Below are 144179 nucleotides of genomic sequence, written 5' to 3'. Positions count from 1 at the left end.
TACTACAATGGAAATGTCAAGCTCAGTTATAGTTAGTAAAATAACTAAAGGTTCTTGTACGATATTCTAGACAAGTACCAAATCCAGTAACTAAGTACCACATATGCCCCTTAAAGCAAAGAAAAATGAATTTAACTTCCATGACTAAGCCAAATCCACTTTCATTTGTGTCTCATTTGTTACCCCTCGCAGACACTACCACTTACAGTAGTATGGTTTCCACTGCAGAAGGCAGTTGTTAAGACTTCATGTGACAATGCTGTCAGCCACGTTTTCTCATCACACTGTACTACAAACAGACACAGCCTACATAAGCGTGTCAACACTGCTGTGAATTCAGGAGTGGTGCAGCATTGTTGCCACGCCATCCCAGGAAGGTGCATTAGTTAGACTTCACTGGGAGGTTCAACAGCTCCTTCAGCATTGCCTATAACTCTGTCTCCTCCTCTCTACTCCCTCTTTCTTTAGGGGTCCTTCAAGGTTCTGTCCTTGGACCCCTTCTCTTCTCCATCTACACCTCCTCCCTTGGTCACTTGATAAACTCCCACGGCTTTAAGTACCATCTCTTTGCTGATGACACACAAATCTATCTTTCTGCTTGTCACCTCACCCCTTCAGTCTCCTCTCGCATTACTAACCTACTAAGTGACATATCGGCATGGATGTGACACCACTTCCTCAAAGTCAACCTTTCCAAAACTGAGCTCTTAGTATTCCTTCCAGCCTGTGCCCCCTCCCCTGACTTCTCCATCAAGATCAATAATACAACCATCAGTCCCTCCCCTCATGCCAGGGTACTAGGTGTAATCCTAGACTCCCATCTGTCCATTCAGCCCCAAATCCAATCGCTGTCCAAAACTTGTAGACTTCACCTCCACAACATCTCCAAGATATGCCCATTCCTAACCCCGGAAACCACTAAGCAACTTATTCACTCCCTTGTTATATCTCGCCTTGACTATTGTAACTCCCTCCTCATTGGCCTACCTCATCGCAGGTTATCCCCTCTTCAGTCTATCATGAATGCTGCTGCCAGACTCATCCACCTTACTAACCGTTCTGTATCTGCCATCCCTCTCTGCCAAGCCCTTCACTGGCTTCCCATTGCCCAATGAATAAAATTCAGAACATTAACAATAACATATAATGCCATTAATAACTCTGCCCAAATTACATCACCAATCTTGTCTCCAAATATCACCCAAATTGTACTCTCTGCTCCTCGCACGACCTCCTACTCTCTAGCTCCTTTGTCTCCTCCTCCCATGCTCATCTCCAGGACTTCTCCAGAGCCTCCCCCATCTTCTGGAACTCTCTACCCCAATTTATCAGACTATTGCCTACTCTGCTCACTTTTAGGCAATCTCTGAAAACCGATCTCTTCAGCGAAGCCTATTCTGCCTTCCGCTAAACTGGAATCTTCTCTTCCTCCTACCAGTCCATCCCCCACAGTTATTATATTTTGTACCACTAGCCCCTCCCTCTTAGATTGTAAGCTCCAAGGAGCAGGGCACTCCTAACCCTCTTGTATTGAACTGTATTGTTGCTGTATTGTCTCCTGGTATATTGTAAAGCGCTGAGCACACTGTTAGCGCTATATAAATCCTGTATAATAATAATAGCTCTTTGTGGGACTTTGAAGGGGTACTAAGAGAATACTGTCAATGCAGATGCACTTATTAACCACTTCCCATCCGGCCCATGTATATAAACGGCTGTATGGGAGCAGTGCAGGGGTGGGTGGCCATTTATAAACGGCTTCCCCGCTCCCTGCTTGTGCGAGCTCCCTAGGAGCGTGCAGCACCACAATCCGGTGCCAGCTGTGTTCTCCAGACACAGTGGAACACTGATCATTGTACGGTATCTCTGTGTGAGGTCCTGATCATGTGATCACTGATTGGCCAATCAGTGATCACATGAAGAGTAGTAAGCAAGATGTCACTTCTGACATCATTGCTTACTACGTGTGAAATCTGTGAATAATTACAGAGGTCACATGGTACAAGGCTATTCACAACAGCCTTGTACCATGTGACAAGCTGTGACCAATGACAGCTCACACAGTATTTCTCAATGGCTGCAATATTGCAGCCAGAGAGAAAGAGAAATGATTGCTTTTGCAGCTTTTATGGATGTAAAAGCAATCAGTTGAAAAGAAAAAAATCTTCATCACCACAACACAACAAGTAGTACAGTGTCACTGTACTGTTATAGTGACAGTATGTAAAAAAAACATAAATAATAATATAAAAAAATAAAAGTGTAAAACATTTTTTGAAAAATTATAATTTTTTGTTATAAACTAATTTTGGTTATTTTTTTTTTTTTTTTTACAAAAAAGATAACTGAATAAATTTTGGCCAAGATATATGAAGAAAGATTATGTATTTGCAAAATGTTATAAGAAAAACACTTTTTTTTCAAAATGTTTGGGATTTTTAATTTATATTGAAAAAAATAAATAAAAAAACCCAGTGGTGAATAAATACCACCAAAATAAAGTTTTATCTGTCTCAAAAAAATGCTAAAACATTCATATGGGTACAGTGTTGCATGACCGCGCAATTGTCATTCAAAGTGTGATAGTGCTGAAAGCTGAAAATTGGCCTGGACAGGAAGGGGGTGAAATTGTCCAGACTTGAAGTGGTTAATTAAGTACTGTAGTTCTGTTTAAGTGCATGCATGTTAAGTAAAGAGTAAGTGTAAAACTTACAGAAAATGTAATATCTCTCACAGCAATCACAGTATTTTCAATGCCTACTGAAGCATGGAGCCAGCCTTATTCAAGGTCATTCAGGGTCAGCATCTACTTCCTAGACTAAGATACTAGCTTTGAGATGAAACAAGAGTGTACATTCTGGTACTAGAGCAGTTCTTGGCTGCGTTCACAAATGTCTGCTGAAGACTCTCACTTTGTGACTTGCTACAAAGTTATAATGTACAGTGATTACTGAGGGAGAGGAGACTGAGAAAATGCTTCGTCTTAAAATCACTTGACTGGAGCTGATAAAAAGTACAGCCTTTTCTGAAAAATTATACTGCTGCTGAGCACAGTGACATGTCAGGAATTTATTCAGGCAGAACTGTAAGTTATTGATAGGTCCACTTTAATCTACTTCCATATTGGTTTTACTAATTGTTTTGATATGAGGCCATCAATTCTGACAAGGCCCCCTAAACCATGGCAAGTCTATTGATTTCCAAACCCAGCTTAGATTTCAATAATTGGTCTAAATACAAGTCCATTTCACTTTTAAACAGCAATCTACAAATTTTGGTTAAACAAGCACTAGGTTTATTAATTAAAATGATCCAGAAGCTTTGGTCCTATTACAACAGTCCTTACAGAACTCCTTATACCTTAATAGCACATTAGTATCAGAAACACACCATGGCCCTGTCCCTAGATGTAAAAAAAGTATTAGACAGAACATCATGGGCATACTTAAATCACATTGGGGCTTGATTTACAAAATCATTTTGCAAAAGAATTTTGCCTTGGCTTAATCACTTCCCATCCGGCCCATGTATATAAACAGATGGAGGAGTATAAACATCCTCCCCGCTTCCCTGCCTGTGCGTGCTCCCTGGGAGTGCGCGGCACCACGATCCGGTACCCGCTGTGTCCGGAGGAACACCAATCGCTGTATGGGACCTCTGTGTGAGGTCCTGCTCATGTGTTCACTCATTGGCCAATCAGTGATCACATGAATAGTAGTAAGCAAGATGTCACTTGCTGACATCATTGCTTACTACGTGTAAAATCTGTGAATGATCACAGAGGTCACATGGTACAAGGCTATTCACAACAGCCTTGTACCATGTGACAAGCTGTGACCAATCACAGTATTTCTCACAGCTCTCACAGTATTTCTTAATAGCTGCAAGAATGCAGCCAGAGAAAGAGAAATTATTGCTTTTACAGCTTTTATGGGTGTAAAAGCAATCAGTGTAAAAAAAAATAAATAAAAATCTTCATCACCCCCCACAAGTAGTACACTGGCACTATGGTGACACTGTACTGCTAGGGTGACAGTATGTTAAAAAAAAACATAAATAAAAATATACAAAAATAAAATAAAAATGTCAAAAAACTTTTTGAAAAATTATAACTTTTGGTTATAAACTAATTTGGGTTATTTTTGTTTTTTTACTAAAAAGATAGATGAATACATTTTGGACAAGCTTTATAAAGAAAGATTATTTGCAAAATTGTATAAGAAAAACACTTGGCTCCACTTCATCTCTCCTCATTGATTGACTGGCTGTGATTGACAGCCAATGGATCCTGCTTGCTCTCTCAGCCAATGAGGAGGCAGAGACCCGGGACAAATGTTTGAACTTTTTCATTTATATAGCAAAAAAATAAAAATCCCAGTGGTGCATAAATACCACCAAAATAAAGTTTTATCTGTCTCAAAAAATGCTAAAAAATTCACATGGGTACAGTGTTGCATGACCGCGCAATTGTCATTCAAAGTGTGATAGCACTGAAAGCTGAAAATTGGCCTGGACAGGAAGGGGGTGAAAGTGTCCGGATTTGAAGTGTTTAATGAATGAGGCAAAGCTCTACTGACTTCCATCATCTTCCCATGTACAAGCAAAAGTATTGTTTTTGTTTTTAATTCATCAGTAACCAACCTCATGGGCTTTGCTAAGGACTTATTAGCAAACATTTGGACATTTGCAGGATTCTGTCCATTATAGTTTTAAGTCCAATTGGAAACAAGACAGGGATATCTATTAATCACAGTTTTGTTAAGTCTTGTACTGAAAACACTAGCAAAACCTATGGGCATACTTAAGTTATATATATTGGACACATAGAGATTGAGTTACAAATGGGAATTTTCACTTTGCACAAGATTTTCCCCTTAGTTTAGTGAATGAGGTGAAGCTGTGCTGACTTCCATCATCCAATCATATACAGGCAAAAATATTAGGGTTATTTTGCATTTACTAAATCAACCCCATGGGCATTGGTAAGAACTTCTTAACCATTAGCCGCCGGCCAATGGCCGTTTGGCGGCCGGCAAAATCCTTAAGCGTTCAGCGTGGACGCCATATGGCGTCCTTCTGGGCATACCCAGTTTGCGCACCTGCAGAGCTGCGCAGTGGCGCGATCTGTCACTGGCTGTGTACCTCGAACACAGCCGATAACAGATCTGAGTACTTGCCCCGTTGCCGGTACCATGTGACCTGCTGTGACCAATCACAGCAGGTCACATGACAGTTGTATACAATGGATGGCTTCATTCATGCCATCCATTGTATACTTAGTGTTTAGCTGTGAATGGTCACAGCGATCACATGCACATGTCATGTGATTAGCTGTGGCCAAATCACAGCTAAGCACAAAAACCCTGAATGAATCAATGTCATTCAGGTAAATGCTTGCTTATAGCAAAGTAATTCTTTGCTATAAGCAAATTGTGTAAAAAAAAAAAAAAATACTGATCACTTCCCCATAGTAGTACAATGTTACCATGGTAACATTATACTACTTTGGTCATAGTGAAATATGAATATTTAAAAAAAAAGAAAAAAATTTAATAAAAAATTAACAATAATAATAAAAAAAAAATTATATATATTTTTTTCATACTGTCACCAGTCAGTGTCCCTGATCACCGCCATGCCAGTTATATGATGACGCTGTACTGCACTGGTGACAGTATGTAAAAAAAAAATAGTGAAAATAATTTTTTTAATTTTTTAATTTTCCAAAAAATTATGACAAAAAATACAACTTCAAAAAACTCGCCATGCCTCTTATGAAATACGTCGGACTGTCTACTTTACAAAAAGGGGTCATTTGGGGATATCTGTACTGTTCTGAGATTCTTGGACCTCAAGAAATTAGATTGGCTGTCAGTACTTCAGGATTGATCAATATTCAGATCTATACCATAGTTTGTGAACTCTATAACCTTCCTACAAACTAAAAAATACATCCTAATTTGGGTTATTTTCACCAAAGACATGTAGCAGAATACATCTTGGCCTAAATTTATGAAGAACAATTATTTATTTGCAAACTTTTATAACAGAAACAAAGAAAAACGTGGTTTTTTTTTTACATTTTTGGTCTTTTTTTGTTAATTTAGCAAAAAATAAAAACCCCAGCGGTGATTAAATACCACCAAAAGAAAGCTCTAGTTGTGTGAAGAAAATGATAAAATTTTAGTTTGGGTACAATGTTGTATGACCGCGCAATTGTCATTCAAATTGTGAGAGCGCTGAAACCTGAAAAATAGCCTGGGCAGGAAGGGGGTAAAAGTGCCCGGTAAGGAAATGGTTAACATGCATTTGGGCATTTGCATGATTCTGTTCATCGCAGTTTTAAGTCCAATAGGGAACAAGAGAAGGATGACCTCAATTCTGTTAAGCCTCACACTGGAAACACTAACACAACCTATTAGGACCTGGTGGGACATCTCAGGATTGGAGATTGCAATCATCATCACAGATTACTCTTATTAACAGGTGATGCACTTTTAGACATATCCTGCAGGGTCGCATGTCAATGGACAATACACCTCTGTTGTTGTTATCATTGCTCTCCTATTAAAGTGGTAGTAATGTCCGTTTACTTGTACCTGCAGGTAAGCCTATAATAAGACTTACCTGTAGGTACTGTAAGTATCTCCTAAACGTGCACCGTTTAGGAGATATTTACTTGTCTAGCAGCACTGGCGCATGTGATCTGAAGGAACGGCATACCCATGCTGTTCCTTCAGAGTTGTGTGCCGTAAACAGTAGCTCCCGGGCGCATGTGCGTGAGTGACATCATTGCGGCTTTTCCATTCAAGCTGCCGGAGTCTGTGAACCCAGAAGAAAGACTGGGTAAAGATGAATGCCCTGTCAGTGGTGACAGCACGCCACTGGAGGGCTTCGTTTTAACAACTTCCCATCTGGCCCATGTATATAAATGGCTGGACGGGAGCAGTGCAGGGGCGGATTGCCGTACATAAATAGAGGAACACTGATCGCTGTACAGGACCTCTGCGTGAGGTCCCGATCATGTGATCACTGATTGGCCAATCAATGATCACATGAATAGTAGTAAGCAAGATGTCACTTGCTGACATCATTGCGTACTATGTGTGAAATCTGTGAATGATCACAGAGATCACATGGTACAAGGCTATTTACAACAGCCTTGTACCATGTGACAAGCTATGACCAATCACAGCTCTCACAGAATTTCTCAATGGCTGCAAGAATGCAGCCAGAGAGAAAGAGACATGTTTGCTTTTACAGCCTTTATGGGTGTAAAAGCAATCAGTGTAAAAAAAAAAAAAATCTTCATCACCTCCCACAAGTAGTACAGTGTCACTATGGTGACACTGTACTGCTAGGTCAGGGGTAGGCAACCTGCGGCTCTCCAGCTGTTGCAGGACTACAAGTTCCATCATGCCTCTGCAAGTCATAGCTGTAACTGTCAATTTTGCAATGTCTCATGGGAAATGTAGTTCCACAACAGCTAGAGAGCCGCAGGTTGCCTACCCCTGTGGTAGGGTGACTATGTAAAAAAAAACTCATAAATAATAATATAAAAAAATAAAATAAAAATGTAAAAAATTTGTTTGAAGAATTAAAATTTTTGGTTGTAAACTAATTTGTGTTATTTTTTTTCACTAAAAAGATAACTTAATAAATTTTGGCCGAGATTTATGAAGAAAGATTATTTATTTGCAAACTTTTTTAAGAAAAACACTTTTTTTCTAAATTTTTGAACTTTTTCATTTATATAGCAAAAAAAAATAAAAATCCCAGTGGTGAATATATACCACCAAAATAAAGTTGTATCTGTCTCAAAAAAATGCTAAAAATTTCATATGGGTACAGTGTTGCATGACAGCGCAATTGTCATTGAAAGTGTGACAGCGCTGAAAGCTGAAAATTGGCCTGGACAGGAAGGGGGTAAAAGTGTCCGGACTTGAAGTGGTTAAGGTAAGTTTCACATAATGTGCTAGTATATGATGCACACTAGCACATTATGACATTGTCTTGCAGAGGGAACATTTTTTTTTCATTATCAAGTTTACTACCGCTTTAATGTCTCCATCTTAACCACATGTGCCTTTTAGTCTTGAAGCCTATCTTATTTGGAAAGCCACCACCATCTTACACATTTCTCCGATATGTGCAGTATTGCTGCTGTGTACATCTTGCAGTGTTTGTACCTATGTTTTATTTTACTTTTTAACTGTATCTGGTTTATACCTTCTATATATAATGTCCAAAAGGGCAATAAAATACCAATAAAAGTGACTAATATCTCAATGAAATAAAAAAAGTTCCAATATGGTGACTTTAGTACATCTTGGTACAGTGAGTAGTGCTATGGTGGTGTAAAAAATGCGCACTCACTGGATGCGCATAATGATAGCGCTTTGATATAATAAATCCAGATGTCATCTATTGGAACTTGACATTGAAAGATCTTCCCTCTATGCGATGGGTCATCAGATAATGTGCCAAACACTATGGATCCTTGTTCCTTCCCAGGGTAGTATCACCAAGTATCCATGAGGAATATCAGCCTGTAATAACCTGGAAAACTTTAATAAGAATGGAATATTCAAAAACACATGATGCACTTTTGTTTTCTGCTACCCAACAGTCTCTCCCACCCAAATATTCTCAGCCCTGGTTCACACTAATGCAGTGCGGAATTCGCAGCGTTTTCTGTGCTGATTCCGCATCACATCAGAATCGCACCCCGTTCATGCGAACCGCTGCGGATGGGTATGTTAAGTTAACAATACCCCAAAAGCAGTCCGCAAAACACGGTGCGATGTGCAGAATCGGATCACATAGGTGTGAATACCCATGCCATCCCATTCTAGTGTGGACCAAAAAAGGGTCCTGCACTTTTCTGGTGCGGTGCGAAAAGAGCCGTAACAAATGTATGGCTCCAATCGTACCGCACACAAATCGCATGTGATTTGCACAGGAATGCGGTGCGGTTCCTGTGCGACTCACATGCAATATACAGCACCGCATATATGTGAACCCAGGCTTAAAGTTTTAGACACATTTGTAATGACTTCTGGCTTACACATTAACAGATGAATATTGAGAGCTCAGAAAACATCTCCCTATAGACACCACTTATTTAAGAGACCTTTAACTTACAAGGGCTGATCTACAAACTACCTTATCTTGGCATTTCCTTCACTAAATCAGTAGAGTCCCTCTTCCAATCTAAGGCAGCACATAGATAAGTCACTTTTTTAAATGAAGAACAATGACTTGATTCCTGCATCCTCATGCTCAATGTGGATGGGAGAATCCTCCCCGCTGAGCTTCTGACAGCGGGAGACTTCCCCATCAGAATACAATGATCAGCATTGCGGTCTATAGCCTGCAGTACTGATCGAATAGGGAAAATCCAACAGAGTGGTTTTATAGAAGCAATTAGTAGATCTATTTCTTTGCAACCACAGTTTCCATACATGGATCACAATTTGGCCAGTTCAGCAGGGGCCGGATGAAATTTGATCTATTTATTGACACTGTGGTTTACTTAAGGCTGGCCTTATGTCAATCAGTATTTTTTTCAGTCAGCCAACAGGCTGTTTGAAAAGTAAAACTGAACGGATTCCCCCATCCACACAGTGAAGTGGACAGAGGAATCCTCCCCACTGTGTTATTGCATCCTTTGTCAGAACAGATATTGGCTGCAGCACTAATCAAAAGATAATTTTCCAACAAGCTAGGTTGAGAAAAGTTGATCATTAGATGGACTTCCCTGGACCGGGAACAGCCATAGATGGATTGAAATTTGGTTGGTCCCTGCTTAAGGCAGGCCATAGACGGGCCGTTAATCGGCCGTTAATCGGCCGATAAACGAAAAATCGGTCAGCACCGTTGCCGATGCCGCCACCCATGTCCCCAAAAGAGGGCCGTTTTTCGTGGATTTTCCAGCATGACTGATAAAAATAAATGAGGAGATCCGTGAAAAAACGGCCGACAGGCTGGCCCCAAACGACCCGTCTATGCCCTGCATTACTGACTGACCAGGATATGCATTTGAGTAGGAAGAAAATTTTGGAAAAGAGTTTGGAGAAGAAGGACTGTAATTAAATCTGGAACACTATGCCTCATATCTCCATTGATATGTACTTGAAGGAGGCAAGTTACAAACATCTTATGCTCTAGACCTTGTTACCCAAGATAATAGCCCACTTTATATAGGAATATCCATTGCTTCCAGCGTTGCACCACAGAGGAAAATTTAGACACATATTCTTTGACTGCTAGAATATAAAAAAAACTTCTGAATGGACCAAATGGTATACTGTCCCTGGAAATTTCATTTAGAAAAACCCATTTAAACCTCTACCCAAAGAACCACAAGTTTAAAGCGATACTAAAAGTTTTTTTTTTTTATAACAAACATGTTATACTTACATGCTGTGTGTAGTGGTTTTGCACAGAGCACCCCTAATCCTCCTCTTCTTGGGTCCACCCAGGCTTTCCTGGCTCCTCCTTTCTTTCGGGTGTGCCCATAGCAAGCAGCTTGCTATGGGGGCACCCGCTGCTCCGTGTGTCCATTCACACGTGGAGCCGCTGCTGGTCTCCGCCTCCTCTCTCCTCATTAGCTGACTGGCTGTGATTGACAGCCAATGGATCCTGCTTGCTTTCTCAACCAATAAGGAGGCAGAGACCCGGGACAGCTAGTGCACATCGATGCATTGCAATGGGGATCAGGTAAGTATTGAGGGGGCTGGGGCACTGCTGCACACAGAAGGTATTTTACCTTCATGCATAGAAATTAAAAATTGAGCCTTTACAACCACTTTAAGTTGCTGGATGTTAGTCAATGAAAAAATTAATGGCTATCTTATCTGACACTGTATCCAAGTTTACCAAAACATAAAAAAGCGCTGAGCAAACTGTTGGCACTATATAAATCGTGTATAATAATAATAGAGTATTTGGATAGACAATTACCTCTCAGCAAGCTTTGATCAAACCATTCTGAGCTTATACAGTAAATACATTACAAGGGTGTAAAGGCTAGGAAGTACCCCCAACCCCCCATGCCTTCATTCTCTCCATTCCCCTTTCCTTTCTTCTTTGCCTTCCTTTTTTTCTTTCCCTCTTGTAATGCTAATGTCACTGACCATGAGGTTCCAGCACAAGATACAACAGATATACTACTCCTTTCTTTTTGGTAACTGTGAATTCACAGCTTCCACTGCAAAATACAATCTTTGGAAAAACATCAAAGAATGGAATTATACATTTATTGGCAGGAAGGTTGGCATTAGGCATTGGATTCCACTGGATGAAATTTTGAATGTATCAGAAATATGGCCATATACTTAGATTATACAAACCTGAGTAAATTAGAGGTGAAATATCTGAAGAGCATTGTGCACTATGAATGTTCAAAGTGACTTACTAAAGTGACTTACTAAAGTGACCAAAGTGACTTACTAAAGTAATGTAAAGTAAAATTCCATTCAATCACAAATTATTGCTATTCATTAAGACATCATTGGATGTAGTTTTGATGCAACTACCCTGTTTCCCTGAAAATAAGACAGTGTCTAATATTAATTTTTGCTCCCAAAGATGCGCTAGGTCTTATTTTCAGGGGATGTCTTATTTTTCCATGAAGAAGAATACGGTACACATTTATTGTTAAATGAAAATAAAGGAAATTTATTACCTGTATACGGTACGGTAGTACGGTAGTTGTCAACACAAACCAGACAAACTGTGAATCCTACAGTATCAAGAATTAACTCATATATTCAATGACAATCGTGTCATCATCTTCTGGAACATCATCAAAACAATCCAATCCCTGAATTTCCTGGTGAATTTCTTGTGACTCCATTTCTTTCAGAATCAGTGGAGCAAATCTCTCATGTTTAGCAATAGCACTGTCCTTAAATGAGTACTTCTTGTCAAGGTAGCCTGCTCGCAGTGCATTTGCAATGCAACTGTCAGTGATTTTCTCCCATGAATTCTTCACCCAAGTCACAACTTCTTGCAGTTTAGGTTTCACAAAGTTTCCATGCTGATTTCTCTCCATTCTATTTCAATGTAGTCATTAATTTCCATGTGCAAATTGTCCTTGAATGGCTTGTTTATTGCAATATCAAGAGTCTGGAGATAGGCCGTCATTCCTGCGGGAATCATTATTTGATCTATTTTTCTTTCGTGAAGAAATGTCTTCATGTCTTTAGCGCGGTGAGTGCTGGCTGCATCCCAGACTAGCAGACCTCTTTGGCTCCCTCGCATAACAAGCGGCAGCATTAAATCGACCCACTTCCTTATAACTGCTTGTGTGGCCCAGGCTTTTTCAGTTTCAAGAATAAAAACGCCCAAAACACGTTCAGTCTTTTCCTTCTTGCCATTAGAAATGATTAAAGGTGGGATTTTAGTGCCATCCAGATGAATTGCCAAAATACAGGAAACACGTGCACTTTCGTAAGCAGTGGAGGGAATGTACACTAAGGAGGCACCCCGCTGTTCAATTGTTGTTTGAGATGATTGACCCATAAACACTGCAGTTTCATCCATAGCAATCATGTTGGAAAGATTGTATTTAGAGAAGTCAGCATCATCAATAAAGGACTTGAATGCAAGTGCTCGCTTAATAACTTGAGTATCTTCCAGCCTAAACAATGTTGTGGATCTTCTTAAAGACAGTTCACTTCGCTGAAGGAAATTATCCAGCCAGTGTTGTGATGCTTTGAAGTCTTCGGGGGCTATGTCAAACTGTGGTGCCATTGCAAGGGCAAATTCTTGAATCTGAGCCCTATTCACAACCAAAGCCTTTGCTCTCCTGTCAACAACCCATTCACAGATCAGGTCTTCCAGCTCGGAAAATAATGGTTGCCGACCTGATCCACACTTGTGCTTTTTAGCATTTCCCTTGTCCACTTGTTCAATGAGGTTACCATACTCTGCTCGCCATTTTCAGACCAATCGGATACTCAACATCTTCTCTTTGCAGAAAGCAGTAAGATTTTGGCCCCAAGAGTCTTCCACGATTCCTTTCTTATACTCCACGGAGTAGCTTTATCTTTTTGCACTCATTTCTATGGGTAAAAAAAAAAGGAACAGGGGTATCAGGGTGGGGGGAGGGGGATCACTTAAAATGACACAGGGGGGATCAGAGGGGGGAATCAAAATGGCACAGGAGAATCAGAGGGGGGATTACCATTTTAGTAACCCCTTTTGATCCTCCTGTGTCATTTTGGTTGTCCCCTCTGATCCTCCTGTGTCATTTTGATTGCCCCCTCTGATCCTCCTGTGTCATTTTGATTGTCCCCTCTGATCCTCCTGTGTCATTTTGATTGCCCCCTCTGATCCTCCTGTGTCATTTTGATTGCCCCCTCTGATCCTCCTGTGTCATTTTGATTGTCCCCTCTGATCCTCCTGTGTCATTTTGATTGCCCCCTCTGATCCTCCTGTGTCATTTTAAGTGATCCCCCTCCCCCCACCCCTGTGCCACTGAACACCTTCACCAGACATCCCCCCCACCCCTTTATCAAACATTTCCCCCCTCGGGCCTGCCTGGAGACTGTCACTGGGCTGGCTGGGGCCTGGACCTGTGCTGGAGCAGGGTCTGCCACTGACTGAGAACCTTCAGTCATCATGAGGGCGGTGTCACCAGAGACAGACCAGCACTCACCACCTTCGCCGCGTCCCGTCCGCTCTGATCCTCCTATTCTTCTACACGCAACTCTCACTCCGACCTCCGCTCCGATTTCACACAGCAGTAACGTCACTGGTTGCTAGACGCCAGTCGGGGCGGCCCTAGCAACCAGTTTACGGCAAATTAATTTTCATTCAGACAGAGCCTAGAGGGGCCTTATTTTCGGGGGGATGCCTTATATTTCACCCAGAAGGAAACCTGTAAGTAGGTCTTATTTTCGGAGGATGTCTTATTTTCGGGGAAACACGGGTAGTATTCCAGTGTTTCTCTTCTCCTTCAGTTTCTCAAACTCACTCAGTTAATGTGAGCCCAGTGCTGATGGAGAGGGGCAGGGGAAGGTAAAACAAGAATGTGCGTCTTCTTATCAACCAGTGAAATCATTGGTTGTTATGATGCCAATGGCTAGAAAGTTGTAATGGTGAACAATAAAAACCTGTGGCTTTGTGTAACTAAAAGGCGGGCTTCATTCACCCGCTTGGTTTGACACATGTGAAAAATCTCATGACGGATACAGGGCTGAAGACATTCTCATACCTACAAGAACTGACCCAACTTCCATCCAGGGAATGCTTCCACTGTCTCCAAATCTCTCATTTCTTTATGACATATGCACGAGCACACTCTTCTCTTACTAGTCTAATTCTCTTTGAGGGTATTTGCAACTCAGATCCACGTTACATCTAAACTATACACTCATCTTACTTCCCCATCAATTAATTTACCTTCTTACACCACAAAGTGGACAGTAGACCTCAGGGCACATTTGGAGAAGGAGGAATGGAATTATATCTGGGTGACAACTAAAGCTTCCTCTCATAACTTCTTAGCAGTTGAAACAAATTACATAGTACTTATGTTTTGGGATTTGATCCTGGTAAGGATTTCTAACTTTTTGCCTGGCTACCCCTCTGTGTGCTTTTGAGGCTGTGGGCAAGAGGGCACGCACATCCATATTTGTTGAACGATTGTGCAGCAATGCTGGACATGAGATTTGTAGGATGGCATCCACTTTGGTCAATACATCTTTAGAGCCTGATCCAGTTTTCGCTTTACTGAACCATCACACCCTGCATCTTACTAGAGCTCAGTTGCGCCTTCTGTAGGTTATGATGGCGGCCATGCAAACTATAGAACAGGCTTGGAAGATCCTGACACTTTGCTTTAAAAGAGATACGCAAGCAATGATACACAGTAACATTTAAGCAACTATACAGGATACAATCTTTCCACCCGGTTTTGATGATTCTCTACTTGAACCCTAATCTCCTACCTTCCACTACGAGTATGGAGAGTCTCAGACCCATCTAGAGTGGTCAACCTCTTCTCCTCTCTCTCTTATATCCTTCTTTCTTAATTTTCTTTTCTACTTCTCATCTTCAGCTACTTGAACATGATCTTGGAATTTTGTTTACAAATATCTCAGGTCCATAACTCTAATGCTCGGTTAACACTGCCGCTACTTGGGATCCGACTTGTGAGACACCAAGTTGCATGACATGTGAAATCCCATGTTAGTTAATGAGAGCCGTCTTAATTAGCTCAAACTTTAGAAAGGGTTCCTGTACTACTTCAAGGCAACTTCTATCCACCTTGTGCCCGTAAACTTTAATGGAAATCGCCTCCAAGTTGAATCTATATTGATGTGATTTGGATCCGACATTATAGGAAAGGCAAAGTCGCATGACATGAAAGTCGAGCATCAAATTGCATCAAAGTCATATTCAAGTCGCCAGCAAATTGCTAGGAAGTCACCTAGCAAAGTTGCACTATAAGTAATGAAATTTTAGTAGTGTGAACTGAGCCTTAGACTGTTAGTAACCAATATATTCATTGCTCAATTGATGCCTGATGTTATATTTTGGATGCTTAGTGCCTCTACTTCACACTTGTGAACACAACAGGTTACTTATTCTTTAATATTCTCTATTTATATACACTCACCGGCCACTTTATTAGGTACATCTGTTCAATTGCTTGGTAACACAAATTGCTAATCAGCCAATCTAATGGCAGAAACTCAATGCATTTAGCCATCTAGACATGGCGAAGATGACTTGCTGAAGTTCAAATCGAGCATCAGAATGGGGAAGAAAGGGGATTTAAGTGACTTTGAATGTGGCATGATTGTTGGTGCCAGACGGGCTGGTCTGAGTGTTCAAAAACTTGCTGATCTACTGGGATTTTCATGGACAATCATCTCTAGGGAAATTGAGACTCATCAGACCAGGCAATGTTTTTCCAATCTTCTGTTGTCTAATTTGGTGCGCCTGTGTTTCAGATTCTTTTTTAAAGTTTTCATAACAAGCATATAGAAAAAAAAGAAAGAGAACAAAACATGAATGCAACCCCTTTGCGCCAGCGCATCCCGGCCCTATAAGAGTTTCAGAAGCCGGGAGGCGGGCGGGGTTTTAAGGTCATGTGACCACCATGATTCCCCGTCACGGCGGTCACATGATCGGAAAAGGTCCCGATCGCAACGGGAGAACGGGACCTTTCCGTGACAGGGCGCGCTCTCTCTGCACATATGTATTTTCTAATGGCATGCAAATATGCGGCCGCTCGGCATCAAGGCCCAGACGCCAAGAAGCCGCATATTTGCGTGCGCTTGGCATCCAGCGATTAAACATCAAAGCAGATAGAAAGAAAAAACTAATATCAATTTAACAAATAATACAATAACATCAACAGTAACATCTACAATACATTTGATTCATTATCATCTGACTTTCCAAAAATATTCAAGTGGTTTTCACAGAGATTCAAGAATTAAAAAATATTCCACAGCTACCAGTAAAATATACTATTAGCAATATATAAAGAGTTTTTTTTCCTAAGACAGGCCACCCCATTCATAAAAAAAAATGATAATAGAAAAAATAGAAACTGCATATTAGAAAAAAAAGAAGCGTTCAGGCATTCCCACTTCTTGTTATAAGTTTAATTTGGAACATGGTGTATCTATCCATTTTTTTCATATTTTTTAAAACTTTTGAGAGGTGTTACATTGAGTATAGATGTATTTTTCAAACATTAAGTATTTATTAATTTCCTGCATCCAGTCCACAAGGGTAGGAGGATTGGGTGAAACCCAGCAAGAAACTATTAGCTTACGAGCCATAAAGAACAACAATCTTGCAATGGCCACTGCCTGATCATATTCCAAATTTTTAGGATCTATATACCTAAGGAGACATAAGACAGGGTCTGGAATCAACGCAGTATCATATACAGAATTTATCATATCTATCACATCTTGCCAGTACGGCTATAGTTTTGGACATCTCCAAAACAAATGTATAAAAGAGCCAGGAGAGCAGGCACATTACCCTGTACAGCAGCTACGGAGTGTGCTAATCCATGTGAAGGATAAAAAGCTTGGTTACTTTATGGGTTGGGGATATCGAAACCAAACTGTACATTCTTCATTATTTCATCCCATATATCCCCTAGAACAACATCAATATCTGTCTCCCATTTTTGCCTGCATGGAATGGGAAATTTAAGAAGCAGTTCAAAAAAAATATCCCATGAACCTTAGAAATGAGACCCTTAGTATTTCTTGCCTGTACTCTACTGTCCAAAATTAGGACCAAAAAAAGAAAAAGAAGCCGGAGCCAGACCTTGGGCATGTCATAATTGTAGATATTGAAAAAACATCTTTGACCCAAGACATAGTCCATACAGAGTTGTTGGTATGTTTTCAACACCCCATCAGAGTACAGTGATCCCCGCATGTTCCCACCTTTAAAAACCTTCCAGCCAGGAAATTTCGGGGAACTCTCTATTTGACCATAATGGTGTAAATCTAGGATGTCTTGTAGTACCCAATATTATTTTAGGGGACTGACAAAACTTATAAATCAAGTAAAATGTAGGATAGGTATGTTGAGTCCAGGGCCGAAAAAGGATTACCATTATGAAGTAAAGAATTGAGCATGTTGAAGGAGGAAATATACAGGTCACCCTTATCCCAGCCTAAAAGATCTTGAATTTGGGCTGCCAGAAAGTATACTTATGGATTTGGTGCCGATACTCCTCCATCATCGTTTGGGTATTGTAGATATTCATATTTAATTCTAGCGGGTTCAATACGCCAGATCGAGTTCCGGAAGATCGTACAAAATTTATTAAAATATTTCTGCAGGATCCAACAGAGCAAATTATGTAGATAATACATTAACTGTGACATTCAAATCATTTTCAAAAGATTGGTATGACTGGCCACGTTTCTTGTTCTTAGCTGACAGGAGTGGCACCTTCTGCTGCTGTAGCCCATCTGTTTCAAGGTTTGACGTGTTGCGTGTTCAGAGAGGGTATTCTTCATACCTTGGTTGTAACGAGTAGTTATTTGAGTTACTGTTGCCATTCTATCATCTCGAACCGGTCTGCCCATTCTTTTCTGACATCAACAAGGCATTTTTACCCACACAACTGCGGCTCACTGGACCATTCTCTGTAAACCCTAGAGATGGTTGTGTGTGAAAATCCGAGCAGTTTTTGAAATACTCAGACCAGCCCATCTGGCACCAACAACCATGCCACGTTCAAAGTCACCTAAAGCTATTCTAAAGGTTTATTTTTTTTTAAAGGAAAAATAACAAACATGTCTATACATACCTGCTGTGTGCAGTGGTTTTGCACAGAGCAGCCCAGATCCTCCTGTTCTCAGGTCCCCCGTTGGCGCTCCTGGCCTCTCCCTCCTGTCAGGTGCCCCCACAGCAAGCAGCTTGCTATGGGGGCACACGCTGCTCCGTGTGCACTATCACACATAGAGCTGTGGCTTGGCCATGCCCCCTTTCTCTTCTCATTGGCTCATTAGCTGTGATTGACAGCGGTAGGAACCAATGGCTCCTGCTTCTGTCTCAGCCAATGAGAAGAGGGAGTCTCGGGATAGCTGAGACTCCAGTGCACATAGCTGGATCCAGAGGGGGCTTAGGTGAGTATTAGGTGGGGCTGGGGTGAAAGTGCACACAGAGAAGGTTTTTTACCTTCATGCTTAGAACCAAGCAATTGATGAGGTGTACCTAATAAAGTGGCTGGGAAGTATACATTGTTCAGTTACCATGCTATTTATGTTCAGTTATTGTCTGGATAACCAACTATGCATGCATGTTTTGTGATATCGTGGTCATGAATACTTTGTTATAACAAAAAAGAATGAACAGAAAAAGGTTTAGAAACAGCAAAAAAACACACTTCCAGTACAACCAGGAACAGCAGTGTTGATGTGTGGAAATGTGTCTAAACGCGTGTTTAGTGCTTGAGCAATAATTCATTTCAACGGCCAGAATAAATTATTATTTTGGTAAATGAAAGCGCTTGGTGTGCCTAAATGTGGTACATGTGTTTACACGCATCAAGTGTCTTTTTTTCTGCCAAAACGCTGCTGCCAGTGGAAAGGCATCTAGAAAAGATGGCCAAGCGTCCAGTGTGCATAGAGCAGGGGTTCCAAACTTGCTAGACAAAGACTCAGTTTACTGTCCTTCAGACTTTAGGAGGGCTGGACTGTGGCCTTTGAGAGTAAAAAGGTCCCCGATGTCAGTGGGGAAAAAAGAATATCAGTCTTTGGTGTCAGTGGAAGGAATTGTGCCCCATTGTTGGTGTCAGTGAGAGGAATTGTGCCCCATCAGTGGTGTCATTACCCCCCATTGTTGGTGTTATTGGGAGGAACTGTGTTCCATCATTAGTGTCATATAGAGGAATAGTGTCCTATCATTTGTGCTAGTAGGGGGAATTATGCTCCATCATTGGTATCGGTGGGCCTCATTGTTGGTGTCATTGGGAGAAATTGTGCCCCATCATTGGTGTCATTGGGAGGAATTGTGCCCAATCATTGGTGTCAGTGGGGGGAATTATACCCCATCGTTGGTATCAGTGGATAAAATGGTGCCCCAAAGGCAGGACAAAAGCAAGCAAAGGGCTGCATCTGGCCCTTGGGCCACAGTTTGGAGACCAGTGTCTTAGAGAAGTGGTCCCCAAACTGTAGCCTGGGGACTGGATAAGGCCCTTTGCTTGCTTTTATGTGGCCCTTGGGGCATTATTCCCTCAACTGTCAGCAATAGTGGGGCATAGTTCCCGCCACTGACACTGACAAAAGGACACTATTCCTCCTATTGATACCAATGATGAGGCATTATTCCCCCAGCTGTCAGCAACAGTGGGGCATAGTTCCCGCCACTGACACCAACAAAAGGACATTATTCCTCCTATTGATACCAATAACGAGGCATTATTCTCCCCCCGCTGTCAGCAACAGTGGGGCATAGTTCCCGCCACTGACACTGACAAAAGGACACTATTCCTCCTATTAATACCAATGACGAGGCATTATTCCCCCTGCTGTCAGTAAAAGTGGGGCATAGTTCCCGCCACTGACACCGAAAAAAAGGACACTATTCCTCCTATTGATACCAGTGAGGAGGCATTATTCCCCCATTGTCAGCAACAGTGGGGACATAGTTCCCGCCACTGGAACTGACAAAAGGACACTAATCCTCCTATTAATACCAATGACGAGGCATTATTCCCCCTGCTGTCAGTAACAGTGGGGCATAGTTCCCGCCACTGACACCGAAAAAAAGGACACTATTCCTCCTATTGATACCAATGAGGAGGCATTATTCCCCCATTGTCAGCAACAGTGGGACATAGTTCCCGCCACTGGAACTGACAAAAGGACACTAATCCTCCTATTAATACCAATGACGAGGCATTATTCCCCCTGCTGTTAGTAACAGTGGGGCATAGTTCCCGCCACTGACAAAAGGACACTATTCCTCCTATTGATACCAGTGACGGGGCACTATTCCTCCTGTTTATACCAATTATGGGACACTATTCCTTCCATTGACACCCACAATGGGGCATAATTCCTCCCACTCACACCAATGATGGGGCACTATTCATCCGACTCACACCAATGATGGAGCACTATTCCTCCCACTGACACCAATGATGGGGCACTATTCCTCCCACTGACACCAATAATGGGGCACTATTCCTCCCACTGACACCAATGATGGGACACTATTCCTCCCACTCACACCAATGATGGAGCACTATTCCTCCCACTGACACCAATGATGGAGCACTATTCCTCCCACTCACACCAATGATGGAGCACTATTCCTCCCACTCACACCAATGATGGAGCACTATTCCTCCCTCTCACACCAATGATGGAGCACTATTCCTCCCTCTCACACCAATGATGGAGCACTATTCCTCCCTTTAACACCAATGATGGAGCACTATTCCTCCCACTGACACCAATGATGGAGCACTATTCCTCCCACTCACACCAATGATGGAGCACTATTCCTCCCACTGACACCAATGATGGAGCACTATTCCTCCCACTCACACCAATGATGGAGCACTATTCCTCCCACTCACACCAATGATGGAGCACTATTCCTCCCACTCACACCAATGATGGAGCACTATTCCTCCCTCTCACACCAATGATGGAGCACTATTCCTCCCACTGACACCAATGATTGGGCACTATTCCTCCCACTGACACCAATGATGGAGCACTATTCCTCCCACTGACACCAATGATGGGGCACTATTCCTCCCACTCACACCAATGATGGGGCACTATTCCTCCCACTGATACCAATGATGGGGCACTATTCCTCCCACTGACACCAATGATGGGGCACTATTCCTCCCACTCACACCAATGATGGGGCACTATTCCTCCCACTGATACCAATGATGGGGCACTATTCCTCCCACTGATACCAATGATGGGGCACTATTCCTCCCACTGATACCAATGATGGGGCACTATTCCTCCTATTGATAACACTGATGGAGCACTAATTCTCCTCCTAATACCAATGATGGGGCACTGTTTACTCCCACTGATGCTAGGACATTTTCTTCTGCCACTGGCCATAGTCCGGCCCCCCAGAAGTTTGAAGGACAGTAAATTGGCCCTTTGTTTAGAAAGTTTGGAGACCCCTGCCTTCGGTTGGCCATACACTATACTATTTTCTTACAATTTTCTGCCCAATTTCCATTAGATTTACCCTCAACTGTGTAGTGCAATGACCTGCCTAATTGGATCCAACTGAAAGTGTTATTTGGGTTTGACCTCATATTATATGGTTTTTGGTAAATCTAAAGCAAAAATCTCAATAAAATTGTATAATGTATGGCCAGCCTAAAGGATGGGAATACACAATTAGAAAATCGACTGATCGGTCATCCGAGAGGCGTCAAATGTTCGTTGGTCAAAATTGTGGCCCACATTAACCAATCTAGATAAATTGTCGGGCAATACGTAGTGTTGACGTCTTCCATACAAGTGGAAGTGATGCAGTGTGCCTGTGACCTTGTAGCCACGCCCTTCCGGCCAGAATGAGCGATATACACAACAATTAACAGCAATGAGTATATTATAGTTTATTACACTAACTATATACATAAATAGTGACACATAAAATATAATATGCAGAATTCTGGTTTCATTATCTCATGAGGCCAATCTACTTTTAATATTTGGATTTTTCATTTGTGTTTACGAAGATTCCTTGGACATAAACATCCGGGTCAACTTCTGTTTCCGCTCATTATTTATTACAGGTACTTGTATGGCACCGTCAATTTATGCAGCTCTTTACATATATATTGTGCATTCACATCAGTCCCTAACCCTCAAGGGGCATACAATCTAAGGTCCCTAACTTACATTCATATATACACATACTAGGGACAATTTAGACAGGATCCAATTAACCTACCCGCATGTCTTTGGAGTGTGGGAGGAAACCGGAGTACCCGGAGCAAACCCACACAGGCACAGGGAGAGCATGCAAACTCCAGGCAGGTGGTGCCGTGGCTGGGATTCGAACCAACGACCCTAGTACTGCCAGGCAGAAGTGCTAACCATTTAGCCACTGTGCTGCTCGCTCACGCGTGATAGCACTTGATAGATTTTTTTCGTACGACTGCCACACCACTGCATAGAAAAGCGATCGTTCGTATGCGAAACGACAAAATTTTTCACTGTTGTTCAACTGGATTTTTTCTTTCACAATATCGTTATCGGTTAAAACATCCTGCTTATCAACGGAGAAAAAAAATCACTCGATTAGTTGTTCAGCAAAATTTTTTGTACGATTTTCTTATCGTGTGTATGGGACCAGGGGCGGACTGACAACTCATGGGGCCCCCGGGCAATAGGGGATCATGGGGCCACTGTGTCCTTGCCCAAACTCAAAAAAGCCTATGAAAAAGGCACCAGGGGCATCTCATGGGGCCCCCTACTGACCCTGGGCCCTCGGGCAGTGCACGAGTTTCCAAATGGTCAGTTCGACCCTGTACAGGACGGGGCATTAGGCTGGCCATACACTATACAATTTTCTTTAGAAAATTGCTGTAGATTTACCAAAAACCATACAATATGAGGTCAAACCTAAACAACACTTTCAATTGTATCCAAGTAATTGCACTACATAGTTGAGGGTAAATCTAAAAGAAATTGGGCAGAAATTGAACAGAAAATGTATAGTGTATGTCCAGCCTTATGCAGGCCATAGACGGGTCAAACATCGGCCGATTTTTCGAACGATCAACGAAAAATCGGTCGTTCGTTCGGCCGACTTTACCACCAACGGTTTAAAAAATCGGCCGACTAAATCATAAAGTTCACCCCATAACTTCTGTCCCTTGCAGGTCACTGGTCATGCGCCGATTTTTTATCGTTAAAACGATCGGCCGATTTGGCCATCATTGCCAGGAAAATCGGTCCATCGTTCAAATCGGCTGCAAATTTTCCAACATGACCGATAATCTCAAAGTGCAAAAAACCCGAAAAACGGCTGACCAATTAACCCACTAACAGTGCGAATATCGGCTGATTTTTTTTTGGCCGATTTTTGAACAGTCTATGGCCAGCATTAAGAGCTCTGGATTGAATCCTCCCAGTAGGAGCACAGGTGTGCAGACAGTGATTTGACTTGCAGGCTAAAAATAGAATGTCTTTCTAGGGGAATGTTGTGGTTGGCTGTGCGGAGCAGTGAGGGATCCCTTGTGTACAGCATTGGAGGAGCCGCCCCTGGGTGCAGGTACAAGCCGTAGATGAAGGCACAATGAAGTTATCTTTAGCTGGCTGTGATGTGCTGAAAATAACTTCCCAGGCTGGGCTGCGCTGCAGACTTGTATTAGCGCTGTATCACCAGCGAGCGGCGCGGAGCTCCAGCAACAGCCTCGCCCCCTACCGGTATCCTCTTGTCATTACCATCCCAAACCTCCCCCCACTCGCTTAGTTCCAGTCTACAGCCCACAGCAGCCAATCGACAAAGACGCTTCCCAGTCACATGACGCCGCCCTAACCAATCGCCGGCGAGAGGCCGAGCAGCCACCACGGCCGCCATTAAAGAAAGGAATCTGTAAATTCAAATGGGAAAGCTGGCCCCGACATTGATCGTATTATTAATAGTTATCGGCTCCTATCGCTGGGACTGATCGGAGAGGAAGCAGAGAGGAGCCAGGAGAGCGGGCCCCAGCTGAGGGGAGCAGTGGTTGGTGCGTGCGCAGAAGCGGAGAGACACAGGGAGGAGGAGGAGAGGAAAATGGCGAACCTGTGAGGAAAAAGAAGCCGACAAACAGCCGGGGACCGGCCGCGTCTGGCTCAGCGAGGACTCGGAGCTCTTCCTTTGTGTCGGCCGCCTCCCTCAGCTCGCAGGCCCCAGCGGCCTCTCAGCGCTCCGGTGTCCGGGCGGTTCCCGCCATGCTCTGCGCCCCGAGCAGGGAGACCAGCGGCGGGGGAGGGACGAGGCAGACATCGCCCGGAGAGCGGCGCCTGTGAAGCCCCGACTGCGCCGTTTTCACGGACATTCCATACAAGGGCACGATCCCCCCCCACCGATCACACGTGCAGCCATTCCCATCGATCGGCCGGCAGGATGATGGTGTAGTGTCCGGGGAGGAGGTGGCTGGGCGCTCACAGCTGTGCCCGCGGCGGTTCCTGTGTGTGTGTCTCTTTCTTGTTCGGGGTGGGATAATGGCGTGTGTTCCCTGCCTGTGAGGATGAGTTCATGCTTTGTGCCGAACGGGGCCAGTCTGGAGGATTGCCACTCCAACCTCTTCTGTCTGGTGAGTATACAGGACACACACATACACGTCTAGCAGCAGATCTGGGCCTGACCATGGCCACCGATCACCCATTCATGGCCACAGCCGGCCTCATATATCTATGGATCTCATGTATACATCATCGGGGAACACTGCACTTCCAAGGACGATCAGGAACAGCACTGGTGTGCATGTGTGTGGAACACAGCCTCCAATACACCGCACTCTTCTCCCTGATACTCCTGTCTAAAGTCCTCTTACATGAATATCTTCATCTAATCCTGCTAGATCGGAACCTCAGACTGGCAACCAATCCACTTCTAGCTTTCATGTTCAAAGACACACTGAGCAAGCTCAAGCTAGAAGCCTATTGGCTACCATACACAGCTGCTCTAGATTCTGCCTGCTGATTGTACAGTGTCCTGTAAGCTAACTTCACAATGTAATTGTACAACTTCTGGTAAGCTAGCAGTACAATCTGATTGTGCAATGTCTGGTAAGCTCGCTGTACAATTTTCTTTAAGCGCATTATACAATCCGTACAATCTACGGTAAACTCGCTGTACAATTTCCTTATGCACACTATACAATCTGATTGTACAGTCTCCGGTAAGCTAGCTGTATAATTTCCCTTAAGCACACTATACAATTTGATTGTACAGTCTCCGGTAAGCTAGCTGTATAATTTCCCTTAAGCACACTATACAATCTGTACAATCTTCGGTAAGCTAGCTGTATAATTTCCCTTAAGCACACTATACAATCTGTACAATCTTCGGTAAGCTAGCTGTATAATTTCCCTTAAGCACACTATACAATCTCTGGTAAGCTTGCTGTGCAATTTGCCTTAAGCACACTATACAATCTGATTGTACAATTTCCTTTAAGCGCACTGTACAATCTCTGGAAAGCTCGCTGTACAACTTTCCTTTAAGCGCACTGTACAATCTCTGGTAAGCTAGCTGTACAATTTCCTCTATGCACACTATACAATTTGATTGTACAATCTCTGGAAAGCTCGCTGTACAACTTTCCTTTATGCACACTATACAATCTGATTGTACAATCTCTGGTAAGCTCGCTGTACAACTTTCCTTTAAGCGCACTATACAATCTCTGTTAAGCTAGCTGTACAATTTCCTTTATGCACACTATACAATCTGATTGTACAGTCTCTAGTAAGCTTGCTGTACAACTTTCCTTTAAGCGCACTGTACAATCTGCAATTTCTGGTAAGCTAGCTTTACAATCTGATTGTACAATCTCTGGTTAGATCATATTATGTGCTTACCAGACATTGCACAATCTCCTGTAAGCTAGCTATACATGCTCCTTTAAGCACACTATACAGTCTGGTTGTACAATCTCTGGCAAGCTAGCTGTACAATTTGTTTTAAGCACACTATATATTCTGATTGTACAATCTCCTTTAAGCTAGCTATACAGTGTAATTGTACAATATCCCGTAAGTGAGCTATACAATCTCATTTTAGCTGGCTATCCAATCTGATTGTACACCTGTAAGTGCACTATGCAATCTGATTGTTCCATCTCCTTTATAACACACTATGCAATCTGATTGTTCCATCTCCTTTATAACACACTATGCAATCTGATTGTTCCATCTCCTTTATAACACACTATGCAATCTGATTGTTCAGTCTCCTTTAAGCTAACTATACAGCGTAATTGTACAATATCCTGTAAGTGCGGCTATGCAATCTGATTGTACGCCTGTAAGTGCGGCTATGCAATCTGATTGTACGCCTGTAAGTGCGGCTATGCAATCTGATTGTACGCCTGTAAGTGCGGCTATGCAATTTGATTGTACGCCTGTAAGTGCGGCTATGCAATTTGATTGTACGCCTGTAAGTGCGGCTATGCAATTTGATTGTACGCCTGTAAGTGCAACTATGCAAACCGATTGTTCAGTCTCCTGTAACGCGCACAATGCAATCCGATTGTTCAGTCTCCTGTAACGCGCACTATGCAATCCGATTGTTCAGTCTCCTGTAACGCGCACTATGCAATCCGATTGTTCAGTCTCCTGTAAAGCGCACTATGCAATCTGGTTGTTCAATCTCCTCTTAAACTATGTAATAAAAGAACATCTGAACAGTCCATTCAATTTGTATCACATCATGCAAGCACTTGCACTGCATAGTCGATAGGTGATTGTACAATCAGACTATATAGTGGATGACCACCAGTTAGATCTAGTAACAACTTTGTAGTGCATGGGTCTACCTGACTGGAACCGTTGGTAACTCTAAAGTTGATTGTATGGTCAGGTTGTCATGTGTATGGTGACACAAGTGGCCTGTCTACTTTGACTAGGCTGGAGTTTGTTCTGTTTTGAAAATTTGTCATGTGTACAAAATATTAAGCTGGTCAGACACTATACATTCTGAGTGTTTGTACAGTTTTCTTTAGAGTTGGCAAAACTATGTAATATGAGGACAAACAAAATCAGTTTTAATTCAGGAAAGGTCCTTTCAGTACATAGTTGATGGCAGAGCTAGGTTAGATTGTACAATCAGATTGTATAGTGTATGGTCAGCCTTAGTCTCCTACTACATTTCCCTGCAATTTTGAGGTTTATCAACCCCCCCCCCCCTTTTTTATTATGTGCCTAAGATTTATATTAGGCTAACAGTGAGCACAGTGCTTTACAAAATAAAGGGATACTCCAGTTCCATGCAAAGGAGGGTTTGGAGGGCCCTTCCCGTGGGAGCCTACAGTCAAATGTTTGATAAACTGCAAGTGTGTGCATGTATATAAAATATATGTATGCATGCAGGCCAGTTATGTCATCTTGATTGAGTCTGTCCAGAAGCCGTGACCTGTTTGTAAATGTCAGGCGGTTGAGTGAACGCTCTTGCAATGCACTTTCTATTCAGCGCAGAGCCTGGCCTCAGCAGACCTTATTTTGCACTGTCTGTGTCCAATTCCTCTGATCCAAGGTTACTTGTGTTTTCAGTGCTCAGGCTGGATTCAGCCCTTCCTATTCTCTCTGTGGGAGTGGAGCCTGGGAAGGAGGAGGCAGGAAGCAGCCATTTTCATGGCTCTTATGTTGGGCCTGGCCCTGACTTTAGGATAGGCTGTGTTTTGTGTTTGTTTTTATTTTTTTTTTAATTTTGTTAGCTGAGTTGCCAATTTTTTTTGCCTACTATTTTTTTCCCTACACGATTCTGTTTGGCATCACAACGTGTATGACTTCTCCTAACAGCGTGCTTTCATCACCATGTTTTCATCTTCTTTTGTCTCTTGCAGCTTCCCCCTGTCCTCAGATAATCCCCTCATGTTGTAATCTGTTGCTGTTTAGATTTTCACATTCGCTCATCTTGTTTTTGGTTTTTCCTCTTGCATTTCTTTTAAAGACGGAGATTTATTACAGTTGAATTTTAACAGTTTTGAATACTGATCTAGCTCTGATGCCCTATTTAATTCTTACTAAGATGAATAGTTGTGCAGACATTTTATATATAACATATATTATTACATAGACTGTAGAATAGGTAATATAGCAAGGGTGTTTTGGTTTTTTTCACTTGAAATTGGAACTGCTGTAGCAGCCTGCAGCACACAATCTTTGATTGCATGAAACCTGAACTGTACAAGTGGGGCAGTTGATTTGGGGAATTCGAGTAGGTGGGTCTTCCTGGGATTAGTTATGACTGATGAAAAAAAAAAACACAATATACAACACACCATAAAGTGTCATAGCCAAATCAGTGGTTCAAGATCAGATATCCTGCCACTCAAGAGATGCATGCCTGGCCTCATTATCTCTGATGCCAGCCATCTCCTAGTTCCAGCTTTAGTGTAGCTTGGAAAACTGTACCTTGTGATGTTTCTGCAAACCTTTTCTTTGCATGCTGGCATTCTGTAGCCTAGTTGTGATGAATGAAATGAACACATTTACACCCATCCCCCCTCTTTGTCCCTGTAAAGGAAGATAAAGTGAGGCTGAATTCCAGCTGTTAGTAAGTGATCAGTGTTAAACCTTGAAATTTCTGTATTGTCGCCTTTCAAGTAATTATAGCTCAGGAATGTGCTTCTGCCAGCTAGGCCACTCGTTCTTTATAGAAGTAGTAACTGTATTTTGTGTTTTATCTCCTCAGAAACTTCTTTCTGTTTTGTTTTTTTTTTTGTTTTTTTGTGTCTTGAGGTTTAGCATTTCATTCTATTTAATTTTATGGTAATTACAGCAGGCAAGTAGCAGACAGCAGATTGGTGGTAATGAGCAGTGTTGGATAAATTCAAGGAGCCAGGTGTTTGTTTTGAACCCCCCTTTTTGTTTTGTTTTTTTGGTCAATGGGTGCACTTATTCAGTGGTTCCTTAAATGCCTGATGCTTCCATGATTGTCTATCAAGTTTCCTGTTAATTTGTCCACCCTTAATTGTGATTGGATGTAGCTTAAAAAGTTTGCAGCAAGATGCATCTCCCCCTTTTTCTTCTTTTTTTGCAGATATGCTTAACCACTTGAGCTCTAGAAGGTTTTGCCCCCTTCATGACCAGTCCATTTGTTGCTATTCAGCACTGCTCTATTTTAACTGGCAATTGCATTGTACACAAATTAAATTTATATCCGTTTTTCACACAAATTAACTTTCTTTTGGTGGTATTTGATCACCACTGTTTTTTTTTTAATTCTATAAACAAAAGACCACACATTTGTGGGAAAAAAGATATTTTCTACTTTCTGTTATACAACATATGCAATAAAAAAGAATCTTCATAAATGTAGGCCAAAATGTATTCTGCTACCTTTTTTTTGGTGTATATATAAAAAAATTTGAGTATTTGTATATTAATTGGTTTGTGTGAATGCTATAGCATCTATGGTGTGTGTATGTATGTGTGTGTGTGTGTGTGTATATATATATGTGTGTGTGTGTGTGTGTGTGTGTGTGTGTGTGTGTGTGTGTGTGTGTGTGTGTGTGTGTGTGTATGTATGTATGTATGTATGTGTGTGTGTGTATGTATATATATATGCGCTAGATTTTATTTATGCAGTTATAGACACTATACTGTAATGGCGGTGATCAGCGTCTTAGTGGGACTGTGATACTACTGCGGGCAATTTGGTGCTAAGACAGTGGCTGAGAGTGTCGCTAACTGACACTGATGTTGCTAGTGACACTAATACAGCAATCAGTGATAATACTGTACACACATTATATTAATGACACTGCCTGGGAAGGAGGTAACATTTAGGATGCAATCAAGGGGTTAACTGTATGCCTAACAAGTGCAATGTGTGCTGTTTTTACTAATTAATCTGGCTGTTTTTTTCTCCCTGCTTTTCATGGAGCTGAAATAGCCAGTTCACTGTTCCTGTGTACACAGAGTTCTGTGCGATTGTAAGCACAGACCCCTGTGCATGATTGGACACGGCTGATCAGCAAGTTTTAATCGTAATCATTGGCTGAAATCTGCTGCCAAACTCTTGCTGAGTCCAATTACAGCATGGGTCAGCAGGGGAGCAAGGGCCAGGCACTTGAAAACTTCAAGTAAAACTGTGGAACGCTCTATAGCAGTAATGCCTATGTAGTTCAAGGGCCTGCCTGAATGGATTGTTTAGATAGGTCCTTATATTACATAGTTGTGGTCAATTTTAAAGTTGATTGTACAAAGAGTGGAGGTCGGATTATAATGTGTGGTGACATTTCCACTGCCTTACTATGCAGTAACTTTTACGTTGTGGTAAGGCTGCCCATGCATTACAACACAGGTGAGCTGGCTAGGTGTGTGTTGCGGTGCCATATAAGTTGCATGATAGAGGGTAGGGTGCATTGTGGGTATGTTACTGCAATGCACATGTCTGAATGGGCTCTTAGGCTTCATTTATACTTGTGACTTTGGACATCATAGTGGCATGGCAAGTTGCAGCCCATTCTCTTCAATGATACTTGTTTAGATCTGTGCGACTTAGTTGCAGAAACTTTGAAAAGGTGCAAGTACTACTTTCATCCGATTTTACACTCTCTGGATCAAAGTCACATCAAAGTTGCATCAGAAATCGCACGGCTTTGCAGTTGCGCAAGTGCAAATGGAGTCTTGATGTTTGTGGTCTAGTTCTCTTTGTTGCAAATTGTGGTATTGTAATGCAAGAGAGTTTCAGTCATCTATCTTTTTTTTTTTTTCTTTTTTTTTTTTTTATTCATTTATTTTTCCTCCTCTAATTTGCTCCCTTGTGATTGTCTGGGTTATTGAAGTATCCACAGTGTCTGGTGAAAATGTTGAAATTTTGCTTGCTGTCATTTGGGATTTTGCAGACCCAGCTGTGTCTATGATGGTTTTTTTTTTTTTTTTTTTTCTTTCATTACACAAGATTTGTAGGCAGCACTATGTTGACGGACTGCTTGATGGCAATGATTAATTTCTACCTAGGAGAAAAAGTTTAAAAATGGTAAAGTTGATCTTCAGCTTTTAGTGATGTCTAAGGGCTCGTTCACACCATACGTGCATGACAACTGATGGAAACTGACGCGCAGATTAAACGTGCAAAGACATCAGTTTACATGCGCATTTTATTGAGTTTTATAAGTTGCAGATTCCTGTGCAGAAAAAAACTGCGTGTGACAAAAGTGTTGTGGTGTGAACAGGGCACATAGAGAACAATTGATTTAGTTGTGCTCTTTCAGAACGCATGCAGAAAAACTCATGGCTCTGCACCATGGTGTGACCGGGCCCTAAATGGTTTGTGTGCACCAAGCTGGTCCAAACAAACTATTGCCCCCACTTCTAGATGTGTGTGTTGTATACACTGCATGTAGCCCCAGCTTCTTGCAGTTTACATAGTATGTTCTGGCAGTTACACAGAAACGTCTCCCCTACTATTGGAACAAAATTGAGTTGGACAAAGCTCCCTCTGGCTGTGTCTGAGATCATGATGTCATCCACCTGCTTCTCCGATCATGATGTCATCCACCTGCTTTTCCATCTCAGCCAGTCAGAAGAAGCTCTGAATTTGAGGGCTGTTTCCCACCGAGAATTGCAGGGAAATGCATGAGTTCCCATTCAGTGCGTTTTGATGGCCTGTTTATTTAAATGGACTGAAAAACGAACCAAGCCACACAAATAGTAGTGCTTGCACTATTACAAACGCACCACTCCACACCAAATCTTATGGTACTGTGGTGCCCGCTAAACTGCATTTGCAGCTTCATTACATACATTGACACCCACATGCAGATGACCAGGGCAGTGCATTCTAATGTGGTGTGGGAAACGTGCATGAACTGGGCTTTTCTCACACTGTGTTCTGGTATAACTGGGCCTTACCATACAAAGCTCTTCGTGAATGGCTGTGCGTTGCTCGGCCTAGCTCAATCTTGTTCTGAGAGTGAGAGGGGATGCTGTGAGAAGGAAATACTGCGCTGTATACTGTAAGTAGCCGGCACTATATACAGTTTATACAGTGCACACTTCTAATAGTGAAGGTAATAGTTTTGACCAGCTTGGTGCAAATGAACTATTTAAACTCCACTAAAAGCTGGAGGGCAGCTTCAATACTTCAGTAGCTGGGACGATCATATGTAAATATGGGTGTTGCTGTAGCTACACATTTTTTGCTGTCCACCTTTATCTTCAAATATTAGGCAACTAAAATGGACCTTAAATGACATGGCCTATACACAAACTATGATTCTTCTTTCTTAGGCATGGCTCCTAGTAGATATACATGTTAGGTATTGGAACCAAAAATAAAGCGGAATATTTTACACGTTTATTTATTGGTCGGCTGGCAGATAAAATCCTGTGTTGCAAAATTCTTGAGCTATTAGGTTGATTTAATGTTCAAATGCATTTTCACAAATTGTCAGGATTCTGTTTACAAGTTTAAGCAAGTGCAGTATTTTTTGAGGATGGTTTAGTATTCTTGCTCTGACTATATGTTAATAAATATTTCATTTCATTTTCCAGGCTGACCTAACAGGGATCAAATGGAAGCAGTACGTATGGCAAGGCCCCACTTCTGCTCCAATCCTCTTTCCAGTGACAGAAGAGGATCCCATATTGAGCAGTTTCAGTCGATGTCTGAAGGCTGATGTGCTAAGCGTATGGCGACGAGATCAACGCCCTGGACGTAGAGAGCTTTGGATATTTTGGTGGGGAGATGACCCAAACTTTGCTGATCTTATCCATCATGACTTGACAGGTAAACACTTTAGGGTATTGTTAAATACTCCTAAAACCGTTTGTGCTGTTGTTTGTTTAATGTTTTTTGTAACATTACCAAGGAAATACTCAACCACTAGCCTACAGGGCACTGTCACCCCCTTCCTGCCCAGGCCAATTTCCAGCTCTGTTGCACTTTGAATGATAATTGCGCGGTCATGCAACACTGTACCCATATGAAATTTTTATCATTTTTTTGTGACAGAGCTTTATTTTGGTGGTATTTATTCATCTCTGGGTTTTTTATTTTTTCTTAAACCAAAAACCACTGAAAATTTTGAAAAAAAAAAGGTTTTTCTTAGTTTTTGTTATAAAATTTTGTAAAGTGATTTTTCTCCTTCACTGATGTGTGCTAATGAGGCTGCACTGGTGGGCACTGATAGGCTGCACTGATGGGCACTGATGAGGAGGCACTGGTAGGTGGCATTGACAGGCATCACTGATAGGTGGCACTGACTGGCATTGATAGGTGGCACTGAAAGGCAGCTTAGATGGGCACTGATATGTGGCACTAAAGGCAGCTCAGATGGGCACTGAATTGTGGCACTGATGGGCACTGGCAGGTGGCATGGATGAGCACTGAGAGCTGGCACTGTTGGACACTGACAGGGGGCGCTGCTGGGGCTACACAGATCATCAGGGCACACTGACCATCAGTGCTCTGATCTGTGTACATGTCCCCTCCGAGGAATGCCGATTACTGGCTCTCCTCTCCTCACGAGCTGTCAGCGTGAGGAGAGTAACCGTTATTTCCCTGTTTACATGTGAACAGCTGTGATTGGACACAGCTGATCACATGACCGAGCCGACCTCTTCGGCTCTTTCCGTAGATCGGTGATCCGCTGTGTCCGAGGGACATAGCGCATCGCCGTGCACCGGGAGCCGCGCATGCGTGGTTAGAATGGAAGGACGCCATATGACGTCCTCCCAGAACGAGAGAACCGCCTTGCGTCCGTCATATTACTATATGGCGGGCGGGAGGTGGTTAAAATGTGTAATGTTTTTGATTTTATGAAAGTGTGTAAGGTGTTGCTCAAGCAGTAAAGAATTGGTGACATAATTTATCTTTACATCTTATTTCAGCTTTTTGTTTATTTGCTGGGTGCTTTTCGGCATTGCGTATAGCAACCTATTTCCTTTCATTCATTCTTTAAACTGAAAAATCACAGCTATAATTTGGTTGCTTTGAGCAGCATAGATTATAGTATTTCAGAGACAGTTGATTCATTGTCTGGTTTTGCTTCTGGTTAAGGACAGAATTGCTCTGTCTGTAACTACTATGAAGTCCCACAATACTATGCCTTTGCGTAAATAGTCATCTCTCTCCCTTTCCCACATTTCATAGGGTTAAAACCTTGAATCGAAAATTGATTTGTAGTAGTATTAAACTGTCGTATTTTTGCCACCAAAATATTCAGGTTCATCCTGCAAACATATAGCAGCATGGTGTGCTGTTTTGTTTTTTTTTTGTTTTTTTTAAACCCCGGGTCACTTAATAAATTCTTAAAGTGGACCTACATTGTATCTGAACACCACAAACCAAAAGCACTATTTACATTTTTAATATTCGTAGCAAATTCCCCCACCCATGTCGCCATGCTTTATTTTGCTGAGAAATCACTTCGAAAAACACACCCTAGCATTTCTGACTGTGGCCATCTTGAGTAAGGGCAGATGATTTATGTAGCAATTACTTCCTGGAATCCATCTGCACTTAACTAAGGCATGCAGGCAGGAGGGTGTGCTTAGCTGAGTAAACCCCTCCTGAAGATTCCTGGGATGTATGACATCATTTGCCTAGGCATTGATCTAGGAAATAACTAAAATGTAAAAACAGTTTAAAACAAGTAAAAATTTGATACTTTCCTATCTGTTTACTAAGGCTAGCAGCATAAGGATTCAAAATGGTCAATGTTGATTGAGCGAGTGAAGTTCAACATTAAATGCTACTTCTTTGAACTTGCGGTTGGGAGGGTATGTACTGTAAACATCCCCAAATCCCATGACTGCCCTCAGCACCGAAGTGGGCTTTAAATTCCAGTTGGTCTCTCCGCCTACCCACCTGCCATCCATACCCAAGGCACTATTTGGTAGAACAATGTGTGGTTGCAATTACAGCCCTTTGGAGTATGTCTCTGCAGCCTTTTTTTATTCTTAGTGGCTGAATGACTCTGTTAGGTTGTCTGGGATCTGTTGGTAACAGCAGTCAAGTCTTGCCACAGATTCTTAGTTGGATTGAGGTTTGACCTTTTGACTGAGCCATTCTAAGATATGGAGGTGTCAGTTCAATACCACATGAATTTTTGCCCTAAAATAACTCATGGTGTTTATCTCATCAGTAGTCAAATCACTAAAAAACATGCAACGAATTAGTTAAATTTTTCAATTTTGCAATGTTTACCAACTGCACCGAAACCGTTTGAGCTGCATTGTTACCCCATACACCTAAAATGGGTCCTGGTGGTACTGCTCGCTGAATGTGAAATGTGGTTTAATTTTTGCTGTGGCATGTGGGTAGTGCTAAGTGGCTACATGCCATTGTTTAGGTGGGTGGTGAAACCTCAGCTCAACCTATTCCTTTTACCATCTCCTAGCCACACATCTGAATCCAGCCTTTAGTGTGCCTTCATTCATAGAGCAATCTCCCTCTGGTGCATACAGATTTACATTCCTGACCTAACATTGCATTCTCACACTGATACATTGTTTTTTTTCTCACTTGCTGGCTCGTGCAGCGTTCCTAATTGTTTATTTCTACATTCCCAAAATATTGAATGCCTGTACTGATTTTCAATTTTTTTTAACCACTTGCCTACTGGGCACTTTTACCCCCTTCCTGCCCAGGCCAATTTTCAGCTTTCACACTTTGACAGTTGCGCGGTCATGCAACACTGTACCCAAACAAAATTATCATTTTGTTTGATACAGAGCTTTCTTTTGGTAGTATTTAATCACCACTGGGTTTTTTTTTTTTTGCTAAACAAACTAAAACAAACCTGAAACTTTTTGAAGGGGGAAAAAAAAAAGTTTTTTTTCTTAGTTTGTTATAAAATTTTGTAAATAAGTAATTTTTATCATTCACTGATGTGCGCTAATGAGGCTGCAGTGATGGGCACTGTTAAGCAATGATAGGCGGCACTGAGGAGGAGGCAGTGGTAGGTGGTACTGATGGGCTTTGACAGGCATCACTGATGGGCACTGAAAGGCAGCACTCATAGATGGGACTGACAGGCGGCTCTGACAGGCACTAATAGGCGGCTCTGAAAGGCAGCTCTGATGGGCACTGGTATGTGGTATTGATGGGCACTGACAGGTGGCACTGATGTGGCTACACTTAGGGCATTAATGATCAGTGTAGATGTCCCCTCTGAAGAATGCCACTCTCCTCTCCTCACGTGCTGTCAGCTTGAGGAGAGGACTGCTGATAACCGGCATTTCCGTGTTTACATGCAATCAACTATGAGTGGACACAGCTGATCACATGACACAGCTGAAGTCATCGACTCTTTACAGTGATTGGTGATCTGCTGTGTCCTAGGGACTTATGACGACATCCCAGTAGTAGAGCACCACTGCCCATCCGTTTCCTTATATGGTGGGGGGAGGCAGTTAAAGAATATGTAAACCCAACATTTCATATACCTGACATGTGCCTGCTGTACCATGTACTTGTATGAAAAAGTATCCTGTTCTCATTTTGCTTTCCTTTCCGATTCCCAATCCGTCTGGCGGATTGGATGACATTCGGGTGAAAACGGACAATTGATTTGTTTCCATCCGATAGCCCGTAAAGGACACTGGGCAGTGTCCGTGTCTGCTCTCCATAAGCTTGCTCAGTGGGGTTCCAATGGGTAGATCCCCCGCTGGGCAAGCTGATCCGCTGATGGGTCTGCCCTGTGTGAAAGGGGCCTTTTTGTGAAACCCTTGGTGTTCCTGAACAGTTCCTCTGCTTTTCAAAAACCGATCACACATTGCATGGGAACACACAGTGGTCACTTCTCTAGCTGTGCTGGGAACTCACTGTGCTCTCCTCCAATGATCAAACTGCACAGCCATTCACTGGGAAGCTCTGTTTGATGCTGTTTCTCTTCCCTGAGCTCCTTATGCATCTGAGAACAGACCGGACTGTGATCACTTATTTACAAAAAAAAATTTTTTTTCCCCTTAAATATCTGTGCACAAATGTCTTGCCTTTAATTTCTGTTTTAAACTGAATGTGTTGTTTTACAAGGTGAGGGCTTGGCTGTGCGTTTTAGAGTCATTGCTGTGTTGGAAGGTTGCTTCAAAAGCATCTCCACAGTATGTCATTGTCATGCCTTTCCACGAAGGATGTATTGTAGAAGAAATTATAGACCATTGTCCTGTGCAATGAAAATATAATCCATTTATTGAATGTGTATATACTTTGACAGCAAATAGGATAACACTAAACCTTTTACATTTAAAGGATAAATGCAGGTAAAAGAAAATGTATCTTTTGTTAGGAGACTGTAAAGCATTGCACCCATTATTGGCAGATCGTGGGTGTAATGCCCATGGTTCTTCAGACTGTCTGTGTAGCTTTTTGCTCTTACCTTCGATACAGGCAAGGAGGTACACTCTGACAGGAAGAATTCATAAATTACCGAGAGTGCTCAATAGTGCTGTGGTAGGCAGTGTCTTTTTTTTTTTTTTTTTTTCTAAGATTGTGACAGGAAGTGGGGGGGAGAAGATCCCCCTGCTTGCTGTCAAAATGGGGGAGAGGGGGTGTGTAGGCTGGTGCATCAGTAACATGCTACATTACACCCTGAATATGGGTGCAAGAACAGGTAGTTCCAGGCGCCGGGCAGGTCTTTTTTTTTTTTTTTTATCCTTCAGCCCTGCTGCGGACAAGCACCGGGGCTCATCTGTCAGGTGGAAACTTTCAAACGGCAACAGTGCCAGCCCCCGCTGTGCGATGTGCACTGCATTAGATGTCTCAAAAAACATGGCACCAAAAATCATCACATAGGGGGACTATGTCCCCTATGTGATTAAAAAAAAAAAAAAGAATTTAAGTAAAATAAAAAATGTTTTTCTTCTAAAGTATCAGTTACACCTGAGCACATAACATCCCCCCCCCCACATATACGCACGTACAAACATAAAAGCACACGCTAGGGCGCCTACGCTTGAAAACATCAATTGCAGTACACATGTTACATATCGCTGCACAAGCCAGAATGAGAGCAATAATTCTAGCATGAGACCTCCTACGTACGCTTTAAAAGTGTCACCTATAGAAAATACAGGGTACTGAAGTTCGTCGCCATTTCACAGGTGCACGCAAATTTAAGGTTTGACATGGTGGATATCTATTTACTCGATGCAACCTCGTCTTTTATATTTTACAAAAAAAATGGGGTTGATTATTTATTTTTTGGGCTCTAAAATGAACTCGTATTTTTTACTGAAATTTTGCGGTAATATCATGCGACATAAAAATGTTGGATCTACCAGCATTTTATTCTCTGCTTTCTGAAAATATATAATGTTTGGGAGTTTTATGTAATCTTCAGGCCTAAAATGATTTTTTTTTTAAACGTGTACAAAAACCGTCAAAAGGGATAAACCAGACACTCCCTTTTCCTGATACCCAATCGGTGCTCATTACACTGCAAGGTCTCTCCCTGCTAGTCCCCGGGTGTGGTGCTGGAGAGACGGGCAAGGAGGGGGAGGAGGAGATAAACAGCGGAATGTTAAAATTAGTACACATTTAAGTTGCCATAAAGCCCCTTTTTTATTTTAAAAGCCTCAGACATTCCTAAAAGCACCTTAGATTTAAGCACGGTTTTGGTTCAAATGTGTTGTTTTTTTTTTAATCAAGACAAGTAGATTGCCATGAGGGACAAGTAGATTGCGACACCGATTTAGTCCCTGGACAAGTAGTTTTTTAAAAAAAAGTTCCACACACCTGGGATGTAACTTGTTACAAAAGGTGCACATCTCCTTTTAAGGGTTACTGTTGGCATTTTGATAGTTTATGAAAAAGAAGCTGATTAGCATTTTACATACCATCTCATCAATACCACTGAAACCCACTTATGTAACCCTCTGGACACTACTGGAAACATGCAAACAATTGAAAAAAATTATGTTTGGCAGTGAGTTTACCCCTTTCCTATCCAGGCCAATTTTCAGGTTTCAGCACCGTCACACTTTGACAATTGCACAGTCATGCAACAATGTACCCATATGAGTTTTTTAGCATTTTTTTTTTTTAGACAGATAAAACTTTATTTTGGTGGTATTTATTCACCACTGGGATTTTTTTTTTTTTTCTTTGCTATATAAATAAAGTCCAAACATTTTGAAAGCGTTTTTCTTAAAATTTTGCAAATAAACAATCTTTCTTCATAAGTCTTGGCCAAAATGTATTCAGTTATCTTTTTAGTAAAAAAAAAAATAACCCAAATTAGTTTATAACCAAAAATTTATAATTTGAAATTTTTTTTTACATTTTTTATTTTTTTTATATTTGTTTTTTTAACATACTGTCACCATAGTGACACTGTACTACTTGTGGGGGGTGATTATTTATTTTTTTAACACTGATTGCTTTTACACCCATAAAGGTTGTAAAAGCAATCATTTCTCCTCTCTGGCTGCTTTCTTGCAACCATTGAGAAATACTGTGTGAGCTGTGATTGGTCACAGCTTGTCACATGGTACAAGGCTGTTGTGAATAGTCTTGTACCATGTGACCTCTGTGATCATTCACTGATTTCACACGTAGTAAGCAATGTCAGAAGTGACATCTTGCTTACTACTATTCATGTGATCACTGATTGGCCAATCAGTGATCGCATGATCAGGACTTCACACAGAGGTCCCGTACAACGATCGGTGCCGCGCGCGCAGTCCAAAATGGCGGGCAACATTTATGAACGGCAATCTGCCCCTGTCCGGCTATTTATATACATGTGCTGGATAGGAAGTGGTTAAAAATGCCAGATAACATGCCTGGAGAATACCCTGACCCTGCCTGTGAAGTGGTGTATCTGTGTGATCTGTACAGCAACACTGAGATTTACAAAAAAAAAGGTCTGTTTAAATTGTGCCAACGTGACAGCTTCTTGCCACTTGTTTCTGTTTGAAACAAAGTAGCCGGGTATTCCATTCATCTATACCAGATCCTTTTACAAGATGACGGTCATATACACTATATTGACAATAGTATTGGGACTCCCCTCCAAATCATTTGATTCAGGTGTTCCAATCACCTCCGTGGCCACAGGTGTATAAAATCAAGCACCTAGGCATGCAGACTGCTTCTACAAACATTTGTGAAAGAATGGGTCGCTCTCAGGAGCTCAGTGAATTCAGCGTGGTACTGTGATAGGTTGCCACCTGTGCAATAAGTCCATCCGTGAAATTTCCTTGCAACTAAATATTCTATGGTCAACTGTTAGTGGTATTTATAGAAAATTGGAAGCAACTGGGAACAACAGCAACTCAGCCACAAAGTGGTAGGCCATGTAAAATGACAGTGGGATCAGCACCTGCTGATGGGCACAGTGTGCAAAAGTCACCAACTGTCTGCAGAGTCAATAGCTACAGACCTCCAAGCTTGTTGTGGCCTTCAGATTAGCACAACAGTGCATAGAGAACTTTATGTAATGGGTTTCTATGGCTGAGCAGCTGCATCCAAGCCTTACATCACCTAGTGCAATGCAAAGTGTCGGATGCCGTGGCGTAAAGCACACCACCACTGGACCCTAGCATACCAAGACATTTTGGACAATTTCATGCTCCCAGCTTTGTGGGAACAGTTTGGGGATGGCCCCTTCCTGTTCCAACATGACTGCGCACCAGTGCACAAAGCAAGGTCTCTAAAGACATGGATGAGCGAGTTTGGGGTGGAGGAACTTGACTGGCTTGCACAGAGTCCTGACCTCGACCCAAAAAATGCCTTTGGGATGAATTAGACTGTAAGCCAGGCCTCACAAATCGGTGCCTGACCTCTCAATTGTGTTTCTGGAAGAATGGTCAAACATTCCCATAGACACACTCCTAAACCTTGTGGACAGCCTTCCCAGAAGAGTTGAAGCTGTTAGTCTGTAGGGTTCAATATAGTTCATTTTTGCATCAACTAATTTTGAGTAAAACTGAACATTTTGTAATCCAAGTTATATTATTAACCTTACTTTTCAGGTAACGAGCTAAACAAATGATCTATAAAACTCAATTTTGTAAACATTTTGGAAATCATGCTTTAGTTCATTGAAATATTGATTAAAATATTACTTTTCAAAAGGGGTGTACTCATTTATGCTGAGCACTGTGCGTATTATATGGACTTGTCTGTGTAGATCTGTAACATAAAACTCCAGTTAAATACATTTTAGTTCCAAGTTATAACTGTTCATGTGGGAAAACTTGAAATGAGGATAAATATTAATCCTGCCTCTACATTTGGAGATATTTGCTGCCGTGACCCATTTTGACCTCTGAGAACCATTTGCATTTAATAGGTATCTAAGGCTAGGCTGCATCGCATTGGAAAAGGTCAGGCACCTGCATATGGGAATTTAGGCGACTAGTTTCAAACACTAACTGGCAAACACATTTTTTAAATTGTTTTAAAAAGACAGTCTGTGCATCAGTTTCTGTTTGCCCTTCAAAAGAGTACTACATACATACTCTACATATGTGCATATACAGTTGCAAGAAAAAGTATGTGAACCCCTAGGGATTACCTGGAGTTTTGCATGAATTGGGCACAAAATGTGCTCTGAACGTCATCTAAGTCACAACAATAGAAGAACACAGTCTGCTGAACATAATACTACACAAACATTAGATGTTGCCATGGTTTAATTGCACATAACATGTAAACATTCACAGTGCAGGGAGGAAAAAGTATGTGAACCTTTGGACTTAATAACTGGTTGACCCTCCTTTGGCAGCAATAACCTCAGCCAAACGTTTCCTGTAGTTGCAGATCAGACCTGCACAATGATCTGGAGTAATTTTGGACCACTCCTCTTCACAAAACTGTTTCCGTGTAGCAATATTCTTGGGATGTCTGGTGTGAATCGCTCTCTTAAGGTCATGCCACAGCATTTCAAACGGGTTGAGGTCAGGACTCTGACTGGGCCACTCCAGAAGGCGTATTCTGTGCTGTTGCAGCCGTTGTTTTGTTGAATTACTTGTATGCTTTGGGTCATTGTCCTGTTGCATCACCCATCCCCTGCGGAGCTTCAGTTGGCGGACAGATGGTCGTACGTTTTCGTGCAAAATGTCTTGATAAACTCTGGAATTCATTTTCCCATCAATGACAACAATCCGTCCAGACCCTGAGGCAGCAAAGCAGCCCCAAACCATGATGCTCCCTCCGCCATGTTTTACAGTGGGGATGAGGTTTTGATGTTGGTGTGCTGTGCCTTTTTTTTCTCCACACATAGTGTTGTGTGTTCTTCCCAAACAACTCAATCTTGGTTTCATCTGTCCACAGTATATTTTGCCAGTAGTGCTGTGGAACATACAGGTGCTCTTTTGCAAACGTGCTGCAATCTTCTTTTTGGACAGCAATGGCTTCCTCCGTGGTGTCCTCCCATGTACTCCATTCTTGTTTAATGTTTTCCTTGTTGTAGATGTGTCAACAAAAATGTTAGCATGTGCCAGAGATTTCTGTAGGTCTTTAGCTGACACTCTGGGATTCTACTTTACCTCATGCAGCATTCTGCGCTGTGCTCTTGCAGTCATTTTTACAGGACGACCACGCCTAGGGAGAGTAGCAACAGTGCTAAACTTTCTCCATTTGTAGACAGTCTGTCTTACCGTGGACACATGAACATCAAGGCTTTTGGAGATACTTTTGTAACCCTTTCCAGCTTCATGCAAGTCAACAATTCTTGATCGTAGGTCTTCTGAGAGCTCTTTTCTGCGAGGCATGGTTCACATCAGACAGTGCTTCTTGAAACCAGTAAACCCAAAACAGGTGTGTGTTTTTTAAGGGCAGGACAGCTGTCAGCAACACATCCAATATCATCACACTGATTGGAGTCAAGGTTGGCTCACTCCTGGCTCCAATTAGCTCTGGGAGAAGTCATTAAGCTAGGGCCTCACATACTTTTTCCTCCCTGCACTGTGAATGTTTACATGTTATTTGCAATTAAACCATGGCAACATCTAATGTTTGTGTAGTATTATGTTCAGCAGACTGTGTTCTTCTATTGTTGTGACTTAGATGACGTTCAGAGCACATTTTATGCCCAATTCATGCAAAACTCCACGTAATCCCAAGGGGTTCACAAACTTTTTCTTGCTACTGTATCTGTCCCCTGACTTGGAGTGTTTTGCTGTATAAAGTCATTGGTATCTGGCAAACCAGTATATACATTATGCTCTCCGTATTTCTGCTGTCAATGCCTTTTATCCTCTTCTCTAGGGTAGGACCAGGGGTGTATTTACCACAAGGCAAACAAGGCACTTGCCTAGGGTGGCATTTTTCAGGGGGGCAGCACCTCCCCATAGAAGAAGAGATGAATGAAGGGACAAACGCACCATGGGAAGCAGGTGGGATGCGAGAGGCGCTGCTTGATGGTGTATGTAGAGCCTGGCTCTCGTTCCCGGGGATGTGTGGAGCTGTGAAGAGGAGTGTCTCTCTTCCGCCGGAAGGGGGGGAATAGTGGAAGGCTCTCCCAGGTGGGGGGCAGGGGTGCTGTTGGTCAATGTCAGGCTCTCTCCGCGGGAGGGGGAAGGGGGGGGTTGTGTTGGTCGGTGTCCATGGGGGCAGACAATTATTGTGTTGCCTAGGGCAGCACAAAACCTAAATACACCACCGGGTAGGACAGTCAAGTTATCCAAAGCCAGAGTCTACTTCATGACCTGAGATGCTGACTCAGGTTACACAATCCTGTAGATCCTTGTGCTTGTGTGGGTTTTGGTTGTGTTCACAAATGCCAGACACAGATCAGCTGCTGAGTCTTATTTTGTGACTGCTACAAAGTTACAGTGATAAATGGGGGAGGGGAGTGGTAACATCTCAGGCTTGGCTGATTCCAGACCTGCATTTTAGTGATAACACATTTCTGCTTTAAAAAACAAAACATGGAAAAAAAAGATGGGGGGGGGGGGGGAGTTTGGTGTTTGTGTATACGGAGAGGTCCACTGTTCTGCTTCTCAGTAACTTATCTACCAGTCGACACTTTTAGATATGAATAGCTGCCTCATTCTTTTACAATAACATACTTATTTGTGATTCTCCATGAACTAAGTGTATTTGTAATCCTCAATCTTAATAGTAATGTTGAAGTCATGGAAAAAAAAGAAAAATGGCTGATGAGGTAAAATATAATAAGTCTGTTTTAAGAGAAATCGGTCCTGTAATTTGTGTGTGAGGTATATCAGGAAGAATGCCACATTATGGCCTCTAGATGGACTTTATCATAAGAAATCAATGTATTAAAATCTGTGAGGACTTGGCAAATGCTTGTGCTGTACGTCCAGTGAATTTTTTTTAATTGGCCCCCTTAACAGCTACAGCGTAAAAATAAAGTGCTAAAACCAATTGCATTTGGATGTTAAAACAATAGGTTATCGCTGTGCTAATGTGATATGAAGGCACTTAACTGTTCAGTTTTCAATTTGGCAAAGTGTTTTTTGGAAACTTTCTTTTTGCCACCAGCCCAACCAGAAATTGGACAGTCCCCAACTTAATGCTTACATGGCCATTTCTATGGGGATTTGACAGCTCTAAGCACACAAGGTCTCATAGCTGAGTGCTTCTGGATTTTTTTTCTGCAGAGCACACTTTTCTCACTGGACCAGAGGGTCTAAACAGACTCTGCTGTCTGTTTACTCCCAATGCCTTCAGTTCTGCCTTGACAGAGGAGGGCAGTCCATAGGGGTGAATGGAGAGTCCAATCGGGTATGCCTGAAAAACTGCCAGGCGGACCTGATTAAAGGGGTGGTCAGGTTGCCGATCTGGTTTTAAAGGTGCAAGTATCCTTTAAGACTTTAATAGTATACATATTTTTATTTTTCCTCTGCCTTATTGCACTGGTGCCATGGAATAAGTTAACTGTAATTACATGCTTCCTGTCCGCCCTCTAGCAGAAGTACTGCTACAGGGTGGCATGGGTGCGCAAAAGCACGTGTGTGTGTGTATATATACACACACGTTATTTTGCATCTCCGGGTAGGGGGCACGCACCCTATATGTGCTGCCATTGGCTGCCATTGGTGGCTGCGGCTGTCAATCGCCGGGTCCCTGCTGGTGATTACTTGCCAGCACCCGGTGATTGCCGAGCATCTTCGATTTGGGGGGGGGGGGACTGTTGGTAAACAAAACCGTTCTCTCCCTCGTCAGCTCCGGCATGTTAACCCTTTCCTGCCCAGTGCCATTAGTACAGTGTCATTGCTTTTTATTAGCACTGATCACTGTCTTGGTGTCACTGGGGATGTCATTGACACCAAGTCCGTTCCCCCCCCCAGTGTCAGAATGCCCACCGCAGTCCCGCTATAAGTCGCTTTTTTACAATTACTAGTAAAAATAAAATATTAAAAAAAAAATCCCAGTGTATATATACACAGTACCACCATTTTGTAAACGCTATAACTTTCACATAAACCAATTAATATGTATAGTGAAGGAAATAAGTATTTGATCCCCTGCTGATTTTGAATATTTTGCCCACTCACAAATGATCAGTCTAAAAATCGAGTGGTAGCTGTATTGTAACACTGAGAGACAGAATAGCAACAAAAAATTCAAAAGAAATGCATGTCTAACAAATGATGCACTGATTTGCATGTTCATGAGGGAAATAAGTATTTGATTCCCTATCATTCAGCAGGATTTCTGGCTACCAGGTGTCTTTCATACAGGTAACAAGCTGATATTAGAAGCAGTCTCTTAAAGGGAGTGCTGCTAATCTCATTTTGTTACCTGTATAAAAGACACCTGTCCACATGAGCAATCAAACAATCAGATTCCAAACTCTCCACCATGGCAAAGACCAGAGAGCTGTCCAAGGATGTCAGGGACAAGACTGTAGACCTACACAAGTCTGGACTAGGCTACAAAACTATCACCAAGCAGCTTGGTGAGAAGGTGACAACAGTTGGTGCAATCATTCACCAATGGAAGAAACACAAAACTGTCAGTCTTCCTAGGTCTGGTGCACCATGCAAGCTCTCACCTCGTGGAGTGTCAATGATCATGAGAACAGTGGGGAATCATCCCAGACCTACATGTGAGTATCTTGTCAATGATCTCCAGGCAGCTGGGACCACAGTCACCAAGAAAACAATTGGTAACACACTACGCCGACAAGGATTGAAATCCTGCAGTGCCAGCAAGGTCCCTCTGCTCAAGAAAGCACATGTCCAGGCCCATCTGAAGTTTGCCACTGAACATCTGAATGATGCAGAGGAGGACTGGTTGAAAGTGTTGTGGTCAGATGAGACCAAAATCAAGCTCCATGGCATCAACTCACCTCGCCGTGTTTGGAGGAGAAGGAATGCTACCTATGACCCCAAGAATACCATCCCAACTGTCAAACATGGTGGAGGAAACATTTGGGGTGTTTTTTGCTAAGTGGACAGGACAACTGCACCAAATCAAAGGAACGATGGACGGGGCAAATAACTGTCAAATCTTGGGTGAGAACCTTCCTTCAGCTAGGGCATTAAAAATGGGTCGTGGATGGGTGTTCCAGCATGACAATGACCCAAAACACACGGTCAAGGCAACAAAGGCGTGGCTCAAGAAGAAGCACATTAAGGTCCTGAAGTGGCCTAGCCAGTCTCCAGACCTTAATCCGATTGAAAATCTGTAGAGGGAGCTGAAAGTTCGAGTTGCCAAACGTCAGCCACCAAACTTTAATGACTTGGAGAGGATCTGCCAAGAGGAGTGGGCCAAAATCCCTCCTGAGATGTGTGCAAACCTGGTGGCCAACTACAGGAAACGTCTGACCTCAGTGGCAAATCTCTTTTTGGCAATCACAAAGTCATGTTTCCTGAATGGGATCAAATACTTATTTTCCTCCTGAACATGCAAATCCGTGCATAATTTGTTAGACATGCATTTCTGTGGAATTTGTTGTTTCTATTCTGTCTGTGTTACAATACACCTACCATTCGATTTTTAGACCGATCATTTCTTTGTCAATGGGCAAACCACCCAAATCAGCAGGGGATCAAACACTTATTTCCTTCACTGTATTGGGATTTTTTTTTAGCAAAGACATGTAGCAGAATACTTTTTTTTTTTTTTTTTTGTGGACATGTTTAATAGCAAAAAGTCAAAAATAGTTTTTTCCTCCAAAATTGTCTGTCTTTGGTAAAACTTCATTTGGGTGCAGCATTGCGTGACCGCACAATTGTCAAAGTAACGCAGTACTGTAACACAAAAAATGGCCTGGTCAGGAAGGGGGTAGATCCTCTGGAGGGCAAGTGGTTAAGCAAAAGTACATATGAACAAATATTTGTAATACTGCTTTGCCCTTTTAAAAGCATGAGTATAGCCTGTCACTGAAAGATGTATAATTTTATGTAAGAGAATAATATTGAAAGATGGATCTGCTTATTTGTGTGCCGATTCTGCATTTAAAGCTGGTTGGCTTTACTTTGAAATATAAAGGTCACACCAGGTTTGTAATTTCTACACTCTGTATTTAAATGGGGTTTAAATGAACTGCTAACTATGTTTCACCATATTTAAAGTATAACTAAAGGCAAAGCGCCCCAGCCCCTTTACCCCTCTCCCCCCCCCCCCCCCCCCCCCCTTTTTTTTTTTTTTTTTTTTTTTTTTTTTTTATGGATTAGAACACCTTTTAGTTTTTTATTGGTGTCTGTGTCCCCTTTAGGGAGATTCACCCTCTGTTTGTCCTGTTTGCCGTTCTCATTGACAGTAAAAGAAAATCACAAATTTTGGGGGGTTCCCAGCTGTTTCCCTCCCTAAAATTAAGCAATATGCATGCAGTACTTTTTTCAGTGCAGTGCTGTGTGAGATAATCCAATGCCTTGCACTGTGCAGCCAGTAACTAAACTTTGAGATGTCTGAAGAAAAAAAAAAAAGGAACTCCGCGCATCATCACTGTTTTGATTTCGGCACCAGCCACTGCGTTGCAATGCAGCAGCTGGTGTGAATGAGACCTGAGTGTGATTTCTCTACTACTTCCATTTGTTATCTGCATGAGTCACTTCTGACTTGCATGAATTTTCCAGAAACCAAGAGTTAAATGGTGGCAAGGGAGGAGAGCTCCAGCGCAGCTGTGCTTGTTCTCCGTGTAGTGTAAAGGAGTGTGTGACCCTTTTTCTGCAGATAGGCCTCAGAGTCCTCCCTAAGGCTACTTTCACACTGAGGAGTTTTTGAAGCGTTTTTGCGTTAAAAAAAGCATCTGAAAAGCTCAAGAAAAATGCTTACCGGTGTCTGTGAATGTATATCTATGTATGTTTGTTTTCACTTTGGTGCGGTGTAAAAACTCCTGCTTGCAGTATTTTTGGGGCATGTTTGGTGAGTTAAAAAAAAAAAAACGCCCAAAATATGCCTCTACCCATTGAAATCAATAGAAAAAGCCTGACAAACGCCTCCAAAACTGCCTTTTCAGAAGCGTTTTTTGGCGCAGTTAAGTTGCGTGTCCTTTTTTGAAAAACGCTCAAAAAGCTTGGAAAAAAGCCTATGCGTTTTTGCGTTGGATCAGTGTGAAAGTAGCCTTAGCTCTGCAGTGTGTGAATTCAGATCCACGCCCCTTGCTTTGTGCTGCTGAGAGATGCTGACAGTCTGTGTTGGAGGAGGAGAGGTGGCTGCAGATAAACTACAACTTATGTAGGAGGATTTGTTTCATCTCTGTATCACCTGAGGCCAGTCACTCCACTGGTTATGTGTAAAGGTTTTCAACCACTTTAAATGGCTTCTAATGCCTTGCAGCTTCTGTCACTACCATGTGCCTGCTACTAACTCTGGTGTCATTATGCATGCACTTGTTTGTTTCCTTCATTCCTTATTGAAGCAAATGTTTTTTTTGTTTTTTTTTCTTTTTAGTACCAATGACTTAGGCTCTATGCACACTAGCGTTTTTTTAAACTCCTAGAAACTATTATCTGCATTTTTTTTTTTCTGCTCCTAGAAGCTAAATAATGTTATCCTATGTGTCCATGCACACTACTTTTAGGCATTTTTTTGAGCTTCAGTGTCTAGGAGCAGAAAAAAAAACATTTTTGGAGCATTTTTCCTGCAGGAAAATAAACACTCCTAACAGCTTTTTTTTTTTCCTTCTATATATATATCTTTTCCCCCACCGCCTTCATGTTCTGTAAAAACGCTCATAAAATGATAATGCTCCTAAATGTTTCTGAATGCTACGAACACAATACTAAAAAACTTGATTAACATCGTTTGTACTGGCGTATTTTTAGCTAAAAAAAAAGTGTACAAGGAGCCTGAGAGCAGAACTTGAGCACCACAAACCAAAAACTCGAGTTGATCCATTTTTGATATTCAAAGCAGCCTCATTCATCTATCCATGTCTCCATACTTTTTGTTGAGAAATCACTTTGAAAAACACTCCTAGGGGCAGATGATTCATGCAATGTTTACTTACTAAAATCCATCTGCCCTTAGCTCAGGCATGCCTGTAGGAGGGTGTGCTGTATCTGAGAGAGCCCCTACTGCCCTCCTGATGACTTGACTCCTTGAATGTATAACATCATTTGCATGGAAACCAGGAAGTAATTTAAGAAATGTAAAAAAAAGTGTTTAAAACAAGTAAATATGATATACTTTTTTATATTTACTAATGCTATCAGCATAAGGATTAAAAAGTGAATGTTGATTTAGAGAATGAAGTTCCACTTTCAAGGCATTATAAACCTTCCTAACATCACCTTGTGTTTACCTGCATAAGATGCGCATTGATCCTGTATTTTCATTGTGTATAATTTGTATGCACGGCCCATAGTAGAGTAAATCTTCATCTGTGTCAGGTATTTGTTTGTTTTCAAACATGAAGCATACTGCATGGCATTAAATAGGTTAATGCATGACCTCAGTCTGTAGTGTGAGACCTGACACTTCCTGCAAAGAATACAACCCACTATCCCTGGGTCACTGTCTAGTGCTGGTGTAGCAATTGGATGTGACTGTGATTCACACACACCTTGCCATGCAGCTGGAAGTTGTGACACAGAGTGGAGGCAGGCTAGCTGTAGCAAACCATGGACGTGGGGGAAAAGAACTGGTCAAGACATAACTAACGTAAGCCACAACACACTAGCCCACAATCATTACAAAATAAGGCAAGCAACGCACACAGAGTATAATTGTGCTAATACTGCAATCAAAACATTTGAAAGTTGACAGTGCCTTTTTTTTAAAACCTGCCATAATTGCAATGGAGAGTTTTTTAATCCTAATTTTTTTTTTTTTTTTAAATAGTTGTGTCTGAGTCCCACTGCACTGATGTCAGAAAGTACAGTGGGAGCTGTGCTTTGTTTCCCTGCTGCATCAGTATGTTTTTTAGCTAGACACCAGTTCCAGTGTTGTACCTCTATTCCCTTTAATGTTACCTCCCCAAGCATATCTGCAGTGCCATAACGGTCCTGTGCTTTTTGAATGGCACAACACCAAACTGCTGTCCATCCTGGACAATGTTTAAGTGCAGAGGGGAGCTGCCAGGAGCACAGTGAAGCTTCGAAACGGCTGTGTAAAAAAACCAGTTGTAGATTAAGCAAGTGGTAGTGAATATCAAAATTTAATACAAAAAAACATGCTTTGGGCTACGTTCACAAAGATGTAACATTTTACAGATCTTATTACGCATTTTTTTTATCTAGCAGAAAAGTTCTTGTATAATACTTACAGCCCTGGCCAAAAGTTTTGAGAATGACACAAATATTAATTTACCAGCAAGGAAACACGTGCAGTCATCATTACTTTGCACAAAAAGGGATTCACAGGAACGGATATTGCTGCTACTAAGATTGCACTTAAATCAACCATTTATTGGACCATCAAGGAGAGAATCTCAGTTGTGAAGATGGCTTCGGGGCACCCAAGAAAGTCCAGCAAGCACAAGGACCATCTCCTAAAGTTGATCCAGCTGCAAAATTGGGGCACCACCAGTGCAGAACTTGCTCAGGAATGGCAGCAGGCAGGTGTGAGTGCATCTGCGCACACACAGTGAGGTATAGACTATTGGTGGATGATCTGGTGTCAAGAAGGGCAGCAAAGAAGCCACTTCTCTCCAGGAAAAACATCAGGGACAGATTGATATTCTGCAAAAGGTACAGGGATTGGATGGCTCAGGACTGGGGTAAAGTCATTTTCTCTGAATCCCCTTTCTAATTGTTTTGGGCATCTGGGAAAAAAACCTTGTACAGAGAAGAAAAGGTGAGCGCTACCATCAGTCCTGTGTCATGATAACAGTAAAGCATTCTGAGACCATTCATGTGTGGGGTTGCTTCTCAGCCAAGGGAGTGGGCTCGCTTACCGTTTTTTCCCTAAGAACACAGCCATGAATAAAGAATGGCACAAAAACATCCTCTGAGGGCAATTTCTCCCAACCATCCAAGAACAGTTTGGTTACGAACAATGCCTTTTCCAGCATGATGGAGCACCTTGTTATAAGGCAAAAGTGATAACTAAATGGCTTGAGGGACAAAACTTCAAAACTTGGGGTCATGGCCAGGAAACTCCGCAGAACTTAATCCATTTGAGAACTTGTGGTCAATCCTCAAGAGGCGGGTGAACAAAAAACCTCCCACGAATTCTGACAAACTCCAAGCATTGATTATGCAAGAATGGGCTGGCATCACTCAGGACGTGGCCCAGAAGTTTAACAGCATGCCAGGGCGAATTGCAGAGGTCTTGGAAAAGTAGAAACAGCACTGCAAATATTGACTCTGCATAAACTTAATGTAATTGTCAATAAAAGCCTTTCAAACATTATGAAATGTTTGTAATTCTACTTTAGTATACCCTAGTAACATCTGACAAAAAATCTAAAACACAGAAGCATCAGATTGAAAATTAATGTGTCATTCTCACAACTTTTTTTTTTTTTTTAAATTTTCAGACAAAAAAGGAACTCCCAAAATATTCCATAACATTCATTTTACAATACAGTATTTTCCATATTCCCCCAACACAACCCCCACCCACATCTACCACCCTTGCCCTCTCTCAAAACTTTTGGCCAGAGCTGTACATAAACTTTTATATTTTATGGTAAAAAAAAGAAAAATTAAACAAAAAAAAAAATTTGTTTCCAAAGAAAAATGTTATTTATATATATATATATATATATATATATATATATATATATATATATATAAAATTACATTTTTCTTTAAAAACCCAAAAAAATTCTGTTTCAGTGCCATAATTTTAGATGCATTCGCATGCTTGCACATCTGTACGCATGATATATGTGCATATATTGCAGCACTGACAAATGAAGAATTTTGAGTGTATGTGCATGTAAGCAAAGCCTTCATGAAACGCTTTCTTCAGGATCCTAATGTTAAAATTATTACATCTGTCTGCAACCAGCCTTATTGTTGCATAACGTTTATGAAGCTTGGCAGATTTTGCATCTGCCTAACATCAAAACCTCCTGTATTCCTCCTATTCCTGTAATGTTTAACGTATACTGTGACCTATTAGGTAGGATAAAGATACTGCTGTGGGTTTGCTCATTCCTCTGCTAATCCTGCAGATGACATTTGATTCAAAGGCAAGGTTTGGTGTATGTAGAGACTAATTTTTAATACTACTTTATACCATACAAAAAAAATAAATCGTTAATACTCCTGCGCTACATTAAACTGATTGTGCTATTCAAATGAATGTATTATGAAATACCAGTGAATTGGGTGTGTTTCTCTTTAAATGCTGGTAGCATCCAAATGTGTGCCCACATTAAATGAAATGCAATACTGTGATAAGTGGTGCTGTGCTGCTATAGGGAATAGTTGATATAAGTGACATATGAAATGTATATGAAATCCTTATTAGACAACTGAATTATCATGCATATATAAACTTCTAGTGCATTCCAACATGTGCAGATATAAACTTAATGATTGTAGTAGTTCATAGAGTCCACATTGTGTGCGTGATTCGTTTGATCAGATGCTTTCAAAAGCCAGTGACTGCTTGTAAACAACAAACCGAAACCAGAAGTGACAAAATCCTTGTGACTTACAGTTTCTGACATCTGAGAATAGGAGCTGGAACTTCTGTTCCTTCCTTCTCAGTGAATGCAACCTCATTTGTGTTCGCCCCTGAAAGACCTACTTGCGGCACTGACGTGGGGAGCCGTTCGTGTCGGGAGAACATACTGGGTTGTACCCACGTTGTAGAATAATCAAGTCTGGTACAATCAGCCTGCCCATAGATGGTTCATATCTCGGCCAGTTCGTGCTGAACCTGCTGGGATTTGAACAATCTGGGGGCAGATTAACTCTGTCCTAGGGTGACATTGCTTCTTCTCCATAGTTTATTTTTGCCACTTGACAGAAAGTCAAGAAATAAAGGAGAAGAATCCTTAAAGTTAACCACTTCAAGTCCGGACACTTTTACCCCCTTCCTGTCCAGGCCAATTTTCAGCTTTCAGTGCTATTACACTTTTGAATGACAATTGCGCGGTCATGCAACACTGTACCCATATGAATTTTTGAGCATTTTTTTGAGACAGATAAAACTTTATTTTGGTGGCATTTATTCACCACTGGGATTTTTTATTTTTTTTGCTATATAAATGAAAGTCCAAACTTTTTTAAAGTGTTTCTTATAAAATTTTGCAAATAATCTTTCTTCATAAATCTTGGCCAAAATTTATTTGGCTATCCTTTGGAGTAAAAAAAAAAAAAAGAAATTGCCCAAATTAGTTTATAACCAAAAATTATAATTTTTCTAATTTTTTTTTTTAACATACGGTCACCCTAGCAGTACAGTGTCACCATAGTGACACTGTACTACTTGTGGGGGGTGATGAAGTTTTTTTTTTTTTTTTAACACGGATTGCTTTTTACACCCATAAAGGCTGTAAAAGCAATAATTTCTCCTTCTCTCTGGCTGCATTCTTGCAGCCATTGAGAAATACTAAGAGCTGTGATTGGTCACAGCTTGTCACATGGTACAAGGCTGTTGTGAATAGCCCTGTACCATGTGACCTCTGGGATCATTCACAGATTTCATAAGTAGTAAGCAATGATGTCAAGAAGTGACATCTTGCTTACTATTCATATGATCACTGATTGGCCAATCAGTGATCACATGAATCAGGACCTCACACAGAGGTTCTGTACAGCGATTGATATTCGGAGGACACAGCAGCACCAGATCGCGGTGCCGCGCATTCCCAGGGAGCACGCACAGCCAGAAAAAGCGTGCGCCGTTTATGAACGGCAACCCGCTCCTGTACTGCGCTTGTCCGGCCGTTTTATGTATATGGGCCGGACGGGAAGTGGTTAATAAGCTACCATTTCTATGGACTGGTAAGCTGCAGTATATTATATATTTTCCTTGGATTCAGATAGTTTGTGTCTCCAAACATGTATGAGATCTTGCATAGAAGTGCAGAAAATGTTTGTGTTTTTTTAATCATAAGACTGTTAAGTTTTCCTCTTGGACTCAATGTGTAAATAGAAGGTGAATGCTAGGTAAACCAGCCGCTCCCTCCCGAGGATTATCTGACTGTGTATACTTTTCATATGCCATAAAGGAAGTTGCTAACAGACTGTCTGCATTCTGTGTTCTCACCACAGCTTGTGTAGTAAAGCAATGTAAGAGAAACAGAACGGACTCCTTAGGTGTTAAGAATGTTGTTTCATCTTGTACGCATAGCTTCTGTTAAACGTTTGATGACTGTATTCTGTACAACTTTGGTTATTGCATTTCATTTAATGTGGGCTTGATGACATTGTATTTGGGTTTCTGTCATTCATGTTATACAAGCTGTACACTCACTACTTTACATTGTAGCAATGTGTCATTTCTTCAGTGTTGTCACATATACAGGTATAATAGATTTACAAAAATGTGAGGGGTGGACTCTCTTCTGTGAGATACTGTATCTTTGTACAAGATTTCTTTAATTTTAAAATATGCTATACTGTACAACCCCAGGCAAAGAATTGAATTATGGTGTGGAAAATGAAACTTGCCTATATCTACCTCATATAAAAATAACTGCTGTGTGCTTTAAAAAAATGTTAAAAACTACTTGCCCAGGGACTAAATTGGGGTCTGAATCTACTTGTCCCGATTTAAAAAAAAAAAAAATTCTAACCAAGCCATATTTAAAACAAGGGTGCTTTTTAGGAATGTCTGGGGCTTTTAAAAACAAAAGGGGGCTTATGTCGACTTATACTTTTAATGTTTTTAACATTGCACGGTTTTTCTCCTGCTCATCTCCCTGCCTTTTTTTTTTTTGCAGGTAGAAAAAAACCTGCTTGCCCACCGTAGGGCTAAACAAAAAAAAAAAAAAACCACCTGCCTGGTGCCCGGACCTACATTTCCCAGGCGTTGGGGTGATCTAAATCACGCACCCCTGTTTTATTGATGCTAGAACGTACAACCTTCCAAGTTCTTCAACTCTCCTAGAGAAGCGATTCTGTCAATTTGCCCCTCAACTCCTCTTGTCCATTCTCAGAGCACCTTTTTATTTTGCAAATGATTTACAGAATACAAGGCTATCTGTAATTGGACAAGGGGAGAATTATAAACAAAAAAGCTTCTGCGTGGGTTGCAGCTCTAGTAGTATGGAGCTGGCTGTACTTTCTGGCATTTATGAAAACACAATTATTACAACACACAGCAGTGATATTTTATGTGGGGTAAACCTAAGAGGTAACTTACCCCCCAATATCATAAAATTAAAAGGAAATCTCCTGCTTTAAGAAACATGTTGCTGACCTAAGTTTTTTGAAGTGCTTCCTTTTTAGAATGTGATCACCACTTGTCATGGTCCTTGGCATGTTAAAAAAAAAATAAAAATACATAAATATATATATATATATATATATATATATATATATAACAGTTATTACCTTTTTAGATTAACAGCATCAATGTTTTTCTTTTAAACAGTGGAGGAAGATGGAATTTGGGAAAATGGTCTTTCCTATGATTGTCGTACTCTGCTATTCAAGGCTATCCACAATTTGCTGGAGAGATGTTTAAATAACCGTAACTTTGTGCGGATTGGGAAATGGTTTGTGAAGCCATATGAAAAAGATGAAAAACCCGTTAATAAAAGGTGAGTTGCTGTGTTCATTTTAGTAAAGTCATCCTACTGTAAGCACTCCAAATATCTAAGGCTGACCAGATTGTCAAATGGTTTACCAAGAATGCAGTGGAATGACCTGCTTAGGGAGGCTTTTTATTTTACCGTACTACTTTGAGAAGCAGAATTGGACCGGACTTGGTTAATCATTTTGTTCTTGTTTAGGAAAGTGAATGATAAACGTCTGAATTCCAGGCATGGTATATTTTTTACATAGTTCGCTCTAGCTTGGACCAACTTGGGGCTCCATGCACGCTAGCTTATTTTTAAGCTTCTAGCAGCTACTTATGGGAGGTTTTTTTTTTTTTCTTTCCTTCCTTCCCCTAGAAGCAGATAGTGTTATCCTATGTGTCCATGTACACTATTTGTAGGCTATAAGCATTTTTTCAAGTTTCACTTTCTAGGGGCAGGAAAAAAAAAACCCTGCTCCTAAAAAGCCAGTTCCAGCATTTTTTTTTCTTTTCTTCCAGTAAACCTCTGGTTAAGGATTGGGTAAGCAAGCTGGCCACCCATCCTTAAGGGATGACTCATCCAGCTGTTAGTGGTGTTCCCTGCTGACAGCTGAATGTAAACAAAAGAATTAGCAATTTGAAATTTTTATCATGCTGTGTGTTTTTTGTTTTAATTTTGGCATGGGGTTCCCCTTTAAATCTTATTTTAATTGGTGTCAATTCTTTTGTTTACATTCAGCTGTCAGTGGGGAGCCTGCTGACAGCTGATGAGTCATTGGTTGTTAAGGATGAGGGAGTCTGACTTGTGTGCCCGCTCCTTAAAGTGGAACTTTAGTCAGAAAATTGTGTCTTGCTAGATCACTTCAGGCTGGCCCCTTTTGCAGGTATAGCTATGTAAAACATTAAAAATAAGCTCCTATACTGTTTAAAATCCAGTATTACACTCTCACCCTGCTCTGCGCATGCTCAGTTGCTCTCCATTTTTAGAAACTGTGCCAAATTTGTATAGGCCAATCTGTGGTGACAGTCTAAAGACTAAAGTGGAACTAAACCTCTAGACTCTGCTATTTCTCTTGCTTCCAGGTCCCATATTTAGTGGCTGGCCTGGTGCATTGTGAATACAGGAGGTGAGCTGCTCAGCATGGGCGTGCCATGCAGAGAATGCTTTGGGTTTTCTGAATAAATGGAGATCATTTTCTTACTGGCCAACTTGTCCAATTTATTTCTTCCGAAAGCGCAAAGCATTCTCTGGTGTCTGTACTGAGCTGGCCACCTCCTGTTTGTGGAACGCATAATGCCAGACACTCGGCACAGGAGTAGTGATGTCTATTGCTTCCAGGGCTTTTGGCCCTGTGTGTGAGAGAGATGTGTGTGTGTGTGTATGTATGTATGTATATATATATATATATATATATATATATATATATATATATATATATATATATTACACACACATACAGTGCATTTAGAAAGTATCGGGCCCTTCACTTTTTTTTTTTTTTCTCAATTTTGTTATGTGCAACCTGATGCTATAGTTGTTTAAACCCTTTGTAACATCACTTGCTCAGGTGCATCACATTTCTCTTGACTGTTGCTGAGATGTTTCTACACCTTGATTGATTGCAGTTCACCTGTGGTAAATTTTAAATTATTTGGACAAGATTTGTCCTCTTTATAAAAGACCTCTTAGCTGACCATGCATACTGTATCAGAGCAAAAGCCATAAGGTCTGTGGAACTGCCTGCAGAGCTCTGAGGCAGGATTATTGAAAGTCACAGATCTGGGGAAGGCTGCAAAAATTTTCTGCTGCACTGAAAGATGTTTGGCACAATCAGGATCTTTCCAAGTGCTGGTCGCCCACCCAAACTGAGCAGTTGAAGAAGGGACTTTGTATAATAGGTGATCAAGAACCCCATGGTCACTGTATAATAGGTGATCAAGAACCCCATGGTCACTCTGCATGAGCTTCAGAGGTCCTGTGTGGAGATGGTACAAAGTTCCAAAAGGACAACAATCACTGCAGCCCTCCATCGATCCATGATTTATTGCAGAGTGGCTAGACATAAGCCCCTCCTCCATGCAAAATACATGAAAGCCTGCTTGGAGTTTGCAAAAGCCTTTTTTGTGATATTTCAGTTTTTTGTTTTTTTTTAATGTAGATCTTTCTGAAATTCTGTTTTCTCTGTCATTATGGGGTACTGAGTGTAGATTAATAAGAAAAAAATGAATTGAAACAACTGTAATATCAGGCCGCAAAATAACATAATTGAAAAAAATGAAGGGGGGTTGAAGACATGGATTTCTTCTTCTGTTTTTAGTCTGATACCCAGTGCTACTTTATGCTGTGGAGGCAATCTACAGTTCAGTCCTCGAATGATCATTGATGTGTGTTGTTTGCATGTAAACCATGTAGAAGTATGAGCATAGGTTCTATTAACCTGGAACCGCTCATGGTTCGGTCCTTGATGTCACAAGCAAAAGCACAATATGTTTTTCATAGCTATCTCAAAATAGAAATGCATACAATTTTTTTTTACTTGCTGTGCCTGATCAGTATTCTTAGAAAGTACTTTGATAAATTGGAAGTGGCTTCAGAACTGGAGAGATGCTCTAAGTAGGACAGTGTGGGATAAACAGGAACTGTGATCACAGGAATAGCCAGCATATTGGGTTTCTGTAAAGGCATACATACATAAAAACGAAGCAGAGTTGCCTTTTTGCTTGACTTTAAAGATGTGGAATTTGTGAGACGTGGTGTGTAAGTGATTATAGATTATAAATATACATATATAGAGTTTAGATCAATATAAAAGGCTAACAATCTCAGTAAAAACCTATCTACAATAGAAACCAATTTAGAAAACACTTTTTGTTTTGAAGTGACCTGTGATTCTGCCAGTACGTCTTTTTATGGCAAAATGTCCTTTGTGGAGGTGACAATGTTCAGAGTATTTTCATCTTCCTTGTCACAATTATTGCACAACATGCTTGCAGAACACTCTGTATCAGTATGCAACTATCTTCACCATCCCCTTCCCCAAAGCATAGTAATAATCTACACTCAGACCAGCATTTTAAACAATACTACAAAACAAAAGAGAAATTCCGAAAATGTAACGGAGGTCCTTCACATTACTAGTAATACTGTGCTTGTTTTAAAGCTGACCTCCAAGCAAACCACTAAATACAGATTAAATACTTAGTGATTTACCTGTTGAAGGATTTATATTTCTGCTTCTACAGTTCAGATATTAACACCACTTGTGACACCACATTCTACCTGACAGCTGATTTGCTCTGCTGTAGTTTTATCACAACTAGTTGGCTCGTGTTGTTCCTCCCTCCCTTTTTCTCAGCTCTGCTGTACAGGTACTGCAAAAGGCCGATACCAAGTCAAATTAAGGTACTTGCCCTGTATTAAAAGCTTCTAGGAATCTATTTTTTTTTGCCCTTTAAAGAAATAGTCCCTTAGATGGCAGTGATGTAGTACATTCCAGGAATCGGTAGAGCTTATTGCACTGTTGTCACTTTGTTCCTCTTACAATTTAGGTCCATAGAAGTTAATGTTGCTTAAATGTTGAACCACTCTAGAGCCAGCTGAGAATATACCCATGAGAATATTTTCACTGTGCGATGCAGTCTATAAAAAGAACATGCAAGCAGAATTTGCATTTTGGCCAATACTTTTACAGACCAACTTGTACTGTACTGGTGTGTGACTTGTTAAAATGGAATGCACTTGATTTTGGTAGATTTTATTTTTACTTGATACTAGAAAGGCCTGTTGCTATCTGAATGTATGGTGTGTTGTGATTGAACTTTATAATAGGTGGACAGATTGTAGGTGTTGCCTTCTTTGAAAAACTCATATTTTTATGTAGTGGTGTGCCTGTGTGAATTAGCATGCACAGCCAAACATTTTACCAATTGCTTTAAAAGTCCTTGGCTTTTTTTTTTTTAATGTGTTTTGAGAGGAAAATCTTGTTAGAGGAATTTCATGTTTTGGTTGATGTAATAGGAAAATTACAAGCTCAATGGCAAGAACACGCATCCTGGGGATAATATAACCTGGCATCTAAGTAACAGGGCCTAAACAATTGCAGAGACCTGTCATCCTCAGGCGGATGATGGGCCCGTGTCCGCTTTGTTTATGCAGAGTGAACACAGCCCGCTGTTCTCTATGGGCAGTTGGATGTAAATAGGCCACTTGACCATTTACACCTGACTCTCATCTGATCCGCTAGGTGGATGGGGAACAGATCCCCATGTGTCTGTTTTTAGCGGATCACATGCAGGTGGGTGTAAACGGACACATGGAGGGCAAGGGATAGTCCTGTCTAGTCCACCTGCATGGTTTTTCAGGCACTTGTGTGAAAGGGGCCTAAAAGTTATTGTAAAGTTTTTTGTTTTTTTTGTTTTTTTTTTATTTAAACTTGGTATACTTACCTGCTCTCTGTTATAGGTTTGCACAGACATCCCCGAACCACCTCTTCTGGGGTCACCGACTGGCGCCATCCACTCTTCCTCTTGCTGCTAGAGGGGCCTGTACTGTCTTTATCACGAGCCAGGCTGTGTGCATCTTTTGACAGCAGGAGTCAATGACTCCCACTGCTGCTTCCATGCCCAGTGAGGAGAGAGATCAGCACTGATCCTTTTGGACCCAGCTCTAGAATGAGATCGGGCTCAGTTAAGTATTTAGGGGAAGTTGATCAGACGGTTTTTTACCTTCATGCAAAGATTGCATTAAAGTAAAAATCCTTAAAGGAGAAGTACAGCCAAAGCTCTTTTGACTGTACTACTCCTGTCGTCCTCCTGCCGGCTGACATCACCCAGCCGGTCCAGGCTGGGGTAAGATCCCAACTTTAAAGTCGTTATCCACCCCAGAGTTTGGAGCAGCACCTGGCTCAGCCTCTCTGCAATCTGCTGAGAGCCTGAGCCAGCCTCTCCTTCCCCCTTCACAGCCCATCACTCCAGTGAGCTTTGGGTGGGCAGAGCAGACTGCGGTGACCGGTAGTCACTGCTCTCTGCTTACTCTTCACAGCAGCGGTGAGAACTCCTTGGTCATGTGATCGCTGTGTTCTCACCCTTAGAACTGGCGGGGGACACCTAGGTAAATATAATTTGGTGTGTTTGTGTGGGGGGGATTACCCACACTTCTCTTAAGCCTTTACAACCACTTTTAATTTGTCAAGGCTTCCCTTAGAAAGTCTTGTTTCTCTCCGAACAGTCCCAGGAATGATCTTTTGACCATAAAACCTGGTACACATTACTAGTTTTGTTTTTAGTTTTTTTTTTTTTTTATTCTTCGTTCAGCCCGCTAGGTTGAACGAAAAACAAAGGGCTCAGGAGGAGCTTCTGTACTAACTATCCAATATTAGTACAGTGATCTCCCCTGCTGTGCTATTGTGTATATGTATGGCCCAGCTGCCATACATATGGGCCGAATGTCTTTTTTTCTTTAACCATCCAATGTCACCTGACATTCAGCCCATATGTACTAAGCTTTAGGATGTCTATGCAGTTTGATATATCCTACCATTAGTTCAGTCTAGCACCCCTCACCACCTCCCTCATCAAAGCAATTTTTTTCTATAGCTTGAAAGTTTTGTTTCAGGTATATCTAAATAGTATAGATATTTTGTGTGGGGTGTGTGTAGGGTTTTTTTTTTCCATGGTAAAAAGCAACACATTCTGAACAAAAATTGATTTATGCATGCTATTTTATTTTCTGTGTAACGAATATACTGTAGTTTGTGAATATAAAGGCTCTTATTTGTTTTTCTTGTCCTTGGTAGCTTTCCAGCCTCTGTTGGCAGCTGTTGTGGCCTCTTTTTTAGAGTCTGTAATAAGTAATGTTTTACATGATCAAGTGTGGTTCTGCGCTGTCAGAGTACACAACCTAAAACATTATTCACTGCATAATTTATTGCTGCATTAGTCAGTTTAGATGTGAACGCCGATAATCATCCACTTTATATTGATGTTTGATTGGCAAATATGCCAGTTTAACTAGTAATATCTAGAGAACAGAGGAATATGAAAGTGTTACCAGGGGGTGCACTGTTTGAGTAGTTTAAGTCTTCATGCACGCAGGCCTATTAAAATACTCCTAGTTATGGTGGATCTTTCTGCCAGGAGCTGGCAGATGCATGGAAAAGGCTTGTTGTGGCCTCTGTTATCTAGACGCGTATGAGTGTAAATAGTCATTTATTCTAGACACTGCATTTGCATATTTAAATTATGCCAGTAAGTTCCTCTGAGCGCAAGATTGTTTGGGTTTTTTTTTTCTTGTTTAAGGCCCTGGATGCTGCTTAAAGCGGAGCGCCACTCAAAAGGGCAAATTCTGCTTTAAGCCTTTGTCCCCCACTCCCCATTAGGATTGGCACCTTTGGGGAGTGGGTACCCGAATTTGACAGGTACTCACTCCAATTTCCGCTGCAATTGCCTAGGCGATTGGAAGCAGAAGTTGTCAAACACCCCTTTCCCTTCTGGGACTACGGGGCCATTCACAAAGCACAGCGCTATTCGTGCATGCGCAGTGGGCACCCATCTGTGAAGGCACAAGCTTTCACAGCTGGGTGCCCACACTGAAGATGCCGGCACTGGGGAGAGAAGACAGCCGGTGAAACAAGCCGTGGTGAGGACACCGCTGGACCGAGGGACAGGTAAGTGTCTGTATTTTAAAAGTCGGCAGCTACAGTTTATTTTCAGCTGGAACTTCGCTTTGAATAATATGAATCTAAACACCACGATGTACATGGACACAATAACTGAAATGGAGCTGCGCTCAGATACAAAAAAAAAAGAAAAAAAAAAAAAGGTCAATAAGTCCTGGAAATGATGGTTTGGCCCACACAGAGCCCTGATCTCAACATCATGAAGTCTGTCGGGGATTACATGAAGAGACAAATTGATTTGAGGCAGCTTGCTTGTGGTCAATTCTCCAAGATGTTTGGAACAACCTACCTATTGCTTTAAACACTGTGGGGTTGATTTACTAAAGTAAAGAATACTCAATCACGTGCAAGGGGGAAAAAAACAGCATTTTTGCTCGCACGTGATTGGATGAAAGTCAGCTGAGCTTCTGCTCATTTACTAAGCTCTGGAGGAAATGCTTTTTCAGAACGTAACTGCACCCTGTGTATACTTGGAAGAAGTGGCCACACCAAATATTGACTTGATCTGGATTTCTCTTTTGTTCACTTACTTTCTGCAGGTGCCAAAAAAATCCCTCGCTGCTGCCAACCCGCTGCTGCTGTCACCGCTCGGTAGTTCTCAGCCTTACCTGAGAAACCACTGAATGATCCCAGTGCTGAGAGTAGAGATGAGTGAAGGAAAGATGGCCTCCACTCATCTCTATGCCCTTCTGAGGATCGGAACGATGTCCTTTCCGGTTCCATCTCCTTGTAATCAAGGTCCTTCTTCTTTTTTTTTTTTTTTTTTTTAAAGCACTAGTTCAATGGGTTTTTTGATCTAATGCTTTACTTTGTAGAGGAGAGATGTGGGGTGGAGGAGGTTGGAGCGATTGCCTTTTGATCACCTACTATATATGCCTCACCTGACCACTCTGTAACATGATAGTCAAATGTTTCCGGTAAGCCTCCCTTGAGCACTGTGTGGGGTGACACGTATTGCACTTGATTGTGTTTGGTCACTTTCACATTTTTGGTCACTTTCACATTTTTGATCATTTATGATGGCACCCAAGGACATTTCACATCGAGTGGGGTGGAAGAGGCTGCACTTGGATATACAAGAACATTTCCTGTGATTGATGATTGTTATCACATTCAATGACTTTTGCACCGTCTTTCTGCACCTGTATTTGATCATTTGTATCAGAGTTTTTTATTTTAATGGATTTATATAATTGTAGTTATTCATGTTGTAAGCGTTGCACTTTTGTAAACTTACATTTTGGATTCTTTGTATGGGAATATAGTGCTGGTGGATTTGTTTCACTTGTACCAGTGCAGTGGTTAACTAATGATGTCAGATTGTGTAGCTAGAAGTTGCTTGTTTTATACTATAACGGTCGGACCCATTCACATCATGGTCCTGTGGCAACTTGTGCAGTGTCGTTGATTGTAAATCCCAAGTGCACTTTGCCAACGGACATTTTGTTGCAGCACTGCAAAACATGCAGCAATCCTCTGACAAGCTACACAGTGGTGGTACAAATAGGAACAAATTGAAAAAAATAAATTCTTATTTCTTTATTACTCAATTTAGCTCCTTTTTCCCCTTCTCCCCTTTAAAGTGTTTGTAGACTAAGACTAAATGCCCATATCTAAACATAGCACACCACCAGCAGTTAAATATGTAGTGTATATGGCTAAAGAATAAAATGGGGTAAGGCTTTTTAATTTTTAAATATTATTAGTCTAGGTCACTTGACCATTTTTCTTTTCAGCTTACCACAGCTCAGGGCAAGTGTGAAGCTGAGCTAGAGCACATCATGAGTCCTGTTGAGGTTGCTTTAGAATTTTCAGGTCCTCCCCACCACGCCTTGGAGAGTGGAATGAAGCTGTCAGTCAAGCATCTGATGCACCGTACAGGCGTTGCTACCTGCAGGGCTGGTCAGATGCTTGCCTGACAGCTCAGCTTAGTCCTGATCTGGGCCATGCTGACCAGGATGATTACTCTCCAGTTGTAAGCAGTTAGTAGACATAGCTTACTTAGAGGTGTAACATGCACATTGTGGTGGCAAGTTGCAGAGGCTCTGAGCCAGCAGACCATTGCCACCAAGAAGGACAAGATACCTAATGGCTGGTAGGATCACCAGGAAATGTCTCATAATGGAAAACTTTAATAAACATAGAGGGCATGTAGAGATTGCAAAAATTATTAGGAAGGTTTTTAGTGTCGCATTAAAGAAAAAAAGTGTAAAACCTTGCAAGGCTTTCTACCAGAATCCATAATTTTGTCTTTTTAAATTCGATAAATGATAGACTATTTATCCCCCCCTTTTTTTTTTTTCCCAACTGAACTCCTCCCAGGCAGAAATTGTTCGCTTTGGGTTTCAGTGAAGGTGGCCACACACTGAGAAACCACAACTTGGATCCTGTATAATAAGGGGTCATTCCACTTTATTTCCTTTTTGAAAAACCAGCAGCTGCTAACCCTGCTTCTCTTCTGGCCATGGGTCTGATGTGTGATGGTGCATACAGTTCAATTAATCCACTGGGATATTTTTTATGTAGTGATGTTAATCCATTGGGATCCAGCTGCCACTCAGTTGCATGGCTAGTGGCAGGAATTGGGAACTGAGCCAGTTTTTGAATTTGGCATTTGAGGGGCTTACCTTCTGCGAGATCTGCACTGTTCTGCTCCTGCATGAACCCCCTCTATGATGGCCATATTGCCTTTTTTTTGCATATGTGTGTGCATACCTCCTTGACTTCCTGCTGTCTCTTCAGTGCCAATTCTACGATCCTCTGGACACAACCTGGTTAGACAGCATGAACCTTTGATGTTTTGCAGTGAAATTGAGAGTACCCTTGTGGGCCAGTTTTCATTCTGTTCTAGTATGGCTCAAGGGCAGCAGTCCTGAAGGCCTGGCCAGCTTGCAATATACTAGCAGTGCTGGGGGGTCTTAAAGTGTCATCTCTCATTACTTAGCCCCTTTAGGGTTTATCTCTTCTCCTATTTTTCCGAAGGAAGAGTTCTCTGCATTATGTCTGAGTTTATGGACAAAATCACAGCCACAATGGTTTACTCAAAATGCAGGGCCTGCCAGCATGCTTTCAAGTCCTCACCTCCGGAGTCCATCTCTGAATTCCTTAAGGTTGTAGTTGTTTCTGCACAATCGGCTGAGGATGAGAATTGTACTTCATCCTTATTTGAGGACTTGGTATACAAGGAGTCCCATTCTGCCGATGTTGCCTCAAAACTTAGTGTTACTAAACCCAGAACCCTGCATGCACTCTTATCTGGTCTCCCACAGTACACAGAACATGGAAATGCAATTATTTTAGTAAATATAAACTGCTAAATACCTTTCTCATCAGCAGTTAGAGCGGTCTTGTGACTTCTATCAGTGTTCAGCAGAGCATTGGTTATAGCTTGTTGGAGGATCTTTCTTTCTGCTCTAGGAGGATGCAGATCCCCTGACTCTCTGAAGAAAAAAGAAAACCTCTCTGCACATGCTCAGTTTGGTGTGTATTGCTAGAGTGGCTCTACACACTAGGTCTTATCAGGAGGTAAAAGGGGGAACACTGGAAGAAGGGGGGATCAGAGAAGTCTGGATCAAACAGCATTTTTATGCAATGCAGATGATTAACCCCTTAGGTTCCACAGTGAGTATATCAAGCATGATATACGGCATATACAGACTGATTTTACTGTTGTGGGTTTAGTAACACTTTAAGGGTACCACCTTGGTCCTTAGTGACAGTCTGAACATGCCTGGATTTGGACGTGCCTGTGTCAGCTACACCTAAAATATCTAGCTTTTGTTCTGCAAAGAGCCCTCAACCTGTTTAGGTTTTTCTAGTGCATTCCCTGCATCTTCTCTTTTAGTGATTGGCGTGTCCTGCAAGTGTTTTTGTCTAGCAATACCCTATGGCAAAGGTGTTCCTGAAGAAATGGTCTGTCCACTTGTTGACACAGCGATTTCTTGTCTTAACAGGACTCTGACTTGCCCTGTTGCGGACTTGCCTGTGCCTAAATACCTGCTTTTCTAAAGCCTGTTCTCCTTCACAGGTCCTGCCACTGTGTTCATCTGTCAGATCTGAGCGGTCTGGTCCAAGGGTATGTATGTGGATCCTGGTTCTATCCTGCCAGATCAGTGCGAGAAACTCCTTTTCTGTATGTCCTTTGATGGGGAATGCCTTTGAAATATCCCCAGACAATTTTATTAAGGAAGTCACTAAGGGAAGAGTGCACTTTTTTTTGCCCCAGAAAAAAGCCAAGTCTTTATTTGGGAAACCTATTCTTGAGGCTGAAAGTTAATTTTGTTGTTTTTGAGGCCTCCAGGTCCAACGTAAAGCATGGAACTTTGCTGTTAGTCCTTGACCATGAAATCCCTCAGCATATCCTCCTATTTTCCTTCACCGTAAATCTCCCGTTTAAGAAGGGCCCACAAGTTTTCAATAGGATTTAGGCCGGGTGACCTTTACTAGCTAGCCACGCAGTGGAGTACTTTGATGCATGCAATGGAGCATTGTCCTGCATAAATATCACGGGCTTCTTGAAAGATGCACACTTTTTCCTGTACCACTGCTTGAAGAAAGTGTATTCTAAAAACTGGCAGTAGGTTTGGAAGTTGATTTTGAGTCCATCTTTAACCCGAAAAGGTCCACCTTGCTGGCGTCTGAGTTGAGCTGTAGCTATGTGCCCATTACTGATTCCGCCAGGGTCCATCCATCTGGTTCGTCAAGAGTCCCTCTCATCTCATCCGTCCATAAAACCTTTGAAAAATCTGTCTTCAGCTATTTCTTGGTCTAGTCTTAAAATTCCAGCGTATGTGTATTGTTCATTGGTGGTCCATTTTCAGCCGTCCTTACCTTGGCCACGTCTCTAAGCACTGAATACTTCTGGGCACTCCAGGTAGGTTACTGTTCTGGAATATGACAGCACTGGACGATAATGGGTTCCTGGAAGCTACACATTTGATTCTTCTCAAATCTTTGGCAGTCAATTTGCGTCTTTTTTTTTTTTTTTTTTTTTCTCAGCTCGTTTCTTGCGACACTTTTGACTATTTTCAAAAAAATGTTTGGTTCTGTGATCATGCCCCAATAGCTTGGCAATTTCAAGAGTATTGCATCCCTCTAAAAGACTTTTTACAATGTTTGACTTTTCAGTCGGGTAAGTGTTTTTTTTGGCCCATTTTGCCTGAGGCAAAGTAGCTGCCTAATAATTATGCACACCTTGATATAGGGTGTAGATCTCCTTAGGCCACAGCCTCCCTCATTACACAAATACACATCACCTGATATGCTTAAATCCAATAAGCATTTAAGCTTATATTGCTTGGAGTTGGACAATATGCATAAAAATGATTTGGTCAAAATACTCGCCTAATAATTGTGCACAGTTTAGCTTCTGGTTGCCTTGGATGCCTGTCCAACAGGACCAGGCATGCCCTGGTGTAGTGGGTCACAAACCTGGTTCCAAAGTCAGGAAAATCCACTACAACCCCCTAAAGATGAGGAAATCATTGCCAGCCTATTGGTCTGTGGAGGATCCTAGGTACACTTAAGGTTCAAGGAACAAACTCCCTGTTATTATTCAGGAAGTCATAGCGTTTCAGTTATCTTTTTAATGCTGGACCTGTAATCTGCAATGCCATTCAACTAGGAATCGGACAGGGCCATGGCAGTGTCTTACATCAGCTGTCAGAGGCAGGGTAATAGAGGCTATTAGTACTATCTCTTTCTAGCTGAATATCTATTCCTGCATCTTCAACAGGGCTTTGAAGGCTAAGTTCACCTTTGGAACATGTTACATGTAGAACAGGTAACGTGTCCCAGCTCTACCCACACTGCTGTGTTGTTCATTCACAGATTCCTGTGAATGAATGCCTACAAGTACCATCAGCCATTGCGGCAGGTGACTTGTAGTTCTCAGTGATCTGCGAGGGTGCAGGTAAGCGTTCCTGTAGTCCAGTGGTCTCCAAACTGCGGCTTGGGGGCCCAATGCAGCCCTTTGTGTGCCTCTATCTGGCCCTTCCGACACTCTTCCTCCAACTGACACCAATGATGAGGCACTATTTCTCCCACTGACACCATTAATGGAACACTCTTACTCCCACTGACACCTTTGATAGGGCACTAATCCTCCTGCTAAGACCAATGATGGCACAGTATTCCTCCCACTGACAGTCAATCGGGCACTATTCCTCCTACTAAAACCAATGATGGGACACTATTCCTCCTGTTTAAACCAATGATGGGGAAATGTTTACTTCCACTGATACCAGGGCATTTTCTACTCCCATTGACCACAGTCAAGAAAGATGTGCATTTATTTTCTTTTTTAAAAGGTGAACTCCTTTTTAAGCCTTTTCCTGACGCTTTTATATTTTCAACTAGGGTGACAAACTGGCAGGTAAAAATAGGGCATATTGCTGTTGATGGGAACACTGATGACGCCTGATTATTTTTTTTTTTAACATACGATATTGCCAAAAGTATTGGGATGCTTGCTTTTATGTGAATATGAGCTTTAAGGGCATCCCAGTCTTATTCTGTAGGGTTTAATATTGAGTTGGCCCATCCTTTGCAGCTATAACAGCTTCAACTCTTCTGGGAAGGCTGTCCACAAGGTTTAGGAGTGTGTCTATGGGAAGGTTTGACCATTCTTCCTGAAGCACATTTGTGAGGTCGTGCACTGATGTCAGATGAGAAGGCCTGGGTTGGAGTCTCCCCTCTAATTCATCTCAAAGGTGTTCTATCTGGTTGAGGTCAGGACTCTGTGCAGGCCTGTCAAGTTCCTCCACCCCAAACTCGCTCAACCATGTCTTTATGAACCTTGCTTTGTGCACTGGTGCACAGTCATGTTAGAACAGGAAGGGGCCATCCCCAAAATGTTCCCACAAAGTTGGGAGCATGAAATTGTCCAAAATATCTTGGTATGCTGACACCTTAAGAGTTCCCTTCACCTGGAACTAAGGGGCCAAGCCCAACACCCGAAAAACAACCCCACACCATAATCCCCCCCTTCACCAGACTTTCCACTTTCCACAATGCAGTCAGGCAAGTATCGTTTTAGCCACCACCAAACCCAGACAGGTCCATGGGATTGACAGACAGAGAAGTGTGATTTGTCACTCCAGACAACATGTCTCCACTGCTGTAGAGTCAGGCTTGGATGCAGCTGCTCGGCCATGGAAACCCATTCCATGAAGTTCTCTACACACTGTTGTTGAGCTTATCCTAAGGCCACACAAAGTTTGGAGGTCTGTAGCTATTGACTCAGCAGACAGTTGGCGACTTCTGCGCACTGTGCGCGTCAGCATGCACCGACCCCCGCTCTGTCATTTTACGTGGCCTACCACTTTGTGGCTGAATTGCTGCTTTTCCCAGTTGCTTCCACTTTGTTATAATACCACTAACAGTTGACCGTGAAATATTTTAGTAGCAAGGAAATTTCACAGATGGATTTATTGCACAGGTGGCAACCTATCACGATACTACGCTTGAGTTCACTGAGCTCTTGAGAGCGACCCATTCTTTCACAAATGTTTGTAAAACAGTCTGCATGCCTAGGTGCTTGATTTTATACATCTGTGGCCATGGAGGTGATTGGAACACCTGAATCCAATGATTTGGAGGGGTGTCCCAATACATTTGGCAATATAGTGTATACCTCTGTTTTAAAGGGCATTTTAATTAAAAAAATTAATCATCCTGTGCATGGTATTATACTTTGCTGTTAACATCCTTCACATATATATGTTCTCTACATATATGCTGGAACATGTTGAAGGCAGAAAAAAAAAAACTCGTGTGTGTGTGTGTGTGTAAGCATGCACTCACAGATTTTATTTAGCAGAATACATTTACTAATCCCTTGTTAAATTTTGTGGTTTAATGTGCAATTTTCTCTTCTATTTTTTTCAGTGAACACCTATCTTGCTCTTTTACATTCTTTCTTCATGGTGACAGCAATGTTTGCACAAGTGTGGAAATTAACCAACACCAGCCAGTATACATTCTCAGCGAGGAGCACCTTACTCTTGCCCAGCAGTCTAGTAGCCCATTTCAAGGTAAGAGATCTATACTAGTTTTTGGAATGGAAATGGCCCTGTTATTCCTGATTTGACTTGATGTGAGGTCTAGGTAGTGTTCTCTGCGTTTCATTGAGAAAAGTGAAGGAAATCATACAATAAAAGTGCACTGTTTTCCTGCCTGTTCTAGGGAAAATATCGGTTTTCTGCGTGAAGACCTAGATGTACAATTTTAATTGCTGTTTTGATAGAAGTCATTTAACTTGATTTAATTTTTTAGCGTGTATTTCTAGAAGGCATGAATTTAAAGTCAATGCTCTGGGAACAGCCTTTCACCAGGACACTATACTTCTTTTTGCCCAACTTAGAGATATAAAGAAAATATTTTACTTAACTTTTCTAGGAGGTGTACATGTATTTTTAATTGCCGTCCTTTTCTTATTTCCTTAGTAGTTCTCTGCTTCTACTTACTTGGGAAAAGCACAAGATTTCTTAACCCCCTGTCTGCTTTATCATTCCAATGGGTATTCACTTAATTTTCATTCTCAGGAAAACATTTAGGGCTTACCAACCCCTACTTATGAACTCCTATCTTTGATGGCTTACATACTGCATTGCAAAAGATGCAGTAGTTTTAGGGCTCTCACAAGGTACACACCCTGACAGTCATTTGTTTGATCTATAGTTATATTTGTAAAAGCTCCTGTTCATCTGTCTAAATCTCTAATGGCAGAGACATTCTTCCCCCTCCATCGAGGGCATTTTTCAGGGTACTTTCTTTCCTGTTCCTTTTTTTTCTTGTACGTTTGATTGTGTCCCTTTACACCCCCATGTGGGCACAAGATGATTTTCTTGTTTGGTAATCTTTGTGAAAACAGCCTTGTGTAGTGTGGGCTAAATAACTCGTACTGAGTTCCTTACTTGTCTCAGTCTATAAACCTTGACCCGGCTATGGCTATGCTGTTGGCATTTCATTTAGAACCCTGTAGAGTAGACCCTTATCTACTGACAACTTGCACTATGCAATCTGAGGGCACCCTTAGTAAATGCAATCCTTTCTCTGTTCCCTGGATGCTTGTTATATTTGGGGACAGTATTGCTTGGAGACTGATGTTCTGCTTATATCACTGAGGTTTTTTTTCCCTTCAAACCTGCATTTTCTTGTTTTGTCCTGCCACCTGACATGACATTTTGCCATAAATCCCCTTAGTCATAGATGTCATACCTGAGCCCCAACCGCTATGTCATGTTTTCATGGTAACCCCTCTTTCTCTAATTTCTTACTGGACTAACCTCCCCAACGCACACATTTCCCCCAAACCTGAATGAGCCCTTCCTTCCCTCCATAGCTGATGCCACAAAATTGGATTCCAGAACCTATACAGCAACTAGCGTCTGCACATTTCTTTGAGTGTCGGTCACCGTGTAAATTCTGCGTGATCTTCCGATTGAAAAGGTATTTGAGCCCTCCCTGTGACAGGACAAGTGGCCGGTCCACTGTGCTATATGACACGAAGTGTACTACTCTTGACTGCCTTTGCATTGGCTTTGATTGTCAGCAGGCAGTACATGCTGGGTCCCTGCTGTAGTGTTCCCCATTTGGGGATAGGGTATGCCTAGAGGCTTCCATGGGGCATGTTTGCCTGAGTATGGTCCCCTTCTGTGGCTGATCATCTTGAAGACGCTTCTCTAGATGCCTTCTTTGGTTCTGCCAATAGTCACACTAAGAATATTCACCTGATTAGGTTTCCTGTCCCTCGCTTCATGACTATGGATGCTATGGTCAAAATATTATTAGCACCATGTTCTGTGCTTCAGGCCCGGCAGCCTGACCTTTTTACCAGTCTGGGGTTGTGACATAACCTTTCATACCTGCCTACCCTTGTAGGAGTACTTCTCATGCACCTTATCCCCTTTTAAGTCAGACTGAGTTTGGGGAACTGTTCCCTTCAGGTTTTTTACTAGTCTCAGTCTCAGGGGTAACTTATTGTGCTATTATGATTTTTTTTTTTTTTTTTTTTTTTTTTGGATATCCTGTCAGCGAGATTCTTGACTGGATAGGCAACCCTGTTCTCATCATTGGACTTCTCTGAATCCTAAATCCTCATTCACCTGTGCTAAAAGGTCTGGACCACAGATTTCTGCTGTAAAAATCTGATTCTTGCTGCTGTCATCACAGATGGTTGGGGACAGCTGCTGCTGGGAAACTTGTACAGAGCAATGATAGGCTTACAGTTGCCTCAGCTCTTTGAATTTATCCACACATCCAGTGCTTACCAGTGGCTAGGGACAGATGACTAGCACTAGATGCAGACAGATTGCCTCCAGGGTTGGTTATCTGTTCCTAGCAGCTGGTAACTGCTGGATATACAGATACGCATGGATAGCTGCAGTGACTGTAAGCATATCACTGCTTTGTACAGGCTTCCTCGGTGCAGCTATGTCTTCAAACATCTGGGGTTCCAGCCACATAAATCTGCTGATTCTTACCACAGGAATGCACTTCCCAGACTCATTATTTTGTGGGTCCTTTTTCTCTCATCGAATAGTTTCACCTGTTTCGAGGGTGGTTTTGGTTTCCCAGTCTCTCTCTGGTTCAGGCTCAGAGTTCTTTCAGGTGGAGCCATTCTGCTCTGGTGATATCCTCTATCCTGATCTTGCGCATCTGTGTCCTTCCCCTGGTTATCATCTTCCCCCGACTTGCAGGGGGCTTTTCATCTGGTTTAGATTTGGGCATTGCTCTGTTAGGCTGTTTTTTGTGTTGCAGAGTTTCTATTCCTTTCTTGAGTTTCAGTGGCTGTTGCCCTCCCCTTCAGCTGTTGGATGCCCAGTGTTTTTTTTTTTTTCTTCATTTCTGTCACCCAATAGGGAAAAAAGAAAATACGTTTTTATGTTTACTGTGTAATCTATTTGGAGTTCATTGAGGGACCCAGGCCCTGCCCCTCTGTGGTACTGCTTTTCCAGAAAACTGAGGCATTATGGTTAGGGGAAAGGTTATACAGTGACTGGCTTTTCTGTTTGGCATTGAATCAACCTCCCTGTAGGTGGCAGTAAATCCTGACTAATCTTGAGTTCCTGTTTTTCAATGGACTCTAAGGAATTTTTATAGCGGATACAAAAAATGTTATTACTGTAACGAGCCTAACATATTTATTAAATCAGCAATATAATTGTTTTCCATGTTTTTCCACATAAGTGAAGATTTTGCTATGGTCTCCCTAACCTAAATCTGTTTGGTAAAATCAATCAAAATGATTGTCACTTGCATCATCTCTAATTAACCATCCAGGCACCTATGGAGGAACAAGTACACAGGAAGTACTGTCCTATGCTCCACAAATTCCAGCATGCAGTGCACCAGGAGAAGTTCACTTCTGCTTGCTCCCGCTCTGTTAATCCTGCCAACCTATTAGCTGATTGGTGGACACGCTGAGAATTGGCAGCATTTGCACATTCACCTTTTTGGCTAAGCAGAGCTGAATTGAAAAGCATAACACCCTACTCTGGCATTACTTTCTCCAGTCCTTGCAGCACTTTATGCAAAACATGTTTAGGCTTGGTTGTCAAAATTACATAACAATAAACCAGCAGTCAACCTACAGCTCTGCAAGAGAAGGAAGCAGTTTCTTTATTGGTGTTGTGTGGCATGTGTCGGGGCATGGGCAAGGTCTGTAAACTGCGTTTTCTCCAGCTTTGGGATATGTAGCTGAGATTTTTGTTTGTGTATAGCACTTGTGTATGCTGATTTTCAAGATGTGTGATGTGTTCACTGTATTGGTTTTTAAAACAAAGATGCAGTTGTCCTTTTAAAGTATGACTGACTAAAGGCTCTTGTATGCCAAATCTAGTTGTTTAGGGATGCAAAAGCCTCATTTCTTTACCTTTCCTAACTGAGCAAAATCCTTTGTGTTATTAATGCTTCTCCTCCCAGGAACACTGGGAAGGTTTTGGGATCAAAGACGGTGCTATGAATCCAGAAATCCAAGAGCAGGACTAGGTTTGGCCAGGTGCTGACTGACATACTACGTTCTTGAGGGACAGTGCTTATAGCCATGCCTCTGCATAATCTTCATTTTACTGTAAGCACAGCCTACATGTCAACTCTGCTCTGGATGCAGTAACAATGCAGGATCGTTGTCACACCATTGCAGAAAGCTGTTTTAGGAGGACTGCAGTAGCAGAATCAACAAGTATTTTTAGTATTTTGCAGGAGATTAAGGCATAAACTGTAATAAATAAATATATTTTTTTTAATGGAAGGTCATAGTTCTGCTTAGACAACATGAAGAAACTGTATGCTTAGGACCAGGTACTGATCAGAAAGCTCAAATCTTTTACAGGTTAGCAGAGACTACAGTAGTTGCCTGAATGGAGTTTCAGTCTGCCATTTTAGATAGATGTTCCTTATTAGATTGTTGAAGGATGAAATAAAAGGCACAATAGCTCCTTTTTTTTTTTTGTTAACATTTTAGGAAATATACGATTGTACAGATAATAGGAAATATCTAGCTTCTTGCTGTAATACATGTTTGTTTTCTGTTGTCTTAGTTATCCTGAGCCCTTTTGGATTAAATGGCACCCTCACGGGGCAGTCGTTCAAGATGTCTGATTCCTCTACTAAGAAATTAATTGGTGAATGGAAGCAGTTTTACCCCATCTCATCCAGTGTGAAAGAGTGCCCGGAGGAGAAGCAGGAGGAAATGGATTGGGAAGACGATTCACTGGCAGCTGTTGAAGTATTAGTTGGTAAGTATCCCTATTCATGGCATTCAGTTTAAAGGAAACCTCTGTCAGGGCAGTGCAATTTGAAATTGGGTTTTTAATGGTTGTTATACAGAGGTACATTCGACATGCACTTCAAGTCAACGTGGTCATTAGAGCCAGAAATTTTTTTTTTTTTTATTTTTATTTTAAGCTAAATTCAATTTCAACTTTTCTCAAGTATCTGAATTGTCCTTTTTTAATGGGCAGCCTAAGACCTCTTGCGCACACATATTAAATTACTGATGTTAATATGCTGGATCTTCTGGCAGAAGGACCCTGAGTAAATGAATTACATGTTTGTGTAAATGACTACACCCATATGCAAAACTTTCTGGGCTTTTTTTTTTCTGCCGTCTTGAATATGTTGCTGTATTTCCAATCTTTTGCAGCTATATACACACAGACAACCTTGCACCTGTTTTCAGATTTGTTAAAAGCAAAAAAACCTGCGTGGTTGCCATCGCGCCATTATACATTGAAAAAATAAAACTAATGCTAAAGGTATCTTCACTCAAAAGCAAAAATTTACATTATTGCAGAGTATAAATTCTTAGGTGTGGTGGCTGCATTAGTTTTTCCTTTTTTAGGCTTTTCCCTATTAAATTGTATCTATGATCAGAATGTAAAATCATAAATTCATTTAATTTTACCTGGTGATTGAGCTAGTAAGTCTTTTATTTGTCAGTTTATTTTTACAGATCAAGCTGTTCAGCATACGTGGCAGTTAGAGGATTGAAACAAACTATTTAGCATTGACAGACTTGCTGACAAAAGTCAGCTTTTATTCATTTATGTAAATCCTTTATCCCAAAGGGGAAAAAAATTTTCTTTAACAGTTTTTAAAAAGTTAGGTATGTGGCTTCATTTCTTCAAGTCCAGTCAATCTCTGCTAGTGCATTCAACATCTCCCTCTCTCCAGACTGAGAGTACTACTGTCCAAAGGTGTCCCTATTGCTTCTGCAAAGAATGGAGCCACCTAAAAGAGGAAATGTTACTGGCAGCATCAGCAGGTGAAAAAAAGGAAAACCAGCTAAAAAAATGAATGCAATTATAATAATGTTTTTTTTGTTGGGGGTTTGATACTGTTTAAGGGTTCCCTTTAACATTTTAAAGAATGGCTGATCCTTGCAGGTATATTTACTTGCCTACATTTCTGGGTCTGCTGATTGCTGGGATAGTAGGTTTCATTGAAATTTTTTTTTATCTCCTTAGTTTAAGTGTCTCAGGTTTGCAGTAGGTTTACTTTAGTACAGACTGACAGTGGTTGTAAAGGCTCACTGTTTTTTACCTTCATGCATTCTATGCATGAAGGTTAAAAAAACAAAACCTGCAGCATCCCACCCACCCCTCTAATACTCACCTAAGCCCCCTCTCGATCCAGCAATGTGCATTGGAGTCTCTGCTATCCCCGGACTCCCTCTCCTCGTTGACTGAGACAGCAGCAGGGGCTCCCGCTTCTGTTAGTCACAGCCAGTGAGCTGATGAGAGAGGGGGCGTGGCCAAGCCACAGCTCAGTGTGTGAATGGACACAAAGCAGCGGCTGGGGAATGTGCATTCTTGGGTGCCCCCATACCAAGCTCCTTGCTATGGGGGCACCCAACAGAAGGGAGGGGCTAGGAGCGCTGTCGGGGGACACAAGAAGTGGAGGATCCAGGCTGCTCTGTACAAAACCACTGCACACAGCAGGTAAGTATAGGTGTGTGTTTTTGTTTTTCTTTATAATGTAAGCCTTTGAAATCACTTTAGTTAAAGTTAAAATGAAATCTTTTGTGTGTTTCTATTGTGTTTTTTTTTGTTTGTTTTTTTACGCGGAGTTTGCGATGTGCTCCCCATCAGTTGGCTGGTTGTTTGAAAGATTTTTAGTCTTGCTTACGTAAATCTGCTACAAAGCAGGACTTTTCTATATGATGTATAAACAGGCTGTTTTTCCTTTTACCAACTGGGATAGGACACATGGTTAGTTTTCCTTGTGAACATATATTTGTAGTAGATGAAGTCTGCAGATAGTGCTGTTTTGGTGTAGACAAAAGTCCTGTGACCTTCATGTAATCTGGTTCAGTTTACAGTCTGTTTGAACTAAGAACACATTGTACCTGCACTGTGCTTGTACACCACTACATTTTATTGCTACATTGTATGTAGAGGATCAGAATATAATGAATGCTCCAAACCCACGTTTAAACTGTTAACCTAATTGCCTTGGATGATACTTTTATCAGTATGTTCTTATGGTTGAATTTAAAAGGTATCTTTCCGAGGAAAAGTAACTGTGCCAATGAGAACTGAGGGACTCCTCACCAATAAGCTAGCATATGGAATAGAAACAGTGTTTTTCTGTTTCAGGTCTGTGGGGTGAATGTGTGTTTATATACACATGGCCTGATTGTAAGTTTCTATGCATGGAACAAGATGTAAATGTGTACATTTGTCTTCCACCTCTGTAATAACATTGGTGCTAGGATTTTTTCACAGATCAAGAAGAGCATGTTGAGGCAGTCGTCTGAATTCTTTGCATGAGCTTACCTATTAGATGCCATACAGCATTGGCTAGAACTGATAGGAGAATGTTGACCCTTTCTCAGTCAGAAATTGTTTATTATATGCCCTTCTAGTGGATGAACCTTTTACAATCCCAATTCCAAAAAAGCTGGGACACTGTGTAAATTATATTTAAAAACCGAATGCAGTGATTTACAAATCTCAGAAACCAATATTCACAAAAGAAAAATATTAAATATTTGTATGTTTTCTAAGGAAATGTACTATTTTAAGAAATATAATTTTGAAATTGATGGCAGTAACACGTCTCAAGGTTGGAACAGGGTAACAAAAAGCTGGCAAAATGAGTGGTACTAACAAGGAAGAGCTGGAAGAACATTTTGCAACTAATTTAGTTAATTGGCAGCATGCCATTATAAGAATTGTAAAATACATGTATGGTTGTTAGGTGGGGGAAGGATAAGCCTCTCTGAAGAGATGAGATTTGCTTGGGTATTTTTGGGACAATGTTAGTGATGTAGCTTGGGGCTGAGTTGTGAATGGCTTTAGAAGTTGTCAGTATCTTGAACTTAATTCATTGGGTGAGCGGAAGCCAGTGAAGAGATTGGCAGAGAGGGTTGGCAGACACTGAACGATTGGTATGGTGGGTGAGCATGACGGCAGCATTCACAATGGACTGAAGGGGGGATAGCCTATCTAAAGGTAAGCCAGTGAAGAGGGAATTGCAATAGTCAAGTTGGGAGATGACCAGGGAGTGAGTTAGAAGCTTTGTGGTGTCATTGGTTAGGAAGGGGCTATCTTGGAGAAGTTGCGCAGGTTGAGGTGGTAAGCTTTGGACTGATTGGATGTGGAGCCAAAAGGATAGTTCAGAGTCCACACCCAGAGATTACACCTAGAACCCTGGCATGTGGGGACACGTTGATGGTTGAGCTGTTCGTTTTGACAGAGAAGTCAGGGGAAGGGGCACGTAGGGGAGGAAATATGAGCTTGGTTTTGGATAAATTGAATTTCAGGAAGTGGTATGACATCCAGGCTGATATGTCTGTTAGTAGATTAGTGATGCTTCAGGAGACTGATGGAGTGAGCTGAGGGGTAGAGAGAGAGATTTGGGTGTCATCGGCATATAAATGATTTTGAAAGCCATGGGAGGCAATCAACTGACCCAGGGAGGAGGTGAATTTTTGGAAGGGTCCAAGAACTGAAAGGAAGAGGAGGAAGTAGAATTGCAAGTGACACTGAAGGTGCGGTGAGTACAGTTGTGAAGACCAAAGGCGTGAAGTTTTTTGTGCAGGTGGCAGTGCTTCACTGTGTCAAAGGCAGCAGAGAGGTCCAGGACTAAGTGTACAGAATCATGTCCATTGGTTTTAGGCGTTAATAGATAGTTTGTACGTTTTTAAGGAGAGCAGTTTTCATGGAGTGTTGTGGGCGAAATCCAGACTGAGTGAGATCGTCACTCGGTTGTGGATCAGGCATTCAAGGAGTTTGAAGGAGATGGGTCATAGGTTATTACTTTTGGTGGGGACTAGTGAGAGCTTTTAAGTATGGGGCTGACAAATGCATGTTTTAGAGAGTTGGGGAAGATGCTGGAAGAGAGGGAAAGATTGAAGATGTGAGCTAGAGGGTGGCTGTAGCATTTGCGAAGGGGTAGGTGGTTGTTTGGGGAAAAAAAGATTTAGCAACCCTGTCTATAGTAGCGGGGTTGAATGCGGGAAGTAGTGATTGTACATGTGGACATGGTGTGTTAAGTGAGGAAGCTATCTGCTTGTCAGACATCTCCTTAGGAATTGTATCACTCTTCGTTTTGAAGTGATTGGCGATCTCCTGAGCAGGGAGTGAGTTAGTGGGTGGAAGCACCTTAGCACTCCTACAAATGGCTCCATTGAGTGTAACGCCTTAGCTGCATCCAGAGTCACCTCCACCCTTGATTCCGCATTGACTTGTTGGGCCTGAAGGTTCATGCACAGGTGCCTTATGTTAAAAGCCATGTTCTTATTTGGCATGAAGTCGATTTGGTGGGGGTGGATAAGATTAAGAACAACCTTAGGCTCATTTACAAAATTTTTACTATGATTTTAAAGCTGACGTCCATTCAAAATTTAAGAGGAAAAAAAAATCTACAAAAACTGTAGCTGCTGACGTTTAAAAAAGACACTCCCGTGTCCCCCGTTCCTGCTGTGTCCTCACACCAGCCAGGTTTATTTGATCCAAGCAAACTATTTAAAGGAGAACTAAAGGCAAAGCTTTTTTAATTTTGGGTAGAGTAAGGAAGGGTTATAACACTTCTCTGGATTTATTTTTTGCTATCTGTGTTCTATTGGGAACATTTCCCTTAATTTCCTGTTCTGTAACCTAAACAGAAAATGAAAGGAAGTCCATCCGAAGCAAGCGAGTCCCTGGCTGTATCCAGGGTCACAAGAACGAGAGTCCGTAATGGAAGATTTACTCTCTTACTGTTCTAGGGACAACCTAAGATTTGAGGGGTATTTTTACCTTTACTTTTGGTGATAATGGTAAACATGACAAATAGAGCAGGTGTATCTCCCTTTTTGGGGATGCAGAGATAAAAACCTGACAGGTGTTCTAATCCAGCTCTACTCTATCCAAAACTAAAATAATTTTACCGTTTTTAGTTACACTTGAAGTTTAACATATTGTATTTGTTATATACTGTATGTCTGTAAGTTAGGGTGTCATGATTGCCATAAGTTTCAGTTTTTGTACTTGTAGTTTTCCTGGCCAAATTTCTTTCTATAATTTTACTGACTGTAATGTTTAGATCTCTAAATATAACCTCCTTATATATTTTGTCTTGGTGTCTAAATTTAGGAGGGCTGCCAATATGCAGATTAGCAGATCTCCGAAATCATACACCAGAATAATTTGCTTTTTGTGTCCATTCTACTTTAAGTGGAAGCACTTTTAACCAACCATCACAGCAAAATATCTGTTACGCCAGATGTCATGTATCTCTTAGGCTAGTGTTTCCCTGTGTATTCTTGCTATGACCTGAATGATGCAGGTGCTATGTTTTTTGTTTATTTTACATGATATATGTCTGTGAGAGCAGTGGAACCTTTTTATCAAGAAGGGTTTTTAAAATAAAGAGTGATGGTTGGGTTTTCTGCGCTGGGATTATGATATCCATTTTGGATGCAGATTTTCTTTCCCCCTAAATTATTTTTTTTTTTTAAATTTTTTGACAAAAGTAGAAACAGGATTAACAAGACAAAGCACCCACCACACATACAGGTGCTTTATATTCAGTAGTCCAAACATGCATCAAGAAGAGTTAAACAGAGGTAGTTATAGACTTTATAATGTGAAGGTTGTAGACTCCGCTCAGTTCATTATCCAGCAGCAATTGTATAAGAGGTCATGCATTTAAAAGTGAAATTATGGGAGGCGGCTGATAAGAGAGCACTTGTAGCGGCCTGTGGGTTCACTTGTACAATGAGAGTACGACCGATGGATCATTGGGTATACGAAAGCCCGGTATTGCTTTTATCCAAAGTAACATCTCTGGCCATTATGACTGACTATACATTCCCACCAGATATGAGCATGGGTAAAGACTGTTCCACAGCCACGTCAACACACATCTGATACATCTGGGAAAGTTTTAGGGAGTCTTAACAAGCGTGCAGTGCCAGTGGGATAGGAGCCTAACATTGATTTCTGCAGCCTTAGAGGCGGCCTAGAAGTTGTGGCACAGGTGAAGGATTGTGGAATTTTATTGTCTGATAATGAGGTTTGGAAGTCCAGTTCCCAAGTGGACAAGTAGTAAGGAAAGGAAGTAGACTCCAGGTCAAGGAAGACATGGTAGAATTGAGATATGCCTTCAATGGTGACATAGACATGAGGATGCTTCCAATAGGGGTGAGATCTTTAAGGGATTGTAGAGGCTTTGGTAGAGCTTTAAAGGATAAGTACACCTTTCATAACATGTTACATGTTACACCCATATTCAGGGTGTAACATGTTATGAGTAGACCGGCTAAAGGTGAACTTAGCCTTTAACAAATTGTGAAATTTGAGCATATCACAAGTGATCCCTGAATGGCACTGCAGAAGAAGTTGAGAGATTCCAATGGAAGCACTCCTTGATCTCCTATGTGGTGGAGAAGCAGTGGTTTATTCGGGAGCCAGGACTGAAATTGTGGATTCAAAACACCAGAAGAAAATGGGAGTCTCTTGTTCAGTGGAGAATTGGAGGGCCAACCAAGTTTCACATGAATAAAGTACCACACCAATAATGAGGCCCTAATAAGGGGGGAACGTGAGGTCTGCGGAATCTATTAAGGAGCCAGATTTGCGTAGCTAGTTCAGAGTCACTCAAATCATTTTCCAGATTAACTCACAATTTACTATAAAAATTGTATTTCCAGTCAGACACACTATTCAGTATTGCTGCCAAATAATATTTCTTAAAATCAGGTAGGCCGAGGCCCCTGTTGCTTTTTCCTCAAAATTAAATGTCTTTTATTCAAGATCCCAGATCTCGCAGGTTTTGGCTACAGAATCTCCTTGTTTGTTTGAAAAGCATTCTACTTTGAGCGCATTTAAAATATCAATGGCATGAGATCGGTTACAGACAGTTTTGCCTGAATTCTACACCTTAAAATACTGGAGTCTTTTAAACAAAAACTGTTTTATGCTCATATGACCATACATTACCAGAGATTGTAAAATATTTAGTATTTCTGTTTCACAATTGTGTTTGCTGTTTCATAATTTGTGTAAACAGTTTATCAATAACTTTTTTGTTTTTTCTTTTATAGCTGGTGTTCGAATGGTCTATCCAGCTTGCTTTGTGCTAGTCCCTCAGTCCGACATCCCTACAGTTAGCCCCGCTGGGTCCACTCACTGTACAAACACCTGTTTAGGTGCTCAAGTGCCTGCTTCCTCTAGAGATCCAGTCATGTCTTCAGTAACGCTGACCCCACCAACATCCCCAGAGGAAGTTCAGACAGGTATGTCTTTTACATGCTCTTCTCACTGTAATGTTTTGTCACTAGCATTTATAAAGTTTAACCCTTTAAACTGATTTCATCCAGAGAAAAGCAGAACAATCCCTGAGCAACTGTTGTCAGTTTTGGTGCACTAATGGGGGAGTGCATGGGGGTACTTTTGACCTTACAAGGGCAGTCCCATCAGTTCCCTGGATTTAAGGATTGTAGATGTGATTAAAGTGGTTCTGAACTCAAAAGGTTATTTTTTTGTAACCTTAATGCATTCTCTGCATTCCCCCCCTATATCCATGACTATGTATCCGAGTCCTCTTGCACTCCAGCGCTGTTCAGGCTGCAGTGCCACAGCCTGTTTGGGTCTCATAGGCGATTCCAAGAGCAGAGGGAGCCATAGGCCAAACTGCACTCTGTGTCTGTGGACTCGCACAGCCTGGCTCAGGAGCTCTCCCACATGGGTGCACCCATAGCGCACAGCTTGCTATGGGGGCACTTGCAAGAAGTAGCAGAGAGCTCCCAAAAGAAACGGCAAGGGGCTTCTCTGTGCATTATCAGGTATAAGATTTTTATTTTTTTTCTCAAACAAAAAAAATTTAATATTAATGTCGGGAAATCTGAAACTAAAAGTGGTTGTAAAGGTAGAATTTTATAGATATAGATAGATAGAGATATATATCTGTATCTATATATCTTAATGCGTTTTCTGAAATGTGGGGGGGGAATCTCCTTTGCACCCTTGCACATCTCTGCTGCTACCTCTGCAACTAAAGCCTTAATGGTGGGGGGCAGGAAACAAGACCTAAGAAAGTAGCTGTCCACTACTTGAACACTGCATGATCTGCTGCTTGAAATGTGTTTTTTGTTTGTTTTTTTTTTTCTTTTTTTTTTTTTAAATCTCTGGCTGTAAAATACTGACTAGTATGCAGGTCTGTCATTCTAGCCATTATGCTCTGTACTTGAGATAGACCTACCCACTTTTCTTTAGCTGGCATAATTTGTGATTGAAGGTATCTCTGGTGCTCGCTGTTAACTCCAGGATCAGGCCACACGTGTGTGTTTGTTTTTTGGGGGGTTATTTTGATTGCTGTTAAGGCAGACTGCATTTGCTTAACATTGTAATTGGTGTTCTTTTACAACCACTACAGCTACCCTTTAATTACATCTTTAGTGTTTTTAAACGAAGCCACTTTCAAATATTCTCCTTTCCCCCTCTATTTTTTTCTGCAGTTGATGTGCATACGGCGCAGAAGTGGATGAAGTTTCCATCGGTGTCAGATTGTTTTAATTCTGATAGTACTAGTCATCATGGTGGAAAAATACCAAGAAAATTGGCTAACCAGGTTGTAGATAGAGTTTGGCAAGAGTGCAACATGAACAGGTCGCTAAACAAGTAAGTATCTTTGATCAAGAGGTATGATGTAAGAGTGAATTTTCAATGCTACATAATTATTGCCTTTTTCATACATCGGTTCAAGTTCAAATGAGAAATTGTTTGAACACTTAAAATTATAACTCAATTACAACTACTTCTCTAAAGAGAGGTAAGTTATGTGTATTGCTTGTGAGGGTTCAGGCCCCATGTACACTTGGTGATTAGCAGTAGGACACGTGCTGCGGAGCACAGGTGCAGCATCCAACCCTGTTGCCGGCAGCCTGTTTGAGGGGCTGGCAGCTTCTGCAGCTGGACATCTAACGGTACAAATATTTAGGGCAGTATGCATCCAGGGATCAATGCCCAAAATTGCAACAAGTCTGTGATTGACAGGGTTGACACTCTGCAGTCAGAGGGGCTGGAAAGTACACTGGTCCCAGTCACCTGCAGCCAAATGTGAGAGCCCTATGAACCCTGGCTAAAAGCACAGTGTGCATTGGGTCCTACAGGTATAAAGAATAGATCAGTACGTCTTTCACAGGAAAGCTAAGTCCTGCTAACTCTGTATTATGACAGTTGGTGCATTGGTAACAGTTTCCATTCTATTCCGATACCTGTGTTTTTTCCTCTTAGATAAACATGGGTAACTGTAATGGCACACAGAAAACAATAGTTTTCTGTGTGTTCTGATCTCTCTCTGTTCCATAGCTGTGCGATGTTTTGCAACATGTTCTCATAATATCTCACCTCTTTGAGTGGCCCTGCATTTCACCACTCAGCAAGTGGTTATTTAAATTATGTCAGATTGTCTGTTGTGTGTTCATATGTTAAGCAAGCAACCAAGCAATTTTAAATAGTAAACTGTAATGTAGGGGACCAGCTAAATACACTACCCCTTTTGTGGCTAGAATTAATTAAATGCTAGATGCCCAGGCCAAATGTAACAGCTTCGGCCTTTACAGACTGTACACAAACATCTCTATGCATTGCAATGTCCTTCGTGCATTAACATGCAGTGCCCAACTTTATAAAGAAAAATGCTAACTTTTTCAACTGCTCTTTCTGTTGCTCTCCTTTCTCTGTCCTGGGTTGGGCAGTGATATGAGCAACTGAAAAAGTAACCATCCTTTTACAAAATGGAGTCCTGCATGTTAATGTACTGAGGATATGCTAATGCATAAGGAGGTTTGTGGCAAAAGTTGGTAAAGGTGAAGTAACACTTTAAGGGCATAAATGCCTTTTTATTTTGGTGGTAATTTTGACTAATTTTAATAGTGCAACTGTGTCTGACAGTTACGCAATTAAATGGTCGGCACCACAGATAAGCACTTGATAAGCCTGAAGTTGGCACTGTTAGCTGAAGGCTTTCATTTTTATAAATTAAGCTTATCAAATTTGCACTCCTTAGTTAGCGGATTGAAGAAACATACATAACTAGCTTTAATTTCCAACTCATTCTGTGTTCTTTGTGACCCCATGGTCTGTGAATCCAGCTACACTCTCTGAGCAAGTGACTTTGTTCTGACTTTTGAGTCCTGCCCGATGTGGCTGGCCCATTGGGTAGTGCGAGTTAGTGTGCCATTGTCCGTTAGCTTAAGATGCTGTTTCTTGACTTTAGCTAGAGTGTCCATGATTCTCAAAAGATGAATTACAAAGTTTTCTAGTCTGCTCATAACAGGTTCTCTTTGACTTTGGTATGCAGTATTTTTGATGTGTCCCCAGTATTAATTTACAGGTCATTTCCTGTTAAGAGAAAAGGCTAGTTTATTGAATTAATTTTGCTTTTAATTGCAGTTTTAAATTTGTGTCTCCTTATGTTAGAAGGAAGTTTTCGGCTACGTCTAATGGAGTGTGTGAAGAAGAGACATCTGACAAAATTCCATCCTGGGATTTTGTGGAAGCTACACAACGAACAACATGTACCTGTTCAAGGTAAAAAAAAAATTGGCGATTCAGTTGGATTTGATATGATTTATAGCTTTTGAATAGTAGTTTTTCCTTTTTATTTAAAGGGTCAGTTCACCATTTCAGAAAATGAAGAGGTGGGCACCTTACCTTGTCGCCTATGCGGCAGCTGTTTCAACCCCTACAACATGCACCACCGTGGCACAACTGCGTTCATTGCATGCAGTTATTGGGCAGCCCCACTCGGTTGAGTGGGTCACACATGGCAGGTGGAATAATTTCTGCTGTGCCACATTGCAAAGCATCATTGGTGTGGTATGTGCACACTCCAGTCTGCTGCCTTTTGAACCTTAAAGTGGTTCTAAAGGCTTAAGTTTTTTTTTTTTTACCTTTTAATGCATTCTCTGCATTAAGGTATAAAATCTTCTTTGACCAGGATCCTCCCCCCCCTAAATACTATACCGAGCCTTTTTCCAATTCAGCACTGTGCCCGAGAGCAGTGGTTCTCGCCGCATTCTCCGCTCACAGGACAAGAGTGGTAGCCATTTGGCTCCTGATGCTGTTGGTCAAATCCTGTGACAAGGGGACAGGGCCCAAGCCATGCTGTCTGTGTCTATGGACACTGGCAGCATGGCTCAGGATTGAGCCCACACAAGTGCCCCCATTGGAAGTGGCTTCCTATGGAAGCCCTTGCCGAAGAGCATCCAGAAGCCACCAACAAGGGACCCCAGAAGAGGAGGTTTGGGGCTACTGTGTGCAAAATCATTGCAGATAGCAGGTAAGTATGGCTATGGTATGTTGATGATTTAAAAAAAAAAAAAAAAAAAAAGCTTTACACTCTTTCGCTTGCTGCCCATCCACAGTAGTTGTAGCTGGCGGCGGCTTCAGGCCAGGTGACGTACCTGTACAAAATAAAAATAGAGAGTAGCTGAGCATGTGCAGAGCAGGATGAGCCCGTGAATCACTGGATTTTCAACAGTATAGGCGCTTATTTTTAAAGTTTTACGTAGCTATACTTGCGGGGCCAGCCTGAAGTGATCTAGCAGGACTCAATTTTCTGACTAAAGTTCCATTTTAAGGGTGAGTGCTTGGGGGCAGTCATAATGCAGCTAAACCATTTTATTTTATGTTTTTGTTTTTTTTAAATTCTTTATAATTATATTAATATATTCCAATATAAGATGGAGATCTAAGACTGAGGGGAGGAGGAGGTAAGGGGGAAGAGGCCAGAAGTAAAACCATGTGTTTTTAGGAGTTTACAGGCATTCTGTTGAAGTATGTATTTTCCTAAAAGTAGCTCATGCGGTTTTTTGAGCATTGGGCATCAAGCTACAGGCACCTACGCGCTCATATGTGAACAGCCATCATTGAAATACTTGAGATTTAAGATGTTGAGCATTTTGGAGTGTTGAGCTATGTGTATGTGGCCCAAAGGGAATGCAAAAATAAAAGCAGGTGAATGCCAGATAAGAAAGCGGTTAACTGCACCTGTCATTTAATTTTGAATGTTCACAGAAGTGTCAAGCTAATGCTATCAGCACAAGCCCAAAACCCATCCACACAGGTCCTATGTAGTGTGAATTTATTTTAGTTTGAGAAGTTGTTTTTGGATAACCCCACTTTTGGGGGGAAAAGCAATAGCGCTAATAACAAATATAGCATATATACCATTCTACTCCATTTTAGGCACCCTGTGAATAGAACTTCAGTTTTGGTGAGATACTCCTTAAGAGTTGTAATATTTTTGAAGGGATGCAGACCCTACAACTTTGCCATCAGAACACAGAGTGATGCAACTAATTAGGATGATCCAGTCCCTCCCATTTAGAATTGGTACCCAAAACAGATGTCTTCAGAGTAGCAAAGTGTAACAATCTGACACAAAGTTTACTAAAATTCCTGCAATGTACAAGGATCCCTCAGAGGAGATTGTGGTTTTTTTTTTTTTTTTTTTTGTCACCAAAAATGGAGTTAATCTTTAAGATTTCATGATGTTTAATTTCAGGCATTGTAGCATTGAGTGGCTATTTATTTTTTGTTTCTTACAGGCACAAAAACCTTAAACAGAGAAATTCAGGTCAACAAGGGCAGGTGCCTCCTGCAGGGCCCCAGCAGCAAGCAGCCCAAAAGCACAAGACTAATGAAAAGCAGGAAAAGGGTGACAAGCCTCAGAAGCGTCCACTGACTCCTTTCCATCATCGAGTACCTCTTTTTGATGATGTTGGTATGGAAACAGACACTGCAAACCAGAGACTTGGCATTCGCTCCCAAGACAGTAGAGGACGTTTCTCAAACATTCGACCCAACGATGTAGCAAAAACGCCACAGTTGCATGGCAATGAAATGAACAGCTCACCCCCACCTCCTCCTTTAAGTCCACACCCTTGTGAGGGTCTTGATGATGCAGGGGAACCTATTAAAAACCCATCTACTCCTCAGAGTCAACATTTTTATCAAATGCCAACACCAGATCCACTAAACCCAGCAAAAGCAATAGATGAAAGATTAGATGGATTATCCCAAACCTTTGCTGCAGCATTCACTGAAGTCCTAGAGCCAACGGTGTATGTTGGCACTGCAGTTCATCTAGAGGAACAAGAAGCAGACAATACCTGGATGTATTACAAACTCCCAAAGAGAAAAGAGTCAGAGTTTCTTCCTCCACCACTTCCGAGTGATAAGCTGAAAGATGATGCTTTTGGTCTTTCTGGAAAGGAAAACATTACTTCGGTCACAGAGTGAGTTGTATATGTAAATATATGGGTGTCTGAAATGGATACTTTTCAATCTGTGCTCCCCCTCATGTTTCCTGCTTTTTTAATTTGGTATGGTCCCATAGTTCATCTGATCCTGTTGATTAGGTTACTCTTCATACAGTCATAGGTTTGAAGCTAACCTTCAGTGTATACTGTATGTATAAGTATGCATGTATGTTGAGTGTAAAAGTCTTGGTTTCTCAATTGATTTCTTCTGTCCAATTGTAAGAAGGAGGTGGGTGTCTTCTCTGACTCGTTCAGGTTTGTGCCTGGACAGCGGGGGTTACACACAGTCCCAAATGCTAGAACAGCTATGAATGTGTTTAAACCTAACAAGCCAACAAACTGCTTCCACAGACCCCCAGAACATCAGCTTCAATGACATGCAGGGGAGACAAGGGGTTAAATAGCGATCCCTGATGTCTCATTCGCTTCAGTGTGGAGGAGGAATAGCGGACAGCAGATGCCCCATAGTCAGCTTATGGGCGACCGCACCATCCAGACTCTTCAGCCGTTGTCAGTGATATTTTCTCTTCACTGAAGCTGACTGCTTGAGAGACTGGAGCTCCCTCAGAATAGGTAATTATAGACCTCTTTCATTTACAGGGTAGTTCGAATAGACTTAAAATGGAGGTGGGAGCAGGTTTAAGTATAGTTGGGATTTGACAGGAAGTCTGTTTTAAGTTAAAGAGGATGTAGAAGAATCCACTTCTGAATAACTCCATAGTCAGAGTTTATCTCAGAACCAAAAAGCATTTGAGTTTTCTTCTGAAATATGATCAAACTAATTTGAAATTAATGCTTCCCGATTTGTTCTACTCCAAAAGTCTCAGGATTTGTATTGTAGCCTAATCCTTCCTTCCTATTTAAAGGATGTTTTGTATATGGATTGGGCTCACACTGACAAGGTGTTCGTTCCACCCAAAAGATTTGCTCAACAATCTCCCTTGGAGTGTGAGTTCACTAAGAAATGGCGTATGCCTTCAGTTGATCCTGTTTTCTGTCTCAGTAAGAACCTCATGTACCCAATGAACAATATCAAAGTTTTTAAGGATGCCTGGGGCAAATGTTTGAAATCATTATGTATAGTCTCATTTGCTGTGGTGGGGGCAGCATTACAGCCAGCAATTGCGCATATAAGAGTTTTCCAAGGTCTTAAGGTCTGGGATCATTGCATGATGAGAGGGTGGGAGATTTCCTGGTGCAGTGCATATTAAAGATGCTTAGCTACATGTTCCACTCTTTCCACCACACCAAAATGTTTGTGTGAATTGCAGCTAAGGATCACTATTTTCAGTTTGCGGCTTTGCCTTTCAGCCTACCCACAGCTTCCAGAGTGTTCACTAAGATCCTGGCTCTGGTCCTGGGACACCTGCAGTACCCATAGTATTTCTGTCATAAGGTACCTGGACAACTTAATTTTGAGGGTGCAGTTTGCTTCACTGTTGGAGACCAATGTCTCATTCACAGTGCACACTTTGGAGAGGTTTGGATGGGTTCCAAATTTAAAGACGTTGGCCTTAGTCTCGGCTGAGACGTTGGAATATTTAGACCTGACCCTGGTTACTGTCCAGTTAAGAGTGATCCTCCCTCTGGACAGATGTCTTGCTATGAAGACTCAAGTGAACATGCTCAAGTTATCGACAAATCTCTTGATTTGTCTTTTGTATGAGGGTTCTAGGAAAGATGGCAGCTTCCTTTTGAAGTGGTGTCCTTTGCTCCGTTGGATTCCAGACTTTGAGGGTGATTTTGTCTTGCCCTACTGCATTGGTCGGTGGTGGGGCACTCGGGTGTCCAGCTTTAATTTGAAGCTGCAGAGGTTTGATTCCGGGTATTCTTGGCCATTTGCGGTGGATGCTCTGTAGACACCGCGGGACCAGTTCACCTAATTTATGCCTCCCAGTTTTTACAGCTTCTACCTCGTCTGCTTTACAGGACTCGAGTGGAAGGAATTCTGGTGATTTTGATTGCCCAGATCTGGCCCAGGAGAATGTGGTACTCCAACATGGGAAACATGTTGGCAGATAGCCTTTGGGTCCTCCCTGACCTTTGCACAGGGTCCAATCTTCCATCCTTTACAGTTGCTAGCTTTTAACTGCACTGCTGTTGAAGCAAGGATTTTGAGAGGCGGGAGTCTTATTCGGTCTATCGTACCATACTGAAGACTCACAAAGCTGCATCAAAGAAGATTTACCATAGAACTTAGAAATAATATTTTTGCTTGGTGTGAAGCTAGGGGATTTGATTGTCGCTAGTTTGTGTGGTCGCATTGTAGTCGTTTTGCAATTTAAAGTGGTTAAAAGTTTGGACTTCAGTACAATCTGGGGTCTGATTTCAGTCTTGGCGGTCCTTTTTCAGAGATTGCTTCACAATCCTTGGTGTGTTCCTTTGAACAAGGCGTCACACTTGTTTCACAGGTCAGAACTCCATTGACTCTGTGGGACCTCAACTTGGTGCTTTCTGTACTGCAGAAACCTACATTTAAACCTATCTGGGATATTCTTTGGTACTTCTTACAGGGAAAGTTATATTTCTGTTTGCCGTTACTTTGGCTTGCAGAGTCTTGGATTTGTCTGCTCTTTCCTGTAAAGAACGTTTCCTAGTGCTTTGCTATAAGATGGTTCTGTACCCCACCCATCATTTTTGTAGTGTCTTCTTCCATCTCAACTAGGACATTGTGTTGCCATCCTTTTTTCTAAGTCTTAGATGTTGGGGGGACAAGGCTCTTCATACTTTGGATGTGGTTTGTGCTATCAGGTGTTACCTGAAGTTGGCTACTGCTTTTCCAGAGTCGGATTCCCTCTTTGTGCTCCCTGAAGGCCCAAGGAAGGGTCATGCAGCTTTCAAGCCTACTATTTCTCGATGAGTTTGTCAACTTATTTCTTAGGCTTGCGGTCTGAAGAGCAAGGTTGTGCTGTTTTTGATGACAGCTCTTTCTACCAGGATTGTTGGTGCTTCCTGAGCTTTTCCTCATCAGGCTTTGCTAGCTCAAGTTGGTAAAACTTTGTAAAGCTGCTACCTGTTCTTCGGTTCATACGTTTATAAAGTGGATGTTAAAATTAATGTAAACCCAGATAACAAAAAGTAAACTGAATGTTTTAACTCAGCAAAGCAGCACAACTCATTTGTGCTCAGTGTGGCAGGGAACCAAGCAGCCTGTCATCTGTAATCCTCCCCGATTTTACTACGGGAAAAAAAGCTGACACATGCAAAAAAAAGTTTTCGCCATGCTCCCTCTCCTTTTATTGACAAGCGTGCAAAGGAGACTCATGCACAAGTATGAGTGAAGGGAGAGTGTCCTTAGCTCCTGCTGTCTCAGCCTGAGTGGAGGTCTGTTTTACTTTTAAGTGGTTGTTAACCTTATATGAATCATTTCTCAAACACGTGAATCATTCTATAGATTATTTATTACAAGTTCAGAGTGCTGTATTTTTACCTTTGTATTTTCATCTCTAAGCCTGTCATAGCTCTGTGAAAATTTCCAGGTCGTGAGCGGCGGGGTCCTGACATCACTGGCCCCAGCTCCCAGCTGTACACACCACCTCCCAGCGGGGAGTGATGTGCTAGCATGCTTCTAGCACCATGCTAGTGTGTGTGTACAGCTGGGAGGTGGAGCCAGTGATGTCATGGCTCCGCCTCCCAAGCTCTGGTCTGTAGACACACCCACGAACGAAAGATTTTCAGAGCGCTCTTGATAGGCTTAGAGATGAAAATACGAAGGTAAAAATACGGTGCTCTGAATTGTTCAAAAAAGTGAAATGGTGCATGTGGGGGTTTTTTTTTTTTTTTTTTTGCCATTGTCTAGTCACCTGAAGGTGGTAGCATATAATCCTACCTTAAAGTGTTACTGAAGTCTGAATTTGTTTTCACTTAAAATAACAAACGTGTTATACTCACCTGCTCTTTGCAGTGGTATTGCACAAAACGGCCTCCGATCCTTCTCTTCTTGGGTCCCCCTCCGCTGATCTCGGCTTACACTGTGTCCCCTATAGCAAGCTGTTTTCATGCTCCTGACCTGTGTGTCTATGGAGCTGCACTTCATAGGCATACACAGAGGGGCTTAGCCCCGCCCTTACACTTCCTCTTCACTACATTTGATCCACAACAGCAAAAGCCAATGGCTCCTGCTGCTGTTTGAGTCCCTATGTGAAGAGGAAGTGAGGGGAGAAGAGATGCAGCTGTGCACAGCGCTGATTTAGTCTCCGCTCTCTTCCCCTTCACACAGGGAAGCGGTAGCACAGGGATACTTGAACCATTTTTTTACCTTAATGAAAACAATGCATTAAGGTAAAAACATTTTTAGGTTTAGTATTACTTTAATGGCTATAAAGATGCTTTGTGTCCTGTGATGTACTCCAAGAAAATAATTTTACAGGTAAACCAAAGATCCGATTTAGTCCCTGTATACATATGTAAACACACACACACTGCTGAAATCAAAAAACACTCTGGGACTCAAGGGTGTTATGGGCAACATTCACCTGTTATGGGCAACATTCACCCTTGTGATTGGGGCAGAGTGCAATTACCCACCGGAGACTCAGTGGGGTTCCCTGCAAAGTTAGTTGCACACAGGACGGTCCGTTGAAAGCAGTGGGAGGCTGTCAGCATCTGCAGCTATTCCTGGCTGTTCCAGTGTAATCGCTCATGCATTGATTACTTACAGATGATTTCCCTGGAGGGGAAAGAAGGCCTGGGGGACTCAAGTGGTTAATAATACAAATGAAAGCGTTTTAATATACCTGTTAAATACAACCAAAACAAAAACTGGTTAATCCGATGTAAGTCTAGTACTGTTTTGTGTATAGTACACTGTTAGCGTGTGGAGGTCCAAACAGCCATGCCGATTTCAAAGTGGCTGTGGGACAGAAGAACCCGGTTTGGGGGAAAGTTTGCTTAGATTTATATTCTACCCTAAATACGGGTGGAGTTAATCTTTAAACGTAGGTGCTCAAAGTTCAACTCCTGCATACTTTATATGATTTCACAACAGGTTGGTTTTCTGATGGTCTACCGTTACTTTCCAGATTAATGGTGCACTGTAAAAGAACACTGAAGATTTCAGAGGATTTGCTCCAAAAGTATCAAAGTAAAAACCAATATATACCAACAACGGTGTTAGACAGTGAGCAAGAACCTGATCCCTATGCATTTGTGGATGGCGATGTGGAGTTTGTCTTTGATGCTAAAAAGGAAAGGCAGACAAGTGAAAGAGAAGCGGGGAAAAAACACAAGGTTGGTTTTATTTTTAAATTCTGCCTGGATCAGTTCAGTTTGTTTACTTGTTTGCTTGCATGGTTATTGAAGAAAAAAAAGTGTTCCGATAACCAGGGACAAAACATTTATTACCTTAACCCTGGTGGCTCCTTTCATATTTTGACTTGCTAATTAACCACTACTATTAATGAAATGTTTAGAACCTTACAATCTCTTTTGTGACTGGGATTGCTTGCCCACAGATATGTAATCCAGCTAGAAGATATGATTGTATAGCAATTCTTGGTCTTCTGGACCCAGTGTTTTGAAAGATTCAACTCATGGTGGTTTCAATTTAAACCCACTTCCTTCTCTAGTGGCTATATTCTAGTACATCTGACTTGACATTGAGGGCTCATTCTCACCATGGTGCAGAGACGTCAGGTTTTCTGAACTCGTTCTGTAAGGGCATAAAATCAATTGTTCTGTGTACCCTGTTCACACTACAACACTAGTATCACATGCAGATTTTTTTTTCTGCGCTGGAATCTGCAACATGTATAAAACTCATTAAAGTAATGATATAAACTGATGTCTCTACGAGCCCTGAGATATTCTGTTCATTCATTCATTATGTTCTCTCTCCCTTAAGGCCTCATATACACCATACGTGCAGAAAAATTAATGCGCAGATTTCACCTGCAGAGACATACACCAGTTTTCATGCACTCTTCAATTAATTCTATACATGTTGCAGATTCCTGCACAGAAAAAAAATCTGCATGTGATACTAGTGTTGTGTGAACAGGGCGCATAGAGAACAATTGATTTTGTTGTGCCCGTGCAGAAAAACTGACATCTCTGCACCATTGTGTGAACAGGCCCTGAGTCTCGACAGCCTGTTTCCCTCCAGTAATGCTAATGGGTTTAAAAGTATCCCTGTAATATATAAGGCTATGCGTGGGAACCTGCTCTGCCCTTTCAGCTAAACAAGTTGTCTTTTGTTACTCATCATAGACATTTAAGTGGGGTGTGGTAGATCACTCGGTGAATTATTCTCCTCCCCTTTGCAACAATTTTCAGTGAAGCGTTAGACTTTTTGTGATATATCAGATTGCATTAACATGCCATCATTTTTCTGCTTGGAGAAGGAGTTATTTCTAAATGTGTACATTTTGTTTCTGTTCATTAATGCCTTGTTAGAATCCTCTATCATTAAACAACTTGCTTTCATTGTACTCTTAAAAACGAAGTCATATGTATTCTAGTGCTGCCAGTGTTGCCACAGTATAACTGCAGATTAGTGTTGTGCATTCTGTTAGGGCAGGGTTTACTTGGAGAAAATCCTCAATCAATCTCATAGTTGTACAAATGTTTATGAAAACAATATTTTATATTAAAAAAAAAAATTGTTACACAAACACAACTTTCAAAATTCCTACTATTGTCACCACTTTGGGGAAATATTAAGGGTCTAAACAGAGCTCTAATATTTATCATTTGAGATCGAGTCCTCAATCTCCTCCTTTTCTGCCCAGCATTCACTGAACCCAGAGATACTCAGTACTGTGGACTCCAGTGTTTGTTCAGAAACAGCAGAGATCCTAAACCTGTTATGAATGAACATGGGGAGTGTTTAATACTGAATAATACTATGTTTATTCAGGGAAGCGAAAGATGAAAGATATGTTTAATTATCTCTCTGCTCACCATCCTGAAAAAAAGAGATCCGGTTTCCACAGCCCCTCCTTCCCGTGTGCCCCATAATATACTTCCTCCTCAACCCACTGTCTCTGCTGGTGGAGGCTGGGGGAGAGCAACAGAAATTGAGGGGATACAAAGCCCATTGTGGGGGGACATGATAGTGAATCAGATTGTGGGAACAGGCTGGGAAGTAACTGGTGACAAGTAGGGCACACTGTGCTGTGAGGGACAGTCACATTTTTATTTTTTTTATGAATAGCTGCCACCAGTTTTTTACAGTCATTGGTCACAGCTATTCATGAATTGGCATAGTCTAGGGCAGTGTTTCTCAACTATTTTCAGTCAAACCACCCCTTAAAATCTGGAGGCACCTCAATCTAAAATATAAAACGAAAATGAATAGTTTTACACGTCACAGCAACATCCATGCACATAGAGATGCCCAACATTAGCAGTGATTTTCTTTTTACAAAGCAAATATACTTTTGGAGACTGGTTCTGACTAGCACTCAGGTGTTTCTCTTCTACCCCCCACTCATCTAATGTGATCCCAGTGCTGATGGAGAAGGTCAAGGAAGAAGTGCAGGTACCCAATGTCCTTCTTATCAACCATTGAGGTCATGCTCAAGGTGCCCAAGTTTGTAATGCTTCACAAAAATAACGTGGCTTTTCTGGCATAAAAAGACGGGCCTGATCCACTTCCTGGCTTGTTGACAATTTTTGGCTAATTTCGAGCAGCATTAGATTTTTGCCCAGGCACTCTGAAAGGATGTAGAAGGCACCCTGGTTGAAAGAGGCTGGTCTAGGGTTACTCCTCTGCTATAAATTCATGGTTGCTGAAGTGACCATGAGCTTTATAAGCAGACGGCAATGCGGCCGCTGTAAAGTTTACCGAGTTGGCCAGCTGCAAGCCGTTTTCACTTGTGGTAGTAAAAGGGTTTATTAAATTGGCAATAAGTAGTTTTCTGCCGCCCCTTTTTTTTCTTTTTTTTTTTTTTTCAATTACAAGTTGGCATTCTGAGAAGTTGGTGTTCTTTCCATGTTTGTGTTTATTGCGTAAACCTGAATGTTAAGACATGGACATGTTATATCAAAAGTTGGCCAGACCCCCTTCCTAGACCTCCCAATGCATGCATCTCGTACCCTGATCTGTGTACAACCCCAATTCCCAAAAAGTTAGCACACTACTACCAAATGTTTAAACTGAGAAATTGTACCATTTTAAGAAAAAAAAATAAGATAATTTTATAATTGATGGAAGCAACACATCTCCACTTCTTTTAACTACACTCTTTAAATGTCTAGGATCTGAGGAAAGCAGTTGTTCGATTTTTGCGAGAGGAATGTTGTTCCATTTTTGCCTGACATAGGATTCTAACTGCTTAACAGTCCTGGGTCGTCTTTGTTGTATTTTTGTTTCAAAATGTGCCAAATATTTTCATTTAGTGAAAGGTTTGGACTGCAGGCAGGCCAGTTAAGCACCTGGACTTTTCTATTATGAAGCTATGCTGTTGTCATAGAAGCAGTATGTGGTTTAGCCTGTCCTGATGACATATACAAGGCCTTCCCTGAAAAAGACGACATCTGGATGGGAGCATATGGTGTTCTAAAACCTGGTTGTATCTTTTACAAAAGGTTCTTCCAGCTCTTCCTTGTTAGTACCACTTACCGTATTTTTCGCTCCATAAGACGCACTTTTTTCCCCCCAAAAAAGGGGGGAAAATGTCAGTGTGTCTTATGGGGTGAATATGGAGCGGCCGGTCCGGTATTTCCACCGCCGCCATGTCAGAATACTGGGCCGGCCGCTCAGCTCTGCAGTGGGACCTTACCTGTTCCTCTATCCAGCGGCGCGCTGTCTTCCCGGCTTCTGTAGTGTGCGTGACAGCTGGGTCCCAAGTGCGCATGCGCAAGAAGCGGTGCTCTTTGTGAATGGTAAGGCGGTACCTGGGACACATGACAGATCCCAGAAGCCGCCGGACCAATCACAAAGCGCAGCGCTTCTCGCGCATGCGCACTGGGCATCGGGCTGTCCGCCGAGCGCCCACACTACAGAAGCCGGGAAGACAGCGCGCGGCTGGATAGAGGAACAGGTAAGATCAAAGAAAAACTCTCAATTTCAGGTACCCACTCCCCCTCCCTCCCCAAAGGTCAGCAGTCATCTCCTGTACTGTCCACAGTCTCTGGTCATCTCCTGTACTGTCCGCAGTCTCTGGTCATCCCTGTGCTGTCCGCAGTCTCTGATCATCCCTGTACTGTCCGCAGTCTCTGGTCATCTCCTCTACTATGTCTGCAGTCCATTAGTTCAGAATTTTTTCTTTCCTGTTTTCTGCCTCTAAAACATAGGTGCGTCTTATGGTCAGGTGCGTCTTATGGAGCGAAAAATACGGTACTTTGCCAGCTTTTTTTTGTCCTGTCCCAACTTTTTTGAGATGTGTTGCTGCCAATTCTAAAATACCTTATCTTTTCTAAAAATGGTATGTTTGTTCAGTTTGAACATTTGGTATGTTTTGTGAATAAAATATTAGCTTTTGAGGTTTGCAAATCATTACATTACATTTTTATGTAGATTTTACAGTGTCCCAACACTTTTTTGGAATTGGTTGTACTGAAGGGCAACTTTATTAACTTCATACATGTACTTTTAAGCATACTTATAATGGCACTGACTTCCTTTTGTATGGTAAGGTGACCTTGCTTTGTGGTTTTACTGAAATCTTTGTGCAAATGAAGTGTGTATTGCTTTTACATTATTATAGATTTTTGGTTTCTTTGTTTCAGCTGTTTATGTAATCTAAACATTAATCGTTTGTTGGTGTTGCTTTTTAGGCTGTGTTCATTTTCAGTATTCTAAAGCCTTCAATTCTCTTTGTAGGCTGATGACAACATGTCAAATGTTGCAGTGTTACCGCAAGTTGAAGACGCTATGTCATTATTTAGCCCAGCAGTTAAACAAGGTTAGTGTTACCATTTATCAATTTTGAAATGATAGAGCAAAGTTTAAAGTGATTCTTAGGCTCCATGCACACTGGGCGTTTTAATAACGCTGGTAGCGTTAGCTGTGTAAAGTCACATTAAAAACGTTGTTGCATTAACGTTTTGCTGCTCTTGCAGGGTTTTTTTAGCGGTTTTTTTTTTTGCCCAAAACACTTTCTTCTTGCTCAAGAAAATGTCCAAAAATGTGGTTTTACCGTGTTTTTCAGCATTTAGATGTTTTTTGTTTTTACAGCTAAAAAAACTCTTCTAGAAACCCACTAGTTCTGGGGGGGTTCATTCAAAAAAATGCCCCTGGCAAGAACACTGATTACAGCCTGTGTGCGCATGTTCACATAGGATAACATGCTGGTGAGTTTACTGGCTGCAGAAAAAAAACCCCAAAAGCCAAAAACAACAGTTGTAAAAACATCCAGTGTGCATGAGGGCTAAAAGTTTTAATTTTAAAAAAAAGTAAAAAAATAACAAACATGGTATACGTACCTGCTCTGTACAATGGCTTTGCACAGAGCAGTCCCGATCCTCTTCTACAAGCAAATTGCAAAATTTTTTTTTTTTTTAAGCCCGGTGTGCAAGTATTAGTATGAAGTCTAGCAGTTACTTATGGTATGCTTTAATGAAAGTGGGCACGCTCCTTGCAATAAATTTTACTATGCTTTATATCTCTGACCCAGAACAAGTATGCAAAGTTCTGACTTGCTTCGGACTTTGATCTGCTTACTTTTTCTGGGTCCGCAAATCAGAAAATTTTGAAGCCATTGATTTCATATTGCTGCCAAGCAACTAGCATTTTTAGAATGAGGATAGCAGTGGTTGCCCAGTACTTGTTATCACAGGTTAGGCTTTAGTAAAGACTCTTTATAAGCAAAGAAAAGAGCCCATATTATATACTTTTAATGTGTATATATAGTTTGTTTACATGTCTATCATCGGTTATTTGCAGAGTCTCAGCGACCATCTGCTCATGCCAGAACAGCATCCACTAGTCTCTTTCATGAAACTGACCTTGTTGTTTCTTATACTGATCTGGATAACCTTTTCAATTCTGATGAAGATGAGCTTACGGTATGTAACAACTTTATGGCTTGATCCACATTTACAATGACTGTATTTTGCCTCTAGGGATGTTGGGGAGTGGGGATGGTGTGTTATATAGCCCTTTTGGTTATTGGGTAAATTCTGTTTGAAAAATCAAATTGAAAAAGTTCTTTAACCACTTGCCTACCAGGCACTTATACCCCCTTCCTTACCAGGCCAATTTTCAGCTTTCAGCGCTGCCGCACTTTGATTGACAATTGCGCGGTCATGCAACATTGTACCCATATGAAATTTTGATCATTTTTTTCTCACAAATAGAGCTTTTCTTTTGGTGGTATTTAATCGCCACTGGGCGCTTTACTTTTTGCGCTATAAATTTAAAAAAAAGTGCAAAAAATTTGAAAAAAAAAAAAGTTTATTTGTTTCTTTTATAAAATTTTTCAAACAGGTATTTTTTCTCCACTGATTTGCGTTGATGAGGCGGCACTGATGGGCACTGATAGGCGGCACTGATGGGCACTGATAGGCGGCACTGATGGGCACTGATAGGCAGCACTAAAGGGCACTGATAGGCAGTACTAATGAGGTGGCACGGATAGGCGGCACTGATAGACAGCACTAATTAGGGGTCACGGATAGGCGGCACTGATATGCAGCACTGATAGGCGGCACTGATAGGTGACACTGATGATGGGTACTGATAGACGGCACTGACTGGCATCACTTCTGGGCACTGACTGGCGGCACTGACTGGCACAACCCCTGGGCACTGACTGGTGGCACTGACTGGCAGCACTGGTGGGCAGCACTGGTGGGTGGCACTGGTGGGCAGCACTGGTGGGTGGGCACAGGTGGGTGGCACTGGTGGGCACAGGTGGGTGGCACTGGTGGGCACAGGTGGGTGGGCACAGGTGGGTGGCACTTCTGGGCACATGTAGGTGGCACTTCTGGGCACAGGTAGGTGGCACTGCAGAGTGGCACAGGTGGGTGCACTGCTGGGCACAGGTGGGGGCACTGCTGGGAACGGGTGGGCGGGGCTAGTGGGCGCACTGCTGGGCGGAACTTGCGGGTGTCACTGCTGGGCACCGATCATCAGGGCACTGATCATCAGTGCCCTGATGATCGGTGCCGATCCCCGCTCTGACAACTGCCGGTTCTCGGCAGTACTTTCCTCACGATCTGACAGCGTGAGGAAAGTGCAGCCGAGAACCGGCACTTGCATTTCCCTGTGATCAGCGTGTCATTGGACACCGCTGATCACGTGGTAAAAGGCCGGTGGGATCGGCCTTTCACCACATCACGTGATCAGCTGTGTCCGTAGGACACAGCGATCACGGAGATCGCCGGGTGCGCGCCCCCTGGGGCGCGCAGGAGAGCGCGTTCTGGGAGGACGTCATATGACGTCCACTCAGAACTGGCCGGCCGCGGTGAAGCCGTCATTCGGCTATGCGCGGTCGGCAAGAGGTTAAGAGATCAGATTTTTTGTACAATATGAAATATGAGGTTTCCAAATTTTTTTTTTTTTTTAGCCGGGATTAAAAAGGACCCAGAATACTGATGACAAGAACAGCAGCAAGGACTCCAAATCTGTAAACCTAGACCCTCTGTCTTGCATAAGTAAGTACTATATTTCTTGCATTTTATATTAACCAGAAAAAAAGATTTAGTATTAGCATGTTGAATTTCTGTACGGAACATGTTTTTATTGAAATGCCAGGAACCATGTACAGATAGAAAAACCATTAAATGGAGATAAAATTAAAAAGTAGGCATTTCACTTTAGCTGTGTATTCTTCAAGTCTGTTTGAAAGCTAGCTTCAGGCACCTGCACATATATAGAGATCTGAGATCATTTTTTGATAATCTTTACAACTCGAGCCCAGTTCCTGGAAATCTTTTAGGAAACAACAATATTTAAACTGTCAGGATAATAATTCCAGAACAGCTCTAAGGAAAGGAAGATGTAAAAGATTATAATTGCAGAGTTGCATGACTTTTTTGTGTTTTTTAAAGTTGGCAAAGTACAGCATTAAAAGTGCCCTGATTATGGCTGTGGACTTGGCTTACTTACTGTGGGTTATGTTTTATATACCCAAGCTGCATTATAGCACCTGTTCAGCACTGGTGGCTATTGGCGTGATAACTTGCATATCCCATCCTTAAATACTGTGCAACTCAAAATAATTCTTCCAAATGATTCTCTAGGTACAGCTGATCTTCATAAAATGTATCCCACTCCACCATCTTTGGAGCAACACTTTATGGGCTTCTCTCCTATGAACATGAACAGCAAAGAATATAACAACATGGACTCCACACCAGGAGCAACAACACTTGATGGAATAACTGCTCAATTTAAAATAGAAGTTGAAGAGGGATTCTGCAGCCCCAAGCACACTGAAATTAAGGTAATCTATGTAAGACACTGCAGTAAACTGAAATCTGATTCTTGGCACACAGCTTTAGAAGTAATACAGATAAATAGGTCACCTCTTGTCTACCAAGGTATGTTTATAAACGTCACGGTAGGCAAGTGGTTAAATCAAGCTCACAGCTGCAGCAAGTGATATCGGCTTTAAGAGCTAGCAGAAGAGTTTCTAATAAATGTAGCTATGACTGAACATTGGAAAAAAGTTCTTGCTCTTAACTCTTCTGGGGTTATATAACTAATTCAGATACCATTATATTTATGAGAAGATGTTGGCCCTAAGAAACGATAAAATTTCTGGAAAATATGGACCACTTGGTTTGACATTAGACAAGCACACTAGTGTAATCACTTAGCCTTGTAATACAGCAATATTTAAGTACGATCTCTTCTGACTGCTGCACAGACATTAACTGTGCTCAAAATATTTGCCTTTCTAAATAATATCCAGCATATGTAGTTTACCTTTTTATTGAAACAAGAAAAAAAAAATGTGGGGGCCATACAAACTACAGCATACCATTTTGAGTTGCTGCAATGAAATTTCAGCAAAATGGACTAGCCTGCTGCATAATTTTTTCACTTTGATTTTTGGGGTGTCTTTGAATTCAGTAGGTTGATAATTTTTTTTTTCCATCAAATGATGGGGCATCCTTGCACATTACCCAGTCCATATCAGTATAGATATCCAGCATGATATTTTTCCCCATTAAAATATGTTGTGTTTTCAGAGTTTTTCTTTCGTTTTTTTGGAGCTGTGTGCATGTGTGCGCGTGTGTGTGTGTGTGTGTGTGTGTGTGTGTGTATAATAGCACAAAACAAAATGTATTCTGCCCCGCAAAAACATCATATAAAAAAGCGCAGCATAGGGCAAGCATGTGTACCTAAACAGCGTTTGGCCTGCACATGTGAGATATCGCTGCAAACATTGGAGTGAGGGCAGTAATTCTAGGGCCATAATTCATGGCTAAAGTGGTTGTAAATCTCAGACATGAAATATGAACAAAGCATATCCTACTATAGTGTGTACTTCTCTCATTTAAGAGCACTAAGTGTCATGTCTGTCTGCTGCTCCCTTCCTCTATCAGCATGAATCACTTCTGACAAGTTTTCCTGACACCAGGAGAAAAATGGTGATGGGGAGGGCCTCCAGCAGACTAATAGCCTCAGCTCTGTTCCTGTGTGGAGGGTGTGTGTGTGTCTTCCTTCCAATCAGCTCTCAAAACTCTCTACACTGCAGAGTGTAACTTTAGCTCTTCTCCCCCTTTTCTCTGAATTCTCAGACAAGCTGTAAAAATAAGCACTTTAAATGGATGTAGAGCAGAAAAGACTGGAGATAGACAGGTACAGCTTATGTAGGAGGATTTGTTTCATCTCTGTGTATCACCTGAGGCCAGTCACTTCACTGTGTATTATATGTAAGGGTTTACAATCACTTTAACTCTAAACTGATGGCTTTTAAAGCATTATGGGTACCATATTTTTTACAATTCCACAGGTGTTTGCATTTTTAAGACTTGGCATGCTTGGTATCTAGTTACTCTAAGCAACACCTCCTAATATACTTTACTGGAAAATGGGTATATTATAACGTTTGTGCTAAAATTCGTTTTGGTGTATTTTTTCCTGAAAATATGTATTTGATGAATGCACAAATATTGTGCGAAATATATTGCAACTATTTTCAGAAAATATGTACTTTTTGAAGGATTTACAGTGATATCTAAGAAAAGTAGATTTTAATGTGTGTAAGAAATGAACACTAACCTGGTAGATAAGTGGTCAAACAGCTCAGCTACAAACGTGTGTTTATTTTCGTCATAACTGCTATATAGATATTTGACATTAATCTTACTAAACACATCAGTGACCTTATTTTAAGAAGGTGACCTGAAATAACTGCTAGCACATTTAGACTTTTGACTGCTCTGCAATGACATTCTGTAAAATTATGCAGCCAGATAGAACTGGTGCTTTTAGCATCAGCTCTGTGACTATAAACTGATATATGCCAGTAATTTAGCTTTTCAACCAGAGGCTTTTTCTAGGATTAGCATTTTAATAAGTGGCGATCCTTTAAATATTTACTGTTGATTTTCAGACTCTATTAACACCTATGCATGAGTTAATAGGTTCTTAAAGAGCCTCAACATACAGAAGAAAACACATACCTATGCTTCTTTTGGGCAATACCATGCTTCCTAATGAACATCCTGTGTTGTGATGTGCTGAAGTTCATGTATTTTACACAGTGTGCGCAGTAGGGTGCTGTTCAGAAGTGATTATGCACATGCTAACATGTCATAACGTGCCTGTACCTAGGTGTAGAGGGTGTTTTATTGCAACATACTCCTTCATTGTTTCCCTTTTTTGTTTTTCCTCTCTCAATTTTTAAAATTGTTCAGCTTGAGTACTAGGATGCCTTGTCAAATATATCTGTGCCAATATAATATTGCAAAATTCTGTTTTTCTTAATGTAAGTACACTGCCTCCACACCACCATCAAACGCATAGTGTAAGTAATATTTGTTTATAGTTTACCATAATGCAGCTGGTATAGAGCTAGTGTGCTATTCCACTAAACGAATTGTTTTCTTTGTGGCAGGATTTCTCCTTTGTATACAGGCCAGAGACATGTCAAGTGATGGTGGGGTGTTCCATGTTTGCCCCTTTAAAGACTCTTCCTAGCCAGTGTTTGACACCCATCAAGCTGCCAGATGAGTGCATTTACCGTCCCAGTTGGACTGTTGGAAAGTTAGATCTTCTTCCTCCTGTAGCTGCAATGCCCTTCATTAAAGATGGGTAAGTTTATTGAACATTTTTATATTTGAGTAGGTCTATTTCGGGTTTTCATCCATATGTAAAATACAGTATGTGAGCATTGGCTTTTGGCTTACTACACCTAGCAGTACTTTTTCTCTCTGTTAGTAATATACTCTTACCTAGTTAAAGTATTAACTACTAAAATTATGTAGTCTTTAGCCCCATCCTGACACAGCTTTTTTCTCTTTCAGGAATATTTCTAGTGTCAGCAGTGCAATCGATCAAGAATATGTACAGACTTACACACCACAGACCCATACACCATTTGGAATGTCCAATAGTGCCCCACCAAGCAATGGTGGGGCAGGTATCCTTCCTTCTCCTGCTACACCTCGCTTTTCTGCTCCAACTCCAAGGACTCCACGAACACCACGTACTCCAAGAGCAGGTGGTGGTCCAGCCAGTGTTCAGGGATCAGTCAAATATGAAAATTCTGATTTGTATTCTCCAGCCTCAACACCATCAACTTGCAGACCATTGAACTCTGTAGAGCCTGCCACTGTACCATCAATCCCAGAGGCCCACAGCCTTTACGTTAACCTCATTCTTTCAGAGTCTGTGATGAATCTGTTTAAGGATTGCAATTTTGATAGCTGCTGTATCTGTGTTTGCAATATGAACATTAAAGGAGCAGACGTTGGAGTGTATATCCCTGATCCTGCCCAGGAAGTACAGTATCGCTGTACATGTGGCTTCAGTGCGGTAATGAATCGTAAATTTGGCAACGGTTCAGGCTTGTTTTTGGAGGATGAGCTTGATATAATCGGGCGACACACGGACTGTGGTAAGGAAGTGGAGAAGCGTTTTGAGGCCCTAAGAACTGCGGGAACAGATAACACTGGGCTACGGGATCCTGAGAAAATGCCCGATGAGTTGATACTACTTCTCCATGATCAATGCACTAATTTATTCTCTCCATTTGGAATAATGGATCAAGAGCCAGTAACCAAAACCAGCATTGTGAGCTACACATCACGTGTGGAAGAACAGGACTGTTGCAATGATTGCTACTTGGCACTGGAGCATGGACGACAGTTCATGGACAACATGTCAGGAGGCAGAGTTGATGAAGCACTTGTTAGAAGTTCTTGCTTACATAGCTGGTCTAAAAGGAATGGTAAGTGTGACAGTTCTACTACGGTATTTGATGTCAGTATTTGTCAGATTGAGTAATATGTTGAAATGACTGCAGTGTATTTTGCAGAAGGGTAGTTGATACAGTGTCCTGTGTCACACAGAGTTTTTGTGGCTAAGGGCTTTGTTAAAGTGATTCACTAGGAAAAACATCATTTTTTGTTTTTTGACAGAGGGGGCAAGTCCCTCTGGACTCCGCAGGGGTTTTAATGCCGTGTCCTTGCTGGGGAGGTTCATTTTTCCAAATGTTTAGTGTTGTCTTAGCACAAGAGACTAGAGGAAATCATTCAATAGGATTATCTGTTCAATACAACTGTATTAAGAGGGGAATTCCCTTTGTGTTTGGAGATTTCCTCTAAAATCCAGTTCCTTCCCCAATGGTGCATGGACAGTAGATCACATGGGGGGAAAAAAGCAAGGGTTTAAGTTCTATCCAAACAAAGTATGTACGGCTTTTTTTTTTTTTTTTTTTTAAGAGGTTTGAAACCCGACCGCAAACATTTTTAATACATTTTACCAATTCTTGGATGTGGTGGTTGCAATAGTTTTTCTTTTTAGGCTATATTTTCTTGAATTTCACATGGTGATCTAGCCAGAAAGTCTGTTCAACAAAACAAGCTTTTCTGCAGATGTAGCAGTTACAGGATTGAGATAAACCATTTACCACTGGCGGGATGCTTACAGCGTTCAGCTTTTATTTATCCCCTCCCCCCAGACTGACTGATGTGGCTGTCCAAAGAGGCTCCCTGTGCTCATTCATCCAAAGTAGGGGCAACCTAATACAGGAGGTGTTACTGGCCAGATCACCAGGTGAAAACGGGGAAAAAGCCTAAAGAAGAATACTAATGCAGCCACCACATCTAAGGATTGGTTAGCTGCAATATATTACATTTTTAGTTTTGGGTATAATACTGCTGTAAAGTGGTAATAAAGGCTGAAGGTTTTTTAACTTCATGCATTCTATGCATGAAGGCCAAAACCTTGTGGGTGCAGCTTAACCCCCCCCCCCCACCCCCCAGACTTACCTGAGCCCCATCTCGATCCAGCGATGCACACAGCAGCCTCAGCTGTTCTTGGACTCTTAACCTCTTTGGCTCACGCAGTGGCGGGAGTAATTGGCTCTTGCTGCTGTCAATCACAGCCAGTGAGCCAATGAAGAGAGCGGGAATGGGGCCGAGCAATGCTCTCTGTGTGTGAATGGACAATATCCATTCACAGATGTGCGGTTCAGGAGTGAGCCTGCTCGAGTGCCCCCATGGCAAGAAGCTTGCTGTCGTGGGCACTTGGGGGGGTAGGGGGGCAAGACCGCCTGGGGGGGAGAGTAGGGGCAAAAAGGAGAGGATTAGGGCTCCTCTGTGCCTACACACAGCTGGTAAGAATATGATTGTTTTTTGCCTTTAGGCCCGATTCACACCTATGTAGTTTGCGTTTGATCCATCTTTGCATTTCACTTTGCGTTTTTACACACCCAGTTTTTTTTTTTTGCTGACCTTTAACCGCATTTTGCGTTTTTTTTGTTTTTTTTCTTTCGTTAAATGGGGTATGTTTTGTTACTCAGCAGAATAAAAATGCAAAATGCAGCAAAAACACACTACGCTGTGTTTCAGCAGCATCTCCTTTGAACTCTATTGTAGCAAAAACGCTGCTTTCTGAATTTAAAAAAGTCCCTTTCCAAAGACGCGGCAGCTGAAAAATGCATAGATGTGAACCTTTCCCATAGGAAACCATGTTAAATGGACTGTAGTGCATTTCTGCAAAAAGCAATAAAAAAATACATCGGTGTGAACTAGGCCTTAGAATCACTTTACCCCCTATATGTAACCCACAAGGAGAAATACTTGGCTTCCTCTTTTGAGCCTAACTGCATCCTTGCTTGGGCCAAAATAATTTTTTACAAACGGTTTCCTTTACTAATTTTTGTTTCCGTGGTCAGTGCTATAAATTGCATTGTAGCATCAGCTATATGCAGCATGCAGCACTGTGTTCTGGCAGCGGTACTGGACTTCTGCCAGAACAGAATTGAGTCGGGATGAGTTTTTCTCTGGTATTCGTGGGGAGCATTGTATTTCTATCAGTGAATACAAGGCTTCCTCTCATTAGCTGAGGTGGCGATTGTGACACCATCCATCCACTTTTCCACAGCAGCCAATCAGCGTAGCCCTTTTATCCTTTAAAAAAAAAAAAAAAGCTTACCTGCAAATGGCCGAGAAGGACACATCTCTGCTCCATTTTGTTTTTTTATTATTATTATACAGGATTTCTATAGCACCAACAGTTTGCTCAGCACTTTACAATATAACGGGAGACAATACAGCAACAATAAAGTTCAATACAAGAGGGAAAGGAGGGCCCTGCTCCTTGGAGCTTACAATCTAGGACGTTTTGGCAGCATAATGAAAGTCCCTGCACTGCTGTGTGAACACGGCACTCCATACTCTATGTAGCTGGTGCTACAGTAGTTTTATACAGCACTGACAGCAGCCACAGCAGTTAGTAAAGGAAATAATATTTAGGTCCAGCTTGGCCCAAATGAAAGAGAAAAGAAGGAGTTAGGTTTTATTCCAGTAAACATGAATAATTTTTACCGCACCCCATCCATAGGCAGGATGGTCTGCGTGTTAATAATCTGCTGCTGGATGTTGAACATCTCCATAGATTACTTTTCTTAAGATCGATGTTAAACTTAATGTGACCACATAACAGAAATCCTACCATTAAAACATAACCTAGTTTCCTCATTTATTGTTTATAAAGTAAATTGTAAACACTGATATTAACATGTTTCCATGTTGGGAGAACTTGTGCCTGCTAAGTCTGGTTTTAGGTTTATGGATAGGGTCAGTTAGGTTTATAGGTGGGCAGCATGAATGCACACAGATGCGATTTGTTTCCATGTATTTTGATGTGATTATTTTAAGGTCTAGTATTGTCTGTCGGTGTAATTTAGACGACAAGCAAGCCAGTTGTAGACTTGTTATGGGATGATTAGTGCTGTGATATGTTCTGCTGCATTTGTGGTGGGTACATGCTTAAGCCTAAAAGACTCGCTGTGATTGGTATTAAGAGAAGAGGCAAAAAAAGAAAACCATAAACAAAAACTTACATACTCACCTAGGCGAATGCACCATCGATCTGATGTTGCATCTGTTCCCCAAGCTGAGAACCGAGCATTCAAAGGCCCCTAATTGCTCGATCAGACTCTGGCTCTCTCCTCTGCCACCAGGCTGTGGAGGGGGCAGGAGTGGCTGGCTCAGGCTCTCAGTAGCCCCTTGAGATGCTGAGCCGGATGCCAGTGAGGAATCTGGGTGGATCCCATGGCCTGGGTCCTAATATTTGTTGTGCAAGATGTGCTGTTGACCTAAGAGCTTGGTTTAGAGGAACTCGAAAGTCAATGTTGCCTTCTCTCCTAGTGATATAATGAGGACAGAATGATCATGTGACAAACTGTCTGACGCTCTGGTTTCTTTGCTAGGAATTAAAAAAAAAAAAAAAACACCCTGGTCAGGGATGTAGTTTGTCAAAACCAGAACTTCAGTTCAAAACTTCAAAGACGGTGTTTGCTGTTGTGACACAAAAATTTCTTTCAAACTTTTAACTTGTGAATTCCATATCTGAAGTACAGTAAAAGATAAAAATTCCTCTGTCCCCTTTTTCTCACTGTTTTCTAAAAAAACGGGCGTCCCGCAGAGTGGTTGGGGTTATGAGGGTGCACTGGGAGGTTCCCTTAGTAATAGTCTTTATCACTATCCAGAATCACATGTCTGCACTCTGTTCTTTTACTTGCTGCAGCTTCTGGAAGTATATAAATCTGATTAGCTGACTGTCATATGGAAGTGGTCTGGCAGCTGCTGATGGAATCACACATCCCCGTAACTGTACCACTATCTTTTATCTCCGTAACATCTCAAATACGTCCGTTCCTAACCCCAGACACTACTAAACAACTCATTCACTCCCTTATTATCTCACGACTCGACTACTGCAACTCCCTTCTCACCGGCCTACCTCATCACAGACTATCCCTGCTTCAGTCTATCCTGAACTCGGCAGCCAGACTCATCCACCTTACTAATCGCTCCAAATCTGCCACCCCCCTCTGTCATTCCCTCCACTGGCTTCCGATTGCCCAACACATTAAATTCAAACTACTAACATTAACGTACAAAGCTATTCATAACACTGCCCCAAACTACCTCACCGACCTGATACCCAAATACCGCCCAACACGTACTCTTCACTACCCAATCCATCAGACTGTCCCCTACCCTCCTCACATTTAGGCACACCCTGAAAACCCAACTCTCTCCACTCCTCCTACCACTCCATCCCCCACAGCCATTTCCTCCTGTACCACTACCCCCTCCCTCCTAGATTGTAAGTTCCAAGGAGCAGGGCCCTCGAACCCCTCGTGTATTGTTACTGTATTGTCTCATGTACTGTCTCCCTCTATAATGTACAGTGCTGAGCAAACTTTTTGGTGCTATATAAATACTGTATAATAATATGATGAAAAAAGTTTATTGAAAAAATAAAGTGTAAAAAAATGAGTTACACAACCAAGCTCTTAAAATCCCCCCCCCCCCCCCCCCCGATAATATGGAGTACCCTTATACACGTGTATGAATGTTAATTCACGCATCAAAACATTTTGAGTTCTGTACACGTTACGTATCGCATATTCGTGCAAGCGCCAGAGTGCGAACCAAAATTCTAGGCCCCACTACTCACGTTTTACCTCTAAACTATTGACCTGTAGGGACTTTTAAAACATCACCTTTAGAAAATAGAGTACCTAAGTTTGTCGCTGCTTGACGGTGCACACAGTTTTAGTGGCATTTGGTTAACTTAGCTCAACCTTATCTTTTTATAGTATACCAAAAAATTGGGTAATATTCCATTTATAGTATAATTGACTTTAGTGTACTTTAGTATAATTTTTGTGTCTTGTAAACTATTGTACAAATATTGTGTAACGCGAAAAATTGGAACTACAAGGATTTATTTTCTAGGGCAGCCTTTTTCAACCAGGGTGCATTTTGGGTTCTTCCAGGGTTCCTTGGCAAATACCTAAAAAATCTACCCAAATTACACAAACATTGTCCGCAAGCTGGCAGATGGTTCAAGCCTGCATTTGTTTTTGTTACACAAAGCCACTGGTTTTTATTGTGAAACGTTACAACTTGGGGCACAGTGTGGACCACTGGCTTCCTAACAACTGATGACGTTGTTGGCTTATAAGTCGGATGATGGGTGCCTGCACAGAATTCTTGTTTGCTAATGTGATACCGCTTCTGTTGGAAAGGGGCAGGAGAGGGGCAAAGTGAGGGAGAACAACAGAGAAGAGAAACGCAGGAATACTTGTACCAGCATGCAAAGGTATATTTGCTTTGTAAGAATGAATTACCTAAGATGTTGGGAATCCTACATGTGTGGATGCTGCATGTCAAACTGTTTATTTTTTTTTTTACATTTTAGAATGGGGCATCTCGAGGTTGTCCTAAAGTTTCCCTACCTGCACACTTCTTTTTTTTTTTTTTTTTTTTTTTCCCACTTGCTACACTTTGTATGACTTGAGACATTTTTGTTTTCTCCTGTAGCGATCGACTCAAGCAAACAGTGTTCCCAAGACATCCTGCGTATGCTTCTTTCATTGCAACCTGTTCTGCAGGACGCAGTTCAGAAAAAGCGGACTGTGCGATCTTGGGGAGTGCAAGGGCCTTTAACATGGCAACAGTTTCACAAAATGGCTGGCCGTGGGTCATATGGTAAGAATGTTATTTTTTTTTTCTTTTCCCCCCCAGTGGTACAGAGTTGTTTTATGTGGAACCGTTAGCCCCGCACATTGGTTAAAGCAGTAGTAAAGTCAGCTTAAGAAAAAAATGCCCCCTTGAAAGTTTTGGTCATAATGTACTAATATCCCCAACATACTAGTATATTCTGAGAGACTTGCCTACAAACGAAGCCCTTCAGCGCTAGACTGTCATGCCCCCTTCATTACTTGCTGACAGGCGGGGAGGATGGGGGCCTTTATGACAGAAGGGTCTCTTCTGTTGTAAAAACCCTGCCTGTCAGCGTATTTTTTTTCAGTAGAAAGTTTACTATCACTTTAAAATGCACCAGACAATGGCAGAAGCTTGGATACCGCCAAAGCATATAAAGCTGCAGAATGCATTTCAAACTTTTGGTGTTACTACTCAAATTGCAATACTTTATTTAATATAAAAATCATTAACATTCAGTAAATTGTAAGTTTTCAGTAACTTTTGATCTTGTTTTCTTAGGAACGGATGAATCCCCAGAACCACTGCCAATTCCTACATTTCTGGTAGGGTATGACTATGATTTTCTGGTGCTTTCTCCATTTGCTTTGCCTTACTGGGAAAGACTCATGCTGGAGCCATATGGTTCTCAACGAGATATTGCTTATGTAGTGGTGTGCCCAGAAAACGAGGCTCTCTTAAATGGCGCCAAAAGCTTTTTTCGGGATCTCACTGCAATGTACGAGGTAAGAAAAGTGCACCGAATAACTTGCATTTATAAAGTAGCAACATAATTTGCAAAATAGTACAACAAACGGGTCAATATATTTCCACTACAGTACAAAGGTAACCACTTATTGCTGTAGTGTTTATGCAGACATCCATTAGCGTGTTAATTTCTACTGCTGTATTTTTTCCTGCTGTTTAATTCACGTACGGTGTCTTTTAGTCTTGTAGGCTTGGACAGCATCGTGCAATTTCCAAACAACTAACAGATGGCATTATGCGAGTTGGGGCCAATGCAGCAAAAAATGTTTCAGAAAAGTCAGTTACAGAATGGTTTTCTCAGGCAGCTAATGGCAACAATGAAGCATTCACCAAACTGCGACTGTATGCTCAAGTGTGCAAATATGAACTAGGTATAGTCTTTTTTGCCTTTGTCTGTTTAACAAATGTGTTTTTAACTGTTACATATATACCATTTTTTCATCATCAGACCTTTAATACTACATGCAGTGTGTTTTACTGATATTTACAGATATGATGTATGGTAAATATTAATGATTAATATTCTTCTTTAGGTCCATACCTTGCCTCTCAACCACTGGACAACTCTTTACTCTGCCAACCCAACCATGCACCCTCTATTACCCAGGCAGCATCCTCACAGCCAACCCCACCAGTGAGCACTGGTAACCCAAGCACTCCTTCCTCCTTGACCCCTGCTCCAACAACTAACTCAGCAGCAGCAACGCCAAACAATAGTACTTTGCCTTCTGCACCTGCAACAGGCCTCCCTGCTCCTACTACTGTGGCTAATTCCATAACTGGAAACAAAAGCAGCAGCTTTCCTCCCTATGGGAGCCTGAATAACAACAGCAGTTCAATCCCAGCACCGGTTACCTCTGCTCAGAACAATCAAGCAGGGCAGCAGCCACAGAGCATGCAACAAACCACTGGAGTGACAAGTGAACAGGCTGCAGCTGCTGCTGCTGCAGCTGCAACTGAGGTAACAGAAAGGTAAGCCTCAAATTGCTTTTCTGATTTTATACATTCTCAGCTATGTTGTAGCTTGTTAAATGGTTACTTTGTTAGTATAAGAATAGCACCTGTCTTTCTTTATCAAACATCTTGGGACACACAGCATATTCATAGCCATATCATGGGGCTATGCTGCCACCTTCAGGTGATTGGACACTGGCAAAAAGACAGGAAGCCCCCTTCCAGGAATCAACTCTCCCAGTTAGGCAAGGCTTCAGTGTTTTTTTTTTTTTTGATGGACATATCTGTGCAGCTTTCCTCACAAAAGTAGTTTGGTTCCCAACAGTTCCATCTGGGATCAGAAGCTTGGCTTTATGTAGCTCTATTGCTTTTCAGTGCTGGAGGTAATACCTGGATCCCACTCTGGACACATGGGGATGGCCTGTAATATTGCTGGTCAGCGCTAGACCCTGCACAATGATAAATTGCCTGGTGAACCGATAGGATGCTATATAGGTCCAGGGCAGTGACCCCAGCTGGGGAGTCGAGGCCCTTGTGGGAAAGCCTGCTGTGATGGACGAAGAAAGAACCTCCTCGGGGTCCTGCAACAGGAATGGTGCTTGTCCTGGGGTAGCCCCATATGGCTGTTGAAGCCAGGGTCTTGGAAAATAGGGACCTTTTTTTCGGTCATACCTATGCTACTGAAGGCTGTGAAAGTGACTTCATGGAAGATTTACCACAGAATTTGCTTGTGTATGCTTAAGGGTCAGATTTGGGCCTTGGCAGACTTTTTTTCATAGACCGACTGCTTCACATTCCTTGGTGCATGTTTTTTTGCAAGGTGTCACACGTATTGTTCCACCAGTCAGCACTCCATTGCTTTCATGGGACCTCAGGTTTGTACAGCCCTATTTCCAAAAAAGTTGGGATGTTGTGTGAAGCCTACATAAAAATAGAATGCAATGATTTGCAAATCAAATGAACTCATATTTTATTCACAGTAGAAAACCTATTAAATGTTTAAACTGACAAAATGTACCATTTTATTTAACAAAAGAAAAGGTAATTTGAAATTCATGGCAGTAAAACAATTCAACACAGTTGGTACTGGGCCGTGTTTATCATGGTGTAGCATCCCCCCCTTTTTTAACCACTTGCCTTCCGGGCACTTATACTCTCCGCCCCCCAGGCCATGTTCAGCTTTCAGCGCTGTCACACTTTGACAATTGCGCGGTCATGCAACACTGTAGCCATGTTTTTTATCATTTTTTCCACACAAATAGAGCTTTCTTTTAGCGATATTTTATCACCCCAGGGTATTTTATTTTTTGTGATATAAATAAGCAAATAAAAAAAAAAAAAAGTTTTTCTTTCTATTATAAAATTTTGCAAATGGGTAATTTTTCTCCTTTGCTGATGTGCGTTGTTGAGGCGGCACGGATGAGGTGGCATTGATGGGTGGCACTGCTGTGCATAGGTGGGTGGTATCATTTCTCTGACAACTACCGGTTATTGGCAGTGCTTTCCGCACGCTGTGACAGCGTTACAGGAAAGTGCAGCCGATAACCGGCAGCTGTATTTACCGGTGATCTGCTGTGTCATTGGACACAGCCGATCACGTGGTAAAAGGTCACTGTGATTGGCAGTTTATCATATCACGTGATCAGCTGACACAGTTGGACACAGCGATCACTGGGGGTGCACAGGATGCGTGTTCTGGAATGATGTCCATGGACATCCTCCCAGAACTAGACAACCGTGCTGTAGCCGTCTTTCAGTAGGGAAGAGGTTAACAATGCTCTAGTCATCTGGGAGTTAAAGTGGAGTTCCAGTCACACTGAAAAAATAAGTCAGCAGCTACAAAAACTGTAGCTGCCGACTTTTAAAAAATGGCCACTCACCTGTCCCGCAATCCCGCGGTGTCCTCCCTGCAGTCCATCACTAGTCATCGTAAGTTCCAGGCGCCGGCATCTTCAGTGTGGGCACCCGGCTGTGACAGCTTGCGGCTTCACAGCCGGGTGCCCACTGCACATGTGCGAGTAGCGCTGTGCTTCCTGAATGGCCATGTAGTCTTTGAGGACCTGTCATGTGTCCCAGAAAAGTACGTAGAGGAAGGGGGGAGGACAACTTCCGCTTCCGATCACCTAGGTTATCGCAGCTGTAGTGGGAGTGGGTACCTGTCAATTTTGGGTACCCCCGCTCCCCTAAGATGCCAATCCTTAACCCCCCTGGCGGTATTTCCGAGTGTAGCTCGGGGTAAAGTTTCAGCATCAAAAGCGGTAACCCCGAGCTACACTCTGGTTTACCATGCGGTGCTACTCCGTGATCCCCCGGTCACTTTACCTTGTCCTGCGCTCCCGCGATGTCCCTTTTGCAGTGTCCCCGACAATGTAATCCAGCGGATGCTGTCATCTGGGTTCCGTCCTCTGCGAGCATCGGGACGTACGGGGGATGGAACGGCGGGAAATTTGAAAATGACATATTGGAACATTCACTCAATACACTAACATCACATAGTAAAACATTACTGTATCAAACCATTTCACATACATTTTGTCCCTAGTGCTTTGTCCTGTGCCCTGCCTGCATTTTTACTGTTCTTTCTGCCTGGAAACTGAGAAAAGTCCATGGCGTCCAAAAAATGTCCCTTTAGGTCAAAAGTGGTTTTAGACCAGCTAGAGAACAGAGATGGTAAATCAGAACCACTTGCAGAATTGAGTGATAATGATTCGTGGGGAAATTCGTCATCAGACACTGAAAACTATTTTGCGACTTTGCTCAGTGATGTGTGAACTTGGCGCTATATTTCAAACTTCAGTGTTTTTGGTTTGATTATATTATTGAATTAAATTATTATAATATTTTTTATGATTATTAAATTATAATTTATGATTTCGGTTTTCAAATTTTATCATACCCGGGATGTTTACTAGACTCTTGTTCGGACAGATTTTAGTGAGTTATTCCTAAAAATTACAGGCCTACAATAAAAAAAATACACATTTCAATGCAAAAAAATGTACCGCTTTGAGCACAGAAATATGGACATAATCCGATCACTAGGGAGGTTAATGGGGAGCGGGCGACCAGTCTTTGAAGCGGAACTTTCCATTTTGGGTGGAGCTCCGCTTTAAGTAGACCAGTTGTTGGAGTTCTGGGAGAGGAATGTTGTCACATTCTTGCCAGATATAAGATTCTAACTACTTGGCAGTCCTGGGTCCTCTCTTCCATATTTGAAAATATTTGGCACATCTTGAAATGCCAAAAAAAAAAATGGTGAGAGGTCTGGATTGTAGGCAGGCGAGTTAAGCACCTGGACTCAACTATGAAGTCATGCTCTTATCGTAGATGCAATATGCGGTTTAGCATTGTCCTGTAATTTTTCCCTGAAAACAAAAGTCGCCTGGATGGTAGCATATGCTGCTTTAACTACTTGCCGACCGCAGATAGCCGAATGACGGCTACACTGCGTCCGCCCAGTTCTGGGTGGGCGTCATATGACGTCCTCCCAGAATGCGCTCTCCTGCGCGCCCCCCAGCTAATCACATGATGTGGTAAAAGGCCAATCACAGCGGCCTTTTGCCACGTGATCAGCCATGTCCAATGACATGCTTATCACCGGGAAATGCTATTGCCGGTTCTCGGCTGCACTTTCCTCATGCTGTCAGATCGTGAGGAAAGTACTGCCGAGAACCGGCAGTTGTTAGAGCAGGGATCGGCATCGATCATCAGGGCACTGATGATCAGTGCCCAGCAGTGCCACCCACAAGTTCCGCCCACCTGTGCCCAGCAGTGCACCCACTAGCTCCGCCCACCTGTGCCACCCATCAGTGCCACCCACCAGTGCCCAGCAGTGCCACCCACCAGTGCCCATTTTTTTTATCAAGATTCTCTAAATCTTTTGGTGATATATACTGTAGATTGATATATGATATAAGTCTTTACGTTGAGCAATGTTATTATGGAATTGACAATTTTTAGATGTGGTTTTTCGTGTTGGTGAACCTCCGCCCATCTTTTGCTTCTAAGATACTCTGACTCTTTAAGATACTCTTTTTATGCCCAGTCATGTTACGGACTTTTTGCCGATTAACTGAATTAGTTGCAAAATGTTCTTCCAAATATTCCTTGTTATTACCACTTACTTTGCCTGCTTTGTGTTGCCCGTCCCAGCGTTTTTTGTTGCTGCCATCAATTTCAAAATTACTTTTTGTTTATCATGGTGCATTTACTCAAATTAAAGGTTTGTATGTTTTCTATTGTGAATAAAATATGTAGTTAATAAGATTTGTAAATCATTGCACTCTGAGCCATCTGAGATACTAATTTAGTCCTTATGACTTGGAAGGTTATTTTTCTGGTTGCCATTACTGGCTCGCATAGTTTGGGAATTTGCTGCTTCTTCCTGTAGTTACTTTTCCTGATGCTTCACCATAACAAGGTGGTTCTACGGTCTCACATCAGTCTTTGAATGTGGTTTGTGCTATCAGATGTTGCCTAAAGTCAACTGCTGTAATTTGTCAGTCAGATTTCCTCTGTGTTTTTTTAAAGGCCCAAGGAAGGATTATGCAGCTTCCATGTCTACCATTTCTCATTGAATCCATCAGCTTATTTTTCAGGCTTATGATCTAAAGGGCAAAGTTCCACTTTTCAGTGAAGGGTCATTCGACCAGAAGTGTGGGTGCTTTCTGGGGCTATTCAACATCAGGCTTCAGTAGCTCAAGCTGGTATCTGGTCTTCAAGTTCATACTGTTAGCATCCACTTGGCAAAACTCTAAGGACGCTACCTTTTGGATGTCATGTTTTGCAGGTTGTTGTGTGAGGTTCTGACCTGTTCTGGTTTAAATGTCTGGGCTAGTTGACTTGTTGCTCCCTCATATTCTGTGCTTTCAAACCTTCCTGTCATAATGGATATGAAAATGATGTGTCCTGTGATGTACGATAAAGATGGCTTGGCCTGTTTACTTTTTCTTGGAGTACATCAGACACAGAGATCCCATCTCTCTTCTGCAAAGACTAGCCCTGCTTAATAGGGAGGGGTTATGCTTAGGAGAGAACATTGTCAGTGTCCAATTACCTGAAGGTGGCAGCATTACCCTATTGCAATGGATATGAAGATGCTCTGTGTCCCATGATGTATTCCATGAATAGGATTTACAGGTAAAGCAAAAATTCCATTGTTTTAATTATAGAATTCTAGGGAGGCTGATGCAATATAACAAATATTCTACCAAATACAAATTCATTATGCAAATATAATATAATTATCAACTGTTTTCTATTTTTGCAGTACTATGGACCGTGATAAAGTTGGCGTTCCAACAGATGGGGAATCTCACGCTATCACCTATCCACCAGCCATTGTGGTGTATATTGTTGATCCTTTTAATTATGAAAATAATGAGGAGGGCTCAGGTTCATCTAGTGTCTGGACTTTAGGGCTTCTCCGCTGCTTTCTGGAATTATTGAACACTCTACCACCACACCTTCGCAATACAGTCTCTGTCCAGGTAGGGTTTGTTTCCATTCATGTGTTTGTGTGGTTTAAAAGACAACTTTTGCCTTAAAAGGTGAAGCCCAGTAGCCACTGTTATGTGTTTCACACTTGTATAAAGATAAAAAAATACATATACATACACACTCCTGTGATCCAAATTACTTCCAGGTCTGTCCCCGATGATATAATTAGGCCCTGCCCAACCTGTTTTGTGACTGGTACTGAAGGATTTGAGCACTGACAAACAAAGTGACCAGCCTCGTATAGTTCGTCCCAATCCAGCATGCTTCAGCATTGCACCCCCCCCCCCCCCTTCAAGCAAGACTTCTATACACACTGCATGAGCTAATCTCTGTGCAGCTTTTCCAGATCAGTGTATCCTCCGCAATAACTTTGGAGGCCGTACCCAGACCTCGTTAAGACCTGAAGTGTGACCTTCAGACACTGGAATCTGCATATAGATGCTTTCTCAGATTCCCATATTTTTGTGTACTGTGAGTTTTAACAAAGGAGCTCTTTCCAGGATTGGGTCCATGGCACAACCTCTGGTGTGACCTTGCCTCTGAAGGCTTATTATTGAGTAGACCATGTGGGCTGAGCATCTGGAACTGCTAAAAATGATGGGTGGTGTTATTTCTTTGTTGATTTCCATTGAAATGGTTAAAATGCTGAGTAATTGAGTGCTTTGTCACTAAGTAGAGTGTGAAGTGCACACAGCGTACTCTGTTCTTGCCATTTAGCACCAGGTAACTTCTTCCTGTCAATGCTCCTTCCTTCGCCCCATCGGATGTGGCATTTGCGGTCTCATCCCAAATAAATTTTACTGTGTTTATGCAGGATTTCATGGGCCAAATTGCAGCATTGTTTGCGGACTCTGACCACAGAGGCTAGAAGTGTATTTCAATGCCTTCCCTTCCAGAATCTGTTTTCTAGCCTGCCTGCTGCCTAATGGCCTCTGAGCCTATTGCTTCTAAGGCTCTGATGAAAAGTTTCAGAAATCCTTGCCAGATGTTGCTCCTGAGGATCCGCAGGCAGCATCCATAGCCCCGAGGCTTAGAGATGTAGAGAGCTGCCCTATAAATAGAAGAATAGCATTTAACTTATACTAGTTCTGTTACTAGTCTAGAATCACTTCAAGTCCCTAAGACTATTTGAGACCATAAATTTGTCACCGCAAAGGTTAGCGGATCTCCATACTGCCCTTACAGGGCTTCTGTATTTAGGAGTCATTGCCCCAGTTTCTGTGGTGAAAAGGTTTTAGGGTTTAAACTCCAACCATTTTAAGTTTCCAAACCAGAAGGTGGCACTTGCTCCATCTTGGATCTCAAGGCTCTAAATGTCTTTATTTGGACCAAAAATGCACATGGAATTCACCAGGTCTGTCATAGCATTCTTCACTTAGAGCTTTTTTGGCCTCTATAGACATGTTTCTGTTTGCATGTTTCTGTTTTTCCAGCACATTTATTCCTTCACTTTGCTTGGAGTCATTGACATTTTCAGCTTGTGACTTCTCTACCACACCTCATCTCTTCATCTGTGTTCTTGTCCCAGTGCTTCCTGTGTTGCTGTCCCAGGGCATCCCCACTGTGGGATATCTGGATAAAGGAAGAGTCAACACAAACCTGGACCAACATTGTGCCCGGACGTTTTAAACTCTAAAAAGTTTGTTGGATCATGAAGTCCACAATAAAAGTATTTTTGTTCCAGAAGAAACTGTTTTCAGTAGAACCCAGACTTGGCAATCTCTTCTGTCCAAGAGTCTGCTTGCTCTTTTGCCCATTCCATTGAAGACTCCTACGAGTCAACATTATGCCATCATGGGACTAATCATTGTCAGAACAAACTTATTTGCCTGTTACTGAGGACAAGGTTGTCTCTGGCTTGGTAGTTTTGGTTCACACAGGCTCACCAAAATTGGACAATAGAAGATTGGAAAAATATTGCCTGGTCTGATGAGTCTTGATTTCCCTAGAGATGGTTGTGCATGAAAATCCCAGTAGATCAGCAGTTTTTGAAATACTCAGACCAGCTCGTCTTGACACCAACAGCCATGTCACCTGTCGTCTTACATCAAACATGTCATTTAAATCCCTTTCTTCCCCATTGTGATGCGCGGTTTGAACTTCAGCAAGTTGTCTTCACCACGTCTATAGGCCTAAATGCATTGACTTGCTGCCATGTGTTCGGCTGATTTGCAGTTTGTGTTACCAAAGCAATTTAACAGGTGTACATAATTAAAGTGGCCGATGAGTGTGTACCCTGGAGAAATTCCATCTCCCAATCAGTATTCTAGAGTTCTGGGTAGTTTGGCTGTCCCTACAATGCTGGATATCCTGTCTGGTGGGTCATACAATTAGGACCAGTAGAATAATGTCACAGCAGTGACTTACATCATTTCAGGGAGGAACCAGAAGCCTTGCCATGACAAGAGGTAGAAAGGATCCTGTTCAGGGCAGAGCTACCTGTTTTAACCTTATCTGGCTATTACATTCTAGGCTGACAGTTGGCAGGCGGACTTCCTCAGCTCGCAGCACCTGGATCTTGGGGAATAGGCTGTGCGCCCAGCAATTTTTCAGGTCCTGTGTCACAGGTTGGGGATGCCGGTTATGGACTTCTGATCTCCCAGGTTCAACACAAATAAAACAGATTTGTCTCCAGATGAAAACATTCTCTTGCGGAAGCAGTGTATTTTATGTGATGGCTCCTGGGGATCATCACAGCCTGATCTACACTTCCCCTTCAACTCCTTCCTTGTCTTTTCTAGAGAATTGAGGAGGGCATTCTAGTGATCCTCATAGCTGTGGAAAAACCCAGGTGGAGTCAGTATTCTGACATGGCCTGGCTCCTGATAGATTTCTCCATGGGCCCTTCTAGATTGTTAAAATCTTCTATACCAAGGACTAGCTTAGTATCTAATACTAGAGCATTCTTATTTCCTGTTCCTCAGAAACATCAGAAAGATTACTTTACATTGTTTAGATTTAGTTCATATTGTGCAAGTCTACTTTGTAGCCACCGCCTCCACTAAGAAAAACGCTCTGTCGTCCCAGATGATCCTTGCACAGGGGAACCAGCTGCTTGTTCCACCATTTATCACTGGCTCTGGCAGATTATTCCATCCTACGGTCTTAAGGATCAGGTTCCACCCTTTTTCTGTCAAGGCACACTGTAATAGATGTGTGGGAGTGTTCTTGGCTTTTTGGGACCTGACAGTGGGTTCTCAGATTTGTAAGACTGCCACCTAGTCTTTTGTTCCCACGTTCTCGAATTTTTAATTGGTCAATGTTCAGGCCCTCAAGCAACTCCTTGAGTAGATCTGTTAGCATTTTGTTTGGTATGTTGCTCATCCTTCAGTTGGATTGCTTTTGGCCCTCAGTATACGAGAAGGAAAAGTATTTTATGCAGTAGGGAAAAATCCATTTTGTTTCCAACGATATAGAAAGATTTGTTTTTTTCCAGCGATTTTGGTTTTGTTTTTTTCCAAATCATGCATATGAATATTGCGTCAAGGAGGTAAACCCTACTTGACTGTCTCTTTGCCATAATGAGTACAACCACTTTTAGCAAAGGTTTCATATTGCAGACAGAAGAGTGAAGCTCGCGTGAGGTGGACTTCAACTCCAAGACTGAACAGACATTGAGTCCTTGTAAATATTGCCCCCCCGTAATCTTGGGACTGCTAGAGTACATGATTTAGATGTATCTGGTTCATTAAAGTTGTAGTAAACCTTTATAATATACCCAGTAAAGAGACTAGCCTCAGGTAATACAGAGATGACATACGTTGTACCTGTTTATTTGCAGCCCTCTCTTCTCTACAGCTTTCTAAAACACATATATTTTCCATAGCATCTCTGCTCAAGAAAGCAGGGGGTGGGGATTTGATGTCTCTCACTGCAGAGCTAGAGCACAAGAGTACCCTGATAGCTGAGCGGGGGAAAGGGACTCCCCTTCCCCCAAGTAGAAAAACATACGGGACTCGGTCACCTACTGTTTGATGGAGGCGAGCTGGTTGTCTCCTTCAAAGTTGTTGTCAGCTTAGAGTCTTGGCTGTGACTCATGCAGATAGCAGAAGGATCAGAGATTAATCACACTTGGTGCTTTGGATCCAAGCTATTACACACTGTAGAGGGATATGTTTTGTTCATTTTTCATGTCTGAGCTTTACAACCACTTTATCGTATCTGTGGAATAAGAAGGTGGCTCTTAAACACTCTTATTAATAGCTTGTGAGTGGTCCACTTTAAAGAAATGCTGAGAAAGGACTTGCAGAAATGTTATTAGTGTATTCTTGTCATCACTGGAGTTGTGCATCTGACTGACACTTCAAAAAATGGCCAAAGATCATTGCTAAACATGAAGAGTTGCCCATACCTGTGAGTAGCATCTGAGTCTAAGGCTACAACACAAGGTGATCTGTCTTCATGCTCTTGAGGAGTCCATCTTTTATTGGTTTTCTACCGTTCATAAATTTCCCTTCTCTACTGCTTTAATGTAGCACTGCATCAAAACATAACAGGCCCTGACCACTTAAAACAGAGGGTTTAGACCCACTTTAACATTTTTTCACAAACGAAAGCTCAAGTTAGAATGTTATAAAATTCTTAAACCGTATTTTCACATTCTGGCTACTAGTGCATGTGCAGTATATGATACCTTCAAGGCATCCTCTGGTAATAGCTGTTGAAGTTGTCTGTGTGCTTAATTAAAATTTCAGCTGGTGTCATAGCTGATCATGTCTGCAGCACTGTGGCAACTGCAGATCTAAATGGAAGCTAAGATGGCACTTCAGCAAATGGGAAAGTAGGAGAGTTTTTAATTCCGCTTTAATTGTGCATGTGTTTTTGAGTAAAAATCTGTTTGTTTTTTGTGTAACTAATTATCAGTTGTCTGCAGAGGTTTGCAGGTGCATGTACACCCAACACTACGGATGAGTTCAGGCTTGCTCGGATACTAGTCCTAACCCGCCTGAACTATCCCACCAGGAAGTTTCACAGCAGACTGCCAATCATTCCCTGTTCCATAGCTGCATGTATTCCTGCCTGACACCTATACATAAATCTTTTCCTAATAGGTGATTGATATGCACTAGATGTGCATCTTTCTGTCTCTAACTTTTTTGAATCAACTTCCTTGTAAAATCCAATATGCCATTTTATTGCCCTGCGTTTCTTTGCTGCCTTTTAATAAATGCAGGATTTTTTTTATAGCCATGAATCCTGATATACATGCTTATCTTTTCAGATTGTTCCATGTGAGTATCTCCTGCAACCAGTAAGGCACGAAGACCGTCAGAATTACACCCAGCATTTAAAGTCACTAGCATTCTCAGTGTTTACACAGTGCCGAAGACCACTTCCATACTCAACAAATGTGAAAACGCTAACGGGATTTGGGCCAGGGCTTGCCATTGAAAATTCCCTGAAGAGTCCAGAAGTAAGTGTTCTGTCTTTGTTTCTAAAAGGCTTTATTGTGTATCTTTGCTTTGCTATTTATGTGATGTAATTTACTTTGTAGAATCATTTTGTATTATGATGCAGTTTTCTGTTAAAGAATATATGGGGCAGCATAAATTAAACTTTTCATACTGGTTTACGACGACTTGTAAATGGTCCTTCTACCCAGAAATTGCTTTACAGTTTAAATCTGACAACTGCAATAAAAGAGTAACAGCCCTTTCGCAAGGGCTGTATCCATTATGGTCAGCAAGGGAACTGCAAACAGATCTTCTGAACTGAAGCAGAACAGAAGTCACTTTTGTGGTCAAGTTTTTTTTTTTTTTTTTTTTTTTTTTGTTTTTTTGTTTTTTTCCCCCTCCAGCCTGAATCAAGACAGTGTTTGGTCTATAGGCAGGCAGATCTAAATAAACATGCCATAGCTGAAATCTTTTTACCTCATATCCGTCACGTTTAAGTCTGGACTTAAGGCAGCCTAGGGGTATGAACAAAAACAGAGGCCCTGTAGAATAAAATAATTGCACATTTTTATGTCACAGGATATTTGCGCAAATGTTAAACTCAAATTTTCAGGCTCAAATATAATATGCATTCCCCCCCAGTCGTCTTCCAGGTCAGCCCCTGAGAGATACAGCCTTTGAGGGCTTGCCTTCATTATAAAAGAACAATATTCCAGCTTCCCCTTAGTTTTGTGTTTCCTCTGTCTGGAGGGGACGCATTACTTTTTTACAGGGACTGTGGTTGCAAATTGTAAGGAGGGCCAAATCTCAGGGAGGTCCTGGAGCACAATGGATTTGGGGCTGTGTTTTCACGTTTGCCTCTCCCTCCTTCCAGAAGGAGTGATCTGCTAACTTCTTCCCTGTGTGCTACCTGGTACCTGCTAGAGGGCAAGGCTAGGAGCCATTGTGGTCGCAGTGGCGGGAGATCCGGGTGGCGATCCTCCTCAGCCGCTGGAAGCTGGTGACTACGGCCGTTTCTGGGAATGAGATAATTTCCGGCGGCATGACTCGTCACTGGGCACAGAGGTCATATATTATGTAAAACCCCAGAACATTATATATTTTCTGAAAGCAGAGGCCCTATGGAATAAAAAGGTGATAATTGCAAATTTTTATGTCACAGGATATTTGCACAAATGTTAAATGCAAATTTTCAGGAAAAAATATAATAAAATTAAGTTTAGTGCAAAAACACACAATATAATACCCATTTTTGGCTAAAATATAATAAATGAGGTTGCATCGAGTAAATGGATACCAAACATTCCCTGTATTAAAATTGCATGCACCTGTGATATCTCCAAAAACTATGGTGCCCAAAAAGTGTGAGGTGACACTTTAAAGGCCATTACAGCTCATCCGTTTAGGGTCAACAAGGAGCTCTTGTGCTCGAATTATTGTTCACTCTGACCTTCGGGGAGATATGTCACATGTGTGGTGTGACCATGGTTTACATACGTGTGCACACCCTAGGCTTGCATTTGTGCAGGGCAATGGGCGTTACGGCAATTTTTGTTCCCTCTCCCTGGTTGTTCCACACCTGGATATAAGGACCTAGATAAGTGAAGGACTTTGCTCATTCTTCGGGACCACTTTATGGCCTTCTGGAACAGGTGGTTCTGTGACTGTGTTGAGAACAGTCTAGGTAATTTTAGGTGGTACTTTCTGTGGAGGTGTTTTCTATGCACCCTTCCCCTTGAGTCAAAATGGAACCTATAGTTCTCTGATGGACTCAGGAGCCACGTCACACCTGCTCTTTGTTCTTTAGCCGATTTGTGAGTTCCAGGTTATTCTCACGTAGCAAGTTCAGTTGTCTGCCCAGGCAACCCTTATTCAGAGATTGCATCCCTTGATCCCAGGGGGTATGGGGTGTAAATGCTTTGGACCATCTCATATTTAAATTGGCTGCTTTCTCTCACCTGGACCTGATTTTTAATAGGTTTCTTCTGGGGGCTTGTCCCCAGCTCTTGTTGACCACATCAGGTTGGGGGTCTTTTCTTCTCCAATCTAGAAACTGCTTGCCCCATACTGAGGCATGCTGGATTGGAGGAGTGGTGGGTTACTGGGCTTGTCTACATGGTTGTCACATTCTCCTGTAGGTGGCAGTATAACCTGACAGTATTTAAATTCCTGTGCCTCTCAATGGTCTCCAAAGAAAAAATTATGCTTAAATTCCTATTTTTGTTACTTGAGAAACTTTTAGGGAAAACTCACATTTACTAAATGTCTTAGTCAATGATTCCTGCTAGTGTTTTTATTTAAATCAGTACCTTTAGAGCCTCCTGGATTCTGTGGGCACCCAGTACACATATATAAGGCCCTACCCCATGTGCTGTGCGCTGTGAAAGCTTAGGCACCGACAGCTGAAAGACCACACATTTTCCTTATAACAGTTGAATGGCACGAGGCAAGGCGTAGCAATAGAACTGAATGGGACATTTGACCTTGAGTAAAGTCTAGGCCCTGTATACAGCCTATGCTGATGTTCTTTTAGCCCTACTATATTAGGTGCTTTTTAGCTCGGCAATAATCTCAATATTTTTGTGTTTTTTGTTAGCTTGAAGAATGCAAGCTTTTATTTTGTTTTGTTTTCCCTGTTAGAGACCAGACTGCATTCGACTCTACACACCACCTTTTATTCTGGCACCAGTTAAAGACAAGCAGACAGAACTCGGTGAAACATTTGGAGAGGCTGGTCAAAAATATAATGTTCTTTTTCTGGGATACTGCTTATCTCATGATCAGAAATGGCTTTTGGCATCTTGTACTGACCTCTATGGAGAGCTGTTGGAAACATGTATCATAAATATCGATGTGCAAAATCGGTAAGTGTTATGTCACAGTTCTGTGTAATGTCTCATTAAGTTTTACAGCCCTATATTCTATAAAATATGGCTTAGACTCAATTTTATGTATTTGTTTAATTTTACAGTGCTAGGAGGAAAAAGGGCTCTGCTCGTCGCAGTGGCCTTCAGAAATTATGGGAATGGTGTCAAGGACTTGTACAAATGAGTTCTTTGCCATGGAGGGTAGTCATTGGTCGCTTGGGAAGGATAGGTCATGGAGAGCTAAAAGGTATGTCATGATGTAATGTCCACCAATCGTGTGTATTATAAATCTAAAGTAGAACTATAGGCCAAACTTTTAATTTGGATAGAGTAAGGGGAGATTTTAACCCGTCCTTTTTTTTTTTTTCCCCCAATTTGTGTCCTTTTTGGGGAGATTTACCTTCACCTCCTGTCAATAGCCATAGAGGGAGTTAATCCCTGCAAATTAAGGGACTAGACCTTGCGTCCCCATTTCCCCTCTATTACTTTTCTTGGGACAATCCAAAATTTGGGATGTTCCTGTACTTTTACTTTCAGTGATGATGGTATGGTACACAAGACAAATAGAAAGGTTGAATCTCCTTAATGGGGGCACAGATGGCAATAAAAACCTAATAGGTGTTCTGATCCATCTCCACACTACTCAAAAAATATATTGCATTTAGTTACACTTTAGTGTGTGTATAATGAGGTTTGAAAGGGGAGCTTTAGGCTTTAGACACTTAATCCAATCTGTTCAGAATGTATGTGCATGTCTGGGTCTTCCAGCTTTTGTGAATATTAGAAATATTGTGCACTTTAGGCTTGCTTTAAATTGTGCTCAAAATTGTAATAATTGACTAATTTAAAAAAAAAAAATTCTTCAGATTGGAGTTGTTTGCTGAGTCGTCGTAATCTTCAGTCGCTAAGCAAGAGGTTGAAGGATACATGCAGGATGTGTGGTATTTCAGCAGCAGACTCTCCCAGCATACTAAGTGCTTGTTTGGTGGCAATGGAACCACAGGGGTCATTTGTGATCATGCCAGGTACATCTTGCTTATCTATATGTTTTCAAATTAATGTTTTAAAATCTTCCTTGTTGGGATTTATCTACATTTGTGATTTCATGTGTTGTGATACAACAGTGTTTGAGCCAACTTAATTTGACTCCACTTATTTGACATTATTTTCAAGAAAATATATCCTGCTCTGTAGATTAACAAAGAATGCCTTTATAAAATTAAATATTTCTTCGTATTGGGGCCTCAGTAATATATTGGTCGACCCCATTTATTTTTTAACCCGCAAACTTTACACCTTTTCATGTAGTTGTGATTTTTTTTTTTTTTTAACACAATACAGTGATGTTGGTGCTGAAATTGTGATACAGTAATGCATGCATTTTCTGTAGACAAGTGCTTACTTTTTTCCCCTTTGCAGATTCTGTATCAACAGGTTCTGTGTTTGGTCGGAGCACCACACTCACGATGACTTCTCAACTTAATACCCCCCAAGATACATCATGCACACATATCTTAGTTTTCCCCACATCTGCATTTGTGCAAGTAGCATCAGCAAGCAACACAAATGAGAACCTTTTCAGTTCAAATAATGGTAAGTGTTTGTGTATGGCTAATCTTCTGAAATCCTTGTACAATGCATACATTGACAGTTGTATATACTGTACAACAGGCAGCAGTCAACTTACTGCTTTTGTGAAACCTATACAACATTCCTTTCTGTATAGTGTCCATAGTAGTGATGTGCTAAAGCCTATACCAGCCTACCCAACTTTCCTTTCTGTATAGTGCCCCTAGCAGTGGTGTGCTAAAACCAATACCAGTTTGCTTTTCAGCATGTTAATATTTTCAAACTAGTGATATGTTGATATGAATAGCTGCCCTCGTTCTTATTAAATAGGCGTGGTGATGTGATTTTTAAATTCTGCTTGTTACTCAGTGTGGCTTAAGATTCCATTTACACCTAATGCAACTTGTCATGCGACTTTGGACACAGTTGCACGACAAGTAGCAGCCGATTGCTTTTACTAGCGCCTGTTCCAATCTATGCGACTTAAAGTTGCAGCAAATTTGACAATATTTCCTGCTCTACGTTAATGCAGTTTTCCTGCGACTTGAGTGCCAGAGTGTAAAGTCGCACTCAAAATTGGTCGGCTTTGGAGTTGCACTAGTGTGAATGAAGTCTAACATTTGGGTGTAAACACTTTACATTTTAAATATTCTTTACTCATGACTAACTATTCTACTGAAAGATGAAATTGGGGGGGGGGGGGTGTGGGTGTGTGTAATATACTACATATTAAGTATATTTCAATTTTCTTTATTTTAGATGGAACAGATGGCATGGGAATTTTTGATGTGCTAGAGACGCCTGATGACTTGGATCCAGATATTATTAACATATTTCCTGCATCACCCAGTGGCTCTCCAATCCACTCACCTGGATCCCATTATCCTCATGGAGGCGATGTTGGCAAGGTAATGTAGTTGTAGTTTGTAAAGTAGCATCTGCGGTTAATTTCCAACATATGAATGATCAAGGTGAAACTTAAAAGTGTACACCTTTCAGAAAAAATGGCTAAGTAATTGGACACCCTAAACCCTCCAGCCCGTGCTGCACGTATCTCCATGGGTGATATAGTTTCATTGTCCACACAGCCCGGTGCAGTGATCCTGAGTTTTGAAAACCATGCTGTTCTTCTTTCCTTAGGTACTCTGGGACAGATCAGAGCAGTTCTGATTGGTCAGCACAGTCATGTGACTGTGCTGACCAATCAGAACCACTCCGATCCATGCCTGCTTCCCTAAGGAAAATGGAACAGCAGTGCGGTTTTGTCTTATCAGGTTTTTGTCAAGTTTTACTGGAGGTCTACTTTCATGTTGGTTATATGTACTTTGTAGCTAACATAAAAGGCAAAACATGTCAAATGTATACATTCGCTTATCTGTAGCAGTTTAAAAAAGTGTTTGCTGCGGTTTTGGGGAGTGCTGCTCACCTATGAAAATTAGAAATGCCTGCAGCTCTCTAGTAAGTGTGTACTAGACTTGGGGCTTATTGTTCAAAGTGATAACATCTGTTTTAGAAAAGCACTTTATGAATATTGCAGTAATGGATCGCTTATTAAGTTCACTTATTAACCTTTTTCCTAAGCGCTTACAGTTTTTCAAAACTTTGAAATTGCAGGGTCAAGGTACTGATCGACTGCTGTCCACGGAATCCCATGATGAAGTGACTAACATTTTGCAGCAACCCTTGGCACTTGGTTACTTTGTTTCAACTGCCAAAGCTGGTCCTCTACCGGACTGGTTTTGGTCGTCATGTCCTCAAGCACAAAATCAGTGCCCTCTGTTTCTTAAGGTAAATATTTCCAAAAATCCTCTTTAGATTATATGCACAATATAGCAGACATGCCACTTCAGACATGATGAAAGAGTGTGTGGCAAGCTGAGATCAACAGTAGTGCTACTACTGCATTGGATCAACAAATCAACCCAATCAACATTCCATGTCTGTTTGAAATGGACATTAATGGTGCTCACGTTTATTGTGTGCATCAAGCCATTTGGTGTCACTCAGTGCACATATGTTTGTGTGCTATGTTGTGATGCCTTTTGAGTCTTAAAGCGGAATTCCAATCACACTGTGAAAAAAATAAGTCAGCAGCTACAAAAACTGTAGCTGCTGACTTTTAAAAAAACAGCCACTCACCTGTCCCACGATCCCACGGTGTCCTTCCCGCAGCCAGTTTCATCAGCCGTCTGGTGTTCTGGCATCTTCAGTGTGCGCACCCAGCTGTGACAGCTTGCGGCTTCACAGCCGGGTGCCCACTGCTCATTCGCGAGTAGCGCTGCGCTTCCTGAATGGCCCCGTCGTCTTCTGGGACCTGTCCCCTGTCCCAGAAGACTACGGGGAGGTAGGGTAGAATGACAACTTCTAATTCTGATTGCAGTGGGAGCGGGTACCTGTCAATTTCGGGTGCCAATCCTAAATGGGAAGTGGGGGACCAGTCTTTTAAAGCGCAACTTCCCCTTTTGGGTGGAGCTCCGTTTTAATTCCTTAAAAGTAAGGTCTCTTACAAGTAAAAAAAACTAGGCCATTACCAGTCTCTAATATGGTCATGTGATGCATGAAATATCATTTGTTTGCCAAATGTAAAAAAGATGCACTTGAAACCCCTGCTACTCAAGACAGAAGTGATCAAATATTTTTTCTTTTGTCTGCCATACAACAGCAAATGTTAAAGGATAAGTTCACCTTTTGGAAACATGTTACACATTCCACCCATATTTAGGGTGGAGCATGTAACATGTTCTAGCTCCAGCCGTCAGTTCCCCCATTCCCCCTCATTGTGACAGCAGGCAAGGGATCTTTTCTTTTCACCTGCTGTCTCAATTCAAAATCCGCACAGCCATGCGGGGATTTGCCCATTTTGACCACGCCGTTCTTTCACAGTTTCCTGTGAATGCATGAACTACAGCTACAGTCAGCCATTGCAGCTGAAGGCTTGTAGTTCTGAATGAACTGCGAGGTCGCTTGTCCATTCACAAGCCCTGCAACTTGTAAACAATCAGCCCCTATGATGCTGTGGGCTGAAAGCTGTAGGGCTTGTCTGCAGGAATCTGACATCTACTGATCACGGGTGCCATGCTTTCCAGGCTCCTTAGGGACAAAATAACTGTGCATTTATTATTTTTCCCCCAAAAGGTGAACTTATCCTTTAAACACAAGATATGAGCATACATTTCTAAAAAAAAAAAAAAGAGTAAAATTGTAATGTAGTTAAATAGCAGGTCCTCTGAGGTGTTTGTATATACCACCATTTTTTAAATCTTTTTTTTCAACCACCCTACATCTGCAGACACACAGGACCATTTTATGTATTTGGCCACCTCCCACATATGTATCTCGTATTTGCATGTAAGAGAACCCAATGTTTTTGGGCCCTGGGGTGTATGAGAAGGCATTGACAAGTATGTGCAAGCATCCAAGGGTGCACACTTCGTAATTATGTTTTTAGACTTTTTTTTCAGGATTTGATTAAATTAGCGTTATGTGCTAATGTTGCAACTCTATTATATTGGCGTACTACATAGCACAAATGGTAAGACACCCTTCTCTGTTACCAATGCAAACTCAACAAGGGTAGGATTAGTTTGGTGGTACAAACACAGTAATAAGACTATATTCAAACACACCAGACTAAAACTGCATAGAAGGCTGTGCATGTACAATAGTCATTCAACTAGTACATGTACAGGCTTGTGTAAAGTGCTAGAAGAACAGAAGTCGTATGTGAAATGTCTACAATCTGATATTTACAGTTTTACTCTTCACCATTGAGTGGCGAAGAGCAAAACTGTATGATATAATGGTTTGAAAAGGTTTTAAATCTTTTCACTTTTTTTTTTTTTTTCTTTTCTTTTAGGCCTCTCTGCACCTCCATGTGCCTTCAGTGCAATCAGATGAGTTGCTACACAGCAAACACTCGCATCCGCTAGATTCAAATCAGACTTCAGATGTCCTCAGGTAAGAAAAGTAATTTTTAATCGTCTATATTCTGATACATTAGAACTAACACAGCAAAATTTGTATTTAAAATACCAAAAGTATATACAATAGGTTTTCAATTCAGACATAAAATGAACACCTTTCTTTTTCATCCATTGAGGGACACGGGAAGTCTTTCACCTTCTGGTTATACTGCCACCCAAAGGAGGATTGATAACAGTGTTTGTAGGGCGCTCTGCAATGGTATGACCTTCCGGAGAAAAGGATCTTGGGCATCCAGTTGAGGAAAGGGGAACCAGATGACATGGGAGCAAGCTGTGCACTGGAGCAGCTGTTTAAGAGTGAAAGCAGACTCTAGTAAAGTAAATAGCAAGGAATGCGACTCTAAGTGCAGTTTACAGCAGTTTATTGAGTAGTAAAGGTTAAAACTTTACAAGATAGCAGCCAGGTAAAAGCTAATCAGGTATAATGCCAGGGAGACACTGAGCCGACCAGCAGGCTGAGGAATGAGTGTCTACGCATGCTCCGAAACGTGTTACCACCCCCTTGACGTCACGTCCGGCATGTGTGTTCCACGCCTCTCCTGGATGTACAGCGGCTATCTTTTCCGTGTGTTCCACCACACTCACTACCGCTGGTCAGCTCAGTGTGTCCCCCTGACATTATACCTGACTGCTATCTTGTAAGTGCTTTTAACCTTTACTACTCAAACGGCTGTAAACTGCACTTAGAGGCGCCTTCCTTGCTATTTACTCCCATTGAAGGATTGGTCACTGCAAACAAAGCTTGGCCAGCCCAGGATAACCCATCCTCTCAATAGTATGCCTCAGTTTTTTGCTACTGTCCAAGGGGGTTGGAAGTCTTTTCTTTTCTTCACCAATTGCTATGTTTAGAATATATATATATTTTTTTTTTTTCTAGACCATTTTTATTCATGTTTTTCAAGCAAGATGCTTCTCTAGATCCCAGCTAGAACCTGGCCCTTTTCCAGCTATCTCAGCCTGGCATTTGGCGTACCATGTCTGGACAACACTGGACTGGATGGTGCTAGCCTGGAAGTGGGGTGCTTTCCAAACTACATTGTGGTAAAAGTTTTCACCTGTAGAGCACTCTTCAGCCAAGCAACTAGCATTGCCTCAGTGCCTGCCTAGAATCAGAAAACTCGCTTAGTGAGTAGGCCAGTCAAGGCGAGTGTTGAAAGTGACCTCATTTGCATAGGTTGGGCATGCCATTATTTCCCCTTCCATGGAAGAGGATAATGCTGTGGAACTGAGCACGGATATCATCCATTGGGTGAATTGTCAGGCAGACTCTGCGCTCTTTTTGTAGTGTTTAGGAAGTGTCAATCGACTCCTGCTGCTCCTGCTTGCACATGGCCACACAGAACTTCAATCTTTAGTTATTCCGGTTGCCTGCCTACACGCGACATTGGTCACCGCCAGCCAGCCCTCACTCGGCTCTCTGGGTTTCATGGGTAGCTAAGCCTTTGCCTGTTACTTTGAGCCTGTATTTTGTTTTACCATCACATGGTTGCAACATGTCTAATTCTAGATGAAGAGGGGGCTGTCTCTCTGTTTTCAGTGCCTCCTGCTCACTCACTGCTCGGGGGCTGCCTGCAGCATACCTACTTATACTTTTGACGTCTGCAGCCTGAAGTCATGTTGCCCTTTGCTCCTAGAGTCTATTCCATCATTGGAGTCCTCTTTAGCCCCTGTAGCTGTGGCAGAAACCAAGCAAAAGGGGAGCCACTGCAAAAGCTCAGGCAAACATTCCCATTGCTGAAGGAACTCTCAACCTCAGAATGATGGAGTTTCCCTTGCACTGAAGCAGAGATGATTTGCCACCGGTCTCTGCAACGGACAGTGCTTCCATGCCTAGTGTGATCAGTTTGAAATAGGAAAACGGGAACTGGAGGAATCACCAGGTATTTGACACAAAAGAAGCAATGCAAAGAGAACTTTTTAGAAAACACATCAGGTACATGAAATGTTGTAACAAACACTTTAAGTGCTTCCTGCATCCCTCAATGGACTCAAGAAAAGTATTTTACATTAAATACAAAAAAACTATTTTTCATGTAGAGGTTCTGGGAAGAAAGTGACCTTTTTCTTAAAGTTGGCCATACATGGGTCTTTCTTTTTTTTTTTCTATTTTAAGCTTAGTCATTGGGTCGAATGGGGAAAAAAAAACTAACCCAATTCCCCCATCCACACAATGAGGCTCAGTTTTCACAACTAATTAACAAAGTACCGTATTTTTGGCTCCAGAAGACGCATCTAGATTTTACAGGAGGTAAACAAGAAAAAAAAATATTCTGAACCAATAGACTGCAGACATAATACAGGAGATGACCAGAGACTGCAGACACAGTACAGGAGATGATCGGGGGGGGGAGCGGGTACCCGAATTTGACAGGTACCCATTTGACTGGACCATTCACAAAGCACAGCACTTCTCGCGCATGCGCAGTGGGCACCGGCTGTGAAGCCGCAAGCTGTCACAGCCAGGTGCCCACATTGAAGATGCCAGAACCAGGGAGAGAAGATGGTGAGGACACCGCTGGACTGAGGAGCAGGTTCTGCTGCACAGAAGAGCTGAGCGGCTGGCCTGGTATTCTAACAGGGTGATGGAGGGAATACCGGGCCGGCCGCTCCATAAGACGCATAGACATTTTTGTTCCAAAAAAGTGCATCTTATGGAATGAAAAATACGGTAGTTGTTTAGCGGTTCAGGCCTAGTTTACATCAGGATTAGGTCTTATTTTATTTTTCAGGTGCTTGTATAGCGTCGTCAATTTACAAAGCGCTTTACATATATATTGTACATTCACAAGGGGCGTACAATCTAAGGTCCCTAACTTACATTCATACATACACATACTAGGGCCAATTTAGTCAGGATCCAATTAACCTACCAGCATGTCTTTGGAGTGTGGGAGGAAACCCACGCAGGCACAGGGAGAACATGCAAACTCCAGGCAGGTGGTGCTGTGACTGGGATTTGAACCAACAACCCGAGTACTGCCAGGTGGAAGTGATAACCATTTAGCCACTGTGCTGCCCTATTATCCTATCTTGATTTTATCCTGTTCACAACTGAAAGACATTTGCAAAGAAGTCCCATAGACGTCAGTGGGCCTGAATTCACACCTGAGCCAGACCACACTGCTCAGAAAACTGACAGGACTTTTTAAATTTGCACTGAATACACACTCCAGCTGCATTGGACAGATATGAAAAGTTGTGCGAATAGGATGCAGATAAAAAAAGCATTAAAAGATTTTGTACTAGCTAAAAAAAGGGTTTTGGTTTTTTTTTTTGTTTTTGTTTTTTTTTTACTAATATATAGTTCATAAACATACATCCACAGTTTATATAGGGAGTTTGATTTTTTTTTTTTTTTGCCTTGGATGTCATGCCCAGGTTTTTTTTTTTTTTTTTTTTAATTAAATGGGTCATGTTTGCAGGGTAATATCCTAATGGATATAATCTCCTGTACTACATGTATTGTTTACATATCTCTTCTCCAGTTATCTTTGTGTTTGAGCACTTTATCATAGCAAAGCTTCACTATGAACCGATCCATACAGATATTGTAAAGTTAAACTATGTATGCTCACCTTTGGTACACTATGATTACTAACCTCTTGATTTCCTTTCAGGTTTGTTCTGGAACAGTATAATGCCCTCTCCTGGCTAACCTGTGATCCTGCAACTCAAGACAGACGTTCGTGTCTGCCAGTTCATTTTGTGGTGCTGAACCAGTTGTATAACATTATCATGAATATGCTGTGACATTCAGTAAGAAAGCTGCAAGGAACACAAGGCTTTTATTACATTACAGGACTCCGAAATCCCATTTGTTTTCTTTGAAGCCACTCAGTATACAAAATTGGCAGGATTTACACCAGACTGGGTTGTTACTTAAAATAACACCACCTCCTGTATTTGGATAATTGCTTTATAATACGAAGCCAGTTCTACTTTGAAAGTCTCATGGAACATTTCTAATCATCTCCTGTCTCCGTTTCTGTGGGAGGATCCTCTATTGACATCACCTGGAAGACGCAAGGTGTCCTAGGAAGCAAAGATGTTTCATCTTTTGACTTTTAAACATCATGAAGATGTTGTGTGGATTATAAAACCTATTATCAATATACAGAAAAAAAATGCCTGCATCTCTTATTTATTGTAAGTTTTTAAATGGAAAAATTGTCTTATATTTCTTAACCTCTTTTATAAAATGGAAAAAAACAAACTTTTTTTTTTCCTAGAAGGTTTATACTGCCTTCTTGCTTTAAAGCAATTGGTTTAAAATATATGTATTTGTCTTAATTAAAAGTTGCAGTAGGTTGCTTTTAGAGTATTATTTTTTGTAAGGGGGAGGTTGACAATAAACATTTGTATTGTTTGATGTACAGTAAATGGGGAGGGGGGGGGGGATAGGAAGGGTAATGTCCATACCATTGTGTGTGGGGGATTTACAGCTAAGCTGTAGCAGCAGAGTACATGTACAGTAATGATATACACTGTGTTTATAGCATTTGAAAAGGTACCGGGTCTTAAAAAAAGATTTTATAATCACACCTCAACAAACCCTAATGGCAATATATCATTGAATGTTGTAGGTGGTTTAACTTGTAGTAACAAAATAAACGATTCACTTTCATTTTTGTAATTTGGTTCAGGGCTCTGGCTGTATTTCTTAGAGTTGTTGCTACAAAAAAAAAAAAAGCATTACTTTGTATGATAAAAACTAAATTTTGCTTTATCTCCCCCCTCCCAAATTTTCAAGACTATTTAGTTCAATTTCACTGGCCGGTTAACATTAACTGCAAACAGATGTACCTAGAAGGCCTTGTGTTGTATGGAATTACAAGCGGTCTTTCTGGGGGTTCAGTAAGTGGTGTTAGGGTGCCGTGTAAATAGACTTACACACTGTTTAGATGATGGGGTTCCTCAGTTTTGTTATATCAATATTTGATCTTTAATAGCTTGTATTATCTGTTCACAAATACCTGGAAATAAGTGAATTGTATTCCGAAAACCTCACTTTTTTTCTAAAGTTTGTAAATACAGAGTATTTACCTTTAACACTCATAGTTACATGGAGGAATCCAGTTTGCATTTTGCGCGTGTGTGTATATATATACATAGATATATATATATAAATATATATAAATATATAAATTTAAATAAATATTTAAGAAATATCAATTTTGTTTAAAATTAAACACTTGGTGACAAAAGCTTTCAGACATTCTTTCAAAACCGTGCAATCAAAGAGTATTTTACTTCAGAAATCTCTATTTTTTATTTTTATTTGTTTCCTAAAAGGTAAATTGAATGCCTCAAGAAGTAAGTTGGCATTTCTCTTACTTGGTTAAGATTTCTGTGGGATAAAGATGTTTTCTGATGTGTTGGAAATTTTCAAGTCTGTAATTAAATCAGTCATATTTTTATTCATATTTTGTATGTAATGCTTGCTATTATTTGCCGTTTTTATCCAATCAGCACTGATATACCGTGTTCACTTTATTGTCACAGAATGAAAATGTGCTTAGACTCTCCTGGGTGTAGAAAAGTACATCTTGATGATGTATCACAACTTTGCAAAAACTGCCAGTAGTAAGCTCAGCTTGTCATTATGCCGGCCATACATGGGTCGAAATTTGACTGATTCTTTTTTTTTCGTCCAAAAATCGGACCTAAGAAGAATTGGCCGATTTTCGCTTTGTTAGTGGGTCAATGGCACCAGCTGATTTTTGTAGTTCCTCCCCTTTTCAGTGATCAAGCATGTTGGAAAATTCGTAAAAATTACCGATTTTCGATTCAATGATGGTCAAATCGTACGATTGTTTTTCCGAAAGGAATATGTTCATGAGCCGTGACCTGGAAGAAACAGAGGTTTTGCATGTTACATGGGGTGACCTTTATGACTTGGTCGGCCGATTTTCAAAATCATTGATGGCACCATTGGATTACCAAGCGACCGATGTTTTCGATTTTCAGACGAAAAATCATTCGGAATTCGACCCATGTATGGCCTTCATAAGGCCTTGTATAAAGCTGGTGGTTCCTTACAGTCCTGGGTAACAGAGTGTGGTGACATAATTAGCTTCAGCAGAGATTGATTTCAGTGAAATTAACATTCTGAGACATGGTATTATGTAGGAGAATACAGCAGATGTAAGCAAATGTCAACTTTTCAACTGGTTGTGAACTGTAGAGGGCAGTCTAAAAAAATAGATGCACAATCTGGCCTCCTTTGGTCTTCTGTGCTGGCCAGCTTGTCCTTAAAGTGAAACTTTAGTCAGAAAATGAAGCCTGATAGATCACTTCAGGCTGGCCCCTTTTGCAGGTATAGCTAGGTAAAGCATTTAAAAAGAAGGCTTATACTGTTAAATCCATTAATACACTCTCACCCTGCTCTGCACATACTCAGTTGCTGTCTATATTTAGGCACTGTGCCATATTTGTAGAGGCCGATCTGCTGACAGCCTAAAGATTTAATGCTGGACTTCAGCAAAAGGGCAGCCTCTGGCAAGATGCAACAGCAATGCTGGAGGCAATTTACAGCACAATTTTGGTAGCATAATTTTTAATGTGGAAACTTTTGTTCCTTGCTAACGTTGTTTTGAGTAAAATTCCAATTTAAACATGAACAGTTTAGTCCTGGTTCACACTAAATGCAACTTTGAAATCGTGCAACTTCAAAGCTTCAGATCAGTGCGATTATTACCTCCAGATTTCACATTGGCTTGCAACTTCATTTAACAGAAGTCCGTGTAAGTTGAAATAAAATTGGAAAAAAGTAATGCAGGAACTATTTTTGAAATGGCGCTACTTTAACTGCCTGGGCTATGGCTGAATGGCGGACGGCAAAAACCCTTGTCCCTTCGGGTGGATGCCATATGGCTTCCTTTCAGGTATGCGCAGTTTGCATGCCAGCAGAGCGGCGCGATCTGTCACCGGCCGTGTACCTTGTACACGGCCGATGACAGATCTGTGTACCAGTCCCCTTGCCAGTACCATGTGACCTGCTGTGACCAAATACAGCAGGTCACATGACAGTTGTATACAATGGATGGTTTCCTTTCATGCTGTCCATTGTATACTGGTGTGTCTACCTGTGAATAGTCACAGCGATCACATGCACAAGCTGGGCCAGTCACAGCCCAGCTGTGTCATTTGATTAGCTGTGGCCAAATCACAGTTAAGGAAAAAAAAAATCCTGAATGAATTGATTTCATTCAGGTAAATGCTTGCTTATAGCAAAGTAATTATTTGCTATAAGCAAATTGTGTAAAAAAAAAAAATAATAAAAATAAATAAATATATCTATCACTTCCCCAAAGTAGTACAATGTTACTATGGTAACAATATACTACTTTGGTCATAGTGAAATATGAAAAAAAAAATGTACTAAAAGATAAAAAATAAAATATCAATTTTTTTTTTCGTCCTGTCATAAATGTCCCTGATCACCACCATGCCAGTTATATGATGACACTGTACTGCACTGGTGACAGTATGTAAAAAAAAAAAAAAAAAAGTGAAAATCATTTTTTTTTATTCATTTCCGAAAAATTATGACAAAAAAATTTCAACTTCAAAAAACTCGCCATGCCTCTTATGAAATACGTCAGACTGTCTACTTTGCAAAAAGGGGTCATTTGGGGATATCTGTACTGTTCTGACATTCTTGGACCTCAAGAAATTAGATTGGCTGTCTGTGCTTCAGGATTGATCAATTTTCAGATATATCCCATAGTTTGTGAACTCTATAACTTTCCTACAAACTAAATAAATACTGATTTGGGTTATTTTCACCAAAGACATGTAGCAGAATACATCTTGGCCTAAATTTATGAAGAACAATTATTTATTTGCAAACGTTTATAACAGAAACAAAGAAAAACGTGGGTTTTCTTTTTTTCCTTCAAAATTTTTGGTCTTTTTTTTGTTAATTTAGCAAGAAATAAAAACCTCAGTGGTGATTAAATACCACCAAAAGAAAGCTCTAGTTGTGTGAAGAAAATTATAAAATTTTAGTTTGGGTACAATGTTGTATGACCGCGCAATTGTCATTCAAAATGTGAGAGCGCTGAAACCTGAAAATTAGCCTGGGCAGGAAGGGGGTAAAAGTGCCCGGTATGGAAGTGGTTAAATCACACTGAAGTGCAATAGAAATAGATTAGAAGTATCTTCAGGTGCGATTTCTATCTCATGTCGCACTGGTGTGAACCAGGGCTTAAAGTAGAACTATAGGTAAACCATTTTGGATAGAGTGCTGGGGGGGATACAGTGAGGAACAGAAGTATTTGAACACCCTGCTATTTTGCAAGTTCTCCCACTTAGAAATCATGGAGGGGTCTGAAATTCATATTGTAGGTACATTCCCACTCAGAGAGACAGAATTAAAAAAAAAAAATTCAGGATATCACATTGTATGATTTTTAAGAATGTATTTGTCTTGCACTGCTGAACATAAGTATTTGAACACCTGAGAAAATCTTTTAATATTTGGTACAGAAGCCTTTGTTTGCAATTACAGAGGTCAAACGTTTCCTGTAGTTCTTGACCAGGTTTGCACACACTGCAACAGGGATTTTGGCCCACTCCTCCACACAGATCTCCTCTAGATCTGTCAGGTTTTGGGGCTGTCGCTGAGCAACATGGAGTTTCAGCTCCCTCCAAAGATGTTCTATTGGATTTAGGTCTGCAGACTGGCTAGGCCACTCCAGAACCTTGATATGCTTCTTACGGAGCCACTCCTTGGTTATCCTGGCTGTGTGCTTCGGGTCGTTGTCATGTTGGAAGACCCAGCCACGACCCATCTTCAATGCTCTGACTGAGGGAAGGAGGTTGTTGCTCAAAATCTCACAATAAATGGCCCCATTCATCCTCTCCTTAATACAGTGCAGTCGTCCTGTCCCCTTCGCAGAAAAGCACCCCTAAAGCATGATGTTACCACCCCCATGCTTCACAGAAGGGAAGGTGTTCTTGGGATGCAACTCATCCTTTTTCCTCCAAACACAACAAGTGAAGTTTAGACCAAAAAGTTCTACTTTGGTCTCATCTGACCACATGACTTTCTCCCATACCTCCTCTGGATCATCCAGATGGTCATTGGCAAACTTCAGACGGGCCTGGACATGTGATGACTTGAGCAGGGGAACCTTCCGTGCAATGCATGATTTGAAACCATGACGGCGTAGTGTTCTACTGACAGTGACCTTTGAAACTGTGGTCCCAGCTCTCTTCATGTCATTGACCAGCTCCTCCCTTGTAGTTCTGGGCTGATTCCTCACCTTTCTTATCAGTGATACCCCACGAGGTGAGATCTTGCATGGAGCCCCAGTCCGAGGGAGACTGACAGTTATCTTTAGCCTCTTTTATTTTCTAACAATTGCTCCAACAGTTGATCTACTTTCACCAAGCTGCTTGGCAATTTCCCCGTAGCCCTTTCCAGCCTTGTGGAGGTCTACAAGTTTGTCTCTGGTGTCTTTTGACAGCTCTTTAGTCTTGCCCATGGTAGTAGTTGGCGTCTGACTGTGGGGTGGACAGGTGTCTTTAAAGAGCTCAGACAGGTGCTACTAAGTTAGATTAATGAGTGGAGTAGAGGTGGACTTTTTAAAGGCACAGTAGCAGGTCTTTGAGAGCCAGAATTCTTGCTGTTTCTTAGGTGTTCAAGTACTTGTGTTCAGCAGTGCAAGACAAATTCTTTAAAAAGCATACAATGTGATTTCCTGATTTTTTTTTTTTTTTTTTTTTAAATTCTGTCTCTCAGAGTGGGAATGCACCTACAATGTGAATTTCAGACCCCTCCATGATTTCTAAGTGGGAGAACTTGCAAAATTGCAGGGTGTTCAAATACTTCTGTTCCTCACTGTATAATCCCTGTTAGATTTTTTTTTTCCCCTCTGTGTCCTATTGTGGAGATTTTGCTTCACTTTCTGTTCCATAGCCAAACAGGAACTCCCTGCAAATTAAGGGCATTTCTTGGAGACCCCCAGGTCACCAGAATTAGTGTCCACATTGAAAGATTTCTCCTCTATTACTTTTCTAGGGACAACCCAAAATGTGGGGTTTTCTTTTACTTTCAATAATAAGGGTTAACAGGATAAATGAAGAGTGGGCCTCCCTAACAGGGGCAAGGACAGAAAAAAAAAGCTGACAGGTGTTCTAATATACTACTTTAAAATGCCAGGTTGCAAAACTACCATCTAATGGTTTATAGGCACATGTTCTATCGTCTCATACTCCGTTTAATTTGCCCAGGTTTATGAAAATAGGTACCTGCTGCCACACATTATTGTTGGCTCATCACAAAGATGGACTGCCTCACTGGTCAATAGTAATGTGTGGAGTGAATGAGCAATTTTAAGCAATATCAAGACCATCAGAACAGCCTGCTATTGGAGCTTGCTCTTTAATACAAGTTAACAGCTTGTGTTTGGTTGGCGGTGGCAAAAATAAGTCCATGCAGTGTGGCACATGAATTAGAATCCTATCCAATCTACCAAATATCTGGGTTTAAAAAAAAATAAAAATTACATCTGAAGTTTAACCACTTGCCTACCGGGCACTTTCACCCCTGTCCTGCCCAGGCCAATTTCCAGCTTTCAGTGCTGTCGCACTTTGACAATTGCGCGGTCATGCAACACTGTACCCATATGACATTTTTATCATTTTTTGAGAGCGCTTTCCTATGGTGGTATTTAATCACCATTTGATAAACAAACCAAAAACAACTGAAAATTTTGAAGAAAAAAGTGTTTTTCTTTGTTATAAAATTTTGTAAATGAGTAATTTTTCTCCTTCACTGTTGTGTGCTAATGAGGGTGCACTGATGGGCATTGACAGGCATCACTGGTGGGCATTCACAGACATCACTGGTGGGCACTGAAAGGCAGTACTCATATATGACACTGATAGGCGACACTGACTGGCACTGAAAGGCAGCACTGATAGGGCTACACTGATCATCAGTGCCCTGATGACCAGTG

General features: G+C 41.6%; 1 protein-coding gene across 1 annotated transcript; it reads left to right on the top strand.

Moving 5' to 3' along the window:
- The first annotated feature begins 24035 nt into the window (after positions 1–24035).
- Positions 24036–138635, top strand: MED13 (mediator complex subunit 13). Its single transcript, XM_089676646.1, has 30 exons — positions 24036–24799; positions 32712–32946; positions 56029–56197; positions 70740–70885; positions 75395–75592; positions 82888–83079; positions 84301–84463; positions 86267–86377; positions 88399–89088; positions 94134–94341; positions 98879–98960; positions 99941–100062; positions 101565–101652; positions 102241–102443; positions 105069–105265; positions 105478–106403; positions 112018–112185; positions 112702–112925; positions 113129–113318; positions 113481–113919; positions 119171–119390; positions 124622–124813; positions 127434–127657; positions 127765–127907; positions 128527–128685; positions 129080–129253; positions 129989–130137; positions 130844–131017; positions 133086–133186; positions 136830–138635. Exons 1-30 carry the CDS (start codon positions 24734–24736, stop codon positions 136960–136962), a joined length of 6486 nt encoding a protein of 2161 aa, XP_089532772.1. The 5' UTR covers positions 24036–24733; the 3' UTR covers positions 136963–138635.
- Positions 138636–144179: the final 5544 nt, after the last annotated feature.

Source organism: Staurois parvus, unplaced genomic scaffold (assembly GCF_062004578.1).
Source record: "Staurois parvus isolate SC_StPar_1 unplaced genomic scaffold, SC_StPar_1.0 ptg000172l, whole genome shotgun sequence".
In the NCBI taxonomy this organism is placed as follows: domain Eukaryota; kingdom Metazoa; phylum Chordata; class Amphibia; order Anura; family Ranidae; genus Staurois; species Staurois parvus.
Note: the sequence above shows the minus strand (reverse complement) of the source record. Positions and strands in the feature narration are given on the sequence as shown.

What these genes read in the sequence shown, in the direction of transcription:
- MED13 (XM_089676646.1), top strand. Translation starts at nt 24,734, where the DNA reads ATGAGTTCATGCTTTGTGCCGAACGGGGCCAGTCTGGAGGATTGCCAC. An exon ending in CTGATGAAGATGAGCTTACG is followed by an intron (nt 100,063 to 101,564) that starts GTATGTAACAAC and finishes TTTTTTTTTTAG; the next exon opens with CCGGGATTAAAAAGGACCCA. An exon ending in AGTGCCCTCTGTTTCTTAAG is followed by an intron (nt 131,018 to 133,085) that starts GTAAATATTTCC and finishes CTTTTCTTTTAG; the next exon opens with GCCTCTCTGCACCTCCATGT.